The sequence below is a fragment of the Lytechinus pictus genome, unplaced genomic scaffold (genome assembly GCF_037042905.1).
Source record: "Lytechinus pictus isolate F3 Inbred unplaced genomic scaffold, Lp3.0 scaffold_19, whole genome shotgun sequence".
In the NCBI taxonomy this organism is placed as follows: domain Eukaryota; kingdom Metazoa; phylum Echinodermata; class Echinoidea; order Temnopleuroida; family Toxopneustidae; genus Lytechinus; species Lytechinus pictus.
The window spans coordinates 4,812,579-4,956,757 of record NW_026974140.1 but is presented as its reverse complement, the minus strand read 5'-3'; the positions used below and the strand labels follow the sequence as shown (position 1 = coordinate 4,956,757).

Genomic DNA, 144,179 nt, shown 5'->3' with positions numbered 1-144,179 from the left:
CCAAATACTTTAATTTATCCCTTTCTGCAAGACAATCGTGCAAACGTCGTTTTTTGAGGGTCGAAAGACAATCTGGAAGTCTTAAATTCTTTCGATAATCGTTAGAACGGTTGTTCATAGAATACTCCTACTGCTCTTCTACTCCAAAGTACGCGTGCTGTTTTTGCTACATTTGATATATCATTCCAGCCATGTGATGTTCACAGATTGCAGTTTTTGTACTTTCCAAGCAATTAGCTTTAATTGGTAGCAGTTCTCAGTTGTTCACTGATCTGAAAGTAAAATGTCTGATACACCTTCCACCTACATATCTTGCAGATTTGGCCTTACTGACATTGACTATCCACCACTCTTTTACTTATCTTCGTGTGTGTTACTCTTATTGACGTTCCGGTTACCGTGGAAACGTAAAGTTTGCACATCTTAATCCTTTTAGATGCCATTATCATGCTTGACTGGGGACAACATCTTAAAAGTGATAACGAGCGATTAACCTTCAATATAGAGATGAAATTTTGCATCTTGAGAAAAACCATGCCCCGTCTTGATGAGATTTTCAAACATTTCCTTTAGATGAAAGATTCCTACCATTATCGATTATTGCTGCATATTATCATTATTGCTGTTGTAGATTGCTGTTGTAGATTGCGCTACCAGACTATGGTTTAAATCATGATTTTTTTTTCAATGAGTGTAAAATTTCTGCATAAAATGATTAGCCCCACGCACATTCTCTCGTTTTCTCTATCAATCAATAAGTCAATTTACTACATATTTATTTTCAAAGTATAGAAATTTAGAAGATAGTTAACAGTGGGCTTCCAGATCATAAAGACAATGTAGGTGAGGACATTTGGCAGAAGGTATCTATATATCTATCTATCTAGGCTCTTGCCTGTATTTCATACTTAAATGTTGGTCGATGGTTGCTAGAATAAAACATAAGTTATCTTTGATCCATTGTGTACTTTCATGGAAAATATTTAGAAGAAATAATTTCTCATTTAAATCAAGAGATTTCTGTTTGCTTATTAACAGATGGTGAATTTTCATTTAATAAAAAATCGACCTGAATGGTTTCTTGGATTAAAGAAAATTAATCAATTGACGACCATAATTATATCCATAGCTGTGGGCAGTAACTAAAAAGCTGAGGACTTCCTGACACTACGTTATTTTTCGAATTCAATTGTATTTTGACGACTGGTGGAAACAATTTATTAAAACAAACATATTAAATAATTATCTACCAAATGAGTTATGAATATTTCCTCAACACAGTCTCGCAGCAATAACACGAAGAATGTAACAAACACAAACTCATAAAGCTTAATCAGTAAACGACAATAATTATATAATCTTTAATTACTTCATCATCATAATTATAGACAACCATGGACGACCGTTTTCTTCATCTCATAAAAAATGGAACTTCTATGCTAAGAATAACGCTTTTTAACAGATGGAAGCTCAAGTGCTTACGTCGGGCGCTTATGGACAATAGAGTATATATTGAGTTAGAGATTTGAAGAGTGAAATAAGTAGTACGCCTTCTGCTGAAGAAACACACTTACTGCATGGTTAAAGGCGTGACGGCCCGGGTATAGAAGGACCACTCCAGTTATACGACTTTAGATGTGATAAATCCAGTTGTCTCTCTCTCTCTCTCCTTCTTCTTCTTTTCGTCTTCACTAAATTGCTCAAACTGTATATATACATTGTTTATTTTGTTTTATTTGAATTCTATTCGCTACAGCAAAGTAAATGTGTATGTAGTTACAAACGCGCAGATAGACATTGCCACAATTTTTATTATATTGAAAATCCATGAAAAAATAGAAAGCATGGACTTGAATATTTGTAAACATTGGTATTATCAGGAATTCGAACTTAGAAGTCTACGGTCGTAATACTCGTTCTTCAAATCCTGGAGCTAATATATAATATCCAGACATAATTTATGCCGATTATATTGTGTTCTATATGATAATCTTTTGGGTAGATGAGGGTCACTTTTAGTCAAAGGTGAGGTGCGGGACTGGGATTTGACAATTATGTAACACTCAAATCGCAACAACAACAACAACAACAACAAATTATCAGGAAAGGTGTATGCGCAGTCCTGATATAATAAAGTTTGACACAGTTTGACACGAAATATGAGAGAACCCACTTTGAAGACACTAAATTGCGTGTCCAAACCAAAAGTGTGACCAAATCAGTGATAATATTTATGCACCACGAATATATATATTATTTTGAATTCCTCTTTTTGCACACCATATGCCTTCATTTGAATTATGTTGGTTCATATACATATTCTTAAATGCACATAGGCCAAAACACCCCTAAGGAGAAAAGACTCCGCTTCTTTTGGCAGTGACGGATCATGTTTACAAAATTGGTGTTGTGCAAACACATGAATGTTTCCTTAAGAAGCATATAGGAGGCGTTTAGGGGATCGAGAGTATGAAAGAATTGGCCTACGTATTTTGTAGAAGGCTCAATTCATCAGTTTTATTTTGTTTGTCCGTTACAAATAAGATCATTTTACGGAGAGAACGAAAAGGTACATCTCACCAGATTATTCACCTGTCTTTCCATGCCGCAAGAAGTTATTTTCCTCATCAAAGTGACACAATCATGTGGAATACAGAGGAAATATGATTGACTTTGCTGTTTGCCTAAGAACTTCCGGTTTCAAGTCATTAGATCTCTGAAAAAAATCATCTTTTTCTGTCATTATTTTGTATTTCAAAAGTTGGGACAAACATACCTTCTAGCAAATGCTGATGTTAAAGGTATTGTTTAACTTTGTGAGCAGCCGATTTAAAAAATTCTCAAACCAAGATGAAACATGTGTACAAGTGCATGTATTAGAACTAATAAACCCTGAAAACAACCAATATTGAGAATGAAAAGCTAAAACTACAAGGCAAACCCCGATTTTGTAAATAGGCGTCTTATAGACGCCTAAATAGTACACATAAGTGTATGGGATGAAATTAAGATGGTGTTTTCGGTCACTTAAATATTTCAATTTTTGAAGCACTAAATAATTATTTTCGAACGCATTTTTTTCTGGGCTTCATTTTTGTAACATATCACAGACACAGGTGACAAGTGTGACCTTCTAGCTCAGATTTTTTAAAAGTCAAACCAATGTTAACCAATCACTTTAAGCTCCATTATGAATACTCTTCATTTTGATGTTTAGTATATATTGTAATATAGTTACAAATGGAACCTTTACAGGAATACATTTGCCTTCTTTGTATATTGCAGGGTATAGTATTATGCATCATTCTGTAAATAATAGTAGCTCACCATAAATTGTTAAAACTGTACTTTCTATCGGTCTGACGTAAATTTTGCGGCCTTCGCCTATTTTGGTATTGGCGGTTGCTGACTTAAAATGTTAGTGTGAATGTTATTAAAATAACTTGAAAACAAGCAAGTGGTCCAACGGCTTTTAGACCTTCCCGGGTGATCTTGTAATAAGGTCTGATGGCCAGTGGCGTACCTAGGATTTTCGACAGGGGGGGCAAAACCGTCCGCCAAAAAATTTGACAAGCCAAAAAAAAAAAAAAAAAAAAAAAAAAGGTCTTCGATCACACATAATAACTTTCGTACCAGAAAAAAATTGACAAGCAAAAAAAAAAAAAAAAAAAAAAAAAAAAAAAAAGGTCTTCAAGACATTGAAGGTCTTAAAGCTCGTCAGGGGGGGGGGCAAAAAAGGTTTTTCAAGCCTGTCAGGGGGGGCAAAGATACGTTTTTGCATGGGTTTTGACTCGTGAGGGGGGGCAGAGTGCCCCCCCCCCTGCCCCCCCCCGTAGGTACGCTAGTGCTGATGGCTGTTGTCATTTTACGAATATGAAACCAATAAATTGGAAAGATCATGCATATTAAAAAAATATGAAAGGTCATCTGTTGAATATGTCCCTGTCATGATATAATCATTAATTATGTTCTCTATTTCAAGGGTAAGAATGCCCAACAAATCTACCGTAAGCTGTCGATGACCACATTGTTAAAAAGACTCATCATCACAATGATACGGTGAATTCATTATTGCAGATATTAAGTATTAAAAAAAGTTTAATGATTGAGGTATCATGTTCAAAGATTCTGATTGCCATTTGAATATAAGGATAAAGATATTAAAATATTAAAAGTTTCCATGACAAAGATTCACCAGCCGTGTCTTATCATAATCAATATTCAAACAAGAATCTTTGTCAAAGAAACATACATACTGAAAATAGAGAAACGTTGCATAGCACCAGTAACTAAATAAATACAATATTTTCCTTCGACATGCAATTAAAACTAGTCTCAGAAACTAATATCTCAAACCATATCTTCATATCAGGATTCCCCAATAGGCCACTGTCCTCATTTTGATGCTTTGAAATACAATGTAATCTAATTTAAAAAAAAGAAATACAGTCTTATGGTATACATGTAGTGCAATAAGCGCGTCCAATAAGGATGTAATAATGATATCATGCGAGTGTAATAAGATGATAGGAATTGTGAGTAGACAATTCAAGTGGAAATGAAGTACGTATGCAAATAGGAGAATAGGATTGTTAGTGGTTACACTTGAATCTGAGGATATCTGAGAACATTAGTGGGAGGCTCCCATCTGCATGTCATGAGAAATTACTTTTAAGATCCCATTATAATCGTCTCTTAAAGTCACTGTTTCTGTTTTCGTAGCCAGTGGTAAGGGATGGTCCCTTGAAAAACACAACTCTCTGTTTAAGGGAAGTGGGGTGAGAAGGAGGGATTGTTAATTTCTCTCTCGTTATAATATGCTCAGGGTGCCTCTGAACAATCGAGGAAAAGCGAGGAAATGGCTTTAAAATGAAGAAGAAGAAAAAGAGAATTCAAAAGACGACGAAATGTTCTTTAATTTGTCTTATTCACTCCTTTTTTAACAATTGTGTTAAAAGCGTAATATCAGGCGTGGTGAAATAGGCAGCTTATATTGGAAGCGGATTATGCGAAGTTTTATACTTAATTAAGTTAATATCAAGATTTCTTGAAAGTAGTTCCTTTGATCGTAGTTCAAAAAATCTTATTCTACATCACAGTAAACGGCCGTGGAACGACTTTTAAGTACGATCTATCTTATCGGAATAAAACCAATCTATTTTTTCCTGACCCTTCTGCTGTGTACACATTTCTATGGAATTAAAAAGAAGTGAATAACATTATTAAGATCGAAGGGAAAAGTTGGTGTTCCCGTTTTAAATGTCACAGTTGAAACAAACATCAATGCTGTCCAACTATATTTCTTTCTATTCGTTCGTCTATTGATCACTGTATCAAAAGAGCTTTCAGTACATGAATATCACTCTTGGATGAAGTAAAATGAACGAAAATTGATTGATACAATGCACTGACATGATTAGAAAAATCTTACAGTTTTCATGCGTGGTATCGAATGTCAGGGGTTGTTTTCTGATGTCAATATTATTGTTTTGAAAAATATACGAACATGCACATTATAAAAGTCAGTATGCGGATAATCTTATAAAAAAGATGATTTGTATATTTTACAAAATAATGAGTACATTGTACAGTGCGTATCAAAAAAAGTTTACACTTAGAAAAAGTCGTGTAAGATTATACAGTTGTAATATCCTGAAGATTTTTCCACATTTAACATTGGTACAGATCCATTTAAGCAAATGACGATATAACTGTCGCAAAATATTTCCGCTTGATTGAGCACCACTTACTTTTGAAAAGTTAGTGAAAAATGATTTGCGCAGAACTTTGAAATAGTTATGCGAATAGAAGTAGACCTTAATCATAAAGAACACATGGAATATAGCTAGTAAAATTGATTTGAAGATGTATTTTACCTGTTTTAACTTGTTTCCTTGCCCAAAACACTTCGAGGAGTGCATTGCGCCCCATGGCCCACCCCACTCCCCCACACACCGAGGCCAGCGTGACGATATTTGCTTTACACTGAGCTGTGATTTACGTGGAATGGCTTAGGCTTGATTTTCATTTTGTTAATCATTGTCAAGATTGGGAAAAGTGTGGATAAACAAGTATTAAATGAAAAATGAAATGTAAACCCACTTTAAATGATAAAAAAACTTAGTGAAAAAATGCTAGAGATGTCTGATATAAACTTTTGTTCAGATTCAGTTATGTCCTCAGATCCAGCTGGCAAAAAAAGGGTAAAGGTTGTGCTTACTAAGTGTTGAAATTTCAATTTGGGTGGCAAAATTGTTACAAAATGCTTGAATGTATCCGCTTTATTTCAATTGACTAAAAGTGCAAGGGAAATGTATGAGAAATGTTTCGCAGGGTAAGTTTTATTTCGCCCTATCCCCTTGACACAGCGTGAAAACGAGCATTCATGCGCAAACAGATTTCTGCGAGCTTTACAAAAATGGACAGTGCTCACTCAAGTGTAGCGTTCTGTCAAAACTGTACTTTCATTGGATTGATGAGACGCAAACCCAAGAATATATGTGAAAAATTACCCACATGTTGTATATTTTTAATTCCCAGGGCTTTTTCAAAGTGTAAACTATTTTTCGATACGCACTGTATATCGAAACATTCATTGACGAGATATGAGTTAAAATGACAGGAAATTAAGTTAATTTGGACTACAGCCTATATAAGTTTGAATAGCTTCTAAGTACATGAACTACCAAAATGAACATACACATATTATGGTTATGTATGTGGGGTGTGTGTGTGAGGATGAGGATGTGTATGTGTGTGTGGAGAGAGAGGGATAACATTTTGTTTGAGGTATTTGTGCGAGAGGGTCAGTGCAGACCTTAAATATGGGGACGTCCCCTGTCGAGATAACCATGTCAATCGATACCTCATCACATTTCAAACATTTTCATGAAATCATGAAAGTAAACATATGATTTTAGGAAGGTGAAAATACCGTGAGGCCAACTAGACCCCAGTTATATGTGTAGGGATAAGAAGCATTCCCAGTTGACGGATAATGCTCCCGTTGTGAAAATAAACCTGGCTAGTGAAGGAAAATGATGAAAAAGCATATCGCGCGCACACACGTCCCCTTTTTGGCGGTTTTGCTTATTGACATCTTACAAAAGAGCATTCGTGTGTAATACTTCGGTCACATTTGCTCTACGGCGGCCGTACGGCGAGTCGAAAGCAGCCGTTTTATTCGGTTTTATTCGAACCACCTATGTAGCTGGTACAAAAAAAATGTTAAAACGGCTGTTTTCGACTCGCCGTACGGTCGCCGTAGAGCAAATGTGACCGAGGTATAAGGGATGGTGTAAAGGGTGTGAGTGAGTGACGGAATGTGACTGGAAGAGGTTGCCTGTATGTGTATTCATGTCTATAACAATATGTGGGAGATTAAGTTTTGGGCGTTTGTAAGTGCGTGTGCGTGCGTCCTTGAGAGATAAGTGTGGGTGCGGGTGTGTTTGCATAATATGAGAGCCCATTTAGTAGACTTTTACACAAAAAATGATACTACGTGGATCATAATGAGATGTTTATTTCCCGACTTTTAAATTAGGTCAGTTATTTTGGAAAGGAATGATTCACATGCCCATTTTTGTACTTTTATGCCTTTATCAGGATTTATGATTTCATGGTGGTTTAAACAAAGCTTTTATCCCATAGTAGTGTTCGTTGTGACGAGCTAATGGATGGTGCAAGTCATTTTCTACTACCATGGACGGGGGAGCCCCGATTTCTCTATCGAGCGAAGAAATGTCCGTGACTGACTAGTTTCAGGTACTTTCTTATGAATTCTAGGTATCCATTGGGGCTTTTATTTTAACCATTGATGACGTTTAGTAAAAGTGCAGGGTCTGTCATATTGAAGTTACACAGGATAGTGCGATTTTGTTGTGATTGGCCTGGTCATGAAATTTTATATTTACCGATGTGTTTGGAGAGAGGAAGAGACAGAGAGAGAGAGAGAGAGGGGGGGGGGGAGCGAGAGTTGACCATATAGACCAGTAGTCAATTATTAATTGAGTACTATTTTTATAACCTTTTTTACGTATAATTCATTCAAAATGCCCCTCTCTCAGAGCAATAGGAATATTTAAAATAAGGTTAACAAAAATTATGAACGAACCCCCTTGCAAATCTAAAAACAGAATCTTAATGACTATCTTTGAAATAAGGCTTCATGAGAGTTGGTAGAGGCTCTTTAACACAATCCAATATGCAATTATTTGTCAATTCTGGGTCCTTGTCTTTGAAAATATTACAAATAGACTGCGGTAGGACTATAGATCGATCTCTATTAGCGGTCTGTACAATTGACGGTAGTTGTCTCAAGGATAACATGTTTTGAAGTCATCGACAGTTCGCCTCCTCATGGTCAATAGACGTTGTCCAAGGTACAAACGTACAATTATTTGACAAAAATACTGCATCGATACATATACCGTTTTTATTGCGACTGGTCATATTAAAGACATTTACTATACTTCATATGATTTATGTAAAAGACAACTTATTTAAACAATGATTAATTTATTCCTTCGTTTATTCAAAATCGTTCAAGAATCGTATTTCTCACAACAAATGGGTGAGCTTTCAATATGCGATTCGAATAATGAGCCACAAACAAGTTTTTCGAACTCTATATACATGTAGGCCAATTATCTTCTCGTGGACGCATGGAAATAAGGTTTCTATTTAACAAAAAAACATGTTTTTGTCTTATCTTGATAGTACCGGCATTTTTAATGAATCTTCCCCCAGATGTCTATTGTTTCTTTTCTTCATTCTTGGCATTTGGTTGATTAATGTTGTTGAAATGATTCTTATCTCCTAGTCGTGGATGAGCCGTGGTGTAGTGGTTCTGACTCTCGCCTTGAAAACAGAGGGTCGTGCGTTCGAATCCCACCGTGGTCTAGCGACCTTTGGCAAGGCGTTAATCCACATTTTGCCACTCTTTGACCCAGGTGCTGAATGGGTATCCGGTAGGATGCGAAAGCCTATGTAGTAAGCCTAGCAATTGAGTCTTGGAACTCTTGTTGGAATGCTCCGCAGGGAGTGGAAAAGGTGCATACATTGTATGTGGGCATGCAAGGATCTGATGACCAGGGAAATAAGCGCTTTGGGCCATTATGGGAAAAGCGCTATATGAAAAAATAGCTTTTATTATTATTAATCAGTTTATTTTTGTAGCAATATTTCGCAGTTAATATTCTTGTTTACTTCAAAAGATAACTTGATAAAATGTTGGATTCAAGAAAGATGCTTTTTATACTATTTTACTTTGTATTTAAAATGGGTACTCCAGACTGAAATATGATTTAACAAGTAAAAAGAAATTCTGACAAAGAAAACACTGAAAACTTGATCAAAATCGGACAAGAATCAACAAAGTTATGACATTTTAAATATTTGCATTCTTTCAGTGAATCAGTTCTATGAATATTCAATAAGCAAACTGATGATGTCATAAATTGTTCTTTTGTAATTTATCACGTGAAATTATGTTTATTAAAATTTTGTCCTCCGAGAACAAACAAATAATAAACATTGACTTAATGAATAAGATATTCATTGCTGCAACTTATAAGAGAGACATAGGATCTATTCCACATGTATGAAAATGTGAAATAATCATTAATTCATGTATAATAACACAAGAAAATGGAAAGTGGGGATGTGACATCACGAGCCCACTTAATGAATATTTATAACAACATGGATCTATAACTCTTTTCACAAAATATTGGTAAATTCAGGGATTCAATAACTACGTTATTTGTTAATATTTTGAGAGATTTTTGATGTTTTTTTAAAGCAATTTGACTCCATTTATTTAGATATAATTATCTTCAGCCTGGAGGTACCCAATAAGGGGAAGCCCACCGAGATAACTAGTTGACTTCACTGAAAGTAAGAAACAGAGAGACTTGTAGAATTATTGGCTATAAATACATCAATAAAGAAAAAAAAAGTTGAGTAATGAAGCTTTCAGTCTCGTGTGAGAACAAACCCATAATTACACCATCTAACAAAATGTGATTTTTTTTTCAACAATAAAACGTATTTAGATACAAAAATCGGTGTAAAGCAAGTTACTATGAATTAGAATGATTCATTCCTCACAACCAAATATTTTCAAGCATTTTTTTCAAGGGAAACGGGTTACAATTAATATTGCATAACCAAGTACAAAACTCCAATTGTCTCGTCACTGGTCTATAGCCCATTTCCAATGACAGCAAATGAGTGATAGTGGACCACTGATATACTGTACATGTATTATTCATATAATTTGTGATGAAATATTCATAACGTGTAAATCAGCAAGCAATGGGTCGCCAAGTCAAGTTTCTCTATTATCGAAAAAGATATAACCTCGAGCATATTGAATCCATTGAGATTATTTTACATCGTCAGCTAACTACCATGCATCCATCAAAATAATCCAGTTTTCGTAGCGGTCCCATGCATTACGATATTTGTGGATTAGTCAAATAAAGTAATTGAAGAAAAAAACACACACATACACTCACCCCCTCACTCACACAAACTATTTCCCCATTAAATCGTACCATAAACATTAATGAAATATTTGTAGATATTGTAATTGCGAAGTCGACTTGGGCATTTCTTATTCTTCTTAATATCTCTGTTAACCGACGGACTCTCCAGATAATTAGATTCTCGAAATAGGCATTGGCATTACAATTCTATACACTCTTACAAAGTTGGGCAAAACTTGTACCCAATACTGAGTAACATACTGTCCACACAAAATATTGGTCAGAATCTGCCCAACCTATGAATATTATTATTTTTTCCGTTTGCGTCGGGTGAAAATTACTCTTTCTTGTAATAATTTACCGAGAGGTGGATAAAATTATTAACCGAAAATTGTGTGGACAGGATGTTGTCCAATATTTCAAGAGCGCAGTGTTACGGGTGTAATGCATACTCCCTTGGTTTTAACACTGGAATCAGTGGACTCGGAAGTCGACAATGGATAGCTGGTGGCTGAAAATCATTAAAGTTTAAAACATTACTCGATTTATGTGTTTCCTTTTGCATGTTTTGTATGGCTGGGAAGAACTTTTGGATGACTCCTTCAAAATCTTCTTTTTTCTTTACATATTTTCTGGGGAAAATGTGACCATAACTAGGAAATGATGAATATCAAATTCCAGGAAATATTTATTTGTAAATAATCATGAACTGATTAACAAACTACCGCAGTTCATAATGTACATTATGTAACATTATTTAGAAGAAAACAATTACATTCCAATAGCGGATGTGGTTGACGGTACACCATGTGGAGTTTTCGAAAAAGTGGATAGAGGAAGAAGTGAAAGGGGAGGAAGTGGACAGTTGGTAGTCGAGTAATTTTTTGTTTAAATGAGCGTAGTCCTGAAAAAAACAGTAAACCAGAAAAGGTTGAACTGTTGAAGAGGCTTGAGTAGTTGATAAAATGAGTACTCCTGCTCTGCACTCAATTCGCCGACTCAAGCTAGCATCTTCTCATTTATCCAATAATCCAACTACTCAAGCCTCTTTAACTCTTTAACCTTTTCTGTTTTACAGTCATTTTCAGAACTACACACATTTTCAGGAAATATTACTCTACGACCTACTCTTAATCTTCAAATTTCTCGCCTATCAATTTTACGTCTTCCTCTATCCATTTAGACTCCGCGCGTTTGTTAGCCGACACAGCCAGCATGCATTGGTGAACCACTTTCAATTTGCCATTCGGTTTTAGTCTGAAATGTATTCATTAAAAGGTTAAACGTTATCACACTGTAATAAGATGGAAAAGGGGCTTATCAAAGGTATGTTTCACAGAGGGACATGTTCGTCAAAAGACGCGAGGCTTACTATGATATGTAATTGCCCCGTTAGAGGCGAATTTTTTTCATTTTTGACAATGGAAATGACAATTTTTAGGCAAAAAAGTGCCTTCATCGTTTACTTTTGTCCTTAAATAATTTATAATTTTTATACTTTGAGGGGGGCACATTGGGGGGGGGGGGCAAAATCTCGTTTTGCCCCCAAAAAATTTATTGGGCCCCCCCCCCCGCTTCCGGCGCCCTTGAACTTTACCCATGTTCACCGCAAAGTCGAGTTGAAATAAATTTGAAGAACCTTTTTACTCAGATTAGGGGAAATATGATAAATCTAATCCAAAGGAAATATCCGTATTCAGGCCACGAAAACAACCTTAAGTTAGAAAAAATATCCCAGTACCCTGTAAGCGTTTTAATCATGATATTGCCGCATGATATAACAGCCACACACATACTGGCAACATAACATGGACTGAACGTTATTGCGTGTCATAATCTTTGTAATATGATATTGAGTCCGTGAACGATGTTCAGTGTCCTGAAAAAAATGCAAACATGGATCAGATTTATACTTTAAAAATTCTTCAAACGTCCGAAAGAAAGTGACATAACAACTCATAAGATCTAGAACAATATCTAATTCTGTATAGTGGTAAGACATGTACGAGGCAAACGAAATCACTTACGTTTGTTTATGGCCGGACAATAATGCTTTGACGTGAATTGAGAATTGACATATATAACTGAGGTTAGAGTAGAACTGTTTACGTGACTTTAGAGATATATTTTTACTGCATAAATATTTCAAAGAAATGGTAAACATGCTGTAGATTAAGGTTACCACAATCACAAAATGTGTCTCAATCCAACATAGGCCTATTACTGGGTCTACGGAACGGTTTTGTGTGTGTGTGAGTGAGGAGCTGACCTTGCAAAAAAGGTTTCTACAGTCCGTATAAATTCCGAAGGTTCGTAATTCCGAAACACGTAAATTGCCTATTCCTCGATGTTCGTTAATACGAAAAAGGTTCGTTAATCCGAAGATAATGTGGCGTTATTCCGAATGTTCGTTAATCCGAAAACAAAATATGGTTCGATATTTTGAAGGTTCATTAATTATCCAGTGTGGCATGAGAGAAATGTCTTTACCCTAAAAGAGCCGGGTTATTTGGACCCATCTCACAGCCGGGGGGGGGGGGGGCTGATGCCGCCCCACCCCCTGAGATCTCGGCCTTTAATCGCGCGAGCGCCGCAAAAATTTGCACGGTTGTAGTGTGCGATAAAATCTACAAGGCTGTAGGGTTATTTTTTTGAAATGATAAGATTTTTTAATTTAATTAATTAATTATGCTAATTTATGCATGAAATAAAACATTTGCTCTAATCAACTATCATACGGCCCCAAAATTGTTTATTTCTTATTCACAGACTTTTTGTAGGATCCAGATCAAATGTATCTGAAAAAAAAATTGGTTTCGCAATTTTTTTTTAATGTATTTTATCGTGTTTTTTAAAATTTCTTATGTAATTCTTTGTTTTCCGACTTTTTGTTTTTATATTGCTTTTTCGATGGAAATTGTTGCAGACTTAATTCTGATTATAAACAAGACAAAATTAGTTGAGTTTAATCAGTAAAAGTAGAAATAATGATACATTTATGATTTTTTGCTAAATACACAATTTGCATTGGATTTGTACATGAATTCACGTTTTGAGCAGTTTTGGGTCTGGCAGGCACTTACATAATTTTGGTCTCAAAAGTTGTGCGAGATTTGAAAGTAAAAAGTCAGTGAGTGGCGTGGTTGAACAATTTCGCGCGACGAATTTATCGTGAAAAATGTAAAGGGGGCGGATTCCGCCCCCGGGCCTTTTAGGGTTAATGTTGGCAGACTTATTCAATCCTCCTCTTTTAGGTCACAATCTCATCGAAGAACTTGTGTTAGATTTTCGAATCCCCAAAACAGCCAGAAGGAAATATATATTTTTTAGTTCAGTGCATTCCCGAAGAGTGGTTGGTGAATTTTGACCCTGATATTATCGGTGTTCATGAAACAATTTTACATAAATTGTTGAGTTTTATTTTTTTTCTAGAAAGTCATACAATTAATTTAAGGGATCTCACACACCTGACGAAAGATACTCTTATTGGGATAAAAGATACTCTTATTGGGATGAACGTTTACTAATACCAGTGACTATCAATTGGGAAAAGGTACATTACACAATTTTTTGTACAATTGATACTAATTTAAGATCATTATATTTTCAGATTTTTCATAAAGCCATAGCATTAAATTATTTCTTCTATATTAAGATTAAATCTAAGGATTCACCCAATTGGGTTTCCTGTGATAAAAGTGAGGAAACAATAGTCCACCTGTTTTGTGAATGTGAAAGGGTAATTCGTATTTGGCAATCCCTCTTATCGAAAATTTCCCAAATTAATGTTCAAATAAATGGTTGTAATTTTGAAAAAAAATGTTCGGACTTTCAACTGATAAACCCATTTCATACATTTTTTTTACTTTTAAAGTATTGTATTCATACATGTAAATTTAAGAATAATCTTCCAAGTTTTGCTTTATTTAAAACATTTGTTAAAAAACAACAGGACTTGGAATATTTGATAGCTAAAAAAAGTTGCACGCACACTTTAAGAAGTGGCGATTTACCTTATACTTTGGTTTTCGTAAAATGTCAGGAAGTTACATGATCACTAGTATTATATATTTTGTATACATCATTGGAGATAAAGAAAAATATATAAGTGAATGTAGGAGCAAATTCTTATATAAACTGCTTTGTCCCGATTACATGCACACAAATACGTGTTGTATTTACTGGGAAAATAATCTAAGAACTCATTTCGATTGGGAAGTTATTTTTAAACGTAATATAAAACAAGTTCAAGAGTGCAAGTTACGCGAATTTAATTTTAAACGTCTTTATAACCTATTACCTGTAAGAAGAAACCTACACAAATGGGGTTTAGTGAATGATAACCTATGTTCGCATTGTGGAATGGAGGAAGATATCCAACACGCTTTCATTTCTTGTGATTTCAATAAATCATTTTTTGAATATTTGAAAGAACTGACTAAAAAAATATTTCATAAAGATTTAGAAATCAATTATAAAATTTTGTTTAAACATGAAGTAGACGAAAATTTGGTTTTACTTCTGACCATTGCACTTTGGTGCATTCACAAAGTCATTTTTTCAAGAAACATATCTGGAAAAGAAAAGAGAGATAATCTGAAATTTATATTCTTAAGAGAAATAGAAAGTAGAGTAGAAATGAAAGCTCGGTACAGAAAAAGATATGTTTATTTACCCAGAGAAATTACCAAATACATATGAAACTCAGTAAATCTTTTGTTTTCACTTTATGTCTTGAATATGTTATAACTTATGTAAGATTATTGGATGATTGTATAACTATGTAATTGTTTTGTATTGATATAATTTTTCAAAATGTCCTGTCATCTCATGTATATTCATTTTTATAATGTGTTATGTTGCGATGGTGTAAATAAATCCTCTAATTGGAGGCAAAAATATATATTTATATTTTGTATACCAGGCTCAGTGCCCATTCTCTGTAATAATACTGCACTGCATTGACATATTTCAATATTGTATGGTTGTAGACATCAGATCTCATATTTTGTCATGCAACTTGAACCTCAGTTTCCTCGATATACTTGTTTGTTTAAAAACCTTCATGATTATAATAGATAACCAGTTTCTGTCTTTTAATTTTCTCAATATTTGTTGGAAATGCAATCACTTAATAATCATGTGTAAATTTTGCAATTGACTTTAATTTGTTATAATATAAACAGAATTAATCTGAAAAATTAATCTGAATGTAAGGTTCGTTATTTCGAAGGTTCGTTAGTCCGAACACGAAATAAGGTTCGTTATTCCGAAGGTTCGTTCATCCGAAAATAAAATAGGGTTCGTTAATCCGGAAATGAAATAATCTGTGGCGAAGCCGGGAAAACAGGAAGGGCACGCGTGGTGGAAGGGGAGGGGTAGAAACACCGTTGCTGTTCAATTGTTATGAGGATGGCAAGGGAGGGGCGGCGGAAATTATTATTGTTTTGGGGGGGGGGGCAAAATAAAAAAGGGCACTTATATGTCAAAAATTGGCATTTTGGTGCAAACGGATATTTTCACCATGAGATTATCACCTGAGTGATCAAGTCGTAAAACTAGCTTTTTGGTTAGTTATGGCTCTTAATTACTGTTAAAAGGGTATCACTGCGAAACGTTGCGAGCGCAAATCGCCATCTCAAACTTTTGGACATTTCAATGAGAAATTAAAATTAGGCATTCCGAGCAGTTTTTGTAATCCTCAAAAAGATTTGTATCTAACCAAAGAAGTAACGCGAGCGCGAAGCGCAAGCTAAATTTTTTACTATATTGACCAGAAAAGGAACATATCAAGGACTGCATTTGGTGACTCATGAGTAGGATATACATTTCATCGATCGAATAATGCGAGCGCGAAGCGCGCGCTAAAAATTTGTGATATACTAACCTGAAAACTGGACATTCTAAGCATTCTTATAATCAGAAAAATGGTGAGTACCTTTAATATCAAACAATAAGTGATGCGCAGAGGCGTCGATCCTGGGGGGGGGGGGGTCGCAGGGGGGGGGGGGGGGCGATCGCCCCACCAATGAAAATATTGGGGGGGGGGGGCAAACATATCGTTTTGCCCCCCCAATAATTCCTCATGTGCAAAAATAAAATAAGATTGTAATGTTACACAGAAATCAGCAAGCGAGATTGAAATACCCAAATCGTTCTTTATTTAAAATCGTGCTCAAAATTACTGCTTTTCAGATTGGAATATAAAAATTTTCAGCTCGCGCTCCGCGCTGGCATCTTTTCTGGAGCAAAAACCCATACTATTCATGATTAAATAAGTGAACAGAATGCCCCGTTTTCAGTTCTAAACCTCAAAAGAACTCCCGCTTCGATTTGAAATAATCTTTTGTTGGGTATATATCTTGTTCTTTATCAAAAACGTCCATTAAACTGTCAATTTTTTTCAGATCGAAATATCAAAATTTTCAGCTTGCGTTTCGCACTCGTATCTATTGTTATTTTAGACACCCATCTTAATCGTACCAAAATGCTTAGAATATCAAGCTTTCAGGTCAGAATAAAAAAAAATCAGCCCGCTCTCGGCAATCGCATTATATGTGTAGTGAGATCCTCCTCATGATTTACTGCAAACAATCCTAAACAGGTACGTTTGTCCTGTTTTCAGTTCAGTATACTAAAAAATTTCAGCTCGCGCTTTGCGCTTGCATTAATTTGTTGGTGAGATATGTGTCTCTTTCTCAAGAGTCATATATATGTATGTATATATAATATATATATATATATATATAAATATCTGTCTATCTGACGGTCAATCGGATCGGGGTCGCCCTAGCCACTAACCCATCTCTGTGGTCTAGTGGTTAAGGCACCGGCGTTCAAAGCTGGGGGCCCGGGTTCGATTCCCGGCAGAGACATTTTTTCGGCATCACCAATTTTTCCAAAGGGTAGATAGCTCTGGGGAACCTTGATTTAAGCTACGCCTACCATTGTTCTCTTCATCCATTTCTTTACAATATTTAAATAAAAGAGTTGCCAAAGCTGTTGTACATGTATAACTTTACACACACACACACACACATATATATATATATATATATATATATATATATATATATATATATATATATATATATATATATATATATTGTAAAGAAATGGATGAAGGGAACAATGGTAGGCGTAGCTTAAATCAAGGTTCCCCAGAGCAGTCTACCCTTTGGAAATATTGGTGATGCCGAAAAAATGTCTCTGCCGGAAATCGGTGGCTAGGGCGATCCCGATCCGATTGACCGTCAGATAGACAGATTTTCGACACTATACCAATTATAATTTCCTCTGTCGTGAAGGTATTTTATTTTTTTCGTTGCTTAACACACATGCATGATATCAGTTGATGGGATTTGGTCAAAATGTCATCAATTCTCCCATATTTTCTCTGCTTATTATCATCAAAACCGACATGACGTCGGGATGGCCTTCTCCTATAAATGAATGGAGCAAGATCCAAATAGAATGTCAAACTCGTTTTGTCACTGCTTGGCAAGTCATAAACAGCATTAACTTGTAAACTGGTCACGTCCACGGGTTCTAGTGTGCTTCAGCGACTCGATCGACTTCCGGCCGTGAATGCGTGAGGGTGATACTTGGCCGTATCACGTGGCAACAGCTAGCGACTGCATGAGTGATGCGATATGTCTTCCACATCCATTATTTTATCATTTTCTTGCTCACGTCGATTCTTCAATTCATCTATGAAAAAAATCCAAGGAGGAAATCCGCGTGTGACCCAATTGGAAGGCTCTACAGTAAGGATATCGTTGCATTGATCATGTTGATTGAAATAAATTCAAAGAATCCGTTTTACGTGCATTTTTATTAAGCCAGCGGGTGATGACTATATACCAAATGCTGAATACCCAGCCTGGTATTTTTATTTTCTTGTGAGCATTTTCTTCTTGAGACAAAGTTTTAATTGAGCTACTATTACAAAAGATTTTCATGATCAAAATCATAGAATCATGGAACATAATAATACTAATTTTGATCGTTATTCATATGTGTACGTAACACAACTGCAAAACACATAGGTCCAATATTTCTGCCCGTTTCAGCCGCAGTTGTATTCATATTGAATTGAGAACATGCGCAACAAACTATTTCAATCATCTGTTAAATATGTTTATATTACTTTAAGTATAGAACGACTGATTACCATTTTGATTTTCTTTTTTATTTACGGTAGAATATATATCTGTCTATACATATCATATAAACTTTTGGTTTGGTTTCGCAAATACAAATGCGAATTTTAACTTAAAGGAGAATGAAACTCTTGGAGCAAGTTAGCTTTTGTGAAAGCAGAAAAATCAAAGAATAAGATCAACAAAAGTTTGAGTAAAATAGGACTAGCAATGGAAAAGTTATGAGCATTTGAATGTCGAGATCACTAATGCTATGGAGATCCTCCCATTGGCAATGCGACCAAGATCTATGATGTCACAGATGAACAACTCTCCCCTTTTGGACACTGAAAATATACCCCAAAACATCTCTTTTTGCTTATTCTAATCATATGACAAACGATTCATCAATGATATAATGTTGTGAAACCTCTGTACTTGTACTCTCATAAAGAGAACACCTCACCTTGTGATAGACTCTCTAAGAGTGAGAATATAAGTGAAATAAGTACTAAAGTAATGAGGGAGTTGTACGTGTGTGACATCACAGATCTTGGTCCCATTGCTAATGGGAGGAACTACATGGCATTAGTGATCTCAATATTCAAATGCTCATAACTTTCTTATTATTCATTCAATCTTCCTCAAACTTTCAACAATATGTTTTTTTGATTTTTCTCTTTGATATGGATTCAGCTGGTTTCAAGGGTTTCATTCTCCTTTAATATACCCCAAAAAAGAAATATTCCTAGAAATATTTAATGATAACAAAATGCGATTTTCAAATTTCCTAGGCAAGTATTGTTTCATTTGAGCACTTCATGTTCATGACCGATTAACATGCTTCTATAATTCTAATGCATTTAATTTAACATTTACGCTTGTAATAACATGCAGAATATGAAAAGCTCTATTTTACGTTTTCGGAACAGGCAATGGCTTACTATGGATATCTGTCACAAACGTTCTTGCATAGCTCATTTAATTTGATTTTTATGAAAATGTTGATGTCTAATACTTCAGCGGGCATACAATAATTAAAAAATTATGTAAATGAAAAGAAGTTCAATGTCTTGGCCCCACTCTAAGCCTTATGGAATGATTACTTTGCGTGCGTGCCTTTTAATAGTGTCCCTCTGAAGCGCTGTGCGAAGTTTCATTAAAAAACTTTAGGCAGAAGAAAAATCGTCCATGAAACAAGCCCTCATTTCACTTTTGTTAAAATTTTGATTTCCTCTCTCGTAGACTTTGTGTATAATATGGGCGCATAATTATGTTTAAGAATAAATAACCCCTAATAATGGACCTTTTTTTTCCAAAAATGTCGCAATATCATTTTGGCAGAAATATTTATCAACCTACATGGGCGTAATTCTGAGCAAAAAAAATATTTGATTTGTTTATTTATGGATAAGTGAGCACGCATAAAAGGGGGGAAATTACATTTTCAAAGTCGCAGACTGATTTTGAGTGGTTGTAAAATGAATAATGGGGGTAAATTCGGTTTCAACTATGACTTAATTGCTGTTTTATGCCATCAATTATTTTAACACCACACACACTCCGAACTCTGAACACTTGAAAACGTAGGAATGAATACTCCTTATATTGCATAAATGTATTCTTTCCTAACAATTCTAAGGATCAGCTGCATTTATGGACATATCAGTGGTAGATCCAGAATTTGAAAATGGGGGAGGGGGGGGGGCGAGAAATAGGGGATGGGCGCCACTAACATTTTCCAATTTTAACATGTTTTTTAAAGGTTTTAGAGGGTACTTCCATAAACCCCTAGATACGTTACAAAAACTGTGCTCACTCAACCATTAACATACGTTATCAAAAGTTTGTGTGTAGTGGTTAACTGATGGATAAAAACAACATAAGCACCAGAAAACAAATTAAACTTTGCCCAACTCTGTACTTACACAATTTGAAAAAATGGCTTTTGTGACATAAACAAATTGTAATTTTTACTTTGATCTTGATTACTCATGCATGACTTTACCGATCAATCTCATTTCTTTCACAGTAGTTACTCAACGAATGCAAAAACCACCTGTGATATATTTTAGCTCATAATTATTCCATTTAAAAGTAACAGCATTTTGATTGAAGGGGACTTACCTTATTGTTGAGTTTATAAATGCATAACACAATACGGATGGATCACTCGATTCTAAACCAATACAGGCCCTTTTCTTCCTACTTTGGAGGCACATATATGTCTACGTGGTCCTAGAGAGTAGTTTTATACGTATTTCTGCTGTTTTGCTGTTTAGGGTTTCTTCTAAATCCCTGAATCTAATAAAATGTACACATACAATAAACTCTTTCCCAAACCACAAACAGTTTGCGAAGCTCAAAACTACTAATTTCTGATATAGTTTATATTTGTCAACGAGAAAAACACCTCGGTTGCTTCACTAACAATGTAGTACTCAGGTGACCAGTCACACGAGGGGCCCGTTACACAAAGCTTAGCAATCATCGTATGACTACGATTAATTGCATTGACTACAATGTACAATCAACCGTGAGAAATCAAGCGCATGATCAATCGCTAACCCTTGTGTTATACGGGATGCGCTATAATGATTGAGTTGTTACGTAACGATAAATTGGAGAGGAAGTAAAGACGTCACTTGTCTAATTTCATGAATTCATGCACCCTTTACAACCACATTCAATATACCACCACAACTAGGGCATTGTTTAATAACATCTACCTTTTTTTATACTTGGTTAACATTGTTTATCATTAGTCTTCATTTATCGCCATATTATATTACAAAAGGTAATGGTAGATGGAGAATGAATTAGTGAAAACAGATCTTGTTTTGAAATAGAGACTGATGATGTGTAATACAATTTTCTCAAAACAGCGAAGGAACATAATAAAAGCATTTTGGTGGTTGAAACACCGAAAGGCGCAATGTTAAATAAATGTCATAAATTTGTTAAGAAAATAACAAACGGTAAAAGCGAACAATATCACATACACATATGGCCCCAAAACACCTCACCGTGCAACAATATGCACACACACCCATGCACTCACCTCACTCCAAATCCATCCCCTCTCTCCCGCTCTTTCTCCCTCGATTTATATTTCTTTTTCTCTCTCTCCCTCCCACTCCTCAAAATTATACGTAAAACTTTTGAAGTTCAGATTAAATTAGTCCGGAGACGAATAATAGTCAAATGTCACATTGAAATGAGACTAATGGATATGAGACTCGTGTGTGTGGCATGACAAACAGCGCTTATGTTAGTCATATTGGCACTGTCAAGTGTGTGTGTGTCACCTCACACACAAGCGTGTCAAATTCACACATGTGAATTAATCACTTATGTGTGTTATACTCACAGTTATCGAAAAGAGGTCACCCTTGGGACAATGTTAAACTCTTATAATCTATTTATTTGATCATTAAAAAAGCTTTACCATGTTTACGTGCGGTTGGTTTGATGTCGTTATAGAAACACAGAAAATTTATGTTTCTTAACGGTTATGGGTTACTAAGTGTGCTTTAATGCGTTCAAGTAGTCACCTCAAATCCAGGCTACCGCTTCAAGAAAGGCCCCAAATCCTGGCATTTTATATAATTGCTTGCGTTCGTGGATGTAAGAATGTTGATTTTAAAGGTACAGGTTTGAGATTGGTTTTCAGTAAACTTGCATTTTATATTTCCTTCCACGTCATTGGTGTCAGTTCTTCCTCTCCTGGAATCTTGGCACCACCCCCTTAGCCCCATTTCTGAATCCTTTTTATCATATCTTGGCCGTACAACAATTTTCCCCACCGATTCCCATCTCATCTCTCCATTACACATTTGAATACTTTCCGTGGAAATTTGAATTATTTTCTTATTCATTTCATACAAGTAGCAAAAATAAATTGGTAGCCTATGCCATGAATAGCAGATTTGCAACTAAAATACGTGGACATGAGGTTTGATTATTTGTTCTTATTGTTACATACGGGAATTACAAATAGGTAATGCCTATAATACTCGTCTTGAAAAGAAATCATATTCATGTCTTACTCTGAAGACAATGTTGAGAAAAAAACCAATTACAGACTGGCAATCAAATAAGTACCAAAATGTGCAGTTACCAAAATTGCTGCACCTATGTTACGCCACATGATTTGCAACTGCACATGTTGGCTAATCTATCAAAATGTGCAGGACATCGACGGCACATTTTGGTAAATTCAATGATCGTACTGGGCTACTGGCCATAATGGTTTCTACTCGTGTAACTACATGAGGAGGCAATTCATCAATGCAGTTAGCATTTTCATAAATATTGGACGAGATATAAAGATTGGTCATTTTATTAAATGTTTCATTGAAAAATTTAATACATTTGATCTTTAGACCTTAGACCAACTGAGACGCAAAATTTCCAAGAAAAAACCCCAAAAAACTTCAAAATATTTTCTCCCAGAAACGGTTTATTGTGAACGCAACAAGTCAATTAGACACTGCTCATTTATCCATTCGAGGAATTGTTTCCACTTGGTAGAAATGATGACGACTTAATGTAAATTATACCATGACAACGCAGTATCCAACATATTTGAAAAAAAATATATGCATATGGAATGATAATTTCCCTGCAATATTTTTATATGCCGTTACCATGACAACGCAGTACCCAACATATTTGAAAAAAAAAATTATGTTCGTCTTCACTTCAAGATCAATGTGTGTGCGACGTTCTTGAGCATTTGGGCAAAGACAGGACATTTTCTTCCAATCATGACAATATCCCCCTTATTTATTTCGATTATATGATGTTACTATGGCAACGCAATACCCGTATAAATCTGCCCTGTCTATGCCTTTGAGCGCAAGCTCACAAGATATTCTGAACTTGTGGCAGAGTGTACAGGCAAAGGCTGGAAGGTGTTTTGCTTCCCCTTTGAGGTTGGTTGTCGTGGGTTCATAGCAAAATCATTGTCTAGGTGGTTTCGGGAGTTGGGTTTCTCAAATAGAGAGAATAAGCATGCTTGTAGGGCTGCTTCTGAGGCAGCAGAGAAGGGTTCTGCTTGGATTTGGACCAAGTATGTCCAAAGGAAGAGGGTGACCAACAATTAAGCAACTTATTTTTGTCCATTATTTCTTTCTTTCTTCCCCCTTTTTTTTTCTTTTCTTTCCCTTTTTTTCTTGTTACCAGCGGGGAAGGTGGTGCTTTGCACTGCTGGCCCACCACCAAGAGGGAGTATTGTTTCTAACGGGCCGAAACTCCCAGTGACTGGTGGAAAACAACTAAGGATTCCCCCTGGTAATGCATGAGGCAGCGTTCTCATGTTTGTTTAACACTGAATAAGCCTAACGAGTTTTTGAAATTCTTTGAAATTTGAGGCCGGAAAACTGGATATTTAACCCACTTTTTTAAATCATGAATATGACTTATGAGTTGATATATTTTTAACTATTTATGCGAGCGCAAATCGTGAGACCAATTTTTTTATAAACTGTCATTAAAGGGGGATTTTAAGTAGTTTGTTATATAATTAATATATAAAGAATCTTATGGAATAAACAAAGACAATATGTATAGGCCTACTTGGCAAATCAAATAATGCGAGTGCACAGCGCAAAAAGCTGCAAATGGTATATATTCACACCATAATACAGACATTTTACAGAGCACTTAAAGAAAAATCAATTTGTAAATCAAACAAAATAATAAAAGCTCGATGTCCGAGCTGAAATATGTTTTGTATATTGACTTCAAAACTTGGTATTTGGAACTATATACATATCAGCCTATTGAGCAAGATATGTATTTCATCGAACAGGCTATGCGAGCGCGAAGCGCGAGCGAAAATTTAATAAAGTGACATGAAATATATATTTTAAATCATTTTCCAAGTCTTCCCCTGACCTTATTTTATTAACTCGTCTCCCTCCTCTTATTTTTCCTCTTCTTTTTTTCCTCATTTCTTTCCCCTTCTTTTTATTTTTTTCTTTCTTTCTCCCTTTTTTTATTTTTTTTGCTCCGCCAATAGGGGGGGGGGGGCGGGCCCCTCGGCCCCCTGGATCCGCCTATGTATAACATCCAGCTGAGTTACAGTCCATTACTGTTTTTTTCAGACAGTTCGGAGTTCTGAAAACGTGATTTTGGGGGCAAATAGTAAAATGTTTGCCTGATAATGAGTGATCTCATTATGACCTTTAATGCAAAGTTTGTTGTGTATGTAAAGCATTTAATTCTCGAGAATCCCCAAAACAGCTGAATCATCCTAACACCAGCACCTTGCCTGATAATGAATTTACCCCTTACTCCCCTTAAGTAAACACCTAACCCTATTGGGGGTAGTTTTCCTGGTACGCTAATACGCGGTCTAATATACGGAGAGGCTGACAGGCTGTGCAAAACATGAAGCCTTATGTGTTATGACGACTGAAAAACAAAGACTACGCATGGAGAAAACGTCCACCCCTCGGCGGATTTTTCGTCCACTCAACCCGTTCTTTTTGCCCGCGGACAAAAAACCCTGAAATACCCTAGGATTTTTCGTCCGCGCAGACGGATTAAACTGGCCGGACGTTAATGACGTCAATCAATGCATGGACGAGATATTGATAATTACGATATTATGATAATTGTTTGTGATAGCTATCGTTTTATACGAATCTGCTGTTTATTTCTGAAAGAAATCAGAATACTGAATTTCTAATGAAATAAACCGCATATATCATGGTTCGTAAGGCCGCGTTTTAAGGACACCTTTTCGGCAGGTTAATCCTATTTAATGTAAAACATATTCTATAGCGTCCATGACTGGATACAAGCTCCAAATACTCATGTGTGTCTATTTCGCCTCATATTTGTCTTCTGTTGAAGCGCAACTGCACCATGGTAAGCTAATATAATTTCTGCATAACCGACCATGTACTATCATCTTGGACTAACCTGTCGTAACTGATAAGGCCAAGGGTGGACACTGAGGCTGAGGTGAAGAGAATCTCTAAAAATCCTGATGCCTGGCACCAGGTATTCCCAAACCTCCACCATCCAAACAGCGCTGCATCTATGATGAAAGGTAATGTCCACATAGCCACGCACAGATCGGCTACAGCCAAATTCACCAGGAACACACCTGTTGGATTAAAAAAAAAAAAACAAAGCTGAGAATTAGATTTCTGTAAATAAAAACAATATTTATTTTTAAGAACGTATTCGACCCATGTTCACGCAGGTCCAAAGGGTCCATGCCATTCAAAAAGCCTGTAATGCGTTTTGGATTGCTATCATGATTCACACACTCAAAAATGTTTCAACCAACCTATCAGATTGTTTAATATTATAAAACTACCAACTTTTGATAATAGAAATACAAATAATTTTACACAATTTTTTTAATTAACGATTGGTAGGTTTTTTTGTGTTATTAACCTAATTATTCTGAGAATCTCTCAAAATACTTAAAAATGACTCTTAGGATTGTTTCTATTACATGCATGACACCATTTTTTTACGACACCCAGGCCCTCACTTTTCTGAGATGCCATTTTCTCATTCACTTTTGCACAGGCGGAATTTTTAATCTGTGTTGTGTTTTTTATTAAATGAATATCAATCAGTACATGCCTTCATTTTGAATGTACATTTACTACATCGTGTGTTAGGCAGCGATAAAACTAAGCTCGTCATTCAGACCAGAAACATACAAGAAGGGTGTCTTCGGAAAACCTCTTCAAATTAATTTCCTTCTTTTATCCAAGGGAATTGTAATATCTGCTAAAAGCACTTAACTAGTGAGATCATGGACGTATAGAACAGGAAATAATGGGTGAGACAGAGAAAAAGAGAAAGAGGGATAGAAAGAGAGAGATGGGGGCAACGGCGAGACATTATTTTACTTCACTTAATTCGGGGTATTAAGAAAAAAGAAAAGGGAAATAAAGAGTGGGTGAATATTTTATATCACTTCATATTTAATATCACTCATCGCTTGCAAGGCTTGAGGAAGATTATATCATTTATGGGTAAGGCATTTTTGTATTGAAAATAGTTTATACCTGTTATGTTGCGTAGTGAACGGGTCCTCACAATAACAGCAATGATCGTCCCATTTCCCAGGACGCCTAGCGCCATGATAATCATGGCAGCAGCGGCTCGTATTACAGCCGCCCGACCGGGCCCCGGGTTGGAAGAAGGAGTAGTAGTCACATTAAAGAGGTCGCTTCCGTTAGAGGAGTACATGGCCGCTTGTCCACCGACAATCAATACAGGGAGGAGATTTTGGCTCTCACATGATTTGCACTGGAGCTATAGGTGTGGGTCATCTGTTGATATTTATGAGATGCAGAAAAAAGGGAGAGGGATTTAAATCTCACTAGCACTTGTGTTTCTCATGCATGTATCTTTCCATTTAAGTATTCTGTTTCACTCTGGGTTTCAATTTCGTACAACCCAGTTAATTCTGCCCCTCATCTTTCAGACCGACTGGCTGCTTTTCCAACCCACGTGTCTTTCCTTATGAATGAATAGAAACATAGTGTATATCTGACTGTGACATTTGGAATACATGCAACTATCAAATGCATAATTCAAGATAATTATGTGTCCAATTCCGAGACATAATTTTGTATAAAATTAAATTCAACATAATTTAGGGAACAATTTTCATCACACTTTTAAATCAATGCCCAGAATGCATTCATGGGAAAGCTGTTTGGATCAATGCATGGACAATCCAGAATGATTTTAATTCACAGAGTCCTAAGTTTGTATTCAACGACTTGTCCTTTGGCAATACTTTCTTTTCCATTTGCTACTCTCAGATCAGGTGCCACATTGATTTCTGAATGGGTGCAAAAGTCATCGAGGGCGCTTCATACATGTCATATGGAGACTAGCTGGAATGCTCCCGAGGGTGTGGATAATGTGCATACAATTAGTTGCGATCAATGCTGATGAAATTTGACGTCCGATGTCATAGTCTTGTGTGAATACTCCAATAATACGTCTTATACGCCCAGGGAAATAACCAAATATGATTACCATTGTTGAAAGTATGTTCATATCTTCCTAAGATGTAATATCCATCTAAAATCTTTCCTATGATAATTATTATCAATCATTGTCTGATGTCTAAAGCTAAAAATCTATTTAATAAATCATTGAAATATATACATGTTTAAAGACTGGTTAACACATTCAATCAACAATTTAATTTTCTTACAATTTAAACCAGTCTAGTAGACATGAGTGTTCTCTGTAAAGCTTTTCAAGAAATGAAGCTCTACCTCAATCTCTTCATCAAATTCAATTTAATTATAATTTTTAAAGGCATGTTTATAAATGTATGTCAATCTCACTTTAAAATGCGTTAAATTAATCATAGGACTGTGCTCAAAGCATCAAATTACTTGCATTGTCTTTGCCTGGCGTCCTAAACTCCTTGACATCAGACAACCATTGTCCTATATGTCTTAAACTTCAAGGAGGTTTAAACATCGATTGTGCTGTGTCTATAAAGCATCAAACACCATCTACATGATGTTTTACATTTGGAATAAGTTTCATGTTTCATGTGTTTGATTTCTGAAAATGCTGAACATTATAATAATAATAATTATAACAATGTACAGTCATGTGTTCAAATATCACGAAGAACTGATGGTATGGAAAGCTTTAATTAACAGTTTAATTATAAACTTTTATTCTGGTCTACAGAATGTATTTTATAGCGCAAACCAAAACGGCATATTTTGCAAGCTACAGGAAATCAGAAATCGGGAAGTTTAACGTTTGCCATTGTACTCTATCTTGCTTTCAGAGTAGTATCCACTAAATTAGACCACTGCATGTCCTATAATTCACTAATTTTCTTCAGTTTATTCGTACGGTATGGGTAATATTGCCGTTATTGGCTTGTTTGGGGGTACGAAAAATTGATCTTGCTAATTCATTGTGTTTCTTTTGCTCGGGCAATATGAATTTTTACCTAACTGGTCCATACTTCTTCTCTATTCCTAAAAGCCAGGTATAGATTGTCATGATCTTGACATAGAAATGAGATTTTATAAGAAACTTAAAAGGTCTGCCACGAATTAATGGAGGTTTTTATCAATTATGTGTGTTTATGCTTCTATATGCCGACACCATTGCTTAACCCAACGGTCGAGACAGTGCGCCGTAAAGACTTGGAGTGTGTGTTAGCGAGTACTGTGCTGGTTGCGTATTGTCTGTACCATATAGGTCAATTGAAGTATTTATGCACACTACTTTTTATGCTGGTTCACCCTAAAACTGGTTACTTCACCAACGAGGCATTATTATCTATATACTTTCTTGAATTGACTGAAAATCAACATTATGGAATTGGAGACTGTGTTTTAATTATAGGACGTATCCACCCCAACAAAGAAGTTGGTTTGAATAAAAAGAGACAAATCAAAGAACGGAAGCATATCAATTAAAATTTAATCAAGATCCGCTGTAAAATAAGAAAGTTATGGCATTTCAAAGTTGCCCTTAATTTCACAAAAAGTAATGTTCACATCCTCATCGGTATGTAAATAAGGGGACTGATTATGTCACCCACTCACTATCTCCTTTGTATTTTGTCATCTGAAATATCGTCGGCGTTCATCCGAACCGTCGTATCAGTCAATTTTGGTCCAAAAAAAAGGGGATTTTTATATTTTTGCCGAAAATGAATGTACAAGTCCTATTCTATTCATAACTGAATTTCTGGGCAGCAATTTATTTTAGTTTCTGAGATATGAGGGGATTTTCACGGCGATGCCATACAATTTTTTAATAAAATGCGCAAATCCCATTAGAAACGTGTACTGTAGCAGAGCGATACGACGTTTTGACTGACCGCGATTTCAGTGCGCGTGGTCAGCCAAACTGTCGTATCGGCCATCTGCACTGCATTGCATGACTTTGCACGTGAAAAGCGATACGACGATATAACTGATTGAATTCGCGGTCAGGGATGTTGTATTCCCTATGGTGTTTTCCACAGGGGAAATCTAAACCGTTCAAACCGAAAATTTGCGATATTTTCTCTGATCCTTGGTTTTGTGTAAAATAAGGATATCAATGCCTCTTTTATTTGGATATTACTGAATTGTGCATATAAGAGTAGTGTTTTTGAAAAATAATCAAAACATTAAAATGTCAAAACTTTCTTATTTTACATATAATTTGATGCAATTTACAACGTTATGCTTGTTTCATTTCTCTCTATTGATTCAAATTAACATTTGTTTTCTTAGGTGGACTTGACCTTTAACGATGAATGTATAACTTTAAGGATCCAGGACAATTATATATGATAATTTATATTTGAAAATAATTGAAAATGATATTATTGTGTATGCTGTAAAGTGTATTATGTATTTCTTGCTATGTTAGGTAGTATGTTTTTCGATGTGTACATCAAATATGTTTATGTTGCCATGATTACGTTTTCTTTGTTTTAAAAGAGAGTAAAAACGGCTGAGAAAACAATGTGGAGGAGTATAATATTCAGCATGCCGGGCTTTCGCTCTTAATCTACTTTATGCACTTCGGGTATATTGTGAAGGGAATTGGTCATTATATTCAGATAAACAAACACAGCACCATGGCATTAATAATCTTAAAAGCAAGTAGTACAGAGAAAGATTGATTAACGCTCATAAATTATTTACATGTGGTAAATATAGGTGAGAGAAGTATGTGACTATCATTGAGAAAACGTGAGAAATTCACAGCATCAGACAGATGTTGAATGATGGAATAATTGTCCGCCATGCTCGGACAATGGGAACAGGTATTACACATTTGAAAAAAAAATAGCTGTGTTTTAATATAGCTAGAATCAATATTCGTTTTTCTCTCTGCTTTGGAGTATTTCACTTTTACAACCCTCTGAGAATGTACTTCGATTTTGAATAATAATTGAAAAAAAAAAGAATGGATAAGCAGGTTGATGATGAAATTGTGATAATAACATTTTGTCATTATAACCATGCCATTCCAAAGATTGGAGAAATATTCATGAATACTCTTCGAAAATTAAACAGAATGGGCTTTATGCAGCAATGTTTGCACATGCAGCATCGTATCACATTTCTTGCAAAAATATCTGCATTTGGATTATGACTATTGTTAAGAAGAAGAAGAAAAAAGTTAATAGACAGGCACTGCACTGGTCACAAAACAAAGACGCAAATCTATACGCTTACAGGTATGTAAGGATCTTCAGTATCTGATCATTGTCAGCAGCAGCAGCACAAGAGGAAGAAGTAAAAGAACAAGAAGAAGAAGAAGAAAAAGAAAAAAAGAAGAAAAAAACAAGAGGAAGAAAAAGAAGACGAAAAAAGAAGAAAAAGAACAAGAGGAAGAAATAGAGGAAGAAAAAAAAGAAGAAGAAGTAGTAGAAGAAGAAGAAGAAGAAAAGAAAAAGAAAAAGGGAAGAAAAAAAGGAGGAACATGAAGAAGAACAAAAAGAGGGAGAAGGGAGAGAAGAAGAAGAAGAAAAGGAAGAAGAAGGAGGAGGAGAAGAAGAACAAGAAAAAGTGGAAGAACGAAGAAAAAAAAGCAGGAGTAGGCGGAGGAGAACAAGAACAAGTGTAAGAGGAAGAAAAAGAAGAAGAAACGAGGGAGAAGGAAGGGAATAAGAAGAAGATGAAGAAGAAGTAGAAGAAAATAATGAGGGATGAAGAGAAGAAGGCGAAAAAAAGAAAAAGAGAAAAACGAAGAAGAAGGAGGAGGACGAGGATAAAGAGAAGGAGGAAGAAGAAGGAGGAGGAGGAGAAAGAAGAAGAAGGATAAGAAGTAGAATGAAAAAAATGAAGAGGGAGAGGAAGAGGATGATGCTTTAATGTACCTGCTTCGAAAGGTCATCATTAAAAAGACGTTGGAATGTAAGCAAAATCAAAATAATATTTATTCAGAGCTAATGAGGAGCACCATTTTAATCTTAGAGGAGAGAAAGAGAGAAGAAGAGAGAGAGGGGGGGGGTGGGCGTGTGTGCGTGTGTATGAGGGTGTGTGTGTGAAAAATATTTTGAGGTGAGCTTGGTAGAAAAAAAAACGGCATGCCAAATCCAAAGCTCAAAATAGAAACGATATTGCTGAATATGGATAACACTTTCGAGAAGACACCTGACCGGGAAATTGGTACCATTTTTATCTCTGATATCAAGCGTGGTGGTTACAAAAATGATCACGATTGTTTGAAGCAATTCGATCAAAATTCAACCATAACTAATCTGACTACATATTTCTTATTACAGATAGGATTTGAAGGCATACCGTGGCCATGATAATGATATAGCGGTGGCGTCGTAATTCGGTGATCGAGTCGAAAATCGGGTCATACGCCTGCGCCCTAAGGGTTTAGTACACTTCCTCATTATCACGTTCCCCGGAAAGAGTTTTATTATCTAGCATTAATGCTATGAGCAGTAATGTCAAATGCTCACCGCTGAACCACCACCCCAGGGAATAGAAAAATACTCGTTACTAAAGAAAATGATAATATATACGAAGACAAATGTACTTTATTTGATGAAAATCCCCATTGTAACTGTACATGATGTACATAAAAATATAACTAAAATCTAAATATGAATTATTAAATAAGACAATGTATAAACATGCATGTTATATTGATTAGAATTGTATCAATGTAGTTAAGGAAATGGTCTTTTAGAGTTAAAAAAAAAAGCAAACAGTTTGAAGGGTGGGAGATTTGTTTTATCTTCTCTGGAAATAATTGGGCGCGGATCTGCCAGTCGTTGTATGCCAGATTGCCAGTGGATAGCATTTTACTCGCAATCGAGGGGTACACACGATTTCGAGTGACCATCGACTAAGGTGATATTCCTTCATCGATCATCCGGCTTTTCTAAAAGAGTGCAACAAACTGGCACTCAATATAGAATTGGACTGGATTACCTATTGCAATTTTAACACGAGCTACAATAGGAAACCTTAGAACTTCTCGTTGATCGGGTTCTCAACCATGGATAACTTGCATCACAGTTTAATGATTATGTCAAATAAATAAAGATTATGCATTAAAACAACTTTATTTCAGCTAAGCAATGTTAACGTTACTTTCCGGTGCTAATGATTACTTACAAATTACAAATAAAAGTACTGTATGAAAAACAATTGAAAAATGAATAAAAATGATAATGCATATGTGAACTTGCAAAATTGAATAAGAAATAATTCACACCGGAGGCAATTGTGCAACTGAGGAGAAAATACAATAAAGAAAACATTAAACATTTATGCTATTTATGACATTTATGAAGTAATTACTTCAGAAACAGATATAACATAAATCTATATTCGATAGTATTCGTAACTGAAACGTAAGAAATAAAATGAAAGACAAACACAATAAAAAATACACATGAACTATTAACTGATAGCTTTTCAGCCTTTTATAACATTTTCGGAATATTTCATCATCTGCCTCTGATACATGATATGACACAATTCTGAATAGTTCTAACGTTGTAATAATAGAAGGAAAACATTCAAAACTTACCTTTTTATGCGCCACCAAGCCGTTCAGTTACTTCCTCGTTTTTCTCGTTGTATTCCGAGCTCAATGATCCAGACTAAGTTCAGCTTTGTGACGGCTTTCATCATTTATTCCAAGTTGTTTAACTCACTCAGTTAATAAAAGAACAGCATCTTACGATTTCAGTCCATACAGTGGTTGAGAGAGAATGTCTTCGTTACTCCTTATGACCATGCATGCCGTGTGCTGCTCATCTCCCCCGCTAACGACGCACACACGCACTACATACACACAAAGCTACGCACATCTTAACCTACAATCACTGTACATTTAGCGTGGTTAAAGCAAAGGGTGCATTACATTGCCAGATAGCGTAAAAGAAGCAACGGCTCCCCAAGCTGCAGCTAGCAGAAGTGCATATTCTGGATAAAATAAAAGACGACCAAAGCGAGGCGCTACGAGAAACCGCTCTCTTACGAAATCGTTTAGAGGGGCTTTTACAGTTTTGTTCTGTTAAACGTAGCCTAGATTATCTTTTTTTCACGAGATCCCGAGTACTCTTGTACTGTTAATTCAACCTAAATGCCAAATCGACATGATCGATGTTTATATATATATATATATATATATATATATATATATATATATATATATCTACACACATGTGATCATATTTCCTGATGAGGCCCTATGGCGGAAATTTGATCAAAATTGTCTCTCTACGGTTGTTGGTTGTTTCTTTCGATTTGTATTTATTTTTATAATGCTACCACAAAAGACGCAGGACCTTCGGTTAGACACACCCCCTCACATACCCCCCCCCCCCCACCCACACACACACACACACACACACATATATATATATATATATATAGTTCAGTTCAGTTCAGTTCAATTTCATTTATTTCCAATTAAAAATCACAATATCAAAATTCATACAAATACATAATTGAGCAAATGTAAACCATATTCATGTACATGTATTACAAAAGTCTTTCACATAAAATATATATGTATACAATAAGTTAACATTTTAAACAGAGGAAATAGGGAAATTATAAAAACCCCAAAATAGAGTTTGTCAAGATAACCTCCCTTAAAGGAATTAGACAAAATATAATTAACAAAATAAGATATAAGAAACTTATTTGCCCACAATAAAACACAAGATCAAACAATAAAGGGGAACAAAAAAAAAATCAAAAAAAAAAAAACAAAAAAAACAAACAAACCCTACACAAAGGTAAAAGGTGGAAAATAAATCTACACAAGTTGAAGATTGATTAAATGCTGCTTTATACTTATTTCAAATGCATTATAATTATTTATTGATGCTATATTATTTGGCAGGTCGTTCCAAACTGTTGGTGCTTTATGACTGAATGAAAATAAAAGATAGGATTTTTTCGACTGCCCATAAATGATATTTATTTTTATTCCTTGTATTATAGTTATGTACTGACATATTTAATTAAAGCATATTATTAAGTAAACAAGGTAAAAACCCAATTTTATGTTTGAAACATAAAATCAAGATGCAATATCTATTCAACCGATAAATGTCAAGAATTTTGAGTGATCTGAACAGAGGCCTACTATGGGCATAATATGAATTCAAAGAACATATTCTAACAGCTTTCTTTTGTAATAAGAAAAGGGACTTCAACTTAGATTTGTAAGTGTTTGCCCAAACAGCATTACAGTAAGTCAAAAATGGTAAAATAAATGTATTGTAAAGCAATCTCAGTATATTTTTAGGTAATACTGTTCGCAGCTTACCAACGATACCAACACCCTTTGACACTTTGTTTGCAATATACATAATGTGATCAGTCCATGACATGTTATCATTTATAAAAATACCTAAAAATTTAACAGAGTGGACTCTCTGAATAATCTTGACATTCATTGATATCTTTAGTTGTTCAAAAATATTTATATGAAATTGAGATTTTTTACTATGAAAGTAGATTAAATTAGACTTTTCAGCATTCAATGATAATCTGTTACAATTAAACCAGTATGAAACATTGATTAATTTGTCATTTAAATTGTTGTTTATAGATAAGTAATTTTTTGTTGAGTAAAGAATGTTGGTATCATCGGCAAACAAAATAAATTTCAACTCATCAGAGCAATTAGGAAGATCGTTAATAAATAGTAAAAACAACAGGGGGCCGAGGATTGAGCCCTGCGGCACGCCACATGTTACGTTTAGTGAATCAGATAATGTGTTTTGATACAGAACGTGTTGACTTCTACCATAAAGATAATTCTTAAACCAAGATAAAGATAATCCTCTGATTCCGTAAAACTTAAGCTTGTGTAATAAAATTGAAAAATCAATAGAGTCAAAGGCCTTTGTTAAATCCAAGAACACTCCAATAGTATGCTCTTTTTTACTAAAAGAACGGGTAACAAAATCATATAAATCAATTAATGCCATTTCAGGAGAATGATGCTTCAAGAAACCATATTGACAATGAGTAAATAGTGACTGAGAGGAAATAAAATCATATGTCCTGTTATAGACAATTTTTTCCAAGATTTTTGAGAAGAAAGGAAGAATTGATATTGGTCGGTAATTTGCTATATTATGAATATCATTTTTCTTATGTATGGGCACTACTTTACCTATTTTTAATTTCTGTGGAAAAACACCAGATATCAAAGAGGAGTTAAAAATATGACTTAGTGGTTTTGAAATTACATGAATAACATTTTTTAATACTCTAGGATTCATATCATCTATTCCACAACTATTTGTAGCCTTTAACTTTTTTACAATATCTACAATTTCACTCTCAGTAACCGGCTTGAAATAAAGATATTTTGAGCAAGGTATCGGCAAGAATTTGGCAAAGTCATTATCAGTATTGGGTAATGACCTACTTATTTCCTGTCCAATATTCACAAAAAAATTGTTAAAGTAGTTAGAAATAGTTTTGGGATCATTAATTTCTTGACCATTGAATGAAATATATGAAGGAAGTCTTTTCTTAGACTTGCCAAGGACATCATTTATTACTTCCCATGTCTTTTTTATGTTTCCTTGTGCAATTTTAAATTTAAATCTATAATAATTCTTTTTTGCTGAATTCAAAATGCTGTTAACTCTATTTCGTACTTTATTATATTTTCTTTTGTTAAAGTTATTACGATTCTTAACATATTGCTTATAAAGTCTATTTCTCTTGTCAATTTGATGCAAAATACTACAATTAATCCAAGGTTTTTTAATTTTTCTTTTCCTTGGTTTATTCTTTTTCATTATAAAAGCTTCATTATACAATGATAAAAACAAATCTGAAAATCTATTGTAATCTTCATCAGTATGGGAACAATCAATCACCTCAGCCCAGTTGTCACTACATAATGATTTCTTAAAAGACTCGATAGCCACATCATTAATAATCCGGCTGTGGCATAACGGTTCAACTTGAATACAATTTTTTTGTTTGGAGATTTGAAATACTGGGAAATGATCAGAAATATCACTAGCTTATTATATATAATAAAAATTTTAAAAATGCCGTAGAAATAAAATCGTTGATTTTAAAAGGAGCATACACTGTTAGAAAATTTATCCTTAAAATAAAAGAAGTTCCTGCAGCAGAGTCTCGAGAACACCTGTAATCTTTAATACCAAATCATGTAAAATTACAGCAAATTGGTATTTGGTGTATGGAATCTTACACATTTCCCTTAATAAAACACCCTTTTCCCCTTTTTAAACAGACCTGTTTTATGAATTTACAGAATGATTCTGTTATTGCTTTCTGCAAAATCTTCTCTTTTTTCTGTAAAATCAGGTTTTTTTTAACAGTGCAGCTGTTAAAAATGAAAGGTGACGTCACACTCTTCGTCAGTGCCCAAGATGTGACCAAAAAAAAAGAGAATTCAAAATCCGTTTATGAAACAGTCGTCAAAAACACGTCTGTTCATAGGCATACGGATTGTGAAACTCACCTTTCAAAGAATTCAATGCGCTGAAAATGGAGGAAGCGCATTGTAAAAGACGCATCCCAAGGACGCGTTGCCATGACTGCAAGATGACAATGGCGGATATCCGTCTCCAAAACAGGAAAATCTGAAAAAAGGCCTCACTGCCAACAGTCGAGGTTTAGCAGTATAAGTAAGGCTGAGTAAATAATCCATGTACATGTATATCAATGTATAGCGAAATTCAGTAATCGTTTGTAATCAATTATGAAGGAATTTCCTTTTCAAATGTAATTAAGTCTTCTTGCTGAGAAATAACGGTTTTTACAACTGTATAATTATGCTAGATTTGTATCTTTAATTATTCTTCACTGTTCGGGTAGATATAGTAGTGACAATTGACATTGTCTTAGCTGAAAAGATTTATTTCATGACTTTAACTGTTTTTAAATTAAGATTAAATTTTACAGGCTGACCAGCTCCCACCTGAATCGTTGAGCTAGATCGATAAAGTCGCGCTTCATTTTCGATTACATACCAGGCTACGTGGATTAGCAGGAGGTTACGAGGCCTCGCAGAAGGAGATTTCTGTACGAAACTCTGCCCATATTCTGTTTATTCCTGCTGCGACAGGGTGAGCATATATTTGTTTAGTAAAGTTTTAAAAAATTAATACTTTGCTTTCATGCCTGTCGTTATTTTGAATACGGAGCTACATAAATCATGGTCGGAAAAGCATAAGTACGAAAGTGTTGGAAGTACTGACTAGAAGGAGTGAGAATACTGAAAGTACCGAGATACGGAAAATACCGACTAGTTTATTGAAAATACGGAAAATACTGTCTTTACCGAGATACTAAAAATACTGAGATGAGTGAGCATACTGAAAGCACTGAAATTACTAAGATACCGAAATACTGAAATTACGGAGATACTGAATACTGGAATAACTGAGATAATGGAGATACGAAATGACGAAGATGTTGAAATCCATGAGACATAATCCCAAACGGACCAGCTCGTCAGGAAGGAAAGTCGGTTCGGCTACAATCAATATACACGTATATATATATATATATATATATATATATATATAGGTGTAAATAAATCAAGCATTAACGCTAGACGTAGCTTCCAAGTATCTCTTTTATTGCGAGCTTTCGGCCAGTGGGGCCTTCATCAGGCCTATAATGCATTGAAACAAACAAAATAGAACAAAACCATACAAATAAAATCGTAATAACAACAAAGTAAATAATGTCTAACAAAGGGTACAGAACAGAAGGATTACACTAAGATAACAAAAAATAACAACAGAGGGGGTTGAGTACAGAACAGAAGGGTTACAGAACGATAACAAAAAATAACAACAGAGGGGGTAATGGCTTAAAGGAGATGGTGGAATACAATAGAAACGATTGGGAAACCTAAGTGTGTGGAAAGACAAGGTATTTACCAGCATTTACTTTGTTGTTATTACGATTTTATATTTGTATGGTTTTGTTCTATTTTGTTTGTTTCAATGCATTATAGGCCTGATGAAGGCCCCACTGGCCGAAAGCTCGCAATAAAAGAGATACTTGGAAGCTACGTCTAGCGTTAATGTTTGATTTATTTACACCTATACGTAGAACATGACGCGCTGCAATACACGTTGTGCAAAGGGCCCTCTTCCTTTATATATATATATATATATATATATATATATAAATGTGTAAAGTTATACATGTACAACAGCTTTGGCAACTCTTTTTATTTAAATATTGTAAAGAAATGGATGAAGAGAACAATGGTAGGCGTAGCTTAAATCAAGGTTCCCCAGAGCTATCTACCCTTTGGAAAAATTGGCAATGCCGAAAAAATGTCTCTGCCGGGAATCGAACCCGGGCCCCCAGCTTTGAACGCCGGTGCCAAAGCTGTTGTACATGTATAACTTTACACATTTGTATACGTTCCCCCTACGTGTACTGTATCAAAGCAATAGCTTTGATCCAGCTGAAGCATGGCGGCTTGTCATTGTTCGAAACCCACCTTCACCCGACAAAGGAAATTATAATTGGTATAGTGTCGAAAATTTGTCTATCTGACGGTCAATCGGATCGGGGTCGCCCTAGCCACTAACCCGTCTCTGTGGTCTAGTGGTTAAGGCACCGGCGTTCAAAGCTGGGGGCCCGGGTTCGATTCCCGGCAGAGACATTTTTTCGGCATTGCCAATTTTTCCAAAGGGTAGATAGCTCTGGGGAACCTTGATTTAAGCTACGCCTACCATTTTTCTCTTCATCCATTTCTTTACAATATATATATATATATATATATATATAATTGTGATGAGCAAGGACCTAAACATTGCGTGGGTGCTTCAGTAAGTAATATATATTGGCGAAGAAGCTCAAAAAGCATTGAAGCTAGAGACGTAACCTGGATTTCTTCAACTTTTATTAGTACAAGCTTTCGTCCATTTAGTTGGGCCTTCTTCAGGTATCTTCAAGTTTTACTGTAAGTGCTTAACCAGGTTGGTGATGTGTGGTTTAACCCACACATCACCCACCTGGTTAAGCACTTACAGTAAAACTTGAAGATACCTGAAGAAGGCCCAACTAAATGGCCGAAAGCTTGTACTAATAAAAGTTGAAAAAATCCAGGCTACGTCTCTAGCTTCAATGCTTTTTGAGCTTCTTCGCCAATATAAATATATATATATATATATATATATATATATATATATATATACATACATACATATATATATATATATATACATATATGGCCCTTTGATAAAATTATATGATTATACATTTGTTCATATCGGCACGTTTTGGACATAAATACTTCATACGAGTTTTCTTTTCAAAACAGCACAAAAGAGCAAAAACAGAATGCAGAATAACACAATGAATATATGAATATATAATGTAATACCATCAATGACCCATAACAATGAGATTATGAAACGGCCATCGACAGCAGGTAATCTAACGTAATCTTTATTTTCCATATATTTTCTTGAATTTGAACAAAAACATATTTATATAAAATAAAATTTGATCTGATTTATATATTTCTTTTTTTACTTGAAATATACACAAAATATATATACAAAATTATACAACGATGTTTACTATATGAACCTTACATTAATTGTTTAATCATTTTAAACAAGTGTTTAAATATTAAGCAACAAAGTTTAATTTTCAATATCTAATCTTCAATATATTAAACATGATTTTTTAAACGGTTAAACAAATACTGTAAGGTTCATATAGTAAACAGCGTTGTATAAAATCTTAAACAGCGTTTTTACTGTGCAGGACATTATTTAGTACCGTACTATTTGTATCATTCCCGACCTTTCGTTCGAGAACGCAAACGCTTATTTACAACGGTAGTTGATTTTGGAAGAGACTTTTGGGCCCGTCGTCAAGGTTGTAAAACTCTGTCCTGCAATGCAAATTGTGTGACATGATATTTTTTTTCGTTTCGCATCTGGAACGGAAACATTCCATCTGCGTTCCGTGTGCAAAATTCTGGTTGCTACTATGGTAACAGCGATATATCCGATTTAGGACGACTTTCCAGAGCCACATTTGATTCCGCCTAGAGCTCGAGAGGCCGCCCGGGGGGCCCACTTCGATTGAAGAGTGGATATCAGGCGCGACCACGCTTAGAAAGGGAAAGAGTGGGCAAGTACGTTACGTATCGGCCTATGTAACGTTATAAGGGTGTCAAAAACGATGTTTAAAATACTGAAAAGGGGTATATATTTCCAATACTTGTAGGGTTTTACAAGCTTAATACTTGTTAAGAGATGCATTTTCATAATCTGGAAAAGACTTGCTTCCCTTGTTTAGGGTGATTTTCGAAACCCCATGGTCGCGCCTGGTATCCACTTATCAATGGAAGTGGTCCCCCGGGAATTTGAATCTAATCCCCATTTCTGGGGAAAGTAAAACGTAATGCCCATTACATTGTTTGCTAGAGGCATATCGTTTGTGTAGGAGGAGTAAGCAAAAGAAAGCTATGTTTAGGTATATTGCCTATGCCGTGTACATATCAGCGCATGCGAAATGGTTTCGGCTGGAGAGGTGATCTGACCCATGGAATCAATTGCCAATGATCCACCAATAATCCACATTAAATGCAATATCGATTTGATGGACTGTAATGATCTATATGTAAGCCTTAATTCAGTAACTTTTTTTCTCACTCAATATGTACTCGATTTGTTTGAAAAACCACTTTCTTATCCATATGTCATAATCTATACGATGATGACTATCAGTCGTAATGTACATGCATGTATGGTGCAGGTGTCGCGGGAAAGAATTTTGCACACGAAAAGCAGATATGTAGGGCCTGTAACACAAAGCTTAGCAATGATTGTAGAGCAGTTTTCTACATTGGATTCTATTGACTATAATGTACAATCAATCTAAAAAATCAAGTGTATGATTAAGCGTCAACTTTTGTGTTAGAGGACCCTAATATGAGCGTCCGTGAGGTTTGCGAAAGGTCCCAATTGTTATTGAATACAAAATATGAATCGAGGAAACAAACCTTGTCCATTTGGCATGCTTACAATACAAATAGTTATTTATTTACTTTCATTTTATTTCTTGCAAAAGGAATGCAAGAAATTACAAATACAAGAAAATTGAAAGACCCATCGACCGATGACCAGGGATAGCCAAACGGACACTAGTTCCTATTTAAGGTTCTCCAATCACCGGTCGATAGTTTACAAACATCATTAACAAAATTAAAAGAATCAAAATACATATGTTTACATGTCATCATGAAATGTTGTTATTCCCAATAAACCACAGTAGAATACAACTGCCGATAATAAAATTGAGCGTGCACAGGATATGCAGTGTAATTCCACTGTCTCTAAAACGGGAAACGTCATGCAAAATTAAAGGTCGCATTCCTTTCTTTCTTTTTCTTTCACTCTCTTTTTATCTTTCTTGCGTTTTTAGTAAATTTTTCTTCATTCCTTTTCGTCATTGAATTTTTATTTATTTGTATATTCATGTATTCTTATATTTCTTTCTTTCTTGCTTGCTTTCTTCATTCCTTCCTTCCTTTTTTCCTTAATCTTTCCTCCCTTCCTTTCTTCCTTCCTCTCTTCCTTTCTTTCTTCCTTCCTCTCTTCCTTTCTTTCATCCTTCATCTTTTTGTTTGTTTCTTCTGTCCCTTTCCCTTTCTTTCCTTATCGAATTCATGAATAGCTTAAGTTCTTACAAGCGTTATCTCCATGGTTTAACCAAGGAGATCTGTTTAAATCTCCTCGGCTTAACACAGCCTGCGTATGAATGTAAAGACGGTGCCCTCATTCCCCTCATGTTGTAATTCCACGATAAGCAATACTGAATTGTTGCTAACAAACCCCTCCCCATCCCAATCAAATCATGTGAATGATGATGGGATATTAACAAGAATGTTATAAATTAAGGGAATATGCTAATTAGATGTTCATATTTTAACTTGAACAAGAATGTTATTAACTTTGAAGAGCAACACAAGATCAAAACTATGACAAAATGCGAAAGCAATGCTAATGAACATTTTCAACATTAAAATGAAAATTCCAATTGATATTCGTAGTTTAATGCCTATAAGCAGATTGAATACATTTCTTAAGATATACAGTGTTCACTGCATGACAAGTACTCTCATGTTCTTACTGTATGCCTACACAAATAGTGTTTTGTGTGATAATTTCATTAAATAATATAATTTTTTTGTTTAAATCATGTTACCTATCAAGAGAAAGTCTTCCGCATTGCTGTTAATATATATTTATTCTTTATATTCCTCAATTGTCATCAAACAAATACATTTTACTTTAAAAGATGGATGTGATACCACTTAAAATTATCCTTCAAGTCTCCTTAGTAAGTTATGAGGTCTAACTATAATACTAACTACGTTATTTTCAAATTTAGCAACAGGCAAATGTCGTCCAAGTATAAACGAGAATACGAGGTGCCCTTATGCATTTAAAATCGGTAGCAATATAAAAAAGTATGTGTATACTGTATATATATAAGTAGAGCGACCTCGACTCCCATTACTTAGTATGGAAATTGAACCACTAGTGGATGTAGAGCCCTGGGCTATCATCCCCAAGTGATTCCTATATAATTTCAGAGTGGAATGAATAATGAATTTATCGTTTTAACGACGAGGTAACTTCCATCAAATTGTCAGAAAGCCCATTCTGATCGGTACGTCCCCTGCCCCCTCAGTATGCATCCTTCATGATCAAACCCCGTTGGGTGTTTTATAATAGCTGTTCGTAAGTTAAGAGCGACTTTAAGAACGACTGGTGAACCTTTCTTACGCGCTAAATAATCACCAATGAGCATTGGTGTATATCATTTGCCAAATGAAAGGATCACCAGTCGTTCTTAAAGTTGCCCTTAACCTACGAACTGCTTTATGAAACAACCCTTGATATATATTTGTTTTCAAGTGGGTATGTATATTGACTTATCCGAGGGATTTGGATCTTCAGTAATCATTGTAGTGGAAGGGGAAGGCCGAGTCTAAATATTATGTGAAAATGAGAGAGAGACAAATAAAAAAGGATCTACTCTCTACACTCTGAAATACGAAGAGGAAGTTCTGACGCTAAAGGGGAAATAAAATGAGGAAAAAGGAGTAAGTAGGGGAAATAATAGATACCCATCCCACCCCCAAACGAAAAGAGAAAAGAGAGAGAAAGAGAGAGCGAGAGAGAGAGAGAGAGAGGGGTCAATCGAGTGAGGGCTGATTGCCAGTGTTCTGCTTGTTTGATTGCTCCATCTAGGAACGTGAGTCTCCCTCTCACGTCCCTGCTCCATCCATATAGCTCTATCTATAAAAAAACGACTGTTTATTGAGGTAGACTTGATCTTCAAGAGTGCACTTTAGAACAATTTCAGTATGCCCCCCCCCCCCCCCATTGAACCACGTCTCGAATTCACTATCTTAATTATAGTGTTTTGTTTCTAGATCTGCAAATGTACTCTTTAATTTTTGTCATGGGACGAGGCAAAATGGAGAAAATTCCCTAGTCTCAGTTGAATCCAAAGGAATATTACTTCCATTATGAAGTTTACTGCTACAGTACTAGGGAATACTGATGGTAATGCTCCAATCCGTTATAGCGAGACTTGGTCCATCCTCTTGCTTAAGTTTTATCTTTCAAAAAATATTTTCTCAGAATTTCACCTGGTTATGCTAATGCCACTAGTATGGCCAGTATTCCCGTTCTATCTCGCTTTCTCTTTCTTGCACCCCCCCCCCCTTGAGATCTTTTTTCAGATTTTCTTTTCCTTCTTAATTATCAGTAGTATTTATCAGTAGTGAAGAGTTATATCGTTTACTTCAAAATCAAAGTTTTTTTATATCAAAATATGAAACTTGCAATATTTGTCATTCGAGAAAGTCACAGATACATTCTAAATTATTCGCCCGTTGCAACTTGTGCATGCTGTTAACCTTTTCGTAATCTTACAATCCGGATAAAATGACAAGAGGAAAACTGATATTAACGAAAATAGATTTACGTACAAACTGCACATACACACACAGCACACTACCAAATAGATTTGCCTTTATAACAAAATCAAGAAAAACTCATTTAATAAAATGAAGAACCAAGTATCTATCATCTTTAGAACAACAACAACAACAAATGAAATAAGAATGGCATAGAGAATTCAGACTCCTTGGTCCGTATGAAGTCTAGTTTAAGTTAGGCCCTGTGGTCTAATTCTGTATGAAAATTAAGGAAAGCTTAAAATCTTGTTTACATTGTTGTTTCTTCTGTTTAATTTATCCCCAAATACTTTCAAGACGGAGATGACTTTTTCAATAAGTATATTCCCAGATAATATATCAGGCTTTGAGAAAGTATACTGGGAATTATTTATCCGAGGTTGGACTGGCAGAATTACTATTTTCGTTTCATTGCCAGTCCAACCGAGGATTAATAATTGCCACTATGCTTTCGAAAGAAATGCCTGATATATTTGTTTTATATCTCTCTTTTACTTGTGGACCTAATCCTTGCTGGTGTTTAACCAATCTAACTTAGACCAAATATAACGTTGCGGACCTAGTCCTACTCTAGGCCTGTCGAGCTATAAATGCTAAGGCTATAAGCAGTTTCTGGTTAGGCTGCGCGCGGCTTCTACCCGACTGCACTTAAAGGGATGGTCTGGGCTGAAAATATTTATATCCAAATAAATAGAATAAAATTCATAGAGCAAAATGCAGAAAATGTCATCAAAATCGGATAACAATTAACGAAGTTATTGAATTTTAAAGTTTATCAATATTTTGTGAAAACAATATGCACTTAAATTGTAAACAAATTTTCGGCATTACTCCTATGTGTAGAGATCGCATGCTCGATCTGTAGAGTTTCACATTGGCTCTTGCGATCGTTTGCGATCATTTGGTCACAATATATATGTTGCACACAATCGCAACGGTTGTAAGCAGCCGCATCACCAATATTGTGAAAGGGGCTTTATAAAAATCATAAGTCAGAAGAAAAAAGTGCACATCGTCATGAATATTCATTAGGTGGGCTGATGATGTCACATCCCCACTTTCCTTTTTCTTATGTAATTACATGATATAATAAATGTTGCATTTTTTCATACATGTATTAATGATGTGTCTCCATTATGATGAAATAAGTTGCGGCGATAATTAAATGACTTATGTATTTAATCAGTTGTCCGATCCAATTGTTTAGTTCTTAGTAGAAAGTTTTTGAATAAACCTAATTTCATATCATAAAAAACAAAAAGAACAAATACAAAAGAACAAATGGGGATATGACATCATCAGCCCACCTTATGAATAAAGACATAAAGACATGCCTAGAACTGTTTCACCGGAATAATGCAAATATTGACTCAGCTTGTTAAGTTATTTACCATGCGCAATTCTGACCATGAAAGTATATCGAAAAATATACGGAGCTACGAGAAAACTATACGGAGCTATTTGCAGCGATGTATTTTCCTATTGAAATTATACTTTGATTGTTGGCTATCCGTAGATTAACCTAAACTAAATCTGAGTTCGGAATACTGGCCCTTGTCTGTAAAGGTCACGACATGATTCATTTCTAGTAAACTTGCCCATCAAATTCATTCATTCATTTTTGACATTATTGACCAATCTCTGCCAAATAGCAAATTGGGAGAGTTTGGTCAATAAGGCCGAAAGGGTAACACTTTCAATTACCAACGGCGTTTCAGAACCATTGTCGTCCGTGTATGCCTATGGTAATTGGAAGAGTTACCTTTACATGCATTGTTCGCAGTGGGGAAATTATCAATCCCCCAAAGAGCACCCACGCCTTACACAACGCTTGCAAGCAATGTATAGCAATATAATTGATACTGCATGGAGCTATTTCTGTACTCAAGGGGCAGCTCCCCTTCCTTTTGTTAACTGCCAACGCATTAAAAAAAAAAAAAAAAATTTAAGGTAAATATACACTTTGGTGTAAAAAGGCACAAGTGATTCAAATCTATCATATTTGTTCATCTCATGTGATCCAATGAATAATCTTAAATCCCGAATAAGTAAAAATAAGTAATAATTTATAATCAAGTCAATACACTGGTTGATACCAATATGAAAGAGATTATACAAGGAAAGACAGATGAAAACTTGTGAATGCTTGGTGACATTGACCGGCTAAATCCTGCCGCTTTTCCTCCTTTTCTCGGGTCCGAATATGCGGCGATTCCATCATCCGTTCTGAGTATTCCTTGAACAACCCCGTAAGACGACGAGTTTGCTACGATATGACCCCGATCCTGAAGCGCGCTTACGATGCTCTGTCATGGTGAAAAGATATGAAAATTAATGAACAATAACAATACAGTTATTGTGAATAGAATAGCACGTAGACATGCTAAATTCCCCCTTTTTATCTATGATAATGCCCTTTTAAAATCAAACTCGTTTTGGAGCATCTAATTTATTAGTTTATTATGTATTAAGTATTATTTAAACAGGGTAGCCCCGTCAGTAGCCAAATAAAGTTTTACTTGGGGCCCTGTACAAGAAAATACAAGCATAATACAATACAAATGGAAAATACAAATCCTAAACATAAGCAGATGGATATTTCAGGTATACATGTAATAATGAAAACTTATGTATGAAATTGAGAACAATAATTTAATCCAGAGCTACAGGTAGAAAGCAATAGGGAAAAGAAAGATGGAAGATAAGGATGAGATGGGTAAAGAGGAACATAGAGGACTAGAGCGCAATAAAAAGGCACATCACCATACTTTTACACCACAATATAATATTATATAACAATATCTATCAATCAAAACTGCACGGATCTAGGTTTAACAAAACCAGATCGACCGTGGTCAGGGACCAACCGAACTCAGGACCTGCTTTCAAATCAAAACCCAAAAGGATTCAAATTGAAAAGAAAAAATATATATACAAACTCCTTATCATAAATCCAAAACCTGGCCGGTCCCACACCAAAGCCGGGGGCTGTCCTGAGTCCATGCAGTTTGTAGTGAAACAAGGTACGAAAAAGGAGAAAAGATCTTCGTGTACAAAAGTCCTAATAAACAATTACTGAAATACTGCAAGCAGCTTTGGTCGGTATGGATATACCACCAACGCCATACTCTGACCTAAACGTTAACTTTTCATATATCACAATTAACAAAAAGCGTATCAGAATGGTAATTAATAGCACAGAAGTATATGAAATCTACTTAATATTTTTTGCGCTCTATAAATCTATTATCATTAATTAGTGTAACCAGAAAAGTAATGAAAAATGTAAAACAGTTGCAAACACTGCTCTAACCTGAGGAAAACCATTTTCAATGAAAGCCTTGTTCGTCATAAGATTATTGTGAATCCGAGGTTCATTAATGGCTTCGTCTAGAGAAACATTCATGACCAAAGTCCGCAGGATGACCTGGAAGAAAATCAGCGATATATACACAACAAAAAAGTAAGTTCCCCCTTAAACAAACATCCATAATTTTCAAACTAAAGCGAGTTTTTAATATAATTATTTTCACATGAGCGTCTAGGTAATTTTATAAGCTACCCTCTGAGTAAATGTTATGGACGTATTTTATGTCATGCTTCAGTGAGCGCCGCCAGAAGGCAAAATTGTCAGTTTTCAAAAAGTCACAAGCCAAATATTATGATTTTGATTCCACTTTATTGGAACGAATTCCACATTCACATCATGAAAAACAATCAGAAGGCTTGAAAAAGGTACTTTCTAAAAGACGATACAAGTTTTTTGGCTAAATTTCACGATTGAATAAACACACGTTGAAATTTGCTATAATTTGATTTTTTTTCACATTTCTATCGATAAAAATGATCGAATATGACAGTTATTTTGGGGAAGAGTATATTCAACAATATTCATCGTTTCACGGATCAATGAACATTTAATGAAAGCAAAAAATACGAATTTCAAATATCATAGGCAAGAATTTTTTCATTTTGGTAACTGAAATGATCTTTTCTCAACTTTTTTTTGCAAATGAGAAGAAAGTTTGAGGCCTTGGCCCCACTCTGTGCCGTATCGAATGATTATTTTGGTGTGTGAGCCTTTTGGATAGTATTAATCTGAAGCCATGTGCGAAGTTTCATGAAAAAATTGTTGGCAGAAGTAACAAAAACCGTCCATGAAACAAACCCTCATTTCATTTTTGTTAAAATTTTGACTTCCTCTCTCATAGACATTGTGTACACTATGGGTGCATTATGTTTAAGAATAGGTGTTCCCTTATTCATTATGGTGGAACTTTTTTTCAAGGCTGTCTTTTTTTTTTGCGGTTATGTTTATCGACCTACGGGCAGAATTATGTGCAAAAATTAAATCGATATGTTAATTTATGGAGTGAGCATGCATCAAAGTGGGAAAAGGGACATTTTTCATTGTCACAGACTCCTTTTGGGGGGTAATAAAGTGAATAATTGATATTTGCGGGCCGTATATGGCTTGCCAAATATTGGTTTCCTTATATTAAAGGACCTGTCTTCTCTCGCAAACGGTTTTATTCGCTTATTCGAATAATCTTTATTTTTAATTAGTACTCCAAATTCGTTCCAACTATTGCAAACCCTTTATTACTATTGTTTTTCTTTATATATATTTTTTCATGTTTAATATACTTGGCTCAGGAAGCAAAGAGGATATTTTTAACCTGGGAATCTACAATATTCTAATTACATCCATGGAAGAAATTTACAATAAAAATATTCACCAATCGCTTTGGAACTTTGTCTGGCAAACTATACGCGTAAACATGTTGGCCCAAATTCACAAATACCGTGTTTACACTTAATAATCGGCTTTTGGTTCAGAACCAAAAGCCGATGCTGCATCGGCTCGCGGTTCTGAACCGCGAGTCGATGCAAAAGCCGATTAAGTGTAAACACGGTAAAAGGTGGTTTTGAAAACCCACGGTCGAGTCCATGGTTAATGTAGATTTCCTGTATAAATTACGCTTAATTAAGCGCATATCGGGCGCGTGTATAAAACATGCCCAATGCTGATGCGTGCTTTTGTCACAGTGCGCCAAATTGACGCCTGTTTTCATGGTTAGATACGCTATTCTATTCATGAGTCCACTGTTTGAAGAGTGTTTGAACCGTGGGTTTTCAAAACCACCTTTGTGAATTCGGGCCGTTATGTCCGGACTTGAACTTTCATTTTAATTTCTAAACCCTTTGAACAAAAAAAAAAAAATAATAATAAAAACTAAAATTCACCAAGCAAGACGCTGCAAATTTTATTTTAAACTGCATACAATCGTTTCACCGTAATAATTAATTACTTGAAATGTTATATTTTGTTATTCCTTGTCGAATTTCGATAAAATTTGCAGAGCTTGTTTTTTCTGATTTTACTTTATCGGTTCAAATCATATTATTTTCAGCCTGTACAACGGTGCCTTTTATGTGCGCATATTTCCTTCATAATTATGGAATAGCTCAGTGGCATTGATTTTGTGTAAAAGTTATATGAAATAAACCAAAATTACACTCTAATCTAATAATGCGGGATGATCTTACCCACAGAACGGAGGTCGGAATACGGAAACCGCCTGACGCTCCGATGACCATCTTGACATCCCCATCACTGTCGATGATGACGGTGGGTCCCATGGTCGATAGAGGGCGTTTGCCAGGTGACAGTTGGTTCGCTGGTAGGGTCCATGTTTGGTATTTTGTGTCGAAGTAAAAGTTTCTTAGATGATTGTTGAGAATGACGCCGGTTGACAGTGATGCATCCTTGCAACCGAAACTGAAAGTATGAAAGTAAAATCTACCCAAACCAATATTACACATTGTGAATTTCAATTGAAAAAAATACTTTTCAATGTTCTAAAGTGGAAAGATGCTTTGTGAGAAAAAGAAGGGAAAACTCAAACAGTTATTTAAGGTTGAAAACAGTCGGACAAAGAAAAAAAATGGAATTATTATTCCTCAGTGTTGTAATCACTATCTGAGTTTTTACTAGCCGACTTGCTTATATCACAATAATCGTGATTATATTCAAAATACCAAGAACTCTGCTTTACAATCTGGTCAACGGTAAATCACTTGAGTATCATGAAGTATGATCCTAGTTCATATTGGATCATTTCGAGAAAATCGAAAAAAATCAAATGATTTTTGTGTAGGTCGAGTGAAGGCTTTGGTCAGTTTTCATTATTAATATTATCTTCTTTTTTTTTTAGGGGGGGGGGGTACTTTTGGATGAAAATGTGATATATATATTACACACAACTTGGCCTCATACATTAAGGACAATATTACATGTTAAACTCAATTCGACCATGGACTTTTGCAGTTTTTATGATCACATACTTGATAAACCTTCCCCAGTAAAATATTTAGATATTTCTACCGGTTGGTAAAAGCTAAACTTATGTCAACTAAGACCTCAATGTTATGTACATATTGCAAACGGTATTACTGATTTTTGAAAATGACCTTTTATCAATGAAAACTGAGAAGCAATAAATGAATTTGGATGACTTCTCATGTGCATCATTATTGTCATAAATAATGAATAACAACGATGAAAGCAAGCATTCATCCATGTCCACAGAGGAGAGGACCATCTGTAGTCTTGATTTAAACCTGTGTTAACTCATGTGAATACCGTTCATGCCGTTTCAGGATACACAGTAAAAATATTAAGCACGTTGTTTAAGCCCGTCACTCTAACAACAAGTAGTTTATTTTCTTATATTTAAACTTTTCAATACAACTTGTTTAAAACTATAAAAAAAATATATTTCAAAATGTTATTTGTCAGAGTTACGGGCATAAACAAAGTGCTTAAAATTTTAAAGAGTGTTTTTACAGTGTATGAAGAGTACTATTACTTCCGAGACGATCTGGGAAAAGCTGCAGGACTATGTCGACATATTTCTTTTTGTACACTTTATCATTTGTCAAGGTCTATACTTACTAATATCCAACTGATGTTGTCATTGACACAGCATCCCCGTTAGGAGCCAGAACACTGACGTGGCTAGTGTCACCAACATCCGGGTCTTTGTCGATGCTTCTGACCTGCGGGCTATTAACTGCTTGGTCAATGACATAGTCGTGTGAAGATGTAGAGAAGACGTCCGGTTCAGCGCCTGTAATCAAGTCTCTGACATACCGACTAAATTCAAGCGAGCGAAGATCATCGAGAGTCTAAAAGGGATACAGAAACAAATCAAGCACGTAAAAGTTGCAAGAACAAACTTACAAATAAAGCAAAAACTGCGAAGACTTCGGTTCTTTCCAAGGGAATGGAAAGGATAGTACGATAATACACCAGTCGGTGGACTGTACTTTATCAGAAAAAGAAGCAGATGATCTTGTTTGATTTGTGGCGAAACCGAATGAGGTATATCCCTTGTAAACAGCTGAATCATCGTCTATTCTATTGTCTACCAAACTTCTTTTTCCCGTCCGAGGGACAATTAAGTTAGGATATGAAAAGTAATGTTTGTGAACAAGTCCACTCGTGTCAGGGGGTGGATAGATGTTCAGTCCATTAAACATTCGAGACAGACGTATCAAATAGGACATCGGATATTGATTATCTTAAGGTTCCTGACAACATGAATTGTGAAAAATGTTGGCGATCACGTATTGCAGATAAAAATCTTCCAATGAGTTCTCAAAGATTGTCTAATTTTCAGAAATTTCATTAAAAATCTTACTTTTATAATATGCTTACAGTATTTTTTCTCCTAAGCAAGATCAGAGCACACTATTCGAAGCGTCGAGACCAAACAATTTTTTACATGTCTCTAACCGAATGATAACAATTCAGTTATATTCAGGAAAACCTCATCGAATCATCGACATGGTGTATCCACAATCCTCTCCACATAATGTTTTTCTTTAAAACATTCTCTGGCATTTTCACAATTGATCTACCTGTATATTCCCCTGTTAGCATGTCCTTACCTCCTCGACCTCCTCCGACCATGTATCACCGAGCTTGGTCCTGAGTCCAAAGGCTACCTTACATATTTCTATAAACCTATGATACAAGAGGATCCTTTCTTCTGATGTCATATTATCAGAGGTGGGAAGATCGAACTCTGAAAGAAAAAAAATATATAGAAATTCTTGACCTCGAAGATTTACATGGTGGCAGGGATTGGAGTGTTACGTTTCACCGCGTGGAGAGTCCTGAAAACATGGAAAAGGGTATGTATGGATGTCAGAATGATGGACATTGAATAAGAAATGAACACATTGAAATAAAAGACATGCAGTATGATAATTGGAATGCGAAAAAAAAATTGAAAATGAAAGAGAAGAGGAGAGTATTCTCTTTTAAGTCTGGATGAAGCTCTTGAAATGAGTAGAAGAGATGAAGTTGATCGACCTTCACGGCAGCATGAATAGGCCCCTATCCTTATTCTGGAAACTATTCATTCCATTTTCATTTCTCATTCAATTTCTCTTAATTCCACCATCCAACCAGGTATATGCATGACTATCCATAAACCTATATAGGCTCTCAATTATTAACAAATATATGAACCAATTTAGCTGATCAAGAAAACACAGTATATAATAAAGTATAGGCCCGATAGTGAAACGTCGGACACAACATACCGACGTATTGTGACATCTTTCGCAATTGCCCGTGATATGTGAATCCACGAGTGATGCCACCTTTTTAGAGTGTTTTTAAATTTGGTCAGGACTGTCTTTATTGATGAAAAACATATTTCTATTTCTATGTATTGCATATCTAAAGCTTCGTGTTAGTATTTTGTAATTAATTTCATTCGAATTTAAATAATACTGTTCGGCGTTACACTCATATTCCCCTAAATCTAGGTTGATCTTGGAACATTAATGTAAAATAATCACTATCATACATGTAAAATATTCACTGGATATCTTCTGTATCATTAAATTCATATGCACACGCACGCACACACGCACACCCTCACACACACACACCCATATATATATATATATATATATATATAATTAATTAATTAACCCTTTCTGGGAGAAAATAGCATTTTAATTCAATGTCCTGCTTTTTCTAGGAATTACAAGAGTCAAACTGGTATCAGTCTGGTAATTCGTAGAAAAGACAGAAAATTTAATCAAAATGATATTTTTCTCAAAAATACATTTCTATGATGAAATTAAACAACAGATTTGGCAGATTATTCCGATACTACTAGATTCGTAGACTTCGAAAATGGTGGTTTGGGTGCAAAATGTATGAGTCTAGGTTATTAAGAAACCGAGATATTGCCGAAAACCCCTTTCACGGCGGTCATTTTGAAAATCAAAGATGGCGGCCCTATAGGGGTCGGTGTAAATAAAAACATTATTTTTCTGATAGCTCATACCTTAACGTTTCCAAAAATGTATAGTTTTCATTTTTTTCAAAAACATCCGGCGAAAGTTTCAATTTTAACAAAGTGAACCACACTATTACTTTCTCTATGGTGAAATGTGATGATTGGCGATGAAAAGCAACGTGTAGGTTTCCTGCAGGAAAGACGTGGCTTTGACCTTTGGCAAGATACCTAACCCAGCAACACGTTCATTTGAACAAGTGGGGAGAGAGAATTAACAAAACACAATAGCACCAGTATAGCGGAATTTCCGCTAAAAGACACGGCACAGACTTTTGACAAATTCCCTTATATAGTCCGGGTTATAATTGAGCAAGGTGCCACAAGAAAAAGGAGAAATTTTCATATAGTGCTTCTAGACCAGTTTTTTACGCTGAATATAAATATATGAGGTAACCAGGCTGTATCCTGAAAAATAACCCGTGAGGGCGCTTTTTTCAAAATGGCCGCCAAATTTTCAGAACATTTGAATTTTCGTACATAGATTTTGACATAAATATTCCATTGCCACAAAATTAGTGTCATATGAAAGACAAATAAATTTTCTACAATTTGGTACTATTTATAGGGGATGAGTAGGTCATTTGGCTGAGATTTTAAGTAGAAAACTGCATTTTTTGTCATTTTTTCCCAAAAATTGAAAATTTTGCAAATACATGATTTTACATAATTCTGAGAAAAATGAATGAATTACCTTGAAATGTTCCAGAAAACTTAATTGACATACTATTATCATGTGGATGAAATTCCAACTCTGGCTATATCATGTTGTTGTATATTGCCTATTGGAAAATCACTATTTTTTGAAGCACCCATTGAGGCAAAAGGCATTTCTGCTATACAGTACAGCCACTTTAATTACTTTGAAACCACTTGGAGAGGAAAAGAGTAAGCTTGTCATGTTTGTTCTACCAGCTATATCAAAAGAAGTGGCACGTACATCGAAGCCAACCCCTCTCGGGGGGGGGGGGGGGGGAGGGCGCTGGGGAAGTCACCCCTCCCCCTTTTGCTTATTGCCAATGTATTTGGAAATTCACCATTTTGGACCCAACATTGAGGCAAAAAAGCGTTTGTGCTTTATAGTATTTTATCAATTTGAGAGAGTAGAGTTTGTTCTACCAGCTACATAAATAAGCGCTAGCACATCGAACCCTAGCCCTCTCAGGGGCTGTCTAAGTCACCCCCTCCTCTATATCATGTATGTTGCCTATTTATTGGAAATTTCACCATTTTGGATCACCCATTGAGGCATAAGGGCGTTTCTATATCATACAGCCAATTTTATTTTCTTGCAATTACTTTGAGAGAAAAGCGTAGGCTTTGCTCTATCAGCTACAAATTATTAAGAAGCGCTGGCACATCGAAAAATATCCCTCTCAGGCGCTGTCTAAGTCAACCCCTCCCCCTCTATATCATGTATATTGCCTATTTATTGGAAATTACACCATTTTGAATCACCCATTGAGGCAAAAGTGCGTTTCTACTATATAGCCAATTTCATTTTCTTGCAATGACTTGGAGAGGAAAGAGTAGGCTTTGCTCTATCAGCTGCATATAAACAAGTGCTGGCAAAGAAAAGCCTACCCCTTCCGGGATGCTGTTGAAATCACCCCATCCCTTTTGCATTATAGCATATTTATTGAAAAATTCACCATTTTGGAGCCCCCATTTAGGCAAAAAGGCGTTTCTGATATAGTTCTGCCACTTTTACTGCCTTGAAACCACTTAGGGAGGAAAGAATATGATTTACTTTATCAGCCACATATAAAGAAGTGCTGGCAAATAAAAGCCTACCCCCTCCGGGAGGCTGTTAAAATCACCCCACCCCTTTTGCATTATTGCCTATTTATTGGAAAATTCACCATTTTGGAGCCCCCATTTAGGCAAAAAGGCATTTCTGATATAGTTCTGCCACTATTACTGCCTTGAAACCACTTAGGGAGTAAAGAATAGGTTTTGCTTTATCAGCTACATAAAAAGATGTGCTGGCAAATAAAAGCCTACTCTCTTTAGGGGACTGTCGAAATTACCCCCCCCCCCCCCCACTTGAAATTCACCATTTTGGAGCCTCCATTGAGGAAAAAAGGCGTTTATGATATATAGTTCTGCCACTTTTAAATCCTTGAAACCACTTAGGGAGGAAAGAATAGGTTTTGCTTTATCAGCCACATATAAAAAAGTGCAGGCAAACAGCAGGAGGCTGTCGAAATCACCCATCCCTTTTGCATTATTGCCTATTTATTGAAATAATCACCACTTTGGAGCCCCCATTGGGGCAGAAAGTCATTTCTGATTATGTTTCTGCCTTTGTTCACCCTTGAAAACTCTTGGAGAGAAAAAATAGGCTTTGCTTTAACAGCTACATATAAAGACATGCTCGCAAATAAAAGCCTATCCCCATCAGAGGGCTGTTGAAATCACCCCACCCCTTTTTCATTATTGCTTATTTATTGGAAAATTCACCATTTTGGAGCCCCCATTGAGGCAAAATGGCGGTTCTGATATATAGTTCTACCACTATTACCGCCTTGAAACTACTTGGAGAGGAAAGAGTAGGCTTTCCTCTAACAGCTACATATAAAGAAGTGGCTCTACTATATACCAGAAACACTTTTTTGCCTCAATGGGGCTCCAAAATGGCGAGTTTTCCAATGAATTGGAAAAAATCGTAAAAAAGGTGGGGTAACATCAATATAGTCCCCTGAAGTGGGTCAGGCTTCGATATGGCAGCAATTCGTTATATATAGCTGAAAGATGGGAACCTACTCTTTCCTCTCCAAGTGGTTTCAAGAAAATGAAATTGGGTGTTTTATACAGCAGAAGTGCATATCGCCTCAATGGGGGCTCAAAAATTGTGAATTTTCAAATAATTAGGCAATAATGCAAGAGGGGTGGGGTGATTTGACAGCCGCCAAGATAGGTAAGCTTCAATGTGCCAGCACTTCTTTGTAGAGCAAAGCATATTCTTTCCTCCTTAATTGGTTTCAAGGCAATAAAAGTGGCAGAACTTTATATCAGAGATGTCTTTTTACCTCAATGGGGGCTCAAAAAGGGTGAATTTCCAATAAATAGGCAATAACGCAAAGGGGTGAGGGGGTGATTTCGACAGCCCCCAGAAGGGGGTAGGCTTTTATTTGCCAGCACAAAATTATGTAGCTGATAGAGCAAAGCCTATTCTTTCCTCTCTCTAAGTGGTTTCAAGGCAATAAAAGTGGCAGAACTATATATCAGAGACGCCTTTTTGCTTCAATGGGGGCTCCAAAATGGTGACTTTTCAACAAATAGCCCAAAACCGAAAATTAGTGGGGTAACTTCTACAGCCGCTTGAAGGAGATACGCTTTGATTTGCCAACACTTCTTTATATGTAGCTGATAGAGCAAAGCCTACTCTTTCCTCTCCAAGTCATTGCTAGAAAAGAAATTTGCTGTACTATATAGTAGAAACGCCCTTTGCCTCAATGGGTGATGCAAATTGTGACTGTACAATAGATAGTCAATTACCGAAAATTGGTGGGGTAAATTCTACAGCCCCCTGAACATTCTGAAGGGGATAGGCTTTGATTTGCCAACACTTCTTGATATGTAGCTGATAGAGCAAAGCCTAATCTTTCCTCTTCAAGTCATTGCAAGAAAATAAAATTGGCTGTACTATATAGTAGGAACGCGCTATTGCCTGAATGGGTGATCCAAAATGGTGAAATATCCAATAAATCGGCAATATACATAATATAGAGGGGGGGGGGGTGACTTAGACAGCCCATGAGAGGGCTAGGGTTCAATGTGCCAGTGCTTATTTATATGTAGCTGGTAGAACAAACTCTACTCTTTCCTCTCTAAGTGGTTTCAAATCAATAAAATGGCGTGTACAACAAAGCACAAACGATTTTTGGCCTGAATGTTGGGTCCAAAATTGTGAATTTTCAAATAAATTGGCAATATTAAGCAACCCCCCCCCCGAGAGGGGTAGGCTTCGATGTGCCACTTTGTATGTAGCTGGTAGAACAAAGCCTATATACTCTTTCCTCTCCAAGTGGTTTCAAAGCAATCAAAGTGACTGTACTGTATAGCAGAAATGCCTGTTTTTGCTTCAATGGGTGCTCCAAAAAACAGAGATTTTTTCCAACAAATAGGCAATATACAACAACATGATATAGCCAAGGGCAAGGGAGGGTGACTTCGACACCCCCATCCCATGAGAGGGTCAGGCCTTGATGTACCAACATTTTGTTTTATGTAGCTGATAGAGAAAAGCCTACTCTTAACTCTCCAAGTGGTTAAAAAGCGGAGATAATTGCATTTAAATTTTATTAAACTATACATTATACATATTATACATGTACAGTACATGTTATACGTATTAGTCTATGGAAATGCATACAAAAAGCGACATTTCTGAAATTGAAGTATTCAAGTTTGATACCTTATAAATTTGCTAAGAAGAATGATACAGAGTTGGAATTTCATCCACACGATAATAGTATGTCAATAAAGTTTTCTGGAACATGTTAAGGTAATTCATTCATTTTTCTTAGAATAATGTAAAATCATGTATTTGCAAAATTTTCAATTTTTGGGAAAAAATGACAAAAAATGCAGTTTTCTACTTAAAATCTCAGCCAAATGACCTACTTATCCCCTATAAATAGTACCAAATTGTAGAAAATTTATTTGTCTTTCATATGACACTAATTTTGTGGCAATGGAATATTTATGTCAAAATCTATGTACGAAAATTCAAATGTTCTGAAAATTTGGCGGCCATTTTGAAAAAAGCGCCCTCACGGGTTAATTTTCAGGATACAGCCTGGTTACCTCATATATTCATATTCAGCGTAAAAAACTGGTCTAGAAGCACTATATGAAAATTTCTCCTTTTTCTTGTGGCACCTTGCTCAATTATAACCCGGACTATTAGACTTGATCTTTTAGTTAAAGGAGAATGAAACTCTTGGAGCAAGTTAGCTTTTGTGAAAGCAGAAAAATCAAAGAATAAGATCAACAAAACTTTGAGTAAAATAGGACTAGCAATAAAAGAGTTATGAGCATTTGAATGTCGAGATCACTAATGCTATGGAGATCCTCCCATTGGCAATGCGACCAAGATCTGTGATGTCACACACGTACAACTCTCCCATTTGGACACTGAAAATATACCCCAAAACATCTCTTTTTGCTCATTCTAATCATATGACAAACGATTCATCAATGATATAATGTTGTGAAACCTCTGTACTTGTCATCTCATAAAGAGAACACCTCACCTTGTGATAGACTCTATAAAAGTGAGAATATAAGTGAAATAAGTACTAAAGTAATGAGGGAGTTGTACGTGTGTGATATCACAGATCTTGGTCGCATTGCCGTTGGGAGGATCTACATGGCACTAGTGATCTCAATATTCGAATGCTCATAACTTTCTTATTATTCATTCAATCTTCCTCAAACTTTCAACAATATGTTTCTTTGATGTTTCTCTTTGATATGGATTCAGCTGGTTTCAAGGGTTTCATTCTCCTTTAAGTTAGTTGCCGAGCGTGAAACCTTGATACAGTTCTATTCTGAAATTAAACAACAGATTTGGCATTGTAACTCGACTGAAATTAGAATAGTCATGCAATGACCATTTATCCGTTGATGTTTGCGATTATAAATATTTTCACCATGTATCGACTTACAGGGAAAATATTACATACTAATTGTGTAATCACCGCATTACCTTGTAAAGTCCTTAGTATGAACTGAAAAAATGGTCCATTAGATGTAAGCTGGGAAGTGTACATCGAGTAGTCAAGAAAATCTTCTACTATTTCCACACCTTTCCAGACCGCTGTGTAGCCTGCGAGATCACTCATAGTAATATTACCACCTGTATTGTAAAGTGAAATTTTCATTTCATGTAGATTTAATTATCAAAATGACTTAAATTTATATACAAATAAGATTAAACATGACATCATGCCGTACTTTAAAAGAAATAAATGCTCCTATCTTGTTTTTTTCTCCTGGATTTCAGAATTAAGCTAGATATTGGTGCAACTTTTCCGACAGCGAGGATTCGTATAGGAGATGGCAGCGTCGGTGTCGTCAACATCAATTCTAACCAAAATTATTAAAGATATTAATTTGGCCCAGTAAAATTCAATCATCGTTATACACACACATATATATATATATAATACATTCTTAAATACACTCTTAAAATGTTAGGTAACATACTGTCCACACAACAATTGGTTAAAAAAATTATATGGCAGCTCGGCTACAGCCGGGGTAATAAGAGTATATTAATATGGTAACTACGCTATATGAAATGTCCACATTATTATTATCATTATTACTACCATTTTAGGCTAATACAAGTGCTTTTATAGCAACCGGCATGTCTGTTGAAAGTTGTCCATATCCTACGTCCGTTCTCTATTAACATTGAAAATGTAATTAAATCGATGTCGAATCTTACCCCCAGTCTGAATATCTCGAACAAGCTTGGAAGCAGTAGGCCCCTGGTAAAATTCCTCCACTCCGTTTTCAGCAATCGCTTGTAGTGTGTCGGCTAGATTGTGGTTAGTAATGACATCACCCTCAATAGCAACACGCTCCTCTTCGGCGTTGTAATATAGGTTCCTGTGAATAAAGTAAAATTAAGAAAAAGTTTAAAATAATTGTAAAATTGTGAAAAGAAGGATGAGTGGGGTGTGTGGGAGGGAAGGATAAAGATATAGAAAGACACAGAAAAAACACATGAAGTGGACGAAACGAAAATTATCTATGACTTGTTCTCAGGGGCGACGGAACGAAGTTGAAGGTGGGGTGGGGGAAACACAGGGGAAAAAGGGCACCTTAAAACAAATAAAAATTACCTACAGTGGTGTTATGAGCCGAAAAAATTGAGGGGGTCTAAATATGTCGTATCTCGTAAAATTTATGAGAAGCTGCGAGCGAAGAAAAATTTTGACATTTTTAAAACGAAATCCAATTGTTGTGATATATTTCGACTTAATATTAAAAAAAAATTATGTTTCACCCTTTTTTCTTTCCTTTTCCCTTTTTTTTTTGGGCCCCCCAATCTGTGTGCCACTGCCTTATCTACCCCACTCTTTTATGACTTATGAAACTTAAGGCAAGTGCACGTAGGATTATTCTTACAAAAAAGTAGTAACATCTAAAAATGAGTTGTTTTCTTGTTTCAAAGGGTCACTCGTTACCACATAAAACGGGTCCTTCTCATGTATGAAATGGGCATAGAACACTTCGTAATGGGCACTTTTCTTTGGTTAAAGGGGACAATGATTCGAGAAAGGACACTTGCAAGAAAGCAAGGTGCACTTGCTCACACATAAAACGGGTCCTCTCAGGTATGACAGGGGCACAGTACACGTTCGTGAGAGGGCATTTTTCTTGCGTAAACAGGGCACTCTATCAGTGCTTCAAAATGTGGGGGGCATCTTGCCCCCGCCCCCCCCCCCAGGATCGCCGCCCCTGCAAGTTGTTCTTATATAAAAAAATAAATTTGATAACCTTAAATCAAAATGGTGACAGACAACACGAGTATTTAAGATCAGATTATGGGTTTGGGGGACATGATTTTGTTCTGAAATACATGCTATGTTGTTCTATGAATATTAACCAGTCAACTACTTAATTCTATAAATCTCCCCTAAATAATGATATGTACATGATTAAGTCAGTTCCATTGACTAAAACTTGAAGGCCGATCCGAGTTTTAATGAAAGTCCTCGATCACGTCGATTCTTTGATTAAACAACGTCCGACGCTCTCTCTGCTGAAACAATGAATATCGAACTAACCGAATGTTAGGATATTCGTCCCACTGATCTTCAATGCTCTGTAAGGCATGGTGAAGATGTGCTCCCACGGTGAAACCATTTCTTGATATATTGATGACAGGCTGGAAGAGATCGGACCAGGGTAGTTTACCATACTTCTGATGAGCATTCCACATACCTCTCACTTCACCCGGGATGGCGACACTCTCCATTCCTATAGGAAATTTGGAATGTTACGTTCCGGGGGTGTTTTCATGAAACAAATATTGACTTTCACTGACAAGAGGAATTTTATGTATGTTACTGTAGACGCAAGTTGACTTACAAGTTAGTTCTCCTGCATCATCTGTGTCTATTTCATTTGATATGTCGTTGGTAAATTAACATTCTTCGACTGGAGCTAGATCCCGATACTTAAACAGGATGAATAGTGTGTAACGGGAACGGAATTTCATCTTATACTTTGCTGTGTTTCGTATGGTTTTTTTTTAAATCAAAGCGGAGGTTTATTTTCAGTGAAATTAGCTTATTTGGAAACAAAATCGAATGGCTTAGCCAGGTATCTACCGATATAAGGATAAGGACAACACCTGTTTTCACACATTTGCTTCTAAAACAACGGAAAACTTAAAAACGCATATTTTCCGATACTTCTTCAGTTCTTCGTGTTTTTTTTTTCATTTTTTTTTTACCCTACTGATTCATTCAACCCATCAACATATATTTTGGGTAAAATTTGCCAGTTTGAAGTACTTCTTGGCAGTAAAGTCTACATTGATCACGATCGAGCTTTTGTATAAATTATTGCTGAGACTGTCCCCAGTACCTCTACTGAAGATGTAGACCATGGTCATATTATACACCGATATAGTAATAACGGAAAATAAAATATATCACTATATCAAACATCATTTGGCAAATCGCCATAATAAGCATCATTTGGTAAATATGACATCCACGGAGATGTGATGTTTCGATATTAGGGAACTTTTATTTACCGTACTTTGCACCGTCAGGCCCTTGGCCAGCAAACATCTCTGGATAAGTGGCAGCCTGTGCCGTTTCCTGGGCATCCAGGGACTCGACCATGCCGCTAGCTCGGGTGTAGATCACCATGAAGAAACCACCGCCAATGCCTGAACTCTGACTGTTCACCACACCCACACACAACGCACTGGTAATGGCGCCATCAACGGCTGATCCACCCTTCTCAAGGATATCCCTTTCGTGTGGAGGGGGGGGGGGGCAAATAGAAAAGAGATAGGAGGGGCGAAATGAACAAAAGTATGAAAGATGGATGGGTTTGGAAATTGAAAGCGAAAAAAGGGGAAAACATTGGATTGAGGAATGGATGAATGGACAACGTAGTTTAAAAAAAGAAGAAAGGGGAAAAGACATAATAAGTGAAACAGAGAGAGAGAGGGGAGGGGGTGGGTCGAGAAAAGTTAGACACAGGGAAACAGAATATGTGGATAAACGAAAAAGTTTAAACAAAAAATACCAAGACAAGAATGAAATGAATGAATATTTTATTTAAATAAATTACAATGCATACATAGTCAAATCGGCAACGAATCTAAAAATAATTGTTATAAAGTCGATAAAGACCTGTCATGAAAATTTGACTAACTTTGAATCAAAGACGCTACGATTTATCTTTCCAAAGAATAATAAACCGATCCCTCGCAACCAAGGCCTAATTTATTATTTTTGGAGGATATTGATTTCGATTCGACTAATTAATTTTGATAATTCTTGGTTGTAAATATTCTTACCTTCCCATTTCTGAACATAATTGTACGTCAGTCGCCACAGCGCCACTTTCGTAAAATTTAAGAGTCCCACCTATCGTTTTAAGAAAAGAAATGTGATCTAAGTTCATTCATTCATTGTGGAGTGATATCATTTCTTATTACAATGTTCAGGTATTTAAACACATTCATCACAACATCAAGATGTTTCGAGTTACCATGGTTATTTGTCACTTCTAAGCACTCACATTGACAGAAATACGTTTTACCTGAAGATATGAGCTTGGTTTTCAAGGGACTCCTGTTATGAATGAAGAGGCCTACGCTCTCTTGCACGCACATAGATAAACGCACCCCATACACGGCTCACACACGCACCCATGTGTTTAACCCTATCTAGGCCGGGGTATTTGGGAGTTCATATGGCCGGGGGGGGGGGGGGAGATCTCGGTCGTCGACCGCGCGATCGCGCCGAAAATTGGCACGCGGGTTGCCTAGGACATAATCTACAAAATTGTATAGTAATTTATTTCATGCGAATCGCTAATCAGTGATTATGCTAATTTATGCGTAATTAGTATGCGAAATCATACTTTTTCCTCTAACTCCCTAAATAAAGCTCCAAATGTTCTACTTTTTGGTATAGAAACTCTTTGTGGTGTCCTTAGCAAGTGTACATGAAAAAAAATGCAATATCAAATCATTTTCTTATGTATTATATTGTTGTTTGCAATTTCTTATGTATTTCTTTTGTTTTTTTTTACCTTTTGTTTTTCATTGATTTTTCAATGAAATTTGTTGGGGACTCTTCTGAGATCCTAAAAAGCATAAAATAAATACATTTAGACCAGCAAAACTAAAAATAATCATACATTTATGGATTTTGGTTGATAACACAATTTGCATTGACTTTGTACACAAAACCACGTTTTTGAGCAATTTTTGGTATGATATGCACTTACATAATGTTGCGTAATTTCGGAACCACGTACCCGGGTGACGCAAAATTGGTCTCAAAAGTTGCGCAAGACTTGAAAGTAAAAAGTCAGCGAGCGGCGCACAGTGGGCCAGAATGAGTTGAAAGTGCGCCAAAATTATATTTCGGGTTATATTTTTAGTTTAACATATTGATTAAGGGTAATTTTGGGCGTAGAATCGACTGAAAATAATTTAAAGCCGATATGACGTCACTTTGATACCAAATTTTGATTGGCTACTTAAAACATATCTGTGAAAAGACAAATTACGCTAAACAATGTGCAGTATATAAACTTTCTGTTATGTGTTACTTTAAGATTGACCAGAGTGAATGTTGGTTTATGCTTCTCACATGCCTAAAAAGTGTGTATGAGATCCTGAAAATAATTTTATGGCATCAAAATGATCATTAGATTAAAAAAATACATAAACATCTGAAAAATATTAACCGTGCTTTATCAAGCAGTGTAGACTTGGGTAAAATGCAGAGTATATAACACCACGAATGTTTTACTATGAGGAGGGTTTTCGGCTGAAATTATTCTACAAGTAACTTTTATCTCTGGAAGAGGGGTGGGTAGCCCTTATATGCGTTATCAACCTTCATTTTGTTTACATTATGCCCGGAATTAATGTAATTTTCATGGAATGGAAGGGGAATCGTCCTCGCCGTGCAAAAACGAACGGCAATGTACACCCCACACGGTGCGCTGCGATGACTGCGCGGTATAAAAATGACCGTTTTTTAACAGGTTTTGGGGGTATTGTGTCAAGTAAAATCGGCTCTCACATGAAAACGGGCAAAAACGGGCAGCTAAATTTGGTATCGACTTAAAGCTTAGACATCTGGCAAAATGATGAGGATAGAATTTAAACGGAAATCCACGGAAATCTAAACGTTTCTAATGTAAATGCAAAAATCATGGATTATCCGCCTATTTCGAGGAATAATTATCCTCTAAACCTCCTGAAATGTGTCTTTTATCTACTTTGAGCCCTTTCCCACGAAAAAAGAATATATCAGGATAATGTGGGTGCCATTTCAGATTCCTACATGATAAACCTCTTGTGAAATGGCCTGTTTTTCAACTAAGTTGTCATATAGGCGGCATTTCGCAAAATGTCACATTTTACGATTTGAGGTAGGGAATTAACAACCTTTATGTAAATTCCAGAGTAAAATATTTTGCTGAAGTATTCTTCAAAGTGTTGTCTTTCAGCTGGGCATGACAAAAATAAAAAATCTGAAATTGCCCAAAATGACTTTTGGCGCACTTTTGTTTCGCCCCGGCCCACTGTGCGGCGCGGTCAAAAAATTTCGCGCCGCGAAAATATCGCGAGATTCGTTGAGGGGGGGGGGGTGCCTCCGAGGCCCCCCCCCCCGGCCTAGATAGGGTTAACAAACCCTCTCATGCATACCCACTTCCATAGTAAATATATACACGATATACATACAGTGCGTCCCCAAAAACGAAACCGAGAATTAGTGATGATTTATCAAAACTTAATCACAAATACAATACACAAATGTATAATACACAATCGGTATGTTTATATTTTCTGTATGTTGTTGTGTAATTGGAATGACATTAAAATCCAAACCACATTCGATAAGAACCACGAAGCAGAGCTGCAGAGAGAAGAAAGGAAGATATCAATTTATTACAATCTATTCGACCATCCAGATGATTTTCGTTATAAAGGTAATATAATAAATCATAGTCTCCATTTTGGATTTACTGTGGTAATTCTTTCCCACATGTGTATTTTTTTTCATTCATTACTCCCCATTTTATAATCTGCAAGCCGGAGAGACAATTGCATAACAACAGTTCAGCAATACTCCTGCGAAAATCTCGAGAGTAAATAAATCTGTCAACTGCTAAAGAAATATTACGACCTTTCCAACTTTTAAAATGCTGGGAACATGTCTACCAATGTGGCGAGTTGCCGAGTTATAAATCACGCTTCTGTCATTTTGTCATACAACTTGCTTCATGTGTTGTTAATCAAATTATATATGGTTCCCAATTTTTTTTTAACCTTTGCATTGAATGACCCCTGAAAGAAGCCCCCGAGGCACTGTTTTATATGCAGACTTAACAACTCCATTCCGTCGGTAAATAGCCGATCGGTATATACATTAGAATCCTTTCGTATACTGACCGTTTGGTCTAACCGCCACGTGGTTTACTTATCATTCCCTTTTAGGCTATAACTATATCATCTGATACTAACTGGTCTAACCATCTGTGTTGGCGTATCCATGACTGCTTGAAGTCCAAGTTTTTGACCAAGACAACTGGAGACAACTAGTCACCTATGGTCCATGGATAATTTAGGTAAGGCGCCGAAGCAAAAGTATCATGCGCGTATTCTTTTAATAATTTAGTTCCTTGAAATTACGTCCTCGTAACTTTTGCATTTTACAAATTTTGCCCAATGTTTCCCATGCTGCCTTTAGTTTGTCTATGTCATAGCTCCCATCCCACCGCCATATGTACGCTCATTGTGTTTTTGCTTTCTCTTGTCTACCAGTGTTGTTCCCGTTTGGTGACTCGATCTCTGAACCGAAACGAACAGACGGTTATGTGCCATAGACGTTGCCTAAATGGTCTGATAGGGGGATTCGTTGACCTCATTGTGATTTAGGTATTGACTTTATCAGATCTATTATCGCTATATCGATGCACAATGTACCGTTGGTAATTAACCCAACCTGCAGTGGTTCAAATTATGACTCGACAAAGTCAAAGTACATTGATTTCACACTGAATTGATTGCACTTAGTATAAATATCAATGGTTTATCGCAATAGCCTGTTATTATATACTTTACAGTTCTTCAATTAACGCTTAAGAAAAGAACCGGGGGAAAATAGGCTTTTAATGTATTACCTTTACATATTTTAATGCGATAAAGGTAAAAGAGCACAGCCTCTTCGACGATGTTAAGCATAACGATGGCATTCCTTAGACAAGACCTGAAGTCTAATATAACTTTTCCAGGCAATAGAAGCACAAAATAGAAATACATATTTTCTCAGGATTTCCGACACTTCTTGTAACGTCGTCGTGTTTGACGACTCGCTCAAACTTCGAAGTGTACGCAGAATAATTTTGAAAATGCCCGTTTTTTTTATTTCAAAATTATTCAACGTACACTTTGAGGTTTGAGTAAAATATATGATAAGTATAAGTATTTCATTTAGATTCAGATTCCCTCTGCAATATTTCCTTATATAAACAAACTTACCTGTGTGAAATAAAAAGCTCATCAGTGTGAAAAGGATGACGAATGTCTTCAAATTCATAGCCATCTTTCTTGATCTCAGACTTGCCGTATCATGACCACTGCAACAGGGAAAATCTCAAACAATATGCGGAATATCGGAGCGTAGGCTCTAATATAGCAGTAGCATTTAATAGTGAGTAAGCCTACATGTTTGTCACCAAACGAGTAAACAAAAGCCCCCACATGGAGAATAGTTACAAGTACAACGTAGCGATTTGCGAAGTGATGTGTGCATGCGTATAGTGTCTGTGTGTGGGGGTGCACGAGGGTGGGTGTGGGTGTGTATGAGTGGAGGAGGGGCTACGATTCCTACGATCCCTTTTTACCAAATACCTAGTGGGCTTTATTCTATACATCGCCAGGTGACATCGCAGATGGTCTAAATTTGTGTACATAACAGTCACTGTCAGGTGTATTAAAACCCACTGATATAATGACCAATGATTATTTCCAATATTTGTACAATAATATCAGGGAGCTACCAATTTCTCATCCACGACTCTCGATCTTCTGATAAGGGAAAATCAGCCTTATTGCGTATAGGGATGATAATGCAGCGTTAATCCAGCGCCATGGACTAGGTTTTGAAATCGTAGATTCCCCATGTAGTTGTAAACAAACTCGAAGCATACAAAGTGGTAAATAAATCCATTCTGAAATGTGAAAACTAAGTATCGGTGAACAGAAATTTAGACCAATGTAATAGTACATAAAATAACAATTGCATAACTGCAGGGTAATGTTACGATATCAGTATTGATATCTAAGCACTTCATACACCTCCAGCAACATGGATACCATGTTGATTGAGCTGCCTGGCCTGTATATTAAAACTGTATCATACTTTCACTACCAAAGTCTCCACCAGAGTCCTTTGTATTGGATCATGGTGGCAGCGATGGGAGTCAAGAGATGCCCGCACAAGGTACCAACCTTGGAAGAGGTCCAACCTGTCTTCGCAGGAGCCCAGTACTTCTCTAAGTTAGACGCGAAGGCTGGTTGCTGGTCGGTTCACCTATCAGAGGAGTGCCAGGATCTCACCACATTCCGTACACCATTTGGAAGGTACTGCTTCCAAAGACTACCGTTTGGGTTATGTACTAGTCAGGATATCTTCCAGCAGCATATGGATAGGATCGTCCAAAATGTGCCAGGCTGCATATGCATCGCAGATGACATAGTGATCGTAAGAAGAACGGAAGAGGAACACGATAGGAATCTCTACTTACTCATGGAGACAGCAAAGCAAGAAGGCTTAGTGTTCAACAGCTCCAAGTGTACGATCAAGAAGGAAGCTACCAACTTATTTGGTTCCAAGTACACTTGATCAGGTATCTTCCCAGATCCGAGCAAGGTAGAAGCTTTCACATCAATGCCATCACCCAGAAGAGATTGTGTCCGACAACGGTCCACAATTTGTCGGGAAACCATTCCAAGACATGTGCAAGAAATGGAATATCAAGCACATCACTTCTTCACCGCACTATCCAAGATCCAACGGATTAGCTGAGAGAATGGTTCGTACAATCAAGAATCTGTTGACAAAGTGTTCTCAGACTGGCCAAGACAGTCAACTAGCCATGATGCACATGAGAGCAACACCAGTTGACAATAACTTGAGATCACCAGCAGAGATGTTGATTGGAAGACCCATCAGAACCACATTGCCAAGTCACTATCTTTCGAGAGATTCTGCTGCACCGAGTTTCTCTTGAATAGGCAAGACAAAATGAAGGAAGTGCATGATCGACATGCAAGTTCTGATCTGCCACCACTGCATGTAGGACAGCCAGTGAGGGTTCTGCATCCAAGAGACAACACTTGGATACCAGCCAAGGTATCCAAGGTCTGTGAAGAACCTCGATCCTACGAAGTTTCAACGCCGAACGGAGGAATCTTGAGGAGAAATAGATCTCACTTGAGGGAAGTTCTATCCACCAACCCAACTCCGAAGCGTGTGAGGTTCGACGAAGACCACACCACAGAAACTCAACCAGAGGAAGACAACGTCCAACGAACACCAATGTCCAACTCTAACGATAATCAATCTCAACAGACATACTCACAAACTACGAGATCTGGACGCACTATTCGCAAACCATAGAGATTCATGTTTGAAGATTGTACATTATGAACACTCTAAACTCTCAAACAAAGAAGAGAAAGAGAAGAAAGAAGAACAACACTGAAGACATTAGTGTAGTTTAAAAGTTTATTATATGCATGTATAATCATTGTACATTATTTTTGGTATGTCAAGAAATTGTTTACGAAATTATCAAAAAGACACTATAGCCAAAACTTATTGTTTGGAAAAATTGATTTCAGGATCAATCCGCTTATCCAAATTATCTTCAGTTTTGCACAAGATTTAAGTTATGTAAAATTGAAGATGCATACAGTTTATCACAAATTGATATTATTCTCACAAACCAAACAATTTCTATATTCTCATGTGATATATCATAACTAAGCCAAATTACCAAAATTTGCAGACTACCAAAAGTATTGTTTGAAAACAATATCATTGAAATTTGAAATTCTCAATCTTATCAGAAGAAGGGGGATGTTACGATATCAGTATTGATATCTAAGCACTTCATACACCTCCCGCAACATGGATACCATGCCTGTTGGTTGACCTGCCTGGCCTGTATAATAAAACTGTATCATACTTTCACTACCAAAGTCTCCACCAGAGTCCGTTGTATTGGATCAGGTAACAAACCCAGTGATCATTCAAGCAAAAGGCGATTAGACAAACTGTTGGTGGACCAAATAGGTTCAGCTCGAAATATTATGTGAAAACGGTTTTTGTCTCACCTGCATAGGTGCCGCTTTTGTCTCACCTGCCTAGGCGCCGCTTTTCCGACGGCGGCGGCGGCGTCAACACCAAATCTTAACCGAAGGTTGAGTTTTTGAAATGACAGCATAACTTAGAAAGTATATTGACCTAGTTCATGAACTTGGATATCCTGCTTGAGTTTCAGGTCACATTAACAAGGTCAAAGGTCATTAAGGATCAATAAACGTTGGCCATGTTGGGGGTATTTGTTGAATTTCATAATAACTTTGAAAGTTTATTGGTCTAGTTCATTAAATTTGGACATAAGAGTAATCAAGTATCACTCAACATCCCGTGTGAATTTCAGGTCACATGACCAAGGTAAAAGTTCAATGAACTTTGGCCATGCTGGAGTATCTGTTGAATTACCATCATAACTTTGAAAGTTTATGGATCTGATTCATGAAACTTGGACATATATAAGAGTAATCACGTATTAGTGAACATCCTGTGCGAGTTTCAGGTCACATGACCAAGGTCAAATGTCATTTAAGGTCAATGAACTTTGGCCATGTTGGGGGTATTTGTTGAATTACCATCGAAACTATGTAAGTGTATTAGTCTAGTTCATGAAACTTGGACATAAGAGTAATTAAGTATCACTAAACATCTCATGTGAGTTCAGGTCACATTACCAAAGTCAAAGGTCATTTAAGGTCATTGAACTTTGGCCATGTTGGGGGTATTTGTTGAATTACCATCGAAACTCTGTAAGTGTATTAGTCTAGTTCATGAAACTTGGACATAAGAGTAATTAAGTATCACTGAACATCTCATGTGAGTTCAGGTCACATGACCAAAGTCAAAGGTCATTTAAGGTCATTGAACTTTGGCCATTTTTAAGGCAATTATTAGATTACTGTCATAACTTTCAAAGTTTATAGATATAGTTTATAAAATGTGGATATACTGTACGGGTAATCAATTATCACTGACACGTCTTAGGTCGCATGATCAAGGTCAAATGCCATTTAATGTCAATGAATGTAGTATTTCATCATTATATGAATGGTGTTTTTTTGTGAAAAATGATTTTATAGTAGTTTTCAAAGTCAGCAATGCTGCTATATTGAATCGCGTGATGCAGATGAGACTGCCAGAGGCGCTCCACTTGTTAGTGTTACTAGTCAAAGTAACTTTTTAATGACAACGACCAATGTGGAGTCAAATCATTATGGTCGTATAAAATCATATCAAATTAGGATAATATGGTAAATCTTATTGATGTCCATGCTGAATGCATTGCCATTCACCATGTCTGCCCCACCCTAATATTCATCTATAAGGCTTTTACCAAGGCTATGAACTGAAGGCGTGAGTGAAAATAACTCCTTTGAAGGTTTTCCACAAAATTCTTAATTGATAGCACTGAGCCGAAAGTCACTATTCAACAATTTCCTATAGGAAATAATGCAACCAGAATGAAATTATAGTCATTATTGTAAACCATCTTTTTCTAAATGTTTTTTGTGTATCATTTTAAGAGCTCAAGAGGGGACGTGAGGAGGGTGAAGAAAACTTGACGATTCGTAGAGGAAGATTAGTCACTTACAATATTGATGTGAAACACAAGCAGAAGCGTACAGAGAATGTGGCACATTCCTCCTCCCGGCAGACGAAGGATAAGCAGACGAAAGAGGATGTTCAATCCAGCTTCCAACCGTCAGAAGACATACAAGAAGTGCGACCCAGCACTCAGCAACCAAAAGATGGACAAGTTTTAACAGATGAGTCAAGGTTAGAAGGAGCAATAGGAGGAGTTGACCTCGGTGAGTGTTGACTACAGGAGAGTAAATGTTCAGTTTATGACAATTCAGTGGAATTTGAAACTGGAAACGATTTGAAAATTCTATATACAAATGCAGACTCCTTATCTAATAATATGATTGAGTTGGAGATCATTGTGCATAACTTGAATATTGGTATTTATTTTGGTGACTGAAGCAAAACCTAAATCTTCTGTAACAGAATCAAGTCTGACTTCATTTAATATACATGGATTTAATATATTTCGAAACCTTGAAAAGAGCAAGTGCAATTCTCGTGGAGTTTTGATATACGCAATGTCTACGCCAAAGTGATTGAAGTGGATATGTTTAAATCATGGTGTATGATAACTCTACAAGGGAATCTGAAGCTTCTTGTATATCGAAGCCCATCGAGTGCTATAGAAAATAATATATTGTTGAATAATTATCTGAGACAACTGTCTGAAAACAAAGACACAGCTATTTTTATCACTGGTGACTTTAATTTTCCCGAAATAGACTGGAATTCATGGTATTTCGGAGGGTTAGGTGACAACCAGGCTAAACATTTTGTAGATGCTCTTCAAGACTCGTAATTATTTCAACATGTTTTCTGAATATACAAGATTTAGACAAGGGCAAAATCCTAGTGTTTTAGACCTCGTTATTACAAACACAGAAGACATGATTAAAAACTTAGATGCGCTGCCTCCATTAGAAAAAAAAAAAAACATTGTTGCATTGTTGTTGACTTGAAAGTTTCTGGAGAAAAAAGAGCCATAACAAAGTCATAAAAGTTGAAACTAGACAAAGGAGATTATGAGAAACTCAATTATCTTCTCAGTGATATTAAGTGGAGTGAACTTTTAGTAGACACTGAGGACATGCTGCGATGCCTGGAAACTCTTCAAAGATATATTCCTTACTTTTGATCAGGAATGTGTGCCTCCTTGCCAGAAAAGAGACTCGAAGCAACGTAGGAGCCCATATATATCAAAAGAGGCATCGAGGTTATCCAGCAAGAAGAAAAAAGCATGGAAGATGTATTCAAACACTGAAATTATTAGTGATCATGCTAAATACGCAAGGATGCGTAATCATTTGAGACAAGTTACCAGACAGGACTGTATTGAGTATGAAGGATCACTAGCTAAGGAGGTAGCCTCAAACCCGAAAAGATTTTTGAAGTATGCCAACAGGAAAATAAAATAAAGACCTGGAATAAGTGATCTAGTAAACTCAGAGGGAAAAGTCATAAGTTCAGACACAGAAAAGGCAAAACTTCTTAATGACTTCTTTTCAAGCGTTTTTGTCAATGAGAATTTGTATTTTATGCCAGATATAAATTGGCAATACTCTGGTCCACCACTATAAGATGTAATTATTACTAGAGAAAAGGTAGAAAAGAAAGTTCTTAAACTGAATGGAAGCAAATCTCCAGTTCCAGACGAAATGCATCCAAGTCTGTTGAAGGAAACTGCACGTTCCATTTCTGTTCCACTACAAATCATCTTTAAGAAGTCATTTGATGAAGGCATGCTTCCTGGTGATTGGAAAGTCGGTAACATAACTCCACTACACAAAAAAGGACGTAAGAAGAACAGTGAAAACTATAGACCAATAAGTTTAACTTCAGTGGTTGGAAAACTGATGGAAAGTTTAATTCGTGATACAGTGATGCAACATATGATGGATCATTGTTTACTTTCAAACTGTTAACATGGATTTACTCGAAATCGGTCCTGTATGACACAACTCTTATGTGCAATGGAAGAAATAACACGCAAACTTGATGCTGGAATTCCAATTGATGTCATTTATTTACTAGACTTTTGTGAAGCATTTGACTCTGTTCCTCATGAGAGGCTTCTCAAGAAATTAACGTCATACGGTATAGTTGGAAAATTACATGCTTGGATAAGAGCCTTTGTAACAGGAAGGGAACAGAGAGTGACTATCAACTGTGAAAGTTCTGATTGGAGTCATGTAAGCAGCTGAATTCCGCAAGGGAGCGTGTTAGGACCCATTCTCTTTGTCATCTTTATAAATGATTTACCTAATATTTTGGACAATTCTGTGCACGATACCAAAATCATCGGTGATGTCATACACACACGCACGCATGCGTATCACAAATCCTCTCATGCATACCCGCTTCCACATAGTAAATATATATACGATATGTATAATGCACAATCGATATGTTTGTATTATCTGTATGTTGTTGTGTCGATAAAACCAAGAAGCAGAGAAGAGAAGAAAGGACAATCTCAATTCATTACAATTTATTCGACCTTCCAGGTGATTCTCTTTATATAGGTTATATAATTTCAGTCCTCAATTTGGATTTACTGTGGTGATTCTTTCCCACATGTTTGTTTAGTTATTTTCTATGTTATTAATTACTCCCCAATAAAAAGCCGGGAAGATACTCCTCCGGAAACCTCCTGAGTAAATGAATATGTCCACCGCTAAGATTTTAAACACTTGTTTAAACTGTTTGTGCGATTCACATAGTTAACAGCGTTGTTTTAATTATTTTTAACAGTGCGGTAAATGGCCGTAAATGACCAAGACATGTAGTCACCTTGGTTCGTGGATATGTTGGGTAAGACGCCAAAGGAAAGTATCATGCATGTGTATTCTTCTTATATTGTTCCTTGAAATTAAGTCTTCTTAACTTTTGCATTTTACAAATGTTGCCCAATGTTGCCCATGCTGCCTTTATTTTGTTTATTTCATAGCTCCCACCCCCAACCCCATACATGTCATATGTACGCTCATTGTGTTTTTGTTGTCTCCTGTCTAGCAGTGTTGTTCCCGTTTGGTGACTCTCTGAACCGAAACGAACCTACCGTGCCTAAATGGTCTGATGGGGGATTTGTTGGCTTCATTGTGATTTAAAGAGATGGTCCGGGTTGAAAATATTTATATCTAAATAAATAGAGTAAAATTCACAAAGCAAAATGCTGAAAATTTCATCTAAATCGGATAAACGAAGTTAATGAATTTTAAAGTTTATCAATATTTTGTAAAAACAGTTATATGCACATCGTCATGAATATTCTTTAGGTGGGCTGATAATGTCACATCCCCAATTTCCTTTTTTCTAATGTTATTACATGAAATCATAATTTTTCATTTTTTCATACATGTGTAAATGATGTGTCTCCATTATGATGAAATAAGTTGCGGCAATAAATAACTAATGCACTTGATCAGTTGTCAATCCAATTGTTTTAGTTCTTGGGAGAAAGTTTTTTTAATAAACCTAATTTCATATCATAAAATACAAAAAGAAAAAATACAAATGAACAAATGGGGATATGACATCATCAGCCCACCTAATGAATAAAGACATAAAGACATGCCTAGAACTGTTTCACAGGAATAATGCAAATCTTTAAAATTCAATATTTTCGTTATTTGTGATCCGATTTTGATCAAATTTTCAGCATTTTTGCTTTGTGAGTTTTACTCTGTTTATTGAGATATAAATATATACAGCCTGGATCATCCCCTTAAGTACTGACTTTACCTGATTTATCTTTATGTCGGTATATTATGTACCGTTGGCAATTAACTCAACCATCAATGGTTAAGAAAAACTCCACAAAGTCAACATGGTCAAAGTACCATGATTTCACATGGCACTGATTATGAATATTCATGGTTTATCGCAATAGCCTGTTATTATATGTGGGCCATCCTGGGAAAATGGGTATTATAGGTGAAATTTTGGATTTTGTTTTTTTTATGTTTTCTGGTACATGGACATATGTACAATGTGTATACAAAATATTAGAGTCTAATTCATATTTAAATTAGAGATATGGCCAATTGAATCAGGGGTACCCCCCCCCCCCTGCCTGGCTGTATGGGTCGTCATGGTAGTCGGGCTTATTATTCATCTTTTCATGATAGGGAAATGTTGGTTCTTTTGTAACGCCCAACATACCTGGCATAGGCGAGGTGATCTTTTGTAGTGCAGACATAATTTTTATATATACACAGCTAGGCGAATACAATAAAACAAATTATTCTACATATTCAATCAAACCCACACTAGAACCCACACCCACACACTCACATTACATGCAAAAAAACCCTTATTGAGACTATTTGTCATACTGTATATATAGTTCGTCATAGCGCGTAGTTTTAACATGGGAGGAGGTTCCCAGATCCAATGACCAGGGGAAGATGGGGTTGGGTTATTCATCTGATTTTTGTTGTTGTTGGGGGGGGCAGCTTATCATTTTTTTGGGGGGGTGCCCACCCCCACAGGTGCCGCAGATCATTTTTTGCAAATGGGAGGGGCTGTCCATGCAAAAAAAATCACAATCAAATGGTAATTTTTTACATGTTTATACATGCGTTCTGGGGAAAAAAAGTGGAGCCAAAGCACCTGCCCACCTCCATCCTAGATTTGTCCCTGCCCTTAACCCCCCCCCCCAAAAAAAAAAGAGACACCACCTTGCTGTTTGTCCATACTTCACTTTCTCACAAAGTAAAATCTAAAAAAAATCATGCTTAAGCTTTGGAAAATAACCACAAACAAAATTCAATTTTGCAAAACCAAGTTTTTTCGGTGGCAATACACAATAGTGAAAAGCTGATGCGAGTTACATTTCATAAAGATTTAATATGACAGCAACTCTTGATGAAACATCAACTTTCATTGAACTAGCGAATCAGGAAGCAGAAGGTTCACTGTTTTCATGGTAGTTTTCATTCGAGCAAGGGATCATATCAACATTTAATGAAATGGGCCACATTTGGTTTCTTTTTAGGGATGGGGTAGTCATGAATTTTTTTTTCACAAATTGCTGCCAAATTATCTGGATCACTGAAGGATTTTTTTAGGTCACTTCGTTTGAAAAGAAGAATAAAACTGTGCATAAAAACTTGGCTCCACATATCAATACGACAGGTATTATACCTAACAAATACTCACAAATACATAGTCATCTTTTCTCTGCTACACTCTGTACACGTGTGTAATGATATGCATTGTAAACATCTTATGCTTGAATAAAAAAATAATATCAGAATTTAATTCTTGATATGGAAGAGACTACATACATTTACTCTCTTCTATGCAGCAGTATTAGCAAAACTCAGGAATGTGCATCGCTCTCCACTGTCCAAATTTGCACTAAAATTATATAAAACACGATAATCTCTCCTTAGTGTGTGTGTTTAACATTATCACAAAGTTCTTAATACAGCAGCAAACTTACCACATTTAAATTTTCTACAATGACATCCTTCTAATGGGTTAGCAAACGTTACAAATTAAGTTTAATTTTTTTATCGAAAAACTTCAGAGTTTGTTCATTCAAAGTAAAACATGTATTCATTGTTCAATTTCCTCTCCTACCGGGGAGGCCGCGAGGTGCCTTGTCCTCATCTAAGATCTTTCCATATATCATATTCCCTCTATTTGGAAAATCCAGTTGATAGCTTATCTGGGAGTATCTGAGAGACTATGTCAGCAGGGTTCACCAAAGGGAATTATTTTCTTCCTCTGCATTGTTTGCTTTCTTCAATGTTCCAGTCTTAAAAATGCCACGTTCCGATGACTCAAATCTACATGTTTGATGAATGCAATTGAAAAGTTCACCGATATTAATGTGTTATAAAAACAGTTACATTACACTCTCATTTCTTCATGATTCATGGACATTTATCAACAACATGATATTTAAAATACATTAACTTTTCACTCTTTGGCTTTGTGTAAATGTTACTTGTATTTCTAATAAAGGTGGAAGTACTCCCTGATGTCATATTTTTCTACCAAAAATAATAAGATTTAACTATTGTTGGGTAAAAAAATCCCTCCAAAATTCATGAGATGTTCATATTTAAATGTTTATTTTTGATATATCACTTGCAAAAAGCTTTCTCTGCATGAGCCTTTATCCAAATTCTATATTTTTTTTCATTTTTTATTGTTTTTATCGTTTTATATTTTTTATATTTTCCATAATTCTAGATTTCATGTACTAATAGTGGTAAAATTGATTTTTAAACAATATCTTATAAAACGGCAATTAATTCGTGGAAAAATCGGTTACAACTGACATGATAAAGTCAAAACTGGCACACTATTTCCATATAGAATATGGATAAAGCATGGAAAGCTACCTGAAGCTGTGGTAATGGTGAATCCCATATCAGAGTCTTAAAGTACTTCTTGAAGGGCTGATGTCAGCTGTATGTTGGTTCTGAGATGTCTTGTCCTCACTGCACTAATACAGTTGCTTTGTAGATCCCGTGCCTTTAACATGTTTAACACAACGAAAGAAAACAAGGCCAATTAGTTAATACATTTTCAGAGTTAAAGTTTAATTTTAAAAAAACACTACTTAAGAAAAAAAACTTTAAAAAAAATTAAAACTATAATTTTTTTTTATTTTCAAAAATATGTCTTTTCATTTTTTTTTTAATATTGAATGATTTTGTGTAGAAAGTTGGCGAACCTCATGTAATGTAGCTCGACCAGATTGTAGAAAAAATAAGAAATACCCTCCGAACCGCCCCCAAAATATATTGTTATTTTTGAATAAATTTCTTATAAATTGTGACAATCTGTTTTCTAGTTATAATTTCGATATCATTTGCACAGCTTTGGTGAAGCTCATACCAAATAGACCCCATCCCCTCCGAAAAAAAAAAAAAATGAAATTAGAAGTCCGACAAATAAGAATTTGTTAGGAGAGGGGATTTGAAAAATGTCCATAATTAACCGATTTAAAAGGGTACTCCGAGCTGAAAATAATTTCATCAAATGTAAGCAAATGCTGCAAATTTCATCAAAATCTGATAACAACTAGATCTAAAAGGGTTTTTCATGCATTATAAAAAACAGTTATATGCACGTCTTAATAAATATTCGTTAGATGGGCTGATGATGACATCCCACTTTAACTTTTCTTATAACAAAACATGAAATCATACTTATTTTATTTGGTCATACGCGTGTGTGAATGATATGTCACCTTTTTGCGTTAATTAATATCTAGTCTTGGAGGGGGGGGGATAGAACAAACATAATTTCATGTAACAAGGTGAGACATCTTTGCATCAGTTTGTCAAGTAAATTCATAAAAACATGCATAGAACTGTTTCACCGAAATCCATATCTTTAAATTATCATAGCTCTTTTACTCCTTGTCCAATTTTGATTTTTTTTTATACCGTATGGGTACTAGTATTCAACCTGGCATAATTCAAAGATTTCGACATATTCCCCAAAATATTTAGAAATAGGGAATTTATCTTAATTTCACACCTTTGTTATTTCCAGGGTAATCTGTTGTCGATATTTTCTTTGTCAATCTGTCGACTGTATGCGCGGAGGATCGAATTATGCGGCGATGGCCTTTTGCACTGAATGGTACTAGTATTCAACCTAGTGAGGATTGATAGCAAATCTCAAAAGGGTTTAGATTGCTAAATTAGATCTAGATCTATGTAAGTCTCTGGCTTTGATTAATTCCCTGTTTGGTCTCATCTCAAATGGTCTAGTCCATAGTCGGATGGGACAAGGGCAGATTGAGAGACAGGGCCATCTTTCATCGCTAGGTTGAATACTAGTGCCGACGGGTTGAATACTAGTACCAAAATCCGTCGCCGTATAATTCGATCGCCCGCGCACACAGTCAACTGGTTGAAGAAAAAAATAACGGAAAAAGAATAACCAGCATTTGCTCTTGGAAATAAGACAGGTCTGAAATTCAGGTAAATTCTATATTTCTATATATTTGAGGAAACTCTCCAAACGGGTTGAATACTAGTGCCCTTACGGTATACATTTTTACAAACTTGTTGCATGTGATAGATTTAACTTAAATGGTTACAAGTATGTAACGAAGGCCTATCTAAGTAGGTGCAGATCTAGATCTAGTTAATAGCCTAGGCATACATAAGTTAGATCTTAAAAAGGCAGTCAAAGTCCCGGACAAATACCGCGAATCGCTGCAGCAGTCGCATGTAATTTGACGTTTAAAGTCGTTCCTAAAAAAGCTCTCTCTCGATAGATCCACATAAACACGCAACACAAAATTCACATTCACTTGTTTAGTTGCCATGTTTCCTCGCATCGCAATTATCAATGAATTTAACAAAACAACTCAAACTGCAACATAATTTAACTTACCTTCATGGATTTCAGCCAAGGGAAATAAATTCAATCAACATGTATCCGAACCCGCCACCAAATATATCGAGCCGATATCCACAGTTCTGAAAAATAAAAATGCGCCTGACATTTTTTTTTTATTTCCCGCGGGTTGTTTGTTTTGTTTTTCCTCGCGACGCGCGCCAGACAAAAGTTTGATGACACGCGTATTTAAATGACGTCCTAGCGCATTTATTGTCTCTCACCAATAGTCTGGTTTTTGCGCGACGCCACACAGTTATACAGTTCTTCAGCGCTTTGTCAAAGAAAAGAACCGGGGAAAAGAATAGGGTTGGGAGTTTTTAATGTATTACCTTTTCATGCGACAAACGTAAAAGAGCACAGGCTCTCCAATGATGTATAGTACAACGATGGAATTCTTTAGGCAAGACCTGAATTCTAATATAACTTTTCCAGGCACTAGAAGCAGAAAATAGAAAAGGCAGCTATACATTCGGTACTTTTCAGGTTTGCCAACACTTCTTGTAACGTCGTCGTGAAACTTCGAAGTGTACGCCGAATAATTTTGAAAATCCTTATTTCTTATTTTCAAAATCATTCGACGTACACTTCGAGGTTTGAGCAAAATATAAGTATAAGTATCCAATAAAAGTATTTCATTTTGGATTCAGATTCGCTCTGCAATAGTTCCTTTTGTAATCAAACTCACCTGTGACAAATAAAAAGATCACTAGTGTGAAAAGGATGATGAAAGTCTTCCTAGCCATCTTACTTGAGCTCAGATTTGCCGTATCATGACCACTGCAACAGGGAAAATCTTAAACAATATGCGGAATATCGGAGAGTAGGCCCTGATATAGCAGTAAGATTTAATAGTGAGTATATGTACATGTATGTCTCCAAACGAGTAAACAGAAGTCCCCATACGAAGCGATTTGCGAAGGTCACTATGAGGATTAAACGCCGAAAAGTGAGCTCGTTGATGTGCGCATGCATATAGTGTCTGGGTAAAGGGGGAGTTAAGGGAAGGTGTGTGTGGGGGAGTGTGTGTAAGGTGTGGAGGTGCCGTAGCAGAGTGGTTTAAGGCGCCTGACTATACATGAAAAGTCCGGGGTTCGATCCCCTGCTGCAGCACCTATTCCCATGAGCAAGGCATTTAATCGATGATGCTCTTTTATCCTGCATTCAAATAAATGGAAATGCTATACGCATTCTTGGTAACAAGGTTTGCACTTGTGTATTAATTTTTTTTAAAGAGCGTGTAAGGGTGTCAGGGTGCGTGTGAGTAGAGGAGGGGCTACGATTGGTCTAAATCCCCCATTACCAAATGCCTAGTGGGCTTCATCCTACATCACAGATGGTCTAAGTTTGTGTACATCACAGTCACTGTCAATTAGGTGTATCAAAACCCACTGATATGATTGACTAATGATTATTTCCAACCAAGTACATTAATATTAAAGAGCTACAAATTTCTCATCCACGACTCTCGATCTTCTAATTTTGGGAAAATGCAGCGTTGGGGAGGTTAAGGAGAAAATATCCAGCGACATGGACTAGGTTTTGAAATCGTAGATTCCCCATGCACTCTTACAATAGTTGGGCAAAAAATGTCCAAATTTTAACCAACCCTGGGCAACATATTTTCCACACAACTATTGGTTAAAATCTGCCCAAATTGGGTGATTAAAACTAATAATTGAGTAATAAATTTGCTCAATCGGATAATAATTGCCCAGAATATATATATATATATATATATATATTGTAAAGAAATGGATGAAGAGAACAATGGTAGGCCATTACGTCTTACCCCCGTTTGAAAACGGACCGCAGATCAGATGGCAAACTGCGGTATTTCACCCCATTTTGCATTTGAAAATCTAAAACATCATTTCCAAGCCCTGGGGGTCGTTTCATAAAGCTGTTCGTAAGTTAAGAGCGACTTTAACAACGACTGGTGATCATCGCCAATGGTTTGTACCATTTACCGCAAGACATGATCACCATGCAGTCGCTCTTAACTTACGAACAGCTTTATGAAACACCCGCCTGATCAACCCCGCTTGGCCAGGTAATCCCCACAGGCCAGATTAGGAGCGTTGAGCCAAGGACGAAATGATAAACAACAGCTGTGTATTACGTAAGGCTTCTCTGCCTGTAGAAGGACCTTCGGAATTAAATTATTGTATTCGATATTTAATCACGTTTTCAAAGGCATATTGTATTCAGAAATTCAATGCTAGCCCATTTTCAATTTCGAACGAAGAAAATCAACCTCGAAATAAGGAAAGTAAGTGAATAAAAAATGGCGACATGTTTTCCCGGACCGCACTCGGGCTGTTGCGTTATCTTCGGACCGAGGTCAAGAAACAGGTGTTTTGATAATTACATTGCATGCCTGGGGCAGTATGGTTTTCGTATTCGGAGAAGAGAATTCATTGAGAAAAAATGGGGTATAGTGTTATCAAATGGAGGTATTTCGTCATGCGTAGCTTAAATCAAGGTTCCCCAGAGCTATCTACCCTTTCCAAAGGGTAGATAGCTCTGGGGAACCTTGATTTAAGCTACGCCTACCATTGCTCTCTTCATCCATTTCTTTACAATATTTAAATAAAAAGAGTTGCCAATGCTGTTGTACGTGTATAACTTTACACATTTATATATATATATATATATATATATATATATATATATATTCACCGATATACATTGCCCAACACAGTGGACAGTAAGTTGCCCAACATTTTAAGTGTATGCAGTCGCAAACAAACTCGAAGTGGACAAATTGGTCAATAAATCAATTCTAAAATTTGAAAACTAGGTAGAGGTGAACTGAAATTTAGACCATTGTATTACTTCATAAAATAACAATTGCATAACTGGGAAAAAAACAGTGATCATTCAAGCAAAAGGCGATTAGACAAACTGATGGTGAACCTAAACGGTTTAGCTCGAAGTATTATGTGAAAGCAGTTTTTAGTGTTACTAGTCAAAGTAATTTTTATATGTAATGACAACGACCAATGTGGAGTCGAATCATATCTAAAGCATATCTAAATATGATATGATAAATTTTATTGATTTCCCTGCTGACGTCATTGCCATTCACCATCTCTGCCCAACCTAATATTCACATACAGCCTTTACCAAGGATATGAACTGTAGGTGTGAGTAAAGAATTACTCATTTGAAGAAGGTTTTAATTGATAGCAGCCGCATAAGGGCATCATGTACATTATTTACAGCGTATACTGTAAAATTCTCGTTGTATGGGTAATATTTTCAACTGATTATGTAACAATTTCCTGTAGGAAATAATGCAACCAGAATGGAATTATTGTCAAATATCTAATTTACACAATCTTTCCCTAAATGTTTTAGTGTTTCAATTTATATAAAAAGTTAAGAATGATGTATATAAATTATGTTTCATTGTGCATGTTGCAAAGATAAGTAAAGGCATGGTCCGGACTGAAAGTATTTATAGCTTAACAAATATAGTAGAATTCACTGAGCAAAATGCCGAAAATTTCATCAAAATCGGATGACAAATAACAAAGTTATTGAATGTTAAAGTTTAGCAATATTTTGTGAAAACAGTCGTCATGAATAATTCATTAGGTGGGCTGATGATGTCACATCCCCACTTGTTCATATTTATTTTATCATATGAAACTAGGTTTCTTCAAATTTTTCCTCCAAGAACTAGAAAAATTGGATTGACAACTGATTTATTATACAATATTAGATATTTATTGCTGCAACTTATTTCATTATAAGGGAGACATATTATTCACACAAGTATGAAATAATGAAAAAAATATGAGTTTATGTAATAACATAAGAAAACGGAAAGTGGGAATGTGACATTATCAGCCCACCTAATGAATATTCAAGACGACAGTTTTCACAAATATTGCTAAACTTTAAACTTCAATAACTTAATTATTTGTTAACCGATTTTGATGAAATTGTCTGCATTTTGCTCAGTGAAATTTACTCTATGTATCAAGATATAAATATTTTCAGCCCGGACCATCCCTTTAATGCATGCACGTTTGAACAGTCAGTCTGATTGGAAGAAGAAGGAACTTGAATAAAAGCACAAAAACACAATGTTGCATGATCAATATTATATTTATCAAATAGTTTAAATGCTGTGCAAACTTATGATGAAATAAATACAATCTTGGTTTTAACATCGCGCGCAAAATAACATTTAACTATGTTTTATATATATCAAAATTAAAAATTTATTTATACCTCTTGCAAATTACACAACAATAAACAAACAAACATACAAATAAAAAATTACGATGTATTTTGGATATCATGGAAATGATAGTACCATCATACACGTAAGCCTCAGTTATCATTCCATGGTTGTATGCATATATCATTTAAGAGTCTTTATTCGTTATGTAGGCCATCTTACTTAAAGGTCAGGTCCACCCCAAAAGAAATGTTGATTAGAATAAATAGAGAAAAATCAAACTAGCATAACGCTGAAAATTTCATCAAAATCGCATGTAAAATAAGAAAGTTATGACATTTTTCACAAAACAGTGATATGCACAACTCAGTGACATGCAAATGAGACGGTCGATGATGTCCCTCATTCACTATTTTTTTGTTTTCTATTGTTTGAATCATACAATATTTTATTTTTTTTACAGATTTGACAATAAGACCAACTTGACTGAACCATATAGTATCTAACAATGCTAATTTCACAACTTTATGGAAGAATTAATCGTTGTTTCACTTGACAATGAGGAGAAAATTAGAATATTTCATATTTCATATAATGAAATACAAAATAAATATTTATGGTTCAGTCGAGTTGGTCCTTATTGTCAAATCTGTATAAAAAAATGAAATATTGTGTGATTCAAACAACAACAAAAAATAGTGAGTGAGGGACATCATCGACCGTCTCATTTGCATGTCACTGAGTTGTGCATATCACTGTTTTGTGAAATTAAGCAAAACTTTAAAATGACATAACTTTTCTTATCTTTTCTTTACTTCCGATTTTGATGAAATTCCTTTAAACCCCCATTCCACAGAGACCTATATCTCTGTAAGACTCATCGAAGACCATGAAACTTGATTGATCTTTCAATTGTCTATCGATGAACTTACACTGATATCTGATCTAGGTAATTGGTTATATACCAGCTTGGCATTTAACCAGCAAAACGCTGTCCTACCGAGTTCCTACGGGAGTTACCATAAACAGAAACAGAGGTGCACGATACCGGACCGATCTTTCAGTGGTTATCTTGGTCCCTATATGTGCTAAAAAATTAGAAAATGTTCATAGTCTTTCATCAGCGACCACAAATTTCAGGGATCTTGGACATGTTGGAGACTACTTAAATATCTTGACGATTTGCGGTCTTTCAGTGGTCTTTCAATGGTATCATTCTGTGGAACGGGGGCCTATAAAGCAGTATGGTACAAGACAATATATAGCCGGAAATGCAAAACAAACAGATTTGCATCGTAAAGATACTTTAGAGCGTTTAAATTTCTGAAACAAAACCTATTTCGAAAACATCCAGGAAACGTGAGCTCAATATTTGAAAATTTTGATTTAAAAAATAACCAATTTTAATATTGACCATTAAAGGTGAAGGAGCATAGCCTTTAAGTTTTTCATTGGGGAACTTGTAACAACAATTAAAAAGTAAGTTGTTTGTAACTGATAATGTGAACCCTTCACTTAATCGATGAACAAACATAACCAAAAGTAAAGTAAAGAAAACAAATCAAAATACCTTTACGTTTTAACTTAATATGTACGAGTGTCCCTTCCATGCCTACTCTCACTGAAAAAACAACAACAATGCGCCCCTGTCATGCGTGTGAAAATATAATAATTTACTGAGTAACATCCATACTTTTATAATGAGCTTCGATATGAGCACGCTTCAGTGTGATAGATAAAAAGAAAGTCGCCCTTAATCCCTAAAATTGTGACTGAAAGTGAATGTTGAAAATGCAAAACGTAACTTCCCGCCAGGAGGGTCTTAGGGTATTTTTTTCCGACTTTTTAATTTCAAATATTGAGAGAGTACATCGTAGGAAATCCAATGATGCAAAAATTGATTCGAAATTTCAAGTAAAACTAAACATATCGGTAAAAATTCAATAGAACATAATATAAAAAATAATCGCAAATCACCCTAAGTCCCTTCTTGCAAGAAGCCGAAGATGTATCAATAAAGGACAATCTCATTTTCATACTAATTAAAAGTAAGTAATGAGTGTTTGAAGGCTGCTGCCAAATTATCTGTGTTCAAACTAAACTCGTGTTATTTTTAATAGTTGTATGATAATGATAATCAAATTTTCCTCTCGAAATACCCGTCTCTCTTTATACGATAAAAGATAATTAAATTGTTAAATAAATAAAGTTACAAAATGATATATAGTATAACAACGAAATTGTATGATTAAAAAACAGTGGGGGTTAGCTTACACGGCCAGTGCTGACCCCATGCAGACTTTGTAAAAAAAAAAAGCATCGGAAATGCCTGTAGAGACATATCATGGGCATGATGGGGAAAGCAAACTGTACCAGCGTTAAATCTCCAGGCAAGGTAAAGGGAAATAATGAGTTTACCACAAGGCATTTTCTTGTGGCAATACATAACATCATACTGACACCCCACTGAATATAAACGAGTAGCGACAATTATGATTGGCAAACGATTATAATTACTCTTATGATTTTCCACAGACTCAGGACAAAATTACGGAATATTCACTTTTCTCAGTTCAATCGGAGTATATTGAACTCCCCGATTCGATATGAAGAAGTAAATGAATAAAGGAAATTCATTAACATTATTGTAATTATAGGATATCTGACGATTTAAAAAAGAACTGAACTCAACTCAATCGTTGATATTTGAATGCACAATATGTGGTTGCACCGGTGGACGTTGCAAGTTTCTGCAATGTTGTTATTTTCAAGAATGCTTTCTAATAACAAACAAAACAACACAACTGTCAGCCCACTCATTTCAGGACCATCTTTCTCTCATTAAATTGTAGTATTAATCTCGTAGGGAACATTTTGAACATGTAATAAACAGGGGCCGCGGAACGGTTTTCAAAGTGGGGGGGCTGACCATGCAAAAAGTCACAATCATATGGTCATTTTTACGTTTTTGTACACAGTTTTGGAAACCAGCCCCCCCCCCCCCTCCCCCCGCTTCCGCGGCCCCTGATAAAATAGTAGTCCACTAGGTATTGTGCAAACCTCTCAGGGGAAATCAATCGGCACGGTGGCGTTGGCCTAATAGCTTTCAATTCTGTGTTAGCAAACTAAGCACGGTTGTGTGATTTTAAATAATTTAGAAAGAAAACAAACATATTCTTTTGAGATAAACTACTTCTATCCAGGCTTATGAATCTTGCTCTTAATCTATTATATCTATTATTGCAATTTTACAGGGGAGTGTGTTAGGGAGGGGGTCGAGATGATTCAAATGTGACGTAGACTATTTATTGATTTGAATAATATTATTGAATTATAATCTAAAATAATATAAATGATAAAGTTGGAAGACCAAGGCATCTCTTTGTTAATACTTCTCTTTCTTCTTCTTCTTCTTCTTCCCTCCTTTTCCCTTTATTTTCACAAACTTTGGCCCCTGTGTTTGTGATTACTGTAGCCATGCTACCTTAGTAAGACAGAGCCCCCCCCCCAAAAAAAAAAAAACAATTATCATGTATACACATTGCATATGAAATTCTGGTTAATAATTGATAATTGGTTTGACAGATAACGTGCATGTCGATTACCATTTTATAGACAGCAACAACTTCGTTTTTATCTGAGCAAATATTCTGTGATCAGGATTTCCGGGCCCCTTTGCCAGCTCAGCGGCAGCCATGATATGTCAGGGTTGATCGAGAGTTTCTGGAGAAAAAAAAACACAACCAAGTTAAGTTATTAAAACCAAGTCAAATTAAAGAGAGAAAACAATAATAATGATCGCTAATTTCCAATCGACGATCGATAGAAAAAGTGACGTCAGAAGCCTTTGCGCGCGGCACGAAACAGCGCGAATTCGCAATCATGACTCATTTTTGTCTCACCTGCATAGCAGAGTGAGACTATAGGCGCCGCTTTTCCGACGGCGGCGGCGACGGCGACGGCGGCGGCGTCAACACCAAATCTTAACCTGAGGTTAAGTTTTTGAAATGACAGCATAACTTAGAAAGTATATGGACCTAGTTCATGAAACTTGGCCATAAGGTTAATCAAGTATTACTGAACATCCTGCCTGAGTTTCATGTCACATGACCAAGGTCAAAGGTCATTTAGGGTCAATGAACTTAGACCATGTTGGGGGAATCAACATCAAAATCTTAACCTAAGGTTAAGTTTTTGAAATGTCATCATAACTTAGAAAATATATGGACCTAGTTCATGAAACTTATACATAAGGTTAATCAAGTATCACTGAACATCCTGCTTGAGTTTCACATCACATGACCAAGGTCAAAGGTCATTTAGGGTCAATGAACTTTGGCCGAATTGGGGGTATCTGTTGAATTACCATCATAACTTTGAAAGTTTATGGATCTGATTCATGAAACTTGGACATAATAGTAATCAAGTATTACTGAACATCCTGTGCAAGTTTCAGGTCACATGATCAAGGTCAAAGGTCATTTAGGGTCAATGAACTTTGGCCAAATTGGGGTATTTGTTGAATTACAGCTATAAATTTGAAAGTGTGTTGGTCTAGTTCATAAAACTTGGACATAATAGTAATCAAGTATCACTGAACATCCTGTGCGAGTTTCAGGTCACATGATCAAGGTCAAAGGTCATGTTAAGGTCAAAGAACTTTGGCCACGTTGGGGGTATTTGTTGAATTGCCATCATATCTCTATAAGTGTATTGGTCTAGTTCATAAAACGTGGAAATAAGAGTAACCAAGTATCACTGAACATCTTGTGCGAGTTATAGTAGTTTTCAAAATCAGCACTGCTGCTATATTGAATCGCGTGATGCAGGTGAGACGGCCAGAGGCATTCCACTTGTTATGCAATGTTGAATACTTTCATAATTCTTTGGCGCGAAAATATTGGTCACGTGACTCGTTTTATTCAATGTTGAATAATCTTTAGCTTTTATCAATATATTGTTCGATTTTTTTTATTCAACGCAAAGTTATAAAGCTACTATATGCTTTTTATACAACTTCCGCAATTTTTATACAATTATATTTTAACTTATGCAATTTTATACCGCGTTTTGTGTGTGTAGACGTGCAGGTGTCAAACTGAGTTGTTTCTTTTTGATAAATTTATATATTTGGCATTTGGTTTGCACGTATTATAAATAAAATATGTACTGCAGGCTACGGTACACCTTGGGCTCTCTTTCAGGTGCATGAGCAAGATTAAATGCCTTGATCAAGTAAACGCTCAAGCTGCTCTTACGGAGCTTCAAAAAACCCCAAGAGCTGAAACGCACAAGCAAAATATTCGCTTTATAGTCCGGCAGCCCAGGAGGTTTATTCAACCGAAAGCTGGACAAGCAAATGACCCCATAGCTGGATGGCATGGACCCTGAAGTTTACAAAAATGCATTGCTGCCGGGTTCTATGAGTGGTCTTCCCTCCGAAATGACGTAATATATGACGTCACTACAAAATGGCCCTATTTCACCATTTTTTAGACATTCTACACATAATATGAAGTCAAGGGGGGATATCTCAGCCAAACCATGTATTTTTTGTATGAAACTTACAAAATATATTGTTCAAATAGTGCACAAGATATATGCAAAATTTCACGAACAGAAATTATTGTTTACATATGCAAATTACGTAATGAAATTTGCATATCATTAGTTTGGGAGATTTCTTGCTTCAAAAATTGTCGAAAATCGATTTAGAAATTCATTTTCTTTTTTAGTGTACTTTATTTGATATATTTCCTCTCAAGCATAGTATCATTCTCTTCATCTATATCTCTACTTTTAGAAAATATATGTCAGTAATTGGAAATGACATTATAGACTGTGATTTCAGCCCCCTTTTCAATGGTGCGCACATAGAAATCGTGCGTTTTTGGCCTATTTTCACCATATAGCTGAGGTGTGCGAACGATATGCATACTTTATTGATGTTTCCTGCATTTTACATGATATTAAATCTTCCAAACAACATATTTTCATCTCCATTATGTCTCTGCTGATAAATAAATGATTTCAGCAGGCTGATAGGCTTCGTTTTCAGCCTAGTTTTCAACATATACCATGTATAACTGCATCGTTGTAGTCGAGTCGGATAAGGGGGTTCCTGTGTACCATAAAAACTTTTTTCACTCAACTTTTTGTATTTGCCTGAAGTGTCTAGTTAATGAATCTTGATGTTGCCTTTGCAAAATCGTGTCCAACGGGGTTCAAAATCGATATCTTTGGCGGCTCTCTTGGACTTTTTTAATGAAAATGAATTATTTTCATATTTTATCGCACAGAGTCTGACAATGGGACAATCTTAATTGAATAAGCATTTCACTATGATTTGGATAGTAGAAATCGGTTGAAATTGTTTTCTGAATAGTCCGGTTAATATATTTTGGAAAAAAAACAAGAATTCATCAAAAAAATATTAAACCAAAATAATCATGTGCATTGACGTCTATCTGTTTTATCTTGCATCGCCTTTGTTGATGTGCCTAACATGCAGAAATGCATGTAACGTGCTTAGCGATCGATAGAAAGGTATGTATTACTTGTATCATGTGTATGAGGGTAAAAGGCGTTTTCTACACAAAGCAACTTTTATAATAATGTAATCTCTTGAAAAAGATAGAGGATCGAGGCATTGCTCTGCATTTTCATTTTGCATGCATTTACTCTCGGGCACCTTAAAGCATAGTCCCACAAGAGCCAGTAGAAGGTTAAAAACCACACCCTTGTCCGTAGCTTGACTATTATGATATCGTGCTTTTCGGAGCCCCCCAATGTGGCAAAATTTTGTTTTGGGTATTTATTTTTTTTCCCTTTAAATCACTTATAGACAAAATAGTAGGCTTTCTCTATCAGCTACATATAAAGAATTTAGGGCATAGCAAAGCCTACCCCTCAGGGGGCTGCCAAAGTCACCCAATCCTTTTTTCGTATTTTGCAAATTTCTCGGAAAATTCGTCATTTTGGAGAACCATTGAGGCAAAGGTGTTTCTGCCTTGCAGTAAAGCCCTTGTTTTTGTTTTGTAAGCACATAAAGATGACAAAGTATGATCAGTTACATGTAAAGATGTGGTAGCACACTGAAGCCTTCCCCCTTCAGGGGCTGCCGAACTCTTCCAACTTTCAAGTCTATTTTCCCTCTTTATTGAAAAAATGCAGTGTTTGAGCCCCCATTCAGGCAAAAGGGCATTTCTGCTATATAGTAAAGCTAGTTTTGATTTTGGAAACCACTTGGAAATAAAAGAATAGGCTTTTTTTTATCAGCTACGTGTAAAAAGAGTGCTGGCATATCGACTTCTACCTTCTTCAGAGGCTCAAAAATTGGCAGATTTTCCCATATATTGGAAAAAAATATGGAAAAGGGGTGGGTGACTTTGGGAACCCCCAGAGGGGATAGGCTTTGCTGTGCAACCACTTATTAGCAGCAGACAGAAGAGATTCTATTCATTTAATTCCACGTAGTTTCAAAAGAATAAAACTGGCTTTACTATAAGCAGAAACATTTTTTGCCTCAATAGGGGCTCGAAAATGGCACATTTTCCCATAAATAGGTAAAATATGGAAAAGGGGTGGGGGATTTCGGCGACCCCCTAAGGGGGGTATGCTCCAATATGCCAACACTTCATTATATGTAGCAGATAGAGGAAATTCTACTCTTTCGTCTCCATATAGTTTAAAAACAATAAAAAATTTGCCTTACTACACAGCAGCAACACTTTTTGCCTCAATGGGGGCTCAAAAAGAGCACACTTTCCCATAAATAGGTAAAATATGGAAAAAGGGTAGGTGATTTCGACGACCCCCTAAGGGGGTATGCTTTAATATGCCAGCACTTCTTTAGATGTAGCAGATAGAGGAAAGTCGACTCTTTCGTATACATATATAGTTTAAAAACAATAAAGGTTGCCTTACTACAAAGCAGCAACACTTTTTGCCTCAATGGGGGCTCAAAAATAGCACATTTTCCCATAAATAAGTGAAATATGAAAAAGGGGTGGGTGATTTCGATGCCCCCTTAAGTGGGTATGCTTCAATATGCCAGCACTTCTTTATATGTAGCAGATAGAGGAAACTCTACTCTTTTGTCTCCATGTAGTTTAAAAACAATGAAAATTTGCCTTACTACATAGCAGCAACAGTTTTTGCCTCTATGGGGGCTCGAAAATAGCACATTTTCCCATAAATAGGGGAAATATGAAAAAGGGGTGGGTGATTTCGACGCTCCCTTAAGGGGGTATGAATCAATATGCTAGCATTTTTATATGAAGCAGAGAGAGGAAACTCTACTCTTTTATCTCCATATAGTTTCAAAAGAATGAAAGTGGCTTTATTCCATATCAGAAACGTTTTTTGACTGAATCGGGGCTCTAAATTAGCATATTTTCCCATAAATGGGTAAGGTACGTAAAAAGGGTGGGTAACTTTGACAGTCCCCAAAGGGGATAGGCTTTGCTGTACCAGCACTTCTTTATATGTAGCAGATAGAGAAAACTCTACTCTTTTATCCCTAAGTGGTTAAACAACAATAAAAGTGACTTTACTGCAAAGCAGAAACGTCTTTTCCCTTCAATGGGGCTCCAAAAATGTCGAATTTTTCAAGAAATTGGCAAAATACGAAAAAAGGATGGGGGACTCCGGCGGTCCCATAAAGGGGGGGGGGGGGTAGGCTTTGCTGCGCGCTCATTTCTTTATAATGTAGCTGATAGAGAAAAATATACTGTTACAGAGGTTTTTGGTGTTATTTTATCGCAATATCGAGTATTATATGGTATTTGCCCTTTAACTAAGCAAATTAAGACATACTGTCATGAAGCGTTTCAGAATTATCGGTATATTATATCCTCTTTCGTGTCGAATGCTGATATTGTGCAATAGTTGTTGATGTTAATGATTGAACAGATAGATACCAATGCACATGCACATTTTTTGACTAAAATCATGGCAATTTCGGGATAAATTTTACTTCAAGATATATTAGCTGTCCAGAAAACGAATTCAATCGATTTCGACTATCCAAATCATAGTAAAATGCGTATTCATTTAAGATTGTCCCATTGTCACACACTGTGCAAAAAATATGAAAATAATTACTTTTCATTTAAAAAAATCCAAGAGGGCCACCAAAGATATCAATTTTGAACCCCGTTGGACACGATTTTGCAAAGGGAACATCAAGATTCATTAACTAGACACTTCAGGCAAATACAAAAACGATGAGTGGAAAATATATTATGATGGTGCAAAGGAACTCCCATTTCCGACTCGACTACAATAATGCAGTCATACATGGTATAGGTTCATTGTTGAAAACTGGGCTGAAAACGAAGCCTATAGACTGCCCAGTGGGCAATCAATCTTTGCCGAAATAATTTACTTATCAGTAGAGACATAATGGAGATGAAAATATATTTAATATCATGCAAAATGCAGGAAACATCAATAAAGTATGCATATCGTTCGCACACCTCAGCTATATGGTGAAAATAGGCCAAAAACGCACGATTTCTATGTGCGCACCATTGAAAAGGGGGCTGAAATCACAGTCTATAATGTTATTTCCAATTACTGACATATATTTTCTAAAAGTAGAGATATAGATAAAGAGAATGATACTATGCTTGAGAGGAAATACATCAAATAAAGTACACTAAAAAAGAAAATAAATTTCTGAATCGATTTTCGACAATTTTTGAAGCAAGAAATCTACCAAACTAATGATATGCAAATTTCACTACCTAATTTGCATATGTAAACAATAATTCATGTTCGTGAAATTTTGCATATATCTTGTGCACTATTTGAACAATATATTTTGAAAGTTTCATACAAAACATACATGGTTTGGTTGAGATATTTACCCTTGACTTCATGCTATGTGTAGAATGCCTAAAAAAGGTGAAATAGGGCTATTTTGTAGTGACGTAAAGGTAAAGTGGAGGTAAAATTGAGCCCGAAACCCCCCAAACCAGCCGTGTTCGTTCCGAGGGATCTTCTAGCATCCAAACGGTTCTACCTCCATGGTATTACATTACATCGTCTGTTCCTTCATCGCGCCCTTTTCCATGTTTTCTATAGATAAAATATTCCTATTTAAAGATATTACATTTTTATAAGATTGTATTCAACTATCCCTAACCGCCCTGTTCTTGATTTTTTTAAATTAAGTTAACACGAAAATGCAACCTAGCACGGGGGACGATTCAAATATTTGAAAACGATAGTGTGGAGCATTTAGCATATTTTCATTATTCGATGAACAAGCATAGTCCTACAGGCATCGTGTGATTAAAGTAAAGTAACTGAAGTTAGCTTGCGAGTTGCAGAAATATTTTTTTTAATACAAGGAAGTTTGTTTATGTCAGATAAAAAATAAGTTCATTAAGTTGACAATGATCTTCTCATTGCAAGTTTAGCTAATTGAAAATATCGATTGAGAATACAGTATTATATGAGTAATGCTGTTTCTACAGTCGTGCGTGATTTTATGATGAACTTTATTACTCCCTCGGAAAACTTGTACACTAAATTGGCCCAGCTTGTAAACCAAATTTATGATATCAATATGTCACGTATATAATCATGATAATGTACCTTTAGATAATATCTGACAGAGATAAGCCGGCAATGATTTACGATTGGTACCTCGATCTTTGAGATGATGAGTTCAGTGATGTTATCATGTCTTCTGACATCCTTGCATGCAATGGACGAGTATTCGCAGAATTCCTTTGTTTGGTCTACCCTATAACCTATCCGCTGCATGTAAGTTGGTAATGATAGTAGAGAAACAACATGAAATGTAAATTGCAGACGTTTGGACAATAGTTGGGAATGATAGCTAGATTGTGCAAACATCGGGTCTTGGAGGAGGAAATGATTGATGTCCTTGGTTTGCAGTTTAAGTTCGTGCACTTGCATGGGATAGCCCGAAATGCTTTGAAATTGCTTCCGATATAATATATAAATATATATATATACTGTATATAGTTGTCAGAAATGTTTATTTAAAGTTCCCTTTCGGATTTTTTTAATCCAAATATGTACTGTATGTAATTGTCCCTTGTCCCTTCTCAAAAATTTACCCATACACGCCAGTGCTTAGGATATAAACATTGGAAAGGTTTAAAAGGACTTGCCATCAAAATCACCAAGAATGCACTTTTTCCTTTTCTTCCTCTTTTCTATTGTATTTTATCCCTTCCCCCTCTATTTTCACCATTTTGAAAATCATAGGGGGCGGTTATCCCCTTACCTGCCCCTCTCTGTAGCGTCATCCGTGGTAAGACCGTGAATACATAAGCAGACCTACCATGCCTAAGACATTTAATGAAACGAATTAAATGATCTTATGTGAACATTATATGATAGTCAGGAGACCCCTCATACCAAATCATACTTCATAACAGTTCATACCTGGATCACATCGATCTCATCTTGGCAGTACAAGTCGGGTAAGCACTCAATCTGGATCTTTACAAGCGACATATCGCCCTCGTGTGGCTGGATATGGGCATGGACACGTCCTCGCGTCCACGGCAGGGTAGATCTTGTTATTGATGACGAAAGCTGAAAGATGTAATTGACTTTTAAATTAGCAAATGTATTTTAAACATAACTCATTTTTATCAGGGGAATGATGGCATAAAGGAAGAAACTCCATATTGATGCATTAACATTTTGTATCAAAATAAATATGTGTAACCTCCCCTAGACCATAGGCCACTTAAAATCTGAAATAAGGTTTTTGTATGCCAGTAAGGGGCACAAGTGCGTATTTGTATTTGCGTGTACATAACAGCGTACGTTTTATGTACGTGTATATTAAACTGTAAAGTATATAATGTACCTTACTAGTATTATTATCATTAAGTTATCTTTACTGATTACATATCATTATTGTATCTGAGGCCAAAGGGGTTATCACTTGGGCTCAAAATTTTTATCGACACCTATTTTTAATCGAAGTCGTGTATAAAAAGAATCGGAGGTATTATGTATGGGTGTAATCATCATGATTCACGAGTCACTGCAGTTGAAGAAAATTAGTTGCAAACACTTTTCATTAAATAATTTGTTTTAATTAGTAGTAATGCCTTAAATAGAAAGGAGAGGGGTGAGGGTACGATACAGGAGAAAAGGGTATTTGGATATCAGTAGAAATTTAAAGGAATAAGTGTTGATTTGCCAAGTAAGCCCCTAGTAAGTGTTTGCTAAACAGTAAGTGCATTGTATTATAGAACTTATGTTAAGAAATAAGCGGGCCGCTTATATAAAAAAGGGCCTAATCTCAAATTTGATTCGTTATACAGATAGATAGATATCATCTATAACTAAAGATGAGATAGTACCATTCGTTGTTTCGTAAGTTGACAACATACCGATGTACTAATGGGCCTTAAATATTTAGTTAGATTGAAGTGACGACATGAGCACAATAATCTATTTATGTACATACAGTAGATGGAAACCAATAGAGAGATTTCCGTTCCTGACTTCCTCCTTGCTATCTAGGGTCGATGGCCTAGAATTTTACCCGACTCATTTTAGATTTCACAAGAATTCTCTTTCAACCCATCCCCTCTCTCTTTCTCTGTCTCGCTCTAAAATTTGATAGTGTTTAAAAGTATCAACCTCGCAACTTTCAAACATTAGTTTAAAGAGAAAAAAGACGTTTTGATAGGTATCCAGGTGTTTCAGTGTATCATCTCTGCCATTTATCCCATAATGTAGAATATGATATAATCCTAAATCGTTCGTAAAGTCATGCTTAACTTTAATATATGAAACACAACCCTGGGGTGAACGGGGAGAACATGCAGAATGTCCTCACGCAGTTATTATAATGTTTAATATGTGACTGATACCTTAATTAACTATACTCTGATGAATTTCGATTTAACATGAAAAAAAAAATTGTCCCCACAAACCTGTTTACATGAATTCCGGCGATATTCAGAGTGCGTTCCTCGTGACGTCATATCAATGATATTAAAAGGTCGTGATACAACACATTCTTTTCCGCCCTTCAGAGTCAAAGTTACGTTGACGTCATAACGAATACACCCATGGTCGCTTTGGAAGCTGGGAGGAAAAGTGCCCTCTGGTAGGTCTAACTCGAAGTACCTTACCAAAGGAACGTGTCGTGAAAGTTTTCTTTCCTTTCTAGATGACGTCAAATCTGAAAGAAATAAAAACAGTGATTCATTGCAGTCGGAAAAGATATACACTTCGTCGAGGGCGACCGGATTCTAAACAAGCAAATCGATTAAAGTTGGGAACATACTTTCATAACAATGTCAAAGAGAGGTATAAGGATGTAAATGAAGTATTTTGCAATGATGTGAAATAAAACAAAACAAAACAAAAACAGGAGCAAATCCCGAAATCCCCCACAAAAACACCGTTACCAATGAAAAAAAGGACAATATGTGTATTGATGGGGGTAGAAGGGAAAGAGTGGAAAGAGAGAGAGACAGAGACAAAATGAGTGTTGTGAAAGGTGGTATGGGTGAGTGTTGATTGGAGATGGAGAAACGAAGAGTGTGTGGGATGGTGTGTGCGTGCGTGTTTGAGAGGGGATGGATAGAAGGAGACAGATGCTGTGTGGGTGGTAAGCTGTGTATGTGCGAGGGTGTGTATGTGTGTGTAATATAGAAAGAGAGAGGGATTACAGAAAGTGTGCGGAAACAGTGGCAGTGGTCGAGTGTGTGCGCGTGTGTGTTCAAGAGAGAGCGGTGAAGAAATAAAGGGAGAGTGTTGGTGAGTGTTGTTTTGGGAAAGAAAGTGGGGATATGGTGTGTGCGTGTGTTGTGGAAAGACAAAACGAAATAAGGAGAGAGACAAAGTATGTGAGGGGAGTGGGTAAATGATGCTTGGGATATTGGAGGATGGGGAAACGAAGGTGTGAAGGTGTGTGTGGGGGAGAGTGCGTGAGTGGGTGTATAATAGAAGAATTAGAAAATAAACTTTTGTCTCAGCCATTGAGAAATATAATTGATGACATTGATGAGAAAAAATCTAATTTGAACAAGTTATATGATTATAGTCGACAATGTTTAAAAATTCGGTCAAGGGCAGTTTGGTTTGAGGAAGGAGAACAAAAAACACAATATTTTGAACAGTTATTGAAGTCTAATAAACGGAAAAGTGTGATAAAAGAATTATATGATGACGATGATCACATCATTAAGGATAGAAAGGAAATATTGAAGAAGATTGGAACGTATTATGAAAACTTATACTCATTGAGTGAAGCTATTGTTAATGAAAATTCTTTGTTCCTTAAGGATATTCCTCAATTAAGTAAAGAAAGTTGTAATATATGTGAAGGTAGAATAAGTATTCATGAATGTTTAAATGTTTTAAAAGAAATGAAATATAATAAATCCCCTGGTAACGATGGTTTTACGGTAGAGTTTTATTATACTTTTTGGAATTTATTAGGGGGACTTTTGGTAGATGTTTTAAATGAAACATATGAAAGGGGAAAACTGACAACCTCACAAAAGCAAGGTGTGATAACGTTATTGGAAAAAAAAGATAAAGATCCATTATATGTCCAAAATTTTAGACCAATTACACTTTTAAATGTGGATTACAAAATATTGTCAAAGGTTTTATAAAAAAGATTAAAAGGTATACTAAATGAGATAATTCACAATGATCAAGTTGGCTATGTAAAAGATAGAAACATTGGGGATGGTGTAAGATTAATAGATGATATGTTATATCAATCTAATTTCAAAAATATTGGATATTTAATCACTGTTGATTTTGAAAAGGCCTTTGATTCTGTTTCACATGATTTTCTTTTTAAGATCCTTAAACTCTTTGGATTTGGGCACTCATTCTGTTCGTGGGTCCGTGTTTTATACTCGGATATTACTAGTAGTGTTATGAATGGGGGGTTTTCTTCCGGTTATTTTAATATAAAGCGAGGGGTAAGACAGGGGGATCCCCTCTCCCCATATTTGTTTCTGCTCTGTATTGAAATACTTGCTCTGGCAATAAGGAAAGACAGACAGGTTGAAGGAATTCAATTTCAGAACCGTGAAATAAAGCAAATTTTGTATGCTGATGATATATCATTGTTTGTTAAAAATACACACTCTTTAGATCGTCTTCAATACCTTTTTGAAGAATTCGAGAAAATTAGTGGTCTAAAAATAAACAAAGGAAAAACTAATATTTTGTGGATGGGTCGGGATAATGACAGACCTCAGACACAGTTGTTTGGGAATTTTGTTCAGCATATTAAAATTTTAGGTGTTTACTTTTCTCTTAATGTTATAATAAAAGAAGACATGAATTACAAAGAAATACTTAGTAAAATAAAAAGACTGTTGGGATGGTGGAAACAAAGGGATCTCACACTTATGGGGAAAATTCACTTGTTAAAAACATATGCATTGTCAAGGCTAAACTTTGTTTCGTCACTTAAGGCCACCGCACACCTTACGACCCGACCAGTCGCCGACTGGCTTGCGACTGGGTGAGGGGAGATGTGACGTCACAGCTCTTGTCAGCTTCGAGTCGCAGACCGGTCAGAGACAAGTCACAAGGAAAATCGGAAGGATTTGACATGTCGAATCCTTATGACTGGATCGCAAGCTCAATCCAACTTCCAGCCAATCAGACAGCAGGGTTGTACGACGCGTAAATGATGAATAACGCGCATACGCAGTAGTAAGCGCATTTTCTCAGTTGTTATGGCAAAAAGCAAAAAGCGCATGCGTGAGTCGCAGACAGCGTGGTAGTCGGATCCGTCGGATCGCAAGGTGTGCGGTGTCGAGGCTTATGACCACCTTGCGACTCATCTCCCCTCACTCAGTCGCAAGCCAGTCGCAGACCAGTCGGGTCGTAAGGTGTGCGGTGGCCTTAATAGTGGTTCCTCAGTGGTTGTATGATGAGGTTGAAAAGATCACATTTGAATTTTTATGGTCCGGAAAAGATCGGATAAAGAGAATTATAATGTACCAGGATTACTCACAAGGGGGTTTAAAAATGATGAATTTTAAGTTGTTTGTAAAGTCTCAACGTTTAATGTGGCTTAAGCGATTACTTTACGGAGAACGAGATGCAGGATGGAAATTGTATTTTGATTTTTGTTTTCGATCAGTTGGGGGGAGATTTCTGTTTCTATGTGACTTTGACACTTCAAAATTAAATATAAAAATGCCCCCATTTATTCAGAAATGATGAAGGCTTGGCAAGACTTGAGGAGATTTCGTTATTCTGAAGAGGAGGTTAACCCTATTATATTCAATAATCAACATATTTGTATAAAAGGTAAAACAATTTTTGACAATGATCTTTTTAATAAAGGAATATTTAGCGTTGATCAAATCTTTGATAATGGCCACTTGAAGCCTGTGACTTTTTTTCAAAATCTCGGTATTACCGCAAATCAACTTCTCCAAATAATAGATATTGTGCACGTTATACCAGCAAGCTGGAAAAAATTTAATAGTTTAATAAAGTTTAAAAAAATTGATTTGGTAGCCTTTGGGATAAGTATGAATATTGGAAAACAGGAAACAGCTTTTGAAGTAATTAAATCAAAAACAATTTATAACTTGTTTATAACTAAGCTACAAGAGCTATACAAGTTAACACTTAAGGATGGTCACAGTGATTTTGATTTTACTGATGTAGAAATTTGTAAATTATTTGAATATATCAGGAGTACAACTCTTATAAGAAAACAAAGGGAATTTCAGTTTATGCTTTTACATGGAGCAATATATACAAAAGAGCATTTGATGAGATTTGGTTTCGTGGGAGATAATTTTGTTCGTTTGGTTGTACAAAAACTGAATCGTACTTTCATATACTCATGGATTGCATAAAAGTTAAACCTCTTTGGCAATTTTGTATTGATCATTTTTGTTTAGCTGAATTAAGAACTTTGAATTGGAGGGAAATATTCTTAGGGTTACCTGGAAATTCTTGTAGAATTAAATGTGTCAATTCTGTTATTCTTTTTATTAAATATGCAATTTTTTATTCCAGAGCTGAAGGCCGGGTACCGTCATTTATTAAAATACACAAATATATAACGGGTTGTATAGAAGAAGAAAGACGCCTGGCAACGAAGTCAGGCAAGTTAAGTTTACATTTGCAGAAATGGGATGAACTGAAGGTGAAAAGGGATTTGAATGTGAACAGGTGGGATGTGTCTAGTGTGGTGCGAGTGTGAATCCTGGTGTGTATGTTGATGTTTTTTTTTCTTTTTACTAGTTCTTTTCAATTTCCCCTTCTCTTGTATCAATATGATTTGCAGGGTTTTTTTTCTTTCTGTATCCTATTGCGCCAAAATGTTAAACGTTCATTATGCAGATTTGTATATATTATGTTTGTTTACGTATGCGTGGTATGTGCATGTGTGTATGGGTGTTAAGGTGGGTGTGTGTATGTGTGTATAATTATGTAAAGTTATGTTGAAGCTTGATTTAAGATGGGATGCAATGATAATACATTTAGGTTGATTTCTGTTTTCCTGCAAATCATTTATATAGCCATTTAACATTAATTATTATTGAAATACATAGAGGGTTGGGGACTCAGTTGAGTTATTATTTTTTTTTTCAGATATAAAAGTATAATTTTAAGGAGTTTCATTCCGTCCTTATTTGCTTCAGTTCTTGGTAAATATATATGTACTTTTTTGCATATCCTTGTTGATATGAAATGAAGATTTGTATTTTGTTTTGTATTCATCTGCAGTTTATGTAATTCATTTGAATGAAATCCTTAATAAAAACATATTGAAAAAAAAAAAAAAAAGTGTGCGTAGTGTGTTTTACAGGGGAAGTGGGAGGGTTGAGAGGGAGAGATTAATTCATGGTATTTGAGAAAATGGAGATAATGGAGAGAGTGAGATTGTGCGAATACAGGGGTATATGAAGAAAGAAGATGACCGGTGGATGCTGTGTGGAAGTGAAAGTATGGGTGAATCCGAGAAGGGATACGTTGGAATACAAAATATATTCATACCTGTTAATGTGTTCCTTACATTGAAATAAGGTTGCGTTTCTCGGTACTTCATAAAGCACTTCTTCCACTCCACATGTGCTTTACCACAAATCTTCACCACCAATCCTACATAAGTTTGAAAAACATAACCTGGTGTTATTCGAGAACACTTCCATTTACTGCCTTTAAATGTGTCTGTCATAGTTTATACCGCGTCCAATCAATAAAACGAGTCTAAGTACCATTTAACTAAGTGACTGTTGTTCTATTTCGGCAATTAACCGTATTTCTCTGGCGTTACTTTTTTAGTTCGTGTCACCAATCATCAAAAAGCTATACAGAGTAAATGCAATAGTCAGCTTCGCGACCAACTTGAACAAGTGACGGATTATTATTCTATTTTTCTTTCTCTGTAACTGTTTGTGCTCTATTTTGTCGTATTTATCTAAAAACAAATACTCTCTTGAAAATGCTGGGCAACATACTGTCCACACAACAATTGGTTAAAATTTTATTCTGAGTAGTTTTAAACCAATAATATGTGCTTTGGGTGAAAACTACACAGTACTGGTTGAAAACTACCCAGAGTTGGATAATTCTTTAACCAATTGTCGTGTGGACAGTATGTTGCCCAACATTTTAAGAGTGTACAGTGAGAGCATAGTGAGTGTGTGAAGTAGAAAAGGTGTCTCACACGATAAATGTTTTGGTTTTACGAAGAAACGTATACGAGATTTAAAAAAAATTGTCAAAGAATGTCTTCGAAGTGTTAGAGAGATATCAATACCCCAAAGTCATTCGTTACTTTCGTTCTTATTATTACTTTATTCATAAACAAAAATTTCAAACTCTCATCTTTGGCCTATTTTGACCAGATCCTTCGAATATCATGCATGATTACGTTGACACTTCTGTGCTTTTTAATCATGCCCCCGCATGTGCTGGTAGGCAATATATCCTGATGTATATATATCACGATTTCAAGATGTCTTGAATTAATTTCATTTCCCATTCATCAGTTATCATGTGATCAAAAGGGACATATAGACTTTCATATTTTAGTGTTAAATATCAGAAATGAAATAAGAATCAGCGAATGAGGAGGCAAAGGAAAGTAGAGTTTGTGACGAACTGATATGTATACAAAATTCAAAGGAAAGACAAAATATTAATGAATATGGCATAATGCACATTACCACAAACGTTAATAATACAGCAAAATGCGTATAACTTGGTGCACGTAATCATATATAGCAAACGTATATATAATTACACAATAAATCTTTTATTTTAAAGCACACCAGTCAACCTTCTGAAATTTGAAAAAAAAAAGTGGGTTAAACATAATACAGAAAAGAATGTAGCATTGCACAATCTAACATTATCAATGTGACGTCATGAGGATCAACGGAAACTGAATGTTTATCTATCAGGGGTCTTTTCGGTTTAAAGTATATCATTTAATCCGCATACCTGAAAAGCGTTACAATCAATATACTTCTAATTTGTTGAATAAATAATATGATAATACTTTTTTAGCAGCAGTCAGAGGGTAAATTGAAATTCATATTACAATATTACAATTTGCTGTTGCTCAATGAGGCTTTAATAGTGAAATACTCTACGTGTAAAAATATAAAATTGTCAATATATTGCAGTATTCAAACAGATAGTACTAATTGCCATAATGATGCAGAGTGATTTATCGAAGAATAACAGATTAATGTAATATAATTCACATGGATTTCCTGTTTGTGTAAAACTACAGATAAATTAATCTCTAAAGAGATATATTGAATCTGCACTAAATAAATCCGAAATATCATGTATCCAGAAATATATATTAGAACCCTATATTAGTGTATAATGCACACTCTGCTAATATTGCATTTTTTTCCTCTATTACATCTCATTTCTATAATGAAATTGCTCCCGATATCATGGATACGGAAGAATTGTATTTCTCTGAAAAAACAAGGAAGTACAATCAGGATCGCTTTGTAATACAGCATTTACACGAAACAATAATATTCTTATGCTGATTTTAAACAGTATAGTTGTATTATGTATGTAATAAATCATTTATGATATGAAACTGATCATCACCCTGAAATCTCCTGTCGTAAATGTGGTTGATGCTCAATGTATTTTTGATCTAAATTACACCGTATATTTACACTAGCTCTAAACGCTATTTGTTTCCTATAATTTCCCAATGGTGGATCAGATTGGCGTTCAGAAAGTTGAAACAAAAAAATATGGATGTTTATATCCTAAGAAACTTATATGTGATTTGCGCTATATAAAACTTAGTATTATCATTAAACCGGTGGATAGTTTGTCTGGCTTATCCATTTATAGCTAAAAACAAAGTTAATAATTGTCGAAGATTTTCCTCGGAGCTTGTTTTCCATGCAGCTGAATAAAAAAGAAAACAAACAAAATATTATATTATATTATATTATATTAGATGGCTCAGAACGGAATACCAGAAATATTCTAAGAGTTTGGGCAAATATTCCACGAATGGTAGATGAGTGGAATATTTCTGGTATTCCATGAAAGAAAGCCATCCAATATAATTATTATCATCTATCCCACCCCTAGCAATCAAAAAGAGAGAGAATTTGATTAAACAAGTCATATCACTTATCACATAAATAGCATCACTTCTTAAGATCGAATTTGGTCGTTGACATGCGACTTGCATGTAATACATTATGGCCTCATCAATGCTGCGCACCGCATTGCTTTCATTGTTGTACGCGTTGTATATTTCATGCATTCGCGTAAGCGCACTATATACTGTTGAATATGCTCTCATATTCAATAGCAAATTTTGTTCAGGAGCCTATGGGATACTCTTCGGAATTTCGGTCATTCTAGGGATACGCTCTGATACTGCACAACCAATTGATGCAGACCAAAATAAGCGTTTTTAATGTATGGCTAAAACGCTCTATATAGATGATGATAAATATTTATCTTAGAAAGTCAAAAAGGGGCATAAGCTTTCGATCCTAGCAGAATCTTCGTCGGAGGCAAAATGACAAACATATAAAGTGGAACAACCATAATATAGACCACAAACAAGCTACAGCAACACTAGAAACAAGGAGACAAAAGGGGCATTAGTGAGTAAAGAAGACCAATCAGGTTAGTGAAGGGGATGAAAGAAAAGGAGTAGGCAGACACAAAAAAGGGAAGTTAGTGTAAGTAAGGCCAGTAAAAGACCTCAAGCCAAGAGGGATTAAGATAATGAGGCAGGCAACATCAAACAGGATCTGGAACAAAACAGTGATAATGGGATGAATAACAAGAGAATTAGTGAGAGGTGGGTCAAACAGGTTACAAAGAAAGGCATAATAAACTGGTGCATAAGAGTGGGGGAAAAAGGGAAAAGAATGGGGAACAACTGATAATGTGCAAAAGACATATAAGTATATATGATAAAGCATTAAACAAACTAAGAGAAGAAGGTAAGTGTAAATATGTATCGATAAGTGATATGTATATAAATATATCCAAAAAAGAAATGTATATGAAAAAATATAAATACACATATGAAGTAACTGATATTGTAATCCGCTAGGTGTGACGGGAAAAACATAAGACTATATAGTAGGAAAAAAAAAAAAAAAAAAAAAAAAAACCTGTATATGTGAAAAAGAGGAAGCAAATTGCCTAAAAAGGTAAAAGCAAATATAGAAGAGAGGGGGTGTATTATGAAGAAACCATAGTATACATGTTAATAAGCAAATGTGGTAAATCTAAAAGAGGTGAGTGGAGAAAAAACAAATATATATATATATATAATAATTATTATATCGCCTGAATAAGGAAGGAAAAAATGGAGCTGAGCTTGTATGAGATATGGGAGGAAAGTAGAGGAAGAACTATAATGTAACTATTCAAAAGAGCTGAGGGGGAAAATTATATGTATATAAAATTGAAAGTGGATAGGAAAGAATAATCAGTCGTTCCCCTCTTGGATGTTCAGGCCATGAGGTTGGGTGGTGCGAAGTCGTCTCATCCAGAGATTCTCCCTGCTAGTACGGACTGAGTCAGGACGGGTACCTAAAGATTTGATGCCCTGTAGCATCATGTCAGTGATGGAGTGGTTGGGGAGGTTAAAATGGCGGCCAACTGGAGTGTCCAGCTTTGCTGTGTTGACGGTGGATCTGTGCCCGTAGAATCGTTTCTTGAGTGTGGTCTTGGTTTCCCCTATGTATTGTACCCTACAAACTCTGCAAGTGATGAGATATACAACATTAGTGGTAGTGCATGTGATGTTGCCCTTGATTTGGTGAGACAGGCTGGTAGAGTTGCTGGTGAAAGTATCGCCCTCGTGAAGGTGTATTTCACATATGATGCACCTGTTGCTGGTGCATTTAAAGGTGCCATGCTGTATGGGAGAAGAATGGTTAGTGAGGGAGGGCACTTCAGCACGAACAATGAGGTCCCTGAGATTCGGTGGGCGTCGGTATGCTATATTATGGTTGTTCCACTTTATATGTTTGTCATTTTGCCTCCGACGAAGATTCTGCTAGGATCGAAAGCTTAGGCCCCTTTTTGACTTTCTAATTTACTCCATTGACTCTCTTTTATTAGATAAGCAGTTTTCAGCAGCTTCTTTTTGCCGAGCTATAGGCAAGCCAATTATCGGAATATTGATATTGTGATGATTTCTTTTTTTCAAGTATTTTCTTCGCAGAACTCATATACATTCAACAAACTCTTCTACCATCATGATTAACCAGTTCAAGGACACCCCAAGAAACCGGAACAAGATAAAGGTTTAGAATGGACCTTTTCGTTGGCTCATGCGACTCAACTTATTCAGATTTTATGAATACTTTCTTAACAATGGTTGTTCTCGACAACTTACACCTGCAAGCAGTTTGCCAGACATAGCAACAACTATTGTATGTAAACTGGATTCCAAGTATAGGTAGTGAAAAGAATGCATTTTTACTAGGCTTCCAAGAAAGAAACATGCATCAATTTGAATCACTTTATAAACAGACCAAATTGTATCACTTCAGTAAGATAAACACATTTTCGTTGCAAAACACAAAACTTAAACTCCGTTTTTGTCCCGATTAGATTCAGATTCGCCATACATGTACCTTGAATGATTTCGTTCTTGCTCGATTGAATGATCACCTCTCCACTGACGACATCTCCGGGAATGAATGTATCTCGACCAGCTGTCAGGTTTATTCCAAATAGTTCCATATTGCATATAGAAAAAAATACTTTATATGCTCATTCTGCTTGATCTCGGTGTGTACTCGGTGAAAATGATTTTTGTTTAATTCTTAAATGGTTAATTATCGAGACACCGTGCATTATTAATCTGCAGTACAGTAGGAAGATGCGAAGATGCAGTTTGCAAAGGCTTGCCAGGTGAGTGGAAACTGAAACAACATAATCTGCATTACTTCGTTTCCGCTCCAAAATGCTCGCAATCACGAATAGCCTGTTACCAGAGTACGTAATGCATACAATGGATATCGCTCAATGATCATAAAAATAAAGGCCGTGAATTATGATGGTGGTTTTAGTAATTTGAGAGGAATAACTAGGCCTATATTATGTTTGTGAACGATTGTATCTCACTAACCTTTGCAAGAGAAGTGGCGGATTCAGGGGCGTTTAACACAAAGTGGGAGGGATCTGGTCATAAAAGCGCTCTTTTCACCAACTGCTTCTAAGGTCCAAGGAATCAGGGCAGGTTGGAAGGAGACACACCCCAATCAAGGCCCCACCCGGTTTCTCCTGCCATGAACGCCATTGTGCACCACTGAAATTTCAAATTTTATGGAATTTCATTTGGAATGCTGGATTCTTTGTACTAGGACCATCTGGTTCCTTTAGAAAACATTGTTGTATACTGACATGTGTCACAATTGGCGGGGTCTTGATTACCCACCATTATTATTCTTTAAAGAATGTACACGACAAAAATAATGAAATCTAACCAGCCATATTAACATGTTTGGGGGACTTTCTTACTTGCACTTTATAATATATAATATAAATTTATTAAGGGTACCCCTCCCTTGTCCGCCCCGCGTGGCGCTACGCCATGTGCTATGAAGCATAATAATTCCTGGTAGATCAACTGTGTATGCTAATTGCCAACGTATACATGGTGGGATCTTTCATTAACATGTTACTTGAGATGCATTATGCATGAGGTGAGGCGGTCATACCTCAATTGACTTTGAGATGATTATCATGTAATTAATCTGCAGACTGGTGGTCGTGTTCACACCAAGTTCTGGTTACCATTGATTGTATAGATCTCATGCAGATCTTGATGTCATAACCATTTGTTATTAATAACATCATATCCAGTATTGGCAACTATGACATGTATGAGGAATTAATCTGAAATTATGGATTAGCAAGGTAGTGAAAGTCATGCCCTTTTTCTTTTCTTTTTTACAAAATAAAGAAATCATTTATGAACTCATTTCTACTCTTGAGTTTCGATGAATCATTTTCTATCTGAGGCTAGTAATATTTTGTAAACATGGTAAAGGCCACTTAAACAAAGCAGCAATGAAAAATAAGAATAACAATAAATGTTCAAGTCCATGTAACTACTGACTCCCCCCCCCCCCGAATCTCTTAATCCGCTCCAAACTCGTTGTTTCCCTGTTTCTGTCTCTCATTTTCTTACTAAGAATATATATTGCAAAATACTTACAATTGTATAGCAGGGGAGTAAATTTATATTTATGCCCTTTCCTTATTTCTGTAAAAGAAATAGATCTTTATTATATCGCAGGAAATATCAGGTCCATGTACATAAAGTGATCAGTAGACATTTCTTGGCTGTCATTTTTATGTATTTCTGGTAAAGGTCTTTCTCGATCGGTGGTTTCACCTGAGAGTGTGCAACTGTTGTTTACTTCTTGTCTACGTTAGAAAGGTAAAAAACCATACACCGGATATCTGTATTCATTGCACTTGAATTATGTAAAAGGATAAGCAATAGTATTAATAAATAATATTAATTACCATTCAGCAGCATAGGTAAAAAGGACATTTCAAATTTAAGCATGCAGACAATTTGATACTCGATACATGAACTCGAAATTACTTGGAATTGGATTGTAAGCATCCTTCCACGGCATAAAACTACGCACAAACTGTCTCACACACACATAACACACCCTCTCGCGCCCGCGCGCACACACACATACTCGCCTCTTCATTCCTCACTGTTCATGATCGTCAACACTAAATTGACAATTATCTCCTTCTAAATTTGTACAGAGCAGAGACACACCCACTCTCGCCCATTTTTTTTTTTTTTTATTTAGGGAAGAACTTAACTTTCGATTTCCTTCCGTAAAAATTGAATGGGGGAGGTCCGTCACTACAATTTTGTTTTGTAACTTCTCTCCCTTTGAGAGAACTAACAAGAGATAGCGAGAGAGGGGGCGATTTCACTTACGCAAATTTGATGAGCAGTTGTTCTGCTGGTGAAAATGTAAAAATATGATTTGTTATAAAAAATGGAGATCATAAATATTCAGTTCATCAGAGGTACTCTTTAACCCATTCTTTGAACAACTCTACGAGGAGAGAGAGAGGGGGTGACAAGAGAAATGCATAAGGGTAGGGGATCTTGAGGGGGGAGATCTCACACCTTCCCATGCATAGAATTAGTGGATTCATTCGTAGTTCGTGCTCGTAATATTCGGATGATTAGCTTTTGAAATTTGAAATAAACTTGAAACTCGATGAATATAGATATATAAATTCAATGGACGGCATTTCCAGCCCCCCCCCCCGTGATCTCGACTATCAGGTCCTATTATCATTTCCCTTTATACGTGATTCAGTAGAGTATGGATGAATTTCTTGCTGAACGAAACTGACACCTGAATACAGACTTAAATCTTCAAAAGTAATATCCCGTAATGCAATTTTTATTTTCTATTCGTATGAAGGGCAAGAAGTATTCCTTTATTGACCCTTATTTAGTATGTTTCGCCCTTTGCTGGAAATTTCATAGCTCTTTTTAGTGATACATTTTAATAGTTAAATTTACCAAAGTACCGAAAATTAAATGTCAATAAGTATTCTCCAAAGGACGTTCACATCAAAATCATACCATTTATTCGTCATCGAAAGAATTCGCCCGAGAATGCTTTAGCCTTCTTTCTAATTCAAAAGCCAGATTACCGATGATTACTTAAAGGTCAAGTCCACCTCAGAATAATGTTGATTTGAATCAATAGAAAAAAATCAGACAAGCACAATGCTGAAAATTTCATCAAAATCGGATGTAAAAGAAGAAAGTTATGACATTTCAAAGTTTCGCTTATTTTTAACAAAATAGTTATATGAACGAGCCAGTTACATCCAAATGAGAGAGTCGATGATGTCACTCACTCACTATTTCTTTTGTTTTTTATTGTTTGAATTATACAATATTTCAATTTTTACAAATTTGACAATTAGGACCTCCTTGCCTGAAGCACAAAATGTTAAAATAATGGAATTCCACATGTTCAAGGAGGAATGAAACTTCATTTCACATGACAATGACGAGAAAATAAAAATATTTCATATTTCATATAATAAAATACAAAAGAAATAGTGAGTGAGTGATGTCATTAGTTCCTCATTTGCATACCGACCAAGATGTGCATATAACTGTTTTGTGAAATGAAGCGAAACTTTAAAATGCCTTAACTTTCTTATTTTACATCCGATTTTGATGAAATTTTCAGTGTTATGCTTGTTGAATTTTTCTCTTTTTATTCAAATCAAGTTTTTGTTGGGGTGGACTTGTCCTTTAAGGATTTTTTGTGAACAAATAAACTCTAGTCAATTGCACCTAAATATATCTAAGAGAACTTGGTCATAAATAGTAAAAAAATCTGCAAAACTATTCAAAACTATTCGAAGAGCAAGACTGAAAATTAGTAAGGTAAAAAATATACTCATCTAAGATACTTCTATCTTCTATGATTTAATTGGTATCTGTTTTTTTTTTTCAATTCCTTCGACCTTTCGGAATAAGGTAATCACAAATTATACTGCCTGCATATTAAGCATGTTAAATAACCTACAAAAAGGGGCCAGTAAACAATTTTATTCGACACATTTACTATCAACTTACAGAAAAATCACAAAAAATACTACTTGCTCATTTCACTCATTTAGTCGTTTAATTGAATGGATTATGATATTTCCAAACAGTCACAGCGGACATTTACACAATTTTGCATTCAAAACAGTAATTAACATTTATTTGTATAAAGAGACATAAACAGCAATTGCCACTGTAAAACATGTCAACCTCTACCAGGAAAAGATGACATTATTATGCCTAGGATGTAAGTGACCAATATCTTCTTTCCGAGCAGATTGTTGTTTTTTCGATCCGGTTTTTGCTAACCATTCTTTTGACAGAGAAACCAAACCGGATACGGGTATCTTATCACATAACTTGAGGCCTTGTGATTAATTAGTACAATGATTCACTTCTGAATGCATGTAATGTTGAAGGTCGATTTGTTATGTGAGAAAATACAATTAAACATAAGACGTTTTATATTTAATCTTAATTATGAGTGTCTTACGATTTCAAGTTAAAACAACGAGATATTCACTTACGATTTGTATTTTACTTTATTAGAAATAGAGGCGAATGACATGTATCAGTACCAGTTCTTGAAATGGCGGAAAGAATATATTGCTCACCAAATACTGGACGTTTTCCCAAAAGGAATCCAATTCAATATTTGTTGGCAAAAATAATGGCTACTGCCATCAGTGAAAATCGTATCAGATGAACAACATTTAAACTTTCATTATTCACTGATACGACCATGCATCATTACTATTTTCTGAATATGATACTATAGTACAAGTTGATCACAAGAAAAAGCTTTTTTAATAAATAGCTTAAAACAAAAACCTAGCAAATTCATAAAGATATCACTGAAATCGGATGTATAATAAGTATGTTATACTATATTTCAAATTTGTAATTTCGACGTATTTCACGTCGAACGGCATGCAAATCATTGATACATACCTCACACTCTTTTATTACATGAAATTATAAATGATACAGATGACCATCAATATTGTGAATTATTATCTATACAAGGCATTTTAGCAGATACATAAAAGTCATATTTCGCTCGCTACTTTCAATCCGAGACCAACGAGGTAAACATTAGTTCTGTTTACTTCATTAGCTCCTTTATTTGCATACCGCATATTTTATGCATATCACGTATTTTGTGACATTAACTTAGCGAGAAATATTTTGATAGTCTCTACGTCATGATCACTTCCGAACATTCCTGTTTTCCAATAGATCGAATGACTCTATTTCCAACGCTTACACATGATAATGTGTAGAAAAGCGATGGCAAATGAATTAGACACTTCCCTTCGCATAGCTGTAGTTAGACACAGCAATCTACAAACTGTTTAAACTTTTGACATTTTACAAATGTAATTTTGTCATGAAGGGCAAATCTCCAGCAAAAACCAATATTGCAATGTCATTAATACTTCCCAGAGGAAATTGCGACGCAAAGTTGAAAAGTCGAAAAGGTGAAATACCAAACACATTGAAAGTGAGTAAGCATGTTAAACGATAATAGTGAAATTGGTGGACACGTGAATCTTGTATTTTGACCGCCCCTCTGAATTTGCTACTTTTGATACTGGTCATGTCCTTTAGATATTAGTTATTAGTTTAACATCGAGTTAAACATCAGTCATTTAATAAACAACCAAAAAAAAATATTTGACTCTGGAAGTGACCAGAACATATCAAAGTCAAATGTGAAAAAAGGGTGTAGTCAAGAAATATACATTGGTTGACATATTTTAACAATACGATACATTGTATATCATATTTTGACAATCCATATCGAAATAAATACTCTCCTTTATATACATATAAAACGTTTGCTATTTATACATATATTACCATTCAGCAAAATCTAGACATATTACGATTAATTGTGAGAGTTATTCAGACATGTCAGACAGAAATACACATTGCTTATTACTGAAATGGGTCTACAACATTATCCATATAACAGTATAAGCGTCACTGTACTCATGGATAAAGAATACATGACGTCTTCATCTTTCTTCACTTGTTTATGTGTCAGTGTGTTATCAGTAGCATAAATAGCTTCATGATGTAAATTTTACTTATGAAAATGCATGTTCCGTTGCAGAAATTAATCTTTACTTTTTTACTTTAGCGTAGAGGATACTCGGATCGAAATCTTTACCCACTGGGGGTGCTATCTGTATATTAGCAGTGACGTCCAATTCGGCGTATATCAAAGAAGGGACTTCCTCGGGATTTTCCACTGATGCATACCCTACCTCTCCTCCTACCATGGGGTACACCAACTGCTTGGGACGTGGCTTCTTGTATGCGATCACATCTGGAGGTTCTGGTTTCACCACCTCGTAGCTATGTGAGGATTCTCCTCGTATTTTCTGCTGTACAGAGTGGAGAGAGTGCAACGAGTTGGAAGATCCACTTCGAGGAATATTCTGATAAATCGCTCGAGGATCGGGTGTCACTGGCTGAGGAGGGAGATGTCGCACAACCCCTGTAGGTTTTTGAGCCGACGAGCTGTTGGAACGATTCTTCTTCTTGGAGCTTCTCCTGGAGTAGAGGAATTTCCTGGAGCTGGATCTACTCTTCCTGCCGAACCTCGATTTGGTCGGTCGTTCAGAAACGTCCTCGGACATGGTGATCTCTGGAGTCGACATCACCCACCTGGTATTAACATTATGCCTGTCCACGTCTTTGCTAGCGCTGCGTTGTCGGGATATCTTTATAGAGACAACGATTATTACAATCATGACTAGGAATACTATCAAACCACCCAAGGCTATTAACGCTATGAATGGTGCAGAGAGGGGCAAGGATGTACGTGAACCAGGTGTGGCCACATCTGTGGAGTTACTGGTAAGTTCAGGGGTTGCATACGTGGTTGTTCCTTCGGTCAACTTCAGAGTAGTCCGTCTAATGGGAATGATAGCTGACTGGTTGGGTGTCATCGCTGTTGTTGATTGATGAGACGGAGGCGTTACTATGATCTTCACTGCAGACATGGAGAGGACACTTGTTCCATCCTGCGCCTCTGCGGAGCATTTTACCCACAATCTATCATCAATGATTTCCAAGTTGAAAAGCGATAGCCTACGTGAATTGTCGTCTGTTCTAAACCTATCAGGCTTGCTTAGGAACCGTAAAACTGCATCGGCTTTCAAACTCCACAGGTAACTCTCTATAGGTTCATTGGCCTCTGCAGTGCAATTAAATTGGGCATCACCTCCAACCTCAACATACGCCACTAAAGGGTCAGTACGTACCTTTAGCCCTGATGCTGTGAGAGGTATGACTGTGCAGGCTCTCTTTTCTGTCGCTAACGGTGATACTAACTGACAAGTAAACAGATCGCCTTCATTTAGGATAGTCCTTAGGACTACGTGATCATCCATGGTGACATCTGGATTCATTTCTATCCCGTTCTTATGTATAATGGCATGACCCATTGGTAAGGAGCTTGGCCATGCACATTTGATATCCACTTCAGTTCCTTGAACAGTGCCGATGTTTGGCAACATACTCATAAGACACGAAGGTGTTGTGTCTGCATCAACGACCACAACGCGGGTTTCAAAGATCATCTCAAATTCTCTCTGATCCGTTTCAAAACCGCACTGATACCTTCCTGTATCGCTCGTGTGAATGTCAGAGATACGAAGACGGCTGCTCGACGAATCGACGACGACGCTTACACGACTGAACATTGATCCTATATTTTCATAGACGACCTCGCCTTTTGCCAACCATACATCGTTGTCGACGAACTTCCAGATGATGTTTCTGTTGGCGGAGTCACTGATGTCACACATAATCTCAATGTTGTCGTATTTGAATGTTGATATATATTCCCTTGAATTCTGACAACGACACATAGTGTAAAGGCTAAATAATACGATTAATAATGTTCTCGTATTTGATGCCATCTTGATCATCGCATATGAAAAATCAAAGCCTTGGTTAGTGGTAGTCCGATGTCTATCTTGTTTGTAGCCACAAAAATGTTTAATGTGCAAGCATAGCGTATTCTTCAATGTCCATTTAATGAGGCGAATAACTTAAATAGTCTGTCTGGATAAACAAAACACGTTTTATAATCCCTACCTGAATTCATTGCAGGGAACAAGAAGAACTGTCACATTCTAAAACCACACATCATCCGAAATGACAAATCAATATTGAATATACAATTTTATAAACCGCATATAACGAAGTTCAAACGTTGTCAATAGTTAAACAGGTATCCATAAACCACATTCGGAAAGATGCAAGAGTTGTTGACTAGGTTGGCCGTCAGGAATCCTACTGGTCGAGTCTGGTTTGTGATGCACAACTAAAAGGGTGTTATATTCGATCACTTGTAGCTATCCGGACCTATCCGTGATTCATAGCTATGATAACAATACCAACGAAACCATAGCGGAAATATGAGCAGAGCAAGTCGTCACCTAAGTGTTGGCACCACCACTCTTCTTTATTTTGGGATAAAACGTTGACCTGTTGGGTTGAGTTTTATCAAGTTTATCAGGTCAATCGGTAAGGGATATTTCCACTGATCACTCCCTTTCCGTACGAAGTGGATAGTCAGATTTTGATTACTCTCGCATTTTTCACGATATCACTATGTAAATATGTATACCTATGTTTTGTTTCGGGGAGGTCGGGATCGCTTTCCTTCCCTCAGAAAGAGCTTGAAATTATTAATATATTTGGCTAAGCTTCCACGAATAACAATGTTTGCACAAGAGTATTTCGGATAGAAATACAACAAACATAGAGATGCTTATTTATGATTTGGCAAAATCATATGATGTGCTCACCAAGGTCGACCAAAAAGTATGCATCGTGCATACATCATAATGTAGGCCTACATGATATGTAATAGCGTTAATTCTGAACTTGAGGTTATGAGTCGGGGCTTGATTTTTATGTTCTGGAAAATCGTATTAATTTTAAGTGCAGACATAATAAATACCTGAAGTTTAGAGAAATTCCCGCTTATCAGAACACCGAAGTTTACAACAATGACAGGAAGGCGTGTTACTTCATCTTGATACCAAAGAAAATGCTGCCGAACGAAACGAACAAACGCCACCCCATGCGCCCCCCCCCCCCCCCCACTTAAGCGTATTGCTGATAAAAAAATTCGTTGAAGAGACTGGTAAATTTTGCTGGTTAGGGCATACCTATAAAACGAGCTCTTTGATTTTAAGAAGCATAATAACCCCCACCGAATCAGGAAGTTGCATATTGTAAATAAAATTTTTAAAATGTGAGAAAACGGGCAATATCTGTTTGAGCCTTCATAAATTCCCCATTTTCCAAAATCATGCCATCGATGTTTGGTGAGTTTATATTCATTTGTAGGATATATTTGGGAAGAAAGCTTGTGGATACATATAAAAAGCAGTGGGATGCCTGTAAAACTTCATCGTGTGGGGGGTGGTCTGACGACTAAGAGAAAGAGTATTGGAAGCCCCCTCCCTTAGATACCCTACCCATGAAAAGGGTTTGAATTAAACGCTTGGTCGTGCGTATGCACAAATGACATGATTATTGAGTGCCCCCCCCCCCCACCAAGTTAAAGACGTATAGTCCACGATTCCTCCTCATCATATGCATTTCTTGACAAATTAATATATTTAGCCATTTGTTTATGTTCTTACATTTTTATATAATTGATTTAATCTTTAACATTTAGAGCTATCGTGTGCCATTCTAGTCCAGTCATTTTAACTTTTCACTTGGAACAAATTGCAACATGATTTATTTCAATGCAGAACAGTTATTTGAGGTCCATAGAAGACCATACTAAAAGTCCCTAAAAATCAGAATAGGGGAAAGTGTTCTAATTTGCTTAAACATTATGTTAGTTTTTGTCTTATTCGCTCATTTAGTTGGTGAATTATCGGATGTTCTAATACCACATGGTCTACTTATCAGTTCGTCCAACTTCACATAGTCTAAACTCATTTCGTCTACAACCAGTTCGTATAATATCCAATTCGACAAATTCCCACTTGGTCTAATATCCAATTCATCTAATTTCCATTTGGGCTAATAACCAGTTGGGCTAATTTCCACTTGGTCTAATATCCAATTTGTCTAATTTCCACTTGGTCTAATATCCAATTCGTCTAATGAGCAGTTGGGCTAAAACCATTAAGTCTGATTTCCAGTTTGTCTAACAACACTTGGTCTAATTTCCACTTCGGCTAATTTCCACTTGGTCTAATTATCATTTTGTCTAATTGCCACATGGTCTATTGACCGTTTGGTCTAATTTCCACTTGGTCTAATTTCCATTTAGTCTAATGTCCACTTGGTCTAATATCCAATTGGTCTAATGACCACTTGGTCTAATAGCCAAATGGTCTAATGACCACCTGGTCTAATTGCCAATTGTTCTAATAACCAGTTGGGCTAATCGTCACTTGGTCTAATTTTTATTTGGTCTAATTCACACTTGGTCTAATGTCCATTTATTCTAGTATAGCATCATTCATTATTATTTATTTTATCTTAGAATGAGCAAATATGGTATGTAATGGATAAATACCATGCATCAGTTAATACATATCGCCAGGATCCGGAGGGGTAGAGCCGGGGTAGGGCTGGTGGGTGCAAAACCTCACCGTGAAGGACTATCGATGATCAAATGAATTATTCTCATCAAATAATTCTTATAATTAGGCCTGTATATCGATTATAAGATGATGATGAAAATTAAATCATACTCATAATCATTGCATCACCGCATGCACATTTACAGAACAATAAGTTGGGGACCTTGTAGCTTATAATGGTCGAATGGCGGGGTTTCATGAGAAAAAAATTATTATGAAGAAAGGAACGAAAATATAATGTAATTGATTGTGTGGATACCTATTTGGTAAACATGTTTATGCCTCTTTTAAATCATTGTGATGCACCATTACGGACGATACTTGAACTTGATGGCCTAGTTATGCAGTTTGGGGGAATCCAAAACTACAAGCCATTAGATCACGTAATTTTGTTATGAATATTTTGTTTAGTTATTTCAATAGTTAGTTTGGAGGCAAATAACAGACCAATTAGATATAGTTTGATAACACTATACAGGTCTATCGGGTTAGCTCCAACAACATCACTGCGACCATCTTGGTAGCAGCCACATCATTATGACGTGTAATAACACAGTATAGTCTACGCTTGCAGACCTTTATCAGTTATCACCACAATAGTCATTCATCTTATATATCTTCTCATTCTGTTTTTTTTTCTAATTCTTTGCCTCCTCCTTAAAATGGATTGGCAAGGTTCCCACCCCATCAGGGAGATCAGGGATTTTTTTACGGTTTCTCCAGTCAGGGATTGCCTCAAATCCGGGGAAAATGCCTCAATTGAGAGCAAAATCAGGGAATTTTGATCGGCCCAAAAGTCGAAAGCACGATAGTCATTCAGACTCTGTTATATTTTGTTGTATATTAAAACAGCATTCATTGAATGACATGTTATGGTGTTTTTTTTAGTGTAGCCTCTTTTACTACAATACAAGTATAAGCCTACTGGTACATTATACATGCATAACAAAAAAAATAATAATACATGTAATTTACTGCAAACTTAGAAAACATGAGAAACTGGGAATGGGTTAAAAATTATTCGGGAATTTTTTAACTTCATCAGAGAAAAATCAGGGATTTTTGTTTTTTTGAAAACTTGGGAACCATGATTGGGTAATTAAGCCAGCGTTAACTATCTACAGTAGATCGTATACACAGAGGTGGATAAATAAATAATATCGTATTTTTTTCCACCTCTATATTATAGCGTTATTTTACAGCAAAATAGCAAATTTGATTGTTTTTCACCAAAACCTTCAAAAATCCCCTGAAACAGACAAAAAAATCCCCAAAGTTTGTTTAATCCCCATATTTTTTTCGTCCCCACAGGCTTTCGAAAATCCCCATATTTTCAAAATTAAGTTGGGGACGAAATATACGTCACTCTAACTGTACTCAAATATCGAGGGGCGCGCGAGTGAAGATTCGAAGCCGGCGCGCGGGAAGTAACTAACAAATTTCACCAAAAAATTGAAAACAAGTCACCATGCAGACTTTACAAATTAGACCAAATGGCATGTAGACGAAATGAATGTTAGACTATCTGGAAATTAGACCAAGTGGAAATTGACCAAAATGGAAATTAGACCAACTGCACATTAGACCAACTGAATAATGGACCAAGTGAGGATTAGACCAACTGCACATTGGACCATATCAACTGCAATATAGACCAAGTGAGAATTAGACCAACTGGTATTAGACCAACTAGTATTAGACCATCCGACTATTAGACGAACTGGTATTAGACCAAATGCAATTAGACCAAGTGACAATAAAATCCGTTAGATGAAATGGCAATTAGACCAAATGAAAATTAGACCAAGTGACGATTAGCCCAACTGGGCATTAGACCAAGTGGCTATTAGACCAAGTGGTCTTTAGACCAATTGGCTATTAGACCAAGCGGTCATTAGACCAAGTGGCTATTAGACCAAGTGGACATTAGACTAATTGGCTATTAGACCAAGTGGTCATTAGACCAAAAGAGAATTGGACTAAGTGGGTTTAGCCCGAATGTTGTTAGCCCATCTGATGATTAGACTAAGTGATAATAGACCATCCGTCAGTAAACCATTTAGTTATACTAAAATGTACTATACAAATATACAATGACACTCGAGGATCTGGCATCGAAGGAACATCACATAGTACTATTCTCCCGAGGGCCATCGGCCCGAGGGAGAATAGTACCATGTGATGTTCCTGAGTGCGAATAGTTTTAGCCATATTTGTTTTATATCCCTTCCACTCATACCATTTTACGATTTTTAATAAGTCGATATAGAACAATCGTTGAGAAGTTGAGAAAATAATAAGTCTTGCCGTATGGATCCTCTGTTCAGCGAGCGCACCTGGTTAGTGCAGCTCGCCGAAAATTTCCCGTGGCATGCAGTGGAGAGTGCCGTTGGCCTGGCTGAGCAGCGCTCTGCTCGCATCGCGCCGCACAGCTCGCGAATCGCGAGGTAGGGGGGGGGGGGTCAAAAAAACGTAGGCCTATAGGTCACCTTTTCCCTAGGGAAAAAATGGACTATGCGTGACGTCAGCAAGGAAAATGAACTATTTCACGGCAAACGTTTTTCGTAGTAAAACTATTCTTTTTATCCTTGTGTACACTCTCAATACAACAATCTTAAGTAAGGGATATAATATGTTTTCAGACCCAATTGCAAATCAAATCAATTCCGGACTCGATACTATTATACACATTGGCTCTCTCAAACTATAGCTATATCATAAATATTAGTATGCAAAGATTTATACTACACGAACATTCATACTATTAACATTAAATGCATAAATTCGATTCTGTTTGGACTGTATTCATTGTTTAAAATGAAAGGGTCTAGGCACGGAAACTGTCATAGGCAAGTCACGTGACGTTGTACACCAAAATAATGGCATTTTTTGCCTTATGGGAAAAATCTGTCAATGTGAAGCCCCTGAACAGTCAGACCGCAGCTCGCGCGATAATGAGCATATTCACGGAGATTTATTCAGCGGCCCTCTAGCAGACTCCGAAGGAAAACGTGCGATCAATTTGGCTTGATTTTCCCACTGAATTGGAGGGGCTGAAGTAATAGCTCTGTACTGGTCGCTAACTTCAGTTTACGTCGAAACGAATTGTGGTAAGTTATTCTCAAGACCTTCATCTACATTTTGGTCTATAATTTTCCATATTTCGACAATTTCAACCTACCATTTTTACCTCTTTCATTGATGCTTATTTTAGTAATATTTTAACTGCGATTTTGTAGTCGGAATTTCACTTTTGGTTCCTGACTTTGCTACACAACCAAATTGTTTCGATCGGGGTTTTTTAGAAAGAAGAAAAGTCACTGTTCAAAATATGTCAGAACCAACTTGACGCAAACTCACCTTATATTTTTATTTTAGAGAAAATGATACCCTAAAAATCAAGAAATTTACGTTGTACCCGGAAGTAACCTTCTCGTTCACTCCACGATGGCGCGAAATAATGCCAAAATTACGTTCGTCGCGGGTTGGTAGAATTTCGCCTTTGGTCCCATACGTTGAAACTTCTGTAATGATGGCAGATGGCTCGCATTATAAATGTGACTGTGGTCTGTGGACGGTGGACTTTTTTTTATTAAGACTTAATATAAACGAAGCTTAATAAGTAGATCCCTTCTAAAGTTTTATTCAATAATTATCAGGTTTCCGAATTCCATCAAGTTTTTATAGATTGAGATATTTCTTGATTTATGTTGAAAATTGTTAACCTTTTTTCTTTATTAGTCGAAGTTGAGCCCCATGTCCATGATGATTTTTGCCCCAGGCTGCGGTTAAGAATTAAATGATGATTAGCTCAGACAGTCTACTCTAGAGACTATAAACAGTTTAAAGTCAAAGTAAAAAGTCTGGTAATACCGTACTCAGTAGTATTTATAAACCATTTTGTTCAAATAAAAAAATTGTGGCTGTCACAGACAGTACTTAGTTAGTCTCTTAATTGACTTACATGTAACATAATTCATACTTTGAATAATTTAGACTATTTCTCTCTTTTGTGTCTCTTCTACACACAGATCTGCATACTTGCTGACTCTGGTCTCTGCTTGCTACTTCATTCTGGGAGATTCCATCATGTACTATAATGGTCAGACCATGATTTGGACAAAGCCCTTTTTTCGTTTGCAACAGAAAATTGATCTTTATCGATATTGGAAACAAAAAAATTAGAGCACAGTTTTGGGGAGGACTAAGAATACTGACTTGGACAGGAATACAGCTTGACAAAAATAAAAATTCACAATTCAAAACCAAAGAACATTTTTAATGCATTGCAAGAAACTTTCTACTCAATCACACATTCCAAAATTAAGGGTAAGTCCTTTGATTAAACACAAACATGTAGTTGATTTGCAATTGAACATAAGTTTCTTGCAATGCCCCATAATTATATTTTGTTCTCAAGCAACTCTGTTATATGTTATCTAATGTGCTGAAGGTTAAGTGCCATGTATGTTCAAAAAAATTTTTTTTTCGAAAGGTATAATATATTTGTCCTTTTAAACGGTATTTGAATGTGGTTACGCCTTGTTTTTGTTTTCCACAGTAATTATTGCATATATAAACAGAAGTGAAATATTTGTTGTGAAGCACTGTATGAATGTTGTGTGATCATGGAGCTATGGTGTGATGGTATTATAATTAATTCATAATTTTTGTTATAAGACTAAACCTGGTGGATGTGAGGGAGTGGCCTGGATGAAAGGAAAGTGAGCATGTGTCCAATTACTGATTTGCATATGTTTAGACAATTTTGTTCGTGGATAAATATTAATGTGCATTCCCTATTCCAAGCAAAGAGTAAAGGAGAAGTCCACCCCACCAAAAAATTAATTTGAATTTAAAGAAAAATAAAGTATTGCAGAAAATTTCATAAAAACTATGATTCAAAATTAAAAAAATAATATTTTGACATTGAGAAATTTGCCTAATTTTATAAAACAATTATATGCTCATCTTGGTCAATGTGCAAATTACAGAACCGATTATGTCACACGCACTCTAATTTCTTGTGTATTTTATTTTTTTATACATGTACATGACATGTTTATTTTATTTTGATTTTTTTAACAAATTTTGAGAGGGATTTTAATTCCTCCATTAACATTCGTAGTTTCCATAAATGTAACCTATTGTGATTCGAGAAAGATTTTTTAGATCAAATTTGCTAAAATTTATATAATAAAAATGCAACAAAAATTTAAAAAGTAATGTGATGTGAGTGACATAATCAACTCTATTTGCATACCATTGTTTTGTGTATATAACTGTTTTGTGTTAAAACAGGGAAATTTCTGTTTAATCAAATACTTTTTTGTTGATGTGCACTTGACCTTTAACTCGCTTCCCTTCCCACCCCTGCCCAAATAAGTGTAATCAAGAACTTGAAAATCAAAAGCAGTGATTAAGAAGTAGTAAGAATTAATCATAGAGCTATTAATAGCTCCATGATTTAATAAATACAGGCCTAAATAGAACTTCATATGAAAGTACAAAGAGAATAAAGCTGGGTAGGAACGATGAAGGAATATGATTGAAAGAAAAAGCATAAACATATCCCCATCAACCCCCTCCCCCCCCCAAAAAAAAAAAAAAAACACAGTCTGGCGGATTCGAACCAGGGTCCTTGCACACGGCAAAACTAGCGCTTACGCAATTCGCCATCGATCGCTTCAGTACTTCTTGCGGGTTTTTTAAGCTATATAAAATGTTGTAAGTCTGTGCGCCGCTGTTGACCAATCAGAACGCGTCGGCAATTCTACTGCAATTCCAATCATTTCGCGATGGACATTGCCGTGGTTTTTTGTGGTTCCTGACTTTGCTACATCATGAAATTTCATAATTCTTTTTCAGTCGTAAAGAAGAATGTCTACGCTTTATATTGATTATAATATCAATTTGACGCAAGTGTGATTTCGATGCAAAAATGCGCTCTGTTTATTCACATATATTTCTTGAAAAAAATCATTTTTTCTAAGCTAAATATCGGTCTTCAAAATACATTAAATGTGCATTTTATTTAGCTGATCATAAATTTCAAAGTTTTATCTATAAAATAAGACCAATTTTGTGAGGAATAAACGATTCTAAGAGCAAAAAACACCGATCGGAAAGTTTGTCTTCACAGCTCATTACGTATGCATAACCACGGACGGCTATGCATACCGCTGAATAAAATAGAGCACTTTCGGACGGGCTGCGGACTGACTGTGAAGAGGGAAGGCGTCGATGTTCTAACAATTTGTTATATTATGTAGCTGATAGAAAAAAACCTTCTCTTTCATCTCCAAGTGGTTAAAAAAAAATAAAAGTGACTTTACCATGTTTACTCTATAACAGAAACCTCTTATGCCTTAATGATGGGCTAAAATTGACTAATTTTCTAACAATTAGGCAAAATCGTCTAAAACGTGGGGTGACTATACAACAGCCCCTGAATTAATATAGGGTCGATGTGCCAGCAGTTTTGTACATGTAGTCGATAGATGAAACCTATTTTTTCATTTTTGAGAGGTTTCAAATAATAAAAGTGAATTTTTACCATATAGCAGAAATGTCTTTTTGCCTGAAAGGGGGGGGGGGCAAAAACTGCAATTTTTTTCTAATAAAAAGGGAAAATAAGCAAAAGAGTGGGGATATTTCGGCAACCCCTGAGGGGTAGGCTTTGCTGAGCCAGCACTTCTTTATATGTAGCTGGTAGAGGAAAGTCTAATTTTTTTCTCCAAGTGCTTACGAAACAATGAAAGTGGTTTGTTATAGAGCAGAAACACCGTTTTGCCTCAATGGGGGCTCCATATTGGCAGATTTTCCCATAAATTGGCAAAATACGAAAAAGGGGTGGGTGAATTCAGCAGCCCTGCGAGGGGGTAGGATTCGATTTGCCAGCACTTCTTTATATGAAGCAGATAGAGGAAAGGCTATACTATCGTCTCCAAGTGGTTTTAAGACATTGGAAGTGGCTTGCTATATATCAGAAAATAATTTCTGCCTCAATGAGGGCTCCGGCTTTATAGATTTTTCCATAAATTGGCAAAATATGGAAAAATCTGTGAGTGACTTTGGCAAACCCCTGAGGGGATAGGCTTTGCGGTTCCACCACTTCTTTACATTTAGCTGATATATTTGTTCATCCCCAAGTGCTTACAAAACAGTGAAAGTGGTTTTCTGCAAAGGGGAAACGCCTTTTACCTCAATCTGGCAAAAAATGGCGAATTTTCCAAGAAATGGGCAAAATACAAAAAGGGGTTGGTGACTTCGACAGACCCCTGAGGGGGTAGGATTTGCTGCCATGACTTCTTTTCATGTAACTGATAGCGAAAAGCCTACTCTTTTTCCTCCAAGTGATTTCAGGACAAATAAAAGTTGTTTTCTGTAGCAAAAACACCACTTTGTCACATTGGGGGCTCTTAAGTTACGGATAAGGGGGGGGGGGCCTTCGGCAGGCTATTGCGGACTATGCTTTGAAGTTCTGTCACGTAATTGCATGCAGCGTGCAGAGCAATGCTTCCTCTAACTTTTCCAAAAGATTTCATTCACATAAAAGTTGCTTTAATATGTAGAAAACGCCCTTTGCCCACATACCCATCTAAGTAATAGACCTTTCTATCGCTCTACGCACATTACATGTATTTATCCGTGTTAGTCACACCAACAAAGGCGAGGAAGACCGATTTAATCTGTTGTACTATCTTTAAAGGCGTACCTGCCATGCCAGCGATCGCGTTGTATAGTCGATATCAAAAGTGTGACAAAGACACGGGTGTTGGTTTTTGGTGTCACTTTATTGCAATATCGAGTAATACATTGGGATGTATTTGCCCTTTATCTAAGGAAGTTAAGACATTAATACTGGCATGAAGCATATCAATTTTTTCGTTGATATATCCCCTTTCGTGTCGAATGCTGATAGTTTGCATTAGTTGTTGGTGCTAATGATAAAACAGAAAGATATCATTGCACATGAAATTTTTGACCGAAAACATGAGAATTTTGGCATAAATTCTCACATTTTTCAAAAAATATTAATCGGACAGTCCCGAAATCGATTTCAATCGATTTATAATATCTTAATCATAGTGACTTGCGTTTTCATTTCAAGATTTTCCCATTGTCTGTGCAAAAAATATTAAGGATAAGGCATATCTATTAATTTTGGCAGCCATCTTGGATTTATGCAAATTAGATGCCTTTCCCCTATTCGGATAGTTTGAGACTTTTAGTATGCCGTACTAGGGACTCACAGAAATGCATTGTGGTGAAAAGAATCTGTTGCAATTTGTTCCAATTTGGGCTAAAATGACTGGACTATTCCTGAATTTCCGACTAACCCGGTTGGGCTATCGGTGTACTAATCGTTATTATCATAATGACAAGTGCACAAAATCATTCTAATTTCAAGGTTACTTGTCTATTGAAGTATCTATCTCCTTTTGGAGAGCATGTTTAATCACCCCCTCTCTCTCTCTCTCTCTCTCTCTCTCTCATTTTCGATATTGTTTTTATCAATCATTAATTTGTCACAATATCGTGACGTGATCTCTATATTTAGTTGATATGTCAACAGGTACTATTCATTATTGGTAGGTGTGATTGATAACTTGTATTTCACCAGTATTCCCTTTCTTAGTTTTGATGCAATAGCAAGTTAGATTGTGGTTATACTTCCTGAAAATAAAAAAAAAGTCATCAGATTATTTTTATAATTCCAACATTCCCAATATGACCTATAAATATACGAAGTAGTTAGCCAGGTATGTTGTGATATCGTTTGTCTACTGTTGAAAAAATATATCGTCCATTTCAAATCGGTCAAGGCGAAATATTCTTGATAAATGTGAAAAGTGCTATAGCCTCGTAATCATACTAAACAAAAGTGAACTGTTACCGTTATAGGTCTACTGAGCATTTGGCAAAGTGAGATGCCGCGTCATACTCTGAATCAGAAAAAAAATCGTCAAAACTAAAACCTATAAACGATTCTTTTAAAATAGATACCGACAAACGCTCCCTTTTCCTCTTCAGAAATTACCGATTGCAAAACAAATGAAGCATATTTCAAAAACAGTTTGAATGTAAACTTGTAAAGGTTATGCGTTGTAACAGTTATTTAATTTTTTTGGGGGGACGGAAACTATATACCATTTTAGTATCGATTCGTCAAAAAATATAATCATGATTATAATAACTACCAATCATATCACACCATTTCCAATTATGTTACACAATTACTGCGGGCAATCAACAGAACAATGGCTCAAATTTTCGCACTACTACAAACTTGGCAATCCTTACACTGCAGTTGTGTATCCACCCAAGACTCAAGGGTGAGAGTCGTGGCGTCATGGTTTCGATCCCCCGACCTGATGCAACGTTTTATATAGATACTGAAAGACGTGGTCTCTGATCCACCGCCTGTGTTATTATCTAATTATAACATCAATGTCGACGGGTCAATTGTTACAATGTGGGAGGACAATCCGAGGGTTTTTTGTTTGCAGTGGTAGACCACGCTTTTTTTCTTCCCAAAATTAATATAACTTCTGCCTCTATCCGCCACCTTCTACGCCCGAAAGTATAGTACCCTGAAACTTGATCTTGTTGGTGATTTCCAAAGACATAGTCATTCCCTGACCTATTTTGTCATTATCATTTTTTTCATTTATATTATATATATTGACTGAAGACAGAAATGACAGGGTACGATAGCCGGTATGGTACCCCCGGTCAGGAAGGAACAATCATGACAAAAATGTCAAACATGAACCGCCACCTTCTACGCCCGAAAGTATAGTATCCTGAAACTTGATCTTGTTGGTGATTTCCAAAGACATAGTCATTCCCTGACCTATTTTGTCATTATCATTTTTTTCATTTATATTATATATATTGACTGAAGACAGTAATGACAGGGTACGATAGCCGGTATGGTACCCCCGATCAGGAAGGAACAATCATGACAAAAATATCAAACATGAACCGTGGAACGAATTTGGAGGGGGGGGGGGGCTGAACATGCACAAAATACAATTATTGGTCGTTTTCATGTTGTTGTACATGGTTACTGAAACAAGAGTTTGGAGATGCAATCATGGTATCCGTATTCAAAATTTTTGCTAGTAAGCAAATAATAATCTCGGCAAAATTTAACTTTAATTATTCCCGTAACTAAGTGGCAATGGATATCATGCTAGTTAAACTCTAGCGTACAGATGGGGTGGGCGAGCTTGGGGGCTATACCTTCCTCCAAGAAAAAATCCGTGATGATCAATAAACAATCGAAAGAAATAGGTAAGGGAATAAATGAAATACAATATCTTTATTTTCTGGAATAATTACTTAAAAATCTATCTAACATCAGATGTTTGTATTAAATAATTAATAATTTTTCCTCGCTCGCTCCGTTCCCTCGCATCTTCATTTTGCTTTAGAACTATCCCTCCATCCACAATATCTGCCCCCCTCAAATATTTTGATTAATTACGCCTTTGTTGAATAACTATACCCATGTTCCATTGAAAACAATGTTAATCTGTTTTTATTTTTTAAGAAAAAGAAGAAGGAAGAGGAGCATTACAAAAGAGAGAAAAGAGGTAAATGGAGACCAAACAAAACAACAACAAAAAAAACGAAAGCAAATAAACCTCTCTGCCCACCCCCCCCCCCCCTCTATCTCTCCATCTACATAACAGTAACTGTCTTTATATCTCTATCTTTCGCTCTGTCTGAAAAGATTTACGCTCATTCTGACCAGTAATGTTTTCTTTGAATCATATAAAAAGTGCCATGAACTCGTGTTGTTTTTTATACTCTCATCTTTACTTTGTCAATTGATATTTATTCACAGTTCAAAATGAGTTTATTTTAGCCCATGTACTATTGACTTTGTGAGAAATTCCACCGGAAACGAAAACCTAGAACTTACTACTTCGTCAGAATACTTTTCAGTTGAAAACTAATTATATACAGAAAATATAATAAGTATTTGTTAACACTAAAGCCCAGCGCACACTATATGCGATCCGATATACGACGCAATTTTTAACAAATCACATTTCGCAATAAATATGATATATATATGAGTTCCAAGAAGAAAACTTACTTTATTTGAAATTCGGCATAATGTTGGGAATAATAAAATCATGATTTTGCTTTGTCATGTTTGCGCCAAGCCCTGTTGTCTGAATAAAGTCCAAATCGGCTTCAATTTGCAGCCGATGATGACGTCATAGCGATTTGAAATTGAATTTGCTTTTATTCCTACAGGCAGTCTCGAACTATAGATTAAATGTTGATTTCGGTAGTCCTATTCTTATCTCTGATCGCTATAGTAAAGATTTTGATGTTTGGAATGTTTATATCAATGTTATTATAATTTCTTTGAAAATCGGATCGCAACGAATCGCATACTAGTATACGGTGTGCGCTGGGTTTAATTTTCCGAGTCAAATAACTGAATAACATCGTAAGAATCGATTTATATTCCACTTGTTTAAACGAAATTGTCTACTTCTCATGCTGATTTCTGCACGAAACTTGATGAATATATTTTTTTAATCATTTGAAATTAATAATCAAGAAAAACAGTTAAAAGATCGTACTTATGTAAATACTTTAGAAAAACTGGAAAATCATTTGAAATCAATAATTTAGAACAACGAAAGATCGTACTAATGCTATTACCTTTATAGAAAAACTAGAAAATGCTAAAAAGAATTCTAGAGCTATGTTAATGAAGGAGTTAAGGTTTGATCTTGGGCTTCTTGGTATGAATGCAAAGAAAGGGACTCGCGTTATTTTAACCAGTTGATGCAAAGTAACAAAAAAAAAATTTCAGTCCAAGTTTGTAAACAATGTGTCATAGTGGAAGTGACTACTTGAGAATTGCTGACGTTTGAAAAGAAAACATAATTCAGGTTGTGGTGCAGTCTTGAACAGGCATACCTTATCAGCAAAGAACGATTAATGAACTATCAAGACCGGGGTCATGGGGTGGTGACACGGGTAGCTGCCCCGTCTGATTTTTCAAGTAAAAAGGGGAAAGACAAACATCAAGAGGGGGAAAATGGGTGAAGAAAGACAAATATAAAAAGGAAAGGTCTTTGCAGGGTAACTAAAAACAAAAGCTTTAATTCAATGATTTGATTTTATAGGTTCTCCCCCATCACAATATCGTGGTTCTGCCCCTGGTAGGCCTATATGACGATAAAAATAGCTTAAAACGATTAAGAGTGAATACACGAAACACTTTGTAGACTTTACAATGCGCCTTTATTTCCTCTCCATGTCCAGCATCCTGATAAATACGATTATAAAACAACATCAACAGCATTTGTATAGACCTCATGCATATGACGTTATACTCTCAGAGCGCCCTCTCTTAGAGGATACAGGAATACACGTAGAATGAGTTATCCGAGGTGCGCCAGCTGCTGCAGATCACCAACTCGTGCAAGACAACGGCCTCGTCTTAAAAATGGCGACGCGATGACGCAATGCATAAGGTCTATATTGACTGTCGACAAATTGTATGGGGCAAGATAATGGTAAAGTCAATTCCTGTCCATGAAAGCTGAGTGTGTGCACTGACGTGTTGTCAATTCGACAGTTAGCGGTGTAACATATAAATCTTAGCCCATCAAAACCAACGATGATTGTCATTTTCCCCAGGGAGGTGTCATGTATCTGATTACATCTGAGTAAAGCATTTCAGCACTCTCATGCATGGTTATATTTCTGACCAAAGAAATCCAATATTCTCTTATAAAAAGGAAAATTAACTGAACAGGTTCATACATCTCTAATAACCACTATCTAAAAAAAGTATTTCAAGAAAATCAACATACAAATAAGTTCCTTCAATATGCTATCAAGATCACTGCGAGTACTGTTAATATGAGTGTACAAATTTCATCTCTCCTAAGTGAGTAGTCTGGGTATGAAAAATCATGTTGATCGTAAAAAATATCATTACCAAATCATGGACAATACCGCAATCCCTGCAGATGATGTAAATGATGTATATATACATGTACTTCATTACATATTTGAAATGAAAATTCAAGGGATATTGATGTCTCTATTCAACCAAATAAATGACACAGATTTTTATATTGTTTCAAACTATTTTTTTTTGCGGACATGAATTCTTTAAGTTTCCTTTTTATTTTTATTTAAGGGAGCACTTAGTACACTGGAATAACGTTAAAATATTTTTTTTGGTAATTCTTGCGCATTAATTCTTTCTTACTTCAATCTACATGATCTATGTAAATAATTTTTTAAAAAGATTAAAAATATATACGTAAATCTTGACGCTTTGACATGTTTGAGACCACGATTTTACTTCGAAAAATAGGAAAATTGGCGGGCCATGAGGTCACATGATCTTTTTGTCTACTCGTGGATGGGAAAGACTCATCATTCTCATATTTCATATCCCATTACATTTTTCGACGAAACTGTGAAAACCATTAGCCACTTTTTTAAAGCAGATATCAATTTATAAATCCTCTTTTGAAATTTAAACCATAACGACATTATCTCAGGTTTGACAGTCACTTAAAAGTAGCATTCATCTATTGAGGTCGCCCCGTATCTATACGTTTTTTGATTGGTGGGACAGGTATCACATGATCGCTGGCCAGCTTCTGATTGGTAAGATCGAAGATCACATGATATGCAGGGAACCAATCCAGAGGGTGAGAATGATCCAGGGGAACATTGGTCTGAAAGTGAAGATGGAAAAGGTTTAAAGAAGTGATACTTAAGAATTGTATCAGGTAATCTTTTAATGTAATATCCATGGATATTATTTTTAAATAGTAAATAATTTGAGTTAATATTTGAAAATGATATAATTCCGTTTTAGATTTGAGAGAATATTTCGTTAAAGTTGTCAGCACTGACAAGTTGTCATTTTCTCATAGTAATAGTCAATGCACTAGTGCTTCTCAGCTAATAAAGATCAAGGATTCATGTCACGTAGTTATCAGAATTCACTGCTTAACAGATGGCAAAGGCAGATGAAAGCCCCCACTCTCTATCTAATAACTGTAATGACAGTTTAAATACCTAGATAGACTTTGTTTATCTTGAAACATAGTGTATATAATAATGAGTTTCAAATTGTCTCATCTCGGCTTGATAATATGTTCGCAATGTTATATTGTTGACTAAAAATCATCGCCAAACAAATATTACAATACATTTCTTGTTGATCCGAACTCAAACTTCACACTGACGTCCTTTTTACATGACTATGTATTTCAATTGGTATTCAAGCATTCTTTGAAATGGTTTTAACATTACCTCGACAGTCGTTAATGTGTTTGGCGCCCTCTTTAGACGTTGTTTGACCATACGGACATATTTTGCACGAAGACTGTGCAGATTCGTCTTGGTAAGACCCACTGGTACATGGGATGCATACATCCTTGGCTCCATCCGAGAAAAATCCTGGCGGACAGGCAACTAGGAAAAGATATGTTTGCCTAGTTAAATACTTGTTGGTGCCCTTTCTCGACATGACTTATACAAGTTTTTTATCAATTCGTTGAGTTTTTTGTAATCATGTTTGTAGTTTTGTTGCCAGTACCCCCCCCCCCCCCGTACTTATCATGTGATTTTGTTCCTGCTATTGACACGATATCTCTTAGAACATATTTGTCTCGGATTTTCGTTAAATTTTTGTTAAAGATCAAATCAGCAAAATCAACAATTTTGGGTATACGCCTTCTTCCTCAGACCCAACATGTATATATTTATATTTTTCATAACAAATTGATTTATGTATGAACTTATGTTTACAAGAAAAATATGTGATGAAATGGAAGAAAATAAATGTTTTATTTGAATTGAATTGAATTGATTCGGTTGAATAACTTTTATCATATGAAACGAAGATGAACATTTTAAATAAAGTACTAGTTTATAAATATCTGTTTGAACCTCAACTTACCACACTGATTTGGTGATCCTGTTCTTGAAACATATCCTTTGTCACAGCTTGATATGACCTCGCCAAGAACCAATGATGAGTCATCAATTGGCAGTTGAGCAATCCGTTCCACCGTATCAGCATCTACACCTGCTGCAGTCCCTGTAAGGATAATCTCGTGGACCAGTTGAGCAAGATGCTCCTTGATTTCGACCAAGCTGTCATCGGCGTTTCGGGATGGAACGTCGTCTATGGAATCTTCGATGATGTCGTACCTTGTTGAAATGTCGAAAGACACCATCGTCACATTGGAAGCCCAGGAGGCCCTGGGGACGTTACGACGACTTGCGCCGGATAACCTGTCTGTGGACATCGCATCACTGCTTACCATTCTTCGACGTCTTTGGGCAGGTGGTGGTGACAGGATGTCCAGTGGTCCACAAGTGACAGATACGTCAGTGACCGAACACTGCTTGTGGTTGCAAAGATCGCTAAACGTTGAGGCTTGGATCAGGGTGGTTAGGGCCGAAGCAATGTTCTGTTGGGTCACCAATTGACCACAGTCACCTTCGTAATAGATTAGTCCAGCTGGCAGTTGGGACCGCCTCCCTTTGACCTCTTTAGAATCAAGGAAATAAAAACAATACGAAATGACAATATCAAAAATATATGTAGCTTACGCTACCTCGTGTTCCCTTGCGCTGCACAGGCTATTACAGGAAACTACACAGGTGAATATAGGAACGGCAGTATGCGCTTTGCGGCACCGAGAATATCTCAACTTTACCATTCTAAAAGGGGAATGTGATGTAATAGTGAGAACTGAAGAGAAGGTGCGTAACATGGACGGGACTACATCATGGGGAGAATATAAACTGTCTTAAGTGAAAAGAATTAATCCAGTTTCATACCTGAACAATCCACAACATTGCCATTGGGTTTCCATTCCCTGGATGAACCCTGCAATGCAGAACAAGTGTAGAGTGTTGGAGGCTGTTGTCTTGATGATAAACGAGGGATGTCATAGCCTTCCTTGCAGGACATGCTGCAGATATCGATGGTTTCCCATTTACGGCACGACAAGGCGCCGTTTAGAGGTGAATCGAGCAAGGGACATGGAAGCGCTATATGGATAACAAACAAATGGAATATGACATGCGTTATTCCATACTCGTGATCAGTTAATCACAGTTTGACTGCGCTTTCATTACCATTTGTCGTTAAAAACCTTCCGATTTTGAACATTTCAGTTTCTGGGGTGCCAATATTCGGACGGTTGTGCCAATTGCAAGGTCATGCATGATTTGCATATGGAGGCAATGGGTTTTTAAGAGCCTGGACAGATTTTCAAGGTGTAACTGGAGTCGGAGAGATAGTAGATGCTATTTGAATGTTTTTTAAAGCAAAATTTCTCTGTTATTTCTAATGGATATCACTCTGGGATTATGTTTTGAAGAAAAAAATGAGAATGCCAGAATGCATAAAACATTTGTCCATTTTAAGAAAAGAGCGCAGACTCTCCTGATGCCAAAATCTACATTCAAAGTTAATCCAAAAGCTGCGTTTCTTAATCAACATTACCAAACTGATTGCTTAGCGGTGCATTTGAAAACTCGCTTGACTTTTATCTGACAGAAACGGAAAACATATCTACAAAATAGGATGTGATTATTCTCACGTTTAACAGTGATATTAAATCGACATGTAGACTCCTTCCCGGTGAATTTATTAACTGCCGTATACTCGATAGGATAGAAGCCAATCTGTAGCATTGCTGAGGTGCCATTGATGGAGCTTGTTACCTCTATGTTAGTCAAGTTCTCTCCGCGGAACCTTGGCCGAGGCCACGTGACGTTGGCTTCTTTCTCTGTTTCCACAGTAACCTCTTCTGGACAATATAGGATGTCAACACCAAACTCCTCTGAGAAAGTAAAATGAACATTGGGTCAGGAGAGGGTGAAAAAATATGCCTTGGTATGTCAGTTTTAAGGTGAAAATAAGACCGCTTAAATCGATGGGTAAATCGATATCAAGGAAGACATTGTTAATAACCCCCCCCCCCAAAAAAAAAGGGGGGATCATCAACATGAAACGATAAAAATTCTGCATAAATAAAAGTTTAGTGCTTAACATTCTGAAAGAAAAAGTCAATAGTACTTATCATCACGTGAAACTAACTTTCAAACCTGCTAATTTCCATAATTTGAAAAAGTTTGTGAGTGATGAATTGAAAATGTCCCCTAATGCACCTTACCTTTAACCTGTATGTCGAAGGTACATTTCACACTATTGTTACCACCATCAAAGAACTCAAATGAGAATGATGAATCATGGGAAATGAGATAAGGTGAAGTCAGGTTTTCTGGTGTTGTCACTAGTTTAAGGCTGCCATTACTGTTGTCATGCACAGAAGGTAGGTCAAAGGTCACTTCTACTCCATCAGGATTGGTTTTAGCAACGATGAATGATTCGGGACAAGACAGAAGCTCAGGTGGTTCGATGTCTAGTGAAAAATAATATTTTTAAATAGAAAGTTAAACAACGGGGAAACAGGTTTCAATCATCGATGATGACCATAGATCACTATCGATTTCTTAACACTTAACAAATGTTCTAGGAAGTGAAATATGTGAAGGTTAAAGTTGATAGTACATTGCTCATGTGAACACCATAAATGCCGAAAGTCCCGGTTCATAAGGCGTGTTGTCAAAAGTGTGCGTGCGTCTTTACCTTTATATTCTACGGCGAACCCGCTGAGCGTGCCATTGTCCATTTTTCTTTCCTACGGGTCAGTGCTCTTGCCATTCAAGACGCCAGCGTGCCCTTTTGCAGCGAAAACGGAAGCGTTCGCTTTTATCTTTTCTTCTGACATGCTTCGGTTGGCTCTCCGATAATATGTTTTTGCATTAGCGCCCTCTATGTTCACGATATCGGCGTTTTAGGCAAACTATTGAACGCTCGATCTCTAGTCACTGATCTGAATATCATTGTGTCCTTGTATCGGTGTGCCTAGTCCATTGGGGGTACATTTTCCAAAGTTACGCTTTCACAATTTCTTTTTATTGTTTTTCGTTTCAGGTTTCAGTAGTGACAAAGTTCAATTAGATTTAGATTTGATTTTTTTAAATAGAACGAGTTGTTTTATTTTGAAGAATATACCGTTAAGACACTGACTTTCTAAAAGTAAATGTTCAGGCGCGGGTAAGATTTTTTTTCATCACACTGAGCCCACACAGTCAGCATTGTCGGGTGAAAAGGAAAAATATGGAATTGTCCTTAACTTCTTTGTAAACGAAATGCAAAACCCTTTGCAAAAGATGCAATATAAATCATACCTGGGTCCCAAAATGATGGCATTTAAATATCTACATTGAAACGCTATACTGTGACAAAAAATAATAAACTCATAAAATGCAAGCGTTTTTGTGGAAAAATGGACAAGGGCATCGTTGAAATTCATATTTGAGCTAAACATAGGCCTATATCTAATTTAGCCAAAGTGCACAACAATTTTACTCTTATTATACATTATGTTTAAACATTAACATGCTAGAAACTTATATATTCACACATAATACAGATGTCGTGCAAAACAAACGAATAAAATATCATTAATTTGAACTTTTAAAAATTAAATTGGATGCTCAAGCAGTTATATCGGTCATTGTTGATTAAATGCACAATTCTTGAATTTCATTGCCCGAAATTTAGAACAAGTAAAAAGAAAAATTATTTTCGTTACTTTGTAAGACCATTACAAACATCTTTACTTTCAAACGAAATCAAAAGCACTTAACAATTTAGTATAAAAATTATCAAATTTGAGGTAGTCTTGACCATGAATTGAGTTGAATGTTTATAAAGGAATTATAGCGTATTTTAATGAATCCCATTCTAAACTTTGAATGACCGATGTCTCCGGGGAAAAAATATCGCGTGAATTAAAATGCAAATTAACACATTTAAGTGACTCTGACATGAAATTGGACATGAAAACCTATATTATCTTTTTACCTGGGATCCGTCTTTATTCTCTTATCAATTTCCCCTGTGATCTAGAGTACTAAGTGACCAAGTGTTCTTGATTACCATCCAGCAGACACAGAACCGAAGGGGGTCTGGGCTGAAGCCTCCACACTCTTTTTCCTCCAAATAGCGTACAAAACATAAAAAGTACCATGATTTTATGCATGGTGATCCCCTTCAAAACCGTTCGGCGGTTGGGGAAGGCTTAATTATTTCTTTCAATTTGTCAGTTCTACTCACAATATTTAATTTTGTCAACTTAATTTTAATGGCTTCTTTTTTTTCATCCAACTTCATTTCTTCCTTTGAATTTTTCTAAACCTTTTCTATACTTATTTTTTTTAACCTTCACGTTTGACTTATACAGTAGTGCATATTGCCGTTGATTTCTTCTTCATATCAAATATCTGAATTTATCTGCAATATGTGTGTGTCAAATTATTGCAAATTAGATTCCCAGTGTCTAAGGTAAACATAATTTACCGACGTAAAGTTTGTAATACGAAAGCCTCTTTGGCCTAGTTTCCCTTCCAACTTTGTACTTCACCTCTTAATCGTATAGCTGTATTCTGTATAGCTTGCAAATTTAAATACTTTTACAAAAAAAAAATCAATAAACGTTCAGGAAATGGTAATGCCTCGGTCACATTTGCTCTCCGGCGGCCGTACGGCGAGTCGAAAATAGCCGTTTTATTCATTTTTATTCAAACCACCTATATTTAGCTGGTAAAAAAACTGTTGAAACGACTGTTTTCGACTCGCCGTACGGCCGCCGTAGAACAAATGTGACCGAGGTATTAGGCATACTAGATCAAGAAGGATGGAGTGTATGCTGGCGCAGATCCTGCCGAATTAACACAATACAATCTAATAGGCGCCGTATTTATTTTGAACAATAGTTGGCCTCTCAAAAGTATTGTGGTCTATTCTGTGACCTCTACTATTGTAAGCGCTTTGGGCCTAATGGGAAAAGCGCAGTACAAATAATAAGTAATAATAATAATAATACTAAAAGAAGTCAGTGGGTCTATATTCTGCACCTGGAGGGTACAGTAGTGATACCGGAGGGGGGGGGGGTGGCATCCGGCCCTTGCGCCCTCCCCCTTTGAGAGCCATTATCAATTGCTAATGTAAATATGCCATTTTTACACAAGTGTGCCCCCCCTTTGAAACTCACAGCATGTATTTTAATGAGGATATGTCGTTCATGCACAAGTGAGGACCTTCACTTTCGCCTGGTAAACACCCCTTTTCCAAATATATTTGATTATTAAAATGCACGGAGAGATGATAGGCAAATAATATAACTCGAATGTTAATATTAAGAGTAGACCTATAAGGAGGGAAGTTACATGGTTAATTAAAAATGTGTTATCAGTGGAACGTTATGTTATAATTTGCTGCGCCAAACAGGTTTTATGTAATATTGCTCTTTATAAAGACAAGTATTAAACTACATTAAATGTCGAAATGCTGAGATGTATAATGGAAACCATATTAAAATACACATTACGAAAAGAACCAAAATCAAGGCTCTAGTATGGGGACAAAACGAGAACAAGAAAACTACCCATTTGATGCTCATTTTGATTCCCCGAAAGCCGGACGTTGAAAATGACCCGGGCCAGTGCATTGCTAGCTGTATTTAATGGGAGAGCTCGGCTTACCCCATTGTCAAGGTAGATTTAAATTACCCCATTCTTGATTGGGGAGATTACCCTATTGTTGAACATAGAGGTGGTCTGACTGGTGGCGGATTTCAATAGAAGGATGACCCCTTGATTGGTGGGGGTATTTCAATGGGAGATTACCACTTTGTCAGCGCGGGTGACTGTCTTAATACTTTGATGTGTCCCCGATGTGTCTTTTAATCGAACACCGTGTTTGCAACTAATCCCAATTAATGAGACTATTTGGCATCAAAATGAAAGTCTAACTTCCATCCTTTTCATAGATTTCGTTTGAAAATACTTACAGTGTACGTTTATAAGGTAAACTTGAAATATGAGAAGGCGCTTTATAATATGTAAACCAAATATGATTTGTTCATAAATATCTTTATAATAAATGTTTTCAAAATCGAGTTTCATAGAACATATGTATAATACTCGATTTAATAACAACCATAATATTTCAAAGTCATCGAGAGGGTAAGTATCAGACTAATTAATGCAAGCGTGATTTGTTCAGGCGCTGGTAAGATTTTTCTTTTCAATCCCACTGAGCCTGATCTCTTTTTTTTTCATATAAAAGCCGGGATAGACATGTGGTTAAATAAGCATTAATTGGATTCGTGCTTTCGGGAAAACAGTATTTATTTACGAGCAAGAACATTGAAGTGTTCAGTGTTGGCACCGGTTGGCACCACTGCGATGAAGTTAATTCGAATTGTGTTTTTGAACAGGATCAAAATAGTAGAAGTAAAAACGTTAAGCTTATTATATATATATGTATTAATCATTCGGATTTATGCATTATTCTGAACTACACGTGTCTATAATTGAATGATTTATATGTATTCAATCAGTGGCAGATTTTCAGGTGGGGGCACATTTTCCCTTGAAAACTTTTTAGACAAAAAAGTTGTCACTAAAATAGGGCATTTTGACCTGTTTAAAACGTGACGTTAAAAAATTAAGGTCTTTACTTGTGTTTGAACAACATATTCATATTACAAATATATGCTGTGACTCTCAAAAAGTGAGTACACTTGCAGGGGCGGAACCAGCCTTCGCCAAAGGGGGGGGGGTCTTTTTAACCACATACCCCCGATCAGCCGCTCAAATATGATTTTTGTTTGTTTAAATGAATGTAAAATAATCTCATAAGCCTTATTTAAATAGTGCGAGCGCGAAGCTCGAGCTATTGTTTAAATTATTATTCCATGTATTTTGTCCTAAAATGGCATTCTGGCAATGCTTGTGATCCTAAACGAGATGAGTAAATTTAATATACGCTTTGATCATTCTGATAAAAAAAGATATGTTAACGGCTGATTGCAGTTAGCCATGAAGACGTTACATATTTCAACAGTCAAATAACGCGAGCGCGAAGCGCGAGCTGAAAATTTTGACCTTTCTACCTGAAGAATTGAAATTCTAAGCAATTTTTGTAATCATGAAAAAGTTGAATATATAACAAAGCAATTGATGCGAGCGCGAAGCGGAAGCGGAAAATTCTAGATTTGTAGGAAAATTGTGAGTGGATATGGATCACAGTTAAAAAGGAGCTGATATGTTTCATTATTATTACTTTGAGTTTGACATACACGTAGGACCGGGACATTCTAAGAACATTATTCTATCGTATGAAAATTATGACTGTCTTCCTATTTCTCTTCCTATCAATGCGCTAGATGAAACTTGTCGATATTCCATTCTGAAAAAGGAACAATTTAAAGCGCTTTTGTAATAATGAATAAGATGCATGAGTTAATATATTTTTAACAATCAATGTGCGCGCATATCGCCAGCCGAAAATTGTTGATAAACTGTCATAAAATGGAGATTTTAAGTAGTTTGTTATAGAATTAATATTTAAATTTTTATAACTCACCAATCAAAATGCAAGCATGCAGCGCTAGCTGATACGTTTTTACAATCTGACATGAATAGGGATATTTTTATAAGTATATGGAATACAGGAAAATAATAGGTACCTGGAAATCAAATTTTGTGAGCGCGCAGCGCAAGCAGAAAATGTTTATATTCAGACAATAAAAAAGAAATTTTTACAGAACACTTTTTTAAAATGAAAGTTCAATTTCCGAGCTGAAATATGTTATGTATATTGACTTCAAAATTTGATATTTAAAGTTCCATATATGTAAATCACCTAAAAGGTAATGCGAGCGCAAAGCACGAGAGCGAAAATGTTATATAATGACATGAAAGATTTTTTGTATTGTTTTCGAAGTCTTCCCCTCATCTTATTTATTCACTCGTTTTCCTCCTCTCATGTTTACCATTTTTTCTCCCCTCTTTTCCCTTTTTTGGTCTTTCTTTCCCCCTTTTTTTGCTCCGCCAATAGGGGGAGGAGGGAGGGCGGACCCCTTGCCCCACCCCTGGATCCAACTCTGGAACAATCTACCAAAAAGTATTAAACAAGCAGATTCAAGAGAGAAATTCAAATCCGTGTTAAAACCTTTTTTGTTAAATATAGCTTTCCCTCCGCATGTGAAGCCCCTCAATTGTTTACAGCCTACTGTGAACTGTACAACTACTTTATTTTTTGGTGAAATTCCTTCTCTCTCTATATTTTTTCCTTAGCGTTTAGATAAATGTTTTGTTCTAAGTGGTATACAAATAATGTAAATTAGTGGCGTGCGTTTCCCGATCTCCGTATCGAAATCAATATTAATGAGAGAGCGCAATTTCATTGTTTTCGCTCTAATGGGGGAGGGGAGGGGGAGAGGGTCAGTGTTCAATCAAGCAAAAGACGTAGGCCTATATGTGCATAAGTCCATGTCATTGGTGTAATGATAAAGATGATGAATCTGATGAATTATGTTTGTCGACGTTATAATAAAGTTAATACAATCAATATGATTCAGGCGTACACCGCTTTAACTGCATGGTATCATGCATCCAGAAATCGAAATAGCCGATGTATTCAAAACGTACGTAGCCGGGATGGCATGCAGTTCGGATGTTACAGTACTCTAACATTAGAATAATCTCGTATTACAAATGTCAATTTTGCGAAAATGCACACAAATTCATAACTTGATAGACTCTGGGGGATGATGTCGATATAAAAATCGCATCGACCTCGATATGCAAGCATGTTTGATACTGCGTCGGACTTGACAACCCGCAAAATATTTTCCAAAATTAGATGAAGGCCATACATTCTCATTCTTTTTAATCTAAATATAATGTATGTATTTCAGGATCATGATATGAAAACCTTTTATAACAAACATGATAAAGGAAAAACGCGTCTCAAGTTATACATGGTTCATTGCCGCAAAATATACCAATCATCTTCATTTGTTATCATTTAATCATCAACATTATCACTGATATTATTATTCGTATTATCATGTCCGTTAATATCACTTCAAAGTTATAATTATCATTATATCATCATCACTGTTATCATCATCACCATCATCATTCATTCAGTATCTATTTCCAATCGTTCTCCAATATCAATTTTATATTTTATATAATTAAGAATATATGAAAGGTAATAGTAATGATAATGGTGATGCTGGTAATCATGAACATTAGATCCGTTTTGTGAGATAATTTATGCGATTTTACACGCTAATCGCTACTCGATGATGGTGAAAGAAAGAAGTCGGGACGGTAGTTACTGTATACACGTACTTTATTACACTATAGTACAAAAGATTCCCCATCGGACGGGCCAACGGTCTTTTGAAATAGGTTTATCTATTGAAATTATGACAATAATCACGACAGCGGATATGGGGAACTATTCTCTGAGCGCCTCTCCCAATCATTGTTGTCTGTGGCGAACCCGTTGAGCGTGCCATTGTCAATGATTCTCTACACGGGTGAGTGATCTTGCTTTTTCATGATCATAGGCCTGGGCAATGACTAAGAACAGTTCGATGAGTATCAATGCCAAGTAATCCTGAAAGGTCAATAATGTTAAATTCTCTTGCTGGAGAAGACTATATCATGGCCCTATTTGCTTTTGCTGTAGGCCAGTTGTGTACAACCTGATATAGATGATAAATAATAATTATCTTTCATCTATTTTAGAGTAATGATCTAATGTTAATATCATTCTACATAATCACCCTGAAGCTTATGGCCCCATATCTTCACCCGTGAAGTATTGAAATTTGAAGTTTAAATTATTGAACATCATGACATCCTAGTATTGTACTGATTTTTACCATCACTGCAATATAGATACAAACATAGAGTTAATTCTACTCACATTGATTTTACTTTAAAACAAATTCAACCCCCCCCCCCTTCCCTTCCCGCTACAACCTTTCTTTCATTCCCTTTCATTATTTCCTTACAAAAAATGATCCTAATTTCAATAACTATGATAATGACATAGATGATTTGCTGTTGACGATAATGATGCTGCTGATGATAGTGATGATAATCAAAACTGATGATGATGGTGGTGGTGGCGGTGATGGTGAATGTGGTAGTGGTAGCCTTGGTGATTATGACAAATAAAAATACTGAAAGTTACGAAAGTCACACATTCAATGAATAATACCTAGAAACATACTTTTAGATGAAATAAAAATCACACACAATTTGTGCAACTTGTAAGCCTCCCATTTAGTTTATTCTTATATTTTTAACTGAATTGTGTCCGCTTATATTCCTTCTTGATGATAATTTAAAGCTTTTAAGTTTATAATTATATTGGTAAATCCCGGTCAGAAAAGTTCATGTCACCATTCCATTCCTGAGTACTATATAATATCAAGGAGATGATATCTCCTTGATTATATGAGCATGGCCCTAAAGTGATTGTGATGTGATAGGTATGAAATCAAATGTGTTTTATTGGAAAATTTAGCCCTTTTCACACATTCTTTTTTTTCCAGCGATTTGGCGACCGATCAAAATGTGTATTTTGAATTGGAAACCATCTATCGGGACAGACTTCAAGATGTAGGTCTGAATAACATTGCAACATACTTCGTTTGGTGCTCAAAAGGTTATTTCTAAAATAGAACATCATC

At 36.0% G+C, this 144,179-nt stretch overlaps 4 protein-coding genes and 1 long non-coding RNA gene across 10 annotated transcripts; all 5 read right to left on the bottom strand.

The window, feature by feature from the left end:
• Nucleotides 1–23,802: 23,802 nt before the first annotated feature.
• LOC135157760 (uncharacterized) lies at nt 23,803–33,337 on the bottom strand. The gene is made up of 3 exons (XR_010296741.1): nt 33,161–33,337; nt 26,674–26,940; nt 23,803–25,751 (listed from the first exon to the last, which is right to left on the bottom strand). It is a non-coding gene; the product is annotated as an uncharacterized LOC135157760 (long non-coding RNA).
• Nucleotides 33,338–44,672: 11,335 nt separating this feature from the next.
• On the bottom strand, nt 44,673–68,070 carry LOC129260995 (glutathione hydrolase 1 proenzyme-like). Of its 3 annotated transcripts, none has more exons than XR_010296669.1 (12): nt 67,778–68,070; nt 63,569–63,638; nt 62,792–63,015; nt 61,815–62,007; nt 60,467–60,630; nt 59,723–59,872; nt 52,580–52,716; nt 51,582–51,814; nt 50,174–50,405; nt 47,937–48,050; nt 45,931–46,929; nt 44,673–45,660 (listed from the first exon to the last, which is right to left on the bottom strand). XR_010296669.1 is itself a non-coding variant. In XM_054899022.2 (11 exons), the coding sequence occupies exons 1-11, from the start codon at nt 67,839–67,841 to the stop codon at nt 46,696–46,698; spliced, it is 1,815 nt and encodes a 604-aa protein (XP_054754997.2). In that variant the 5' UTR covers nt 67,842–68,070; the 3' UTR covers nt 44,673–46,695. The 3 variants fall into 3 exon arrangements, 1 of the variants encoding a protein (XP_054754997.2); XR_010296670.1 differs by having other exon boundaries at nt 45,973–46,929; XM_054899022.2 differs by having other exon boundaries at nt 44,673–46,929.
• Nucleotides 68,071–85,599: 17,529 nt separating this feature from the next.
• On the bottom strand, nt 85,600–108,564 carry LOC135157724 (thioredoxin-interacting protein-like). 4 transcript variants are annotated; one of them, XM_064114440.1, is made up of 6 exons: nt 108,389–108,564; nt 102,784–102,888; nt 97,716–97,966; nt 96,202–96,354; nt 95,380–95,544; nt 85,600–88,497 (listed from the first exon to the last, which is right to left on the bottom strand). In XM_064114440.1, exons 2-6 carry the CDS (start codon nt 102,833–102,835, stop codon nt 88,408–88,410), a joined length of 711 nt encoding a protein of 236 aa, XP_063970510.1. In that variant the 5' UTR covers nt 102,836–102,888; nt 108,389–108,564; the 3' UTR covers nt 85,600–88,407. The 4 variants fall into 4 exon arrangements, with proteins under 4 accessions (XP_063970510.1, XP_063970508.1, XP_063970509.1 ...); XM_064114438.1 differs by lacking the exon at nt 108,389–108,564 and adding an exon at nt 107,892–108,385; XM_064114439.1 differs by lacking the exon at nt 108,389–108,564 and adding an exon at nt 107,892–108,266 and having other exon boundaries at nt 88,194–88,497; nt 95,431–95,544.
• Nucleotides 108,565–111,940: 3,376 nt separating this feature from the next.
• LOC135157725 (uncharacterized) lies at nt 111,941–116,384 on the bottom strand. Its single transcript, XM_064114442.1, has one exon. The coding sequence runs from the start codon at nt 115,822–115,824 to the stop codon at nt 114,010–114,012; it is 1,815 nt and encodes a 604-aa protein (XP_063970512.1). The 5' UTR covers nt 115,825–116,384; the 3' UTR covers nt 111,941–114,009.
• Nucleotides 116,385–130,778: 14,394 nt separating this feature from the next.
• Nucleotides 130,779–136,330, bottom strand: LOC135157688 (sushi, von Willebrand factor type A, EGF and pentraxin domain-containing protein 1-like). Its single transcript, XM_064114156.1, has 7 exons — nt 136,196–136,330; nt 135,720–135,968; nt 135,144–135,386; nt 134,377–134,589; nt 133,487–134,083; nt 132,838–132,999; nt 130,779–132,254 (listed from the first exon to the last, which is right to left on the bottom strand). Exons 1-7 carry the CDS (start codon nt 136,236–136,238, stop codon nt 132,088–132,090), a joined length of 1,674 nt encoding a protein of 557 aa, XP_063970226.1. The 5' UTR covers nt 136,239–136,330; the 3' UTR covers nt 130,779–132,087.
• Nucleotides 136,331–144,179: the final 7,849 nt, after the last annotated feature.

What these genes read in the sequence shown, in the direction of transcription:
- LOC129260995 (XM_054899022.2), bottom strand. Translation starts at nt 67,841, where the DNA reads ATGGCTATGAATTTGAAGACATTCGTCATCCTTTTCACACTGATGAGC. An exon ending in GCCTGACGGTGCAAAGTACG is followed by an intron (nt 62,008 to 62,791) that starts GTAAATAAAAGT and finishes AATTTCCTATAG; the next exon opens with GAATGGAGAGTGTCGCCATC. An exon ending in CATACTAAGGACTTTACAAG is followed by an intron (nt 52,717 to 59,722) that starts GTAATGCGGTGA and finishes TTTTTCTTTCAG; the next exon opens with AGTTCGATCTTCCCACCTCT.
- LOC135157724 (XM_064114438.1), bottom strand. Translation starts at nt 108,000, where the DNA reads ATGGAACTATTTGGAATAAACCTGACAGCTGGTCGAGATACATTCATT. An exon ending in TGTAAGGAACACATTAACAG is followed by an intron (nt 97,967 to 102,783) that starts GTATGAATATAT and finishes TATTTCTTTCAG; the next exon opens with ATTTGACGTCATCTAGAAAG. An exon ending in GCCGGAATTCATGTAAACAG is followed by an intron (nt 96,355 to 97,715) that starts GTTTGTGGGGAC and finishes TACATCTTTCAG; the next exon opens with CTTTCGTCATCAATAACAAG.
- LOC135157725 (XM_064114442.1), bottom strand. Translation starts at nt 115,824, where the DNA reads ATGATCAAGATGGCATCAAATACGAGAACATTATTAATCGTATTATTT.
- LOC135157688 (XM_064114156.1), bottom strand. Translation starts at nt 136,238, where the DNA reads ATGGACAATGGCACGCTCAGCGGGTTCGCCGTAGAATATAAAG. An exon ending in GTTCGCCGTAGAATATAAAG is followed by an intron (nt 135,969 to 136,195) that starts GTAAAGACGCAC and finishes ATTTTTCACTAG; the next exon opens with ACATCGAACCACCTGAGCTT. An exon ending in AGGATCACCAAATCAGTGTG is followed by an intron (nt 133,000 to 133,486) that starts GTAAGTTGAGGT and finishes ATCTTTTCCTAG; the next exon opens with TTGCCTGTCCGCCAGGATTT.